At 36.5% G+C, this 144,179-nt stretch overlaps 1 long non-coding RNA gene across 1 annotated transcript; it reads left to right on the forward strand.

Annotated features, from left to right (window-relative positions):
- Nucleotides 1-31,454: 31,454 nt before the first annotated feature.
- LOC140712521 (uncharacterized) lies at nucleotides 31,455-105,952 on the forward strand. Its single transcript, XR_012094124.1, has 3 exons — nucleotides 31,455-31,508; nucleotides 104,185-104,321; nucleotides 105,717-105,952. It is a non-coding gene; the product is annotated as an uncharacterized lncRNA (long non-coding RNA).
- Nucleotides 105,953-144,179: the final 38,227 nt, after the last annotated feature.

A 144,179-nucleotide genomic window follows, 5' to 3' on the forward strand; every position in this document is an offset into this window, starting at 1 on the left:
TTTGGTTCCATTTGAAATTTAAACTAGTTTTTTCCAATTCTTTGAAGAAAGTCATTGGTAACTTGATGCGGATGGCATAGAATCCATAAATTACCTTGGGCAGTATGGCCATTTTCATTAATTCTTCCTATCCATGAGCATGAAATGTTCTTCCATTTGCTTGTGTCCTCTTTTATTTCCTTAAGCAGTGGTCCTTGAAGAGGTCCTTCATATCCCTTGCAAGTTGGATTCCTAGGTATTTTATTCTCTTTGAAGCAATTGTGAATGGGAGTTCACTCATGATTTGGCTCTCTGTTAGTCTGTTATTGGTGTATAAGAATGCTTGTGATTTTTGCACATTGATTTTCTATCCTGAGACTTTACTGAAGTTGCTTATCAGCCTACAGAGATTTTGAGCTGAGATGATGGGGTTTTCTAAATATACAGTCATGTCATCTGCAAACAGGGACAATTTGACTTCCTCATTTCCTAATTGAATACACTTTATTTCATTATTCTGCCTGATTGCCCTGGCCAGAACTTCCAACACTATGTTGAATAGGAGTGGTGAGAGAGGGCATTCCTGTCTTGTGCCGGTTTTCAAAGGGAATGCTTCCAGTTTTTGCCCATTCAGTATGATATTGGCTGTGGGTTTGTCATAAACAGCTCTTAATATTTTGAGATACATCCCATCAATACTGAATTTATTGAGAGTTTTTAGCATGAAGTGCAGTTGAATTTTGTCAAAGGCCTTTTCTGCATCGATTGAGATAATCATGTGGTTTTTGTCTTTAGTTCTGTTTATATGCTGGATTATATTTATTGATTTGCATATATTGAACCAGTGTTACATCCCAGGGATGAAGCTGACTTGATCATAATGGATAAGTTTTTTGATGTGCTGCTGGATTCGGTTTGCCAGTATTTTATTGAGGATTTTTGCATTGATGTTTATCAGGGATATTGGTCTAAAATTCTCTTTCTTTGTTGTGTCTCTGCCAGGCTTTGGTATCAGGATGATGCTGGCCTCATAAAATGAATTAGGGAGGATTCTCTCTTTTTCTATGGATTAGAGTAGTTTCAGAAGGAATGGTACCAGCTCCTCCTTGTACTTTTCGTAGAATTCGACCGTGAATCCGGCTGGTCCTGGACTTTTTTTGGTTGGTAGTCTATTAATTATTGCCTCAATTTCAGAGCCTGTCATTGGTCTATTCTGGGATTCAACTTCTTCCTGGTTTAGTTTTGGGAGGCTGTCTGTGTCCAGGGGTTTATCCATTTCTTCTAGAATTTCTAGTTTATTTGCATAGAGGTGTTTATTCTCTGATAGTAGTTTGTGTTTCTGTGGGATCAGTGGTGATATCCCCTTTATCATTTTTTATTGAGTCTATTTGATTCTTCTCTCTTTTCTTCTTTGTTAGTCTTGCTAGAAGTCTATTTTGTTGATCTTTTTGAAAAACAAGCTCCTGGATTCATTGATTTTTTGAAGGGTTTTTAATGTCTCTATCTTCTTCAGTTCTGCTCTGATCTTAGTTATTTCTTGCCTTCTGCTAGATTTTGAATGTGTTTGCTCTTGCTTCTCTAGTTCTTTTAATTGTGATGTTAAGGTGTCAATTTTAGAATTTCCTGCTTTCACTTGTGGGCATTTAGTGCTATAAATTTCCCTTTACACACTGCTTTAAATGTGTCTCAGAGATTCTGGTATGTTGTATGTTTGTTCTCATTGGTTTCAAAGAACATCTTTATTTCTGCCTTCATTTTGTTATGTACCCAGTAGTCATTTAGGAGCAGGTTGTTCAGTTTCCATGTAGTTGAGCAGTTTTGATTGAGTTTCTTAGTCCTGAGTTCTAGTTTGATTGCACTGTGGTCTGAGAGACAGTTTGTTATAATTTCTGTTCTTTTACATTTGTTGAGGAGTGCCTTACTTCCAACTATGTGGTCAGTTTTGGAATAAGTGTGATGTGGTGTTGAGAAGAATGTATATTCTATTGATTTGGGGTGGAGAGTTCGGTAGATATCTATTCGATCCACTTGGTGCAGAGCTGAGTTCAATTCCTTGATATCCTTGTTAGCTTTCTGTCTCATTCATCTGCCTAATGTTGACAGTGGGGTGTTAAAGTCTCCCATTATTATTGTGTGGGAGCCTAAGTCTCTTTGTAAGTCTCTAAGGACTTGCTTTGTGAATCTGGGTGCTCCTGTATTGTGTGCATATATATTTAGGATAGTTAGCTCTTCTTGTTGAATTGATCCCTTTACCATTATGTCATGGTCTTGTCTCTTTTGATCTTTGTTGGTTTAAATTCTGTTTTATCAGAGACTAGGATTGCAACCCCTTTTTTTGTTTTCCATTTGCTTGGTAGATCTTCCTCCATGCCTTTATTTTGAGCCTATGTGTGTCTTTGCATGTGAGATGGGTCTCCTGAATACAGCACACTGATGGGTCTTGACTCTTTATCCAATTTGCCAATCTGTGTCCTTTAATTGGAGCATTTATCCCATTTACATTGAAACAAATGGGAAGTTTTAGAATTAGGGTCACATGAGGAAGAATTTGGCTATTTCTTTTGTCTTTTTTTTTTTTTTTTTTTTGGATTTTGGTAATACCATCTTTTATTTCAGGGTTTAAGAAATTTTTTTGCCCCACCTACAGCAGCTATCGAAAGTGGTAAACAGGAGAGGGAGGATGAGAATTGGCTTGTACTGTCTTTTGTGGCTACAGAAAGGCTAACGTTAGCTTTGGTTTTCATGGATTGTAATTGTGTGCCGGCACCTGTCAGATGTGTAGAGGACTTGGGACGTTTTCTGGGAGCTTGTCAGGATGTGGGAGCTGAGCTTCATTGCTCTGCAGTATTGACTCAGGCAATGGCTAATTCGGTAGCTGACAGATCTAAAGGAAGCCAAGGGTCAAGCCCTAAAGTGGGAAAGTGTTGTAAGTGTAGAAAAACTGGACGTTTCAAAAAAGAATGTTGTCAGACCTCTGGGCAAAAGGGATCTTGTAACAGTTCCCCTCTTAACAGAAAAAAAGCCAGGACTTTGCCCACGTTGAAATAAAGGAAACCATTGGGCTAATCAATGCCGCTCAAAATTTCATCAGAACAGCACCCCCCTGTCAGGAAGCGAGAAGGGGCCCTGGACCCGGGCATCTCAAACTATGAGGGCATTTCCCATCCAAGCCACAAGCCACAATGCCATCTCAGGGGTGGGTTTCTGGAGGCACATTGATTCCGTCTCCCCAGGAACAACTGGAAATGCAGGATTAGATCTCCTATTTAGAGAACAAATTATGTTAATGGAAAGAAACAGACTCACTAAGATTCCCATTGGTATTTGGGGACCTTTGTCAACAAGATACATGGGATTGATTTTGGTAAAACTGTCTTAACTTACAGGCCCAGGAGTTGTTCATTTTGATTGTGAAGGAGAAATTCAGGCAGTGGTAATATCACAAGATCTTTGGGTTTGTGAACCAGGAGATTATGTTGCTCAACTGTTGCTTATTCCCTGTAAATTGTACCCTTCTGTATGTAAGAAGAAGCAAGGTCAGGGATTTGGAAGTGCAACTAGGAGAGAGATTTATCTGTCACAACCCATAGCATCTAGTGGACCCACCTGTACAGTGCAAACTGAAAGTTTAAGAATTGCTTTTTGCTATACTGTTGTATCAAAAGGATAAGCCTCGATTTGCTTTCTGTGTGTCTTATGTTAATCAGAAAGAGACTATCTCTCATTATCACTGGAAAGTTTTACCCCATGGTAGGTAATTAACCAAAGAGGCGGAAGCTGAGCTAACAAATGCTCAGCAACGGCGTGCCTCCTGGCTTCAGCCACAAAAGCTTTTTGCTTCTGTTTCAGTAGATTTACTAACGTGGGGACGAGGGTATGCTTGTGTCTTTACAGAAGAGGAACAAACCATGGGGGTACCCTCAAGATGTGTGCGACCATGGAATGGGAGACCGGTGGGACCCATGGATTCCAATTACAGGCCTGGTTCCCCTAGTACAAGCCATGAGCCAGGAGACAGATCAAGAAAACCACACAGGAAGCTGAGAAACTGCTGGAGTGCCAGGGTTTCACCTTTTGCTGGAACTCAGAGGTATGACTGATGCTGAATGGACCAATGCTTTCTGACTGAACTCCTCTCTACCCTGAATACAAGAGATCTTAATAGGCAGGAACATCATCACCCCTATTCAGCATGAAGAAGTTACAGAAGACAGACCTTCATCTTTCTGCAACCCTTAGGATTAAGGGTCCTCTTGTAAAAGGGAAGGGGAAAATACATAAGAAGCATTAAAACCAGAGCAACTCCATTTTGAATAAGGGCTAAGAAAAATGAACCTGGATCACCAACTGGCAATTAAGGGCTGCACAGCCTGCAATTGCCTTGCTCAGTTAATTTAAAAACAACAAGATGTTGGAGGCCACACAAATGTTTCTTGTGATTAGGTACAGCTGAAGCCTGTTAGTAATATTAACCTGTGATCAATTAAGCAGTTGACCAATCATTACCTCTTCCTCCTTGCTCTTGTTACCCAATAAATAAGGGCCGTGGATGCTCAGAGTAGCTGCCTTTGCTCACTAGAAGTAGGGAGCCATTTTCTTCTTTTCTTCTCTTTTTTTCTTCCCCATGCTAGCCTTTCCTTAAAACAGTTTCTTTCGTTCTTTTGTGATTTCTACATTCATCCCTTCATTCGGTTGTAATGACCGTCTCAAGTGGTAACAGTATTCACTGCTGTAATGATGGTCTCAAGTAGTAGCAGTGGCACTCTGCCATAGGTATTATGTTCAATACTGGAATGATGGATTCACAAGACATTACATAATTTTTATAATTTTTATTTACATAATACACTCATGTAACCAACCTGCACATGTATCTCCTGAATGCATAATTTTAAAAATGCAGTCAGTAACTGAAATTTAAAAAAACAACAAACAAAAAGCTTTGGATACATTTATGACACAAAAGAACTGGATACATTCAATTGTAAAGTGGTATGACAGAGGATAAAATCAGCTTGAGGACAGACCAATGTATTTTACAAAATCTGAACAGAGAAAATGTAAACTGTAAAAGAATTAGTAGTATGAGGTACCTATGGTACAATAACAAAGATAATATTCATATCAGCTGTAGTAGAGGAGAAAGTGTCACTAAATGTGTTGGAAAAAATGATTATTGAATTTCTCAAACATAATGAAAGATGCAAATCTGTAGATTCAAGCTGCTTAGTGAACACCAAAAAGAATAAACCTAAATATCATAATTAAAATTCTGAAAACTAAAGACACATAAAAACATTTAAAAGCAGTCAGAGAAATGTGATGCAATACATATAGGGAAACACCAATTTGAATGATAGAGGATTTCTTATCAGAAAGCAGAGGCCAGCGAGAAGTGTAGCATTTTCAACTACTGAAAGGATAATATTGTTATTCTACATCTGCTAAAAAAAATTCTTTATAACTATATCAATTAAGGGGACAGCAAGACATTTTTTGGGAAAAGAAAACTAAAAATTTGTTGCTAGCATAAGTATTCCTCAATGAATCGTTGAAAATAGGTTCTCTAAACAGAAAGGGAATAACAGAAGGAATAGAGTTTCACAAAGTAAAGAATATCGAAAAGGGAAAAAGAGGGGTAAATACAATATCTTATTTGGTACTAATTTCTTTAATATTTGTTGAAATAAAAATTATAACAGCATATGACATGTTGCTCAATGCATGCAGAAGAAATAGGCAATTATATTTCAAAAGGAAGGAGAGTAAAAATGACCCAAATAAAAGTATGGTTTATATGCTTTATACAAATGAATAAAAGCACATTCTCATTTAAACCATGCATGATCTTAGGAATGAAGTGAAGCAGGAATTACTATGTTCCCATGTAAATAAAGTGAAACTTAAAGATATTTCTTACTTGCCCAAAGCCATCTTTCATATACAAAATGCCCATTTTTCAATAATTTTAAGTCATGGGCTCTGAAAAACAAAAATTTTTAATTATTTTTTTCCTATTTTAAAAGGGAATTTGAACTTTTTGGGATAAATGAAAACTATCTAAAATAGGATTTTTATAATAGTTGCACAACTGTTTAAAATTATTAAAACCCATATAAACTTACACTTCAAATAATGCATTTTATTGTATGTAGTTCACACCATGATATTACGGTAGAGAACAAGAAATATTAGTATGACTTTCCAACAAAGTAAAAATTCAAGGTCAAAAGCAAAATTCTTTCATTGATTTTCTGTAGTTCCTAGTGACATGTTTCATGTCATAGAGACTCATTGAGGTTCAGGTAGAAAGGAAGTCAATTTTGGTAGTTTTGAGCTGGGTTTGACAGAAGTGAGAAATTTCTCTTTTTTTGAATTTTAATTTTTTTAACTTTGAAGTTTAGGAGTAGATGTAGAGGTCTGTTATACAGGTAAATTGCATGTTGCAGGGGTTTGTTGTACAGACTATTTTGTCACCCAAGTGATAAGCATTATAACTGATAGGTAGTTTTGCATCCTCCCCATTCTCCACTCCACCTTCCAGTAGGCCTTGATTGCTACTGTCGCCTCCTTTGTGTCCATATGTACTCAATGTGTAGGTCCCACTTATAAATGAGAACATGTGTTATTTGGTTTCCTGTTGTTAGTTTGCTTAGGATAATGGATTTCAGTTTTATTCATGTTGCTGCAAAGGACATGATCTCATTCTTTTTTTTTTTTTTTTTTAATGGCTGGATAGTATTTCATTGCATAAATGTACCACATTTTCTTTATTCAGTCTACCACTGATGGACATTTCTTTATCCAGTCTACCACTGATGGGCATTTAGGTTAATTCAATGCCTTTGCTATTGTGAATAGGGTGAATAGGGCGGCAATAAGCATGCATGTGAATGTGTCTTTATAGTAAAACAATTTACATTATTTTGGGTATATGGCCAATAATGGGATTGGTGGGTTGAATGGTGATTGTGCTTTAAATTTTTTGAGAAATTGCCAAACTGCTTTCCACAATGACTCAACTAACTTACATTCCCACTAGCAGTGTATCAGCATTCCCTTTTCTCCACAACCTTGCCAGTATCTATTATTTTTTGACTTTTTAATGATAGCCATTCTGACTGATGTGAGATGGTATCTCATTGTGGTTTTGATATGCATTTCTCTGATGATTAATGATGTTGAATTTTGTTTGTTAATCCCATATATGTCTTCTTTGAAAAGTGTTCATGTCCTTTGCCAACTTTTTAATAGGGTTCCTTTTTGCTTGTAAATTTAAGTTCCTCATAGATTCTGAATATTATACCTTTAATTTGTATAATATGTTAATATGTATAGTTTGCAAATATTTTCTTCCATTCTGTGGGTCATCTGTTTACTCTGTTGATAGTTTCTTTTGCTACGCAGACCTTCTTTAGTTTAGGATTCATTAGCCAAATTTTGTTTTTCTTGCAATTGCTTTTGTTGTTTTCATTATGAAATCTGTGCCAGGTCCTAAGTCCAGAATGGTATTTCCCAAGTTATCATCCAGGCTTTTTACAGTTTTAGATTTTATATTTATGCCTTTAATCAATCTTAGGTTGATTTTTGCATATAAGGAAGTGGTTCAGTTTAAATCTTCTGTATATGGCTAGCCGGATCATTTATTGAATATGAAGTGCTTTCCCCATTGCTTGTTTTATCAATTTTATTGAAGATAAGATGGTTGTAGGTGTGCAGCATTATTTCTGGAATCTCTATTCAGATCCATTGGTCTATGTGCCCTTTTTTGTACTAGTACATGCTGTTTTGGCTACTGTAGCCTTGTATAGTTCAACATTGAGTAATGTGATGTCTCCAGATTTGTTCATTTTGTTTAGAATTGCCTTGGCTACTTGGGCTATTTTTGGATTCCATATGAATTTCAAAATAGTTTCTTCTAATTCTGTGAATAATGGCATTGGTACTTTGATAGAAGTAGCAGTGAGTCTATAAATTGCTTTTGGTAGTACAGCCATTATAATAATACTATTTCTGCTATTCATGAACATGGAATGTTTTCCCATTTGTTTTTGTTCTCTGAGATTTCTTTGAACAGCTTTGTAATTCTTGTTACAGCAGGCTTCCACTATTTTGGTTAGATGTTTTCCCAGGTATTTATTATTTTTGTGGCTGTTCATGCAGGGGATTGTATTCTTGATACGGCTCTCAACTTGAAAGTTGTTGCCATATAGGCATACTACTGATTTTTGTACATTAATTTCATATCCCAAAACATTGCTAAAATTGTGTATCAGATCAAGGGGCTTTTGGGAAGAGACTATGGGGTTTTCTAGGTATAGAATTATATTGTTGGCAAAAAGGGATAGTTTGACTTCCTCTTTTCGTATTTGGATGCCTTTTAGTTCATTATCTTGCCTGATTCCTGTGGCTAGGACTTCAAGTATTATATCAAACAGGATGGTAAAAGAGAGAATTCTTGTCTTGTTCAGGTTTTCAAGTGGAATGCTTCCAGCTTTTATCCATTCAATATGTTGGTTGCGTGTTTTTCATATATTGCTCTTATTATTTGTAGGTATGACTAGTTTGCTGAGAGTTTTTAACATGAGGGGATGTTAAATTCTGTCAAATGCCTTTTCTGGATCTATTGAGATGATCATATGGTTTTTTACTTCTGTGTATGTAGTGAATCACATATATTGATGTGCATATGTAGAACTAACTTTGCATTCTAGGCATAAAACCTACTTGCTCATGGTAGATTGAGTTTTTTATGTGCTTCTGAATTCACTTTACTAGTGATATGGTTTTGCTATATCCCTACCCAAAATGTAATCTTGAATTGTAATCCTCATAATCCCCATACTCAAGGGTGGGACCAGGTGGAGGCAATTGGATCATGGGGCTGGTTTTCTTCATGTTGTTCTCATATTAGTGAGTGGGTCTCACAAGATCTGATGGTTCCATAAGTATTTGGCATTTCCCCTGCTTGCACTCCCCCCATCCTGCTGCCCTGTGAAGAAGGCGTCTGTTTATCCTTTGCCTTCTGCCATGATTTTAAGTTTCCTGAGGCCTCTCCAACAACGTGGAACTGTGGATCAATTAAATCTTTTTCCTTTATAAATTACCGAGTCTCAGGCAATTTTTCATAGCAGTATGAGAACGGACTAATACAATTAGTATTTTGTTGAGAATTTTTTGCATCAGTATTCATCAAGGAAGAATATTGGCCTGAAGTTCTCTCTTTTTTGTTTTGTCTCTGCTAGACTTTGGTTTCAAGATGATGCTGGCTTCATAGAACAAGTTAGGGAGAAATGCCTCCTCATCAATTTTTTTTTTTTTTGGAATAGTTTCAGTAGCAGTGCTACTATCTCCTCCTTATAAATCTGAGAGAATTTGGCTGTGAATCCACCTGGCCCAGGGCTTTTTCTGGTTGTTAGGCTTTTTATTACTGATTCAGTTTCAGAACTCTGTATTGGTCTGTTCAGGAATTCAGTGTCTTCCTAGTTCAATCTTGGGAGGTTATATGTTTCTAGGAATTTACCCAGTGCTTCTAGATTTTCTAGGTTGTGTGCACAGAGGTGTTCTTAATAATCTCTTAGGGTTTTTGTATTTCTGTGGGGTCAGTGTTAAGGCCCCCTTTGTCATTTCTAATTTATTTATTTGAATTTTCTCTCTTTTTTTCTTTATAGTCTAGGTAGTGGCCAATCTATCATATTAATTTTTTCAGAAGATAAGCTCCTGAGTTTATTGATTTTTTGCATGACTTTGCGCATATCAGTTTCCTTCAGTTCAGCTCTTATTTGGGTTATTTCTTTTCTTCTGTTAGCCTTGGGGTTTTTTTTGCTCTTATTTCTCTAGTTTCCCTAATTGTGATATTAGATTGGTAATTTGAAATCTTGCTAACTCTTTGATGAGGGCATTTAGTACTGTATACTTTTCCCTCTTAACACTGCTTTGGCTGTGTTCCAGAAATTCTGGTATGTTCTTTGTTCTTATTAGTTTCAAATAATTTGTTGACTTCTGCCTTAATTTAATTAATTACTCAGAAGTCATTCAGGAGCACGTTGTTAAATTTCTATGTAATTGTACAATTTTGAGTGTTTTTTACATTTATATTTTTATTGCACTGTGGTCTCAGAGCATGGTTGGTATGATTTCAGGTGTTTTTAATAAGTTGCTGAGGATTATGTGCTTGATTTTAGAGTATTTGCCATGTGTAGGTGAGTATAATACATATCCCTTTCTTTTTGGGAGGAGAGTTCTGTAGGTGTCTGTCAGGTCCACTGTCCATATCACTATCAGCATCTTAGTCACAGCTCTTAGTCTTAGAGATCTGGGATGGGAGCTCTAGCAAGCATTGTCCCTCTGGATACTAGTGGTGGGGATGGCTGGAGTGACTTCTTGAGTTCTTGCTGAAGTAGGACTGCTGGGTTAGAAGCTGGTGCTGTGTACCACCTGGCAAGGGGTGGAGGTGGAGCCATCTTACTGCTCACAGGCCCTGCTACTACAGTCTCTACTGGGGCTATGGTGATGGTGCTTATCTGCTCCGGGGACCAAGGTGTGTAGAGGTTCCCTCAGACTCAAGTATTGTCTCTGCAAAATGTCCAAATGGCTCTCTGCCTCATACTAGAAGTATGGTGTGGGGGTAGGGGTTGGGGAATGTTCATGGGGCTAGGAATATTCTCCCATTCCCAGTCTTGCCCATGTCCTTGTGGAGAGCATGATTCCCCTAGGGGCCTCTCACTCAGCCTTTCCCATGTTGAAGAAGTTCTTCTGGCTCCATGCCAAGCCCACACAGGCTACTGCCCAGCTTTGCTCCTCTCTGCTATGCTCCCTTGCTGCCATGATGGATCTTGATGTGTTTTCCCAGATGAATGGCCTGCACGGTCAATCTTCATTAGCGCTTTGTTTCTTCTCCATGAGAACAGCACACATAAGCTGCTTCTAATCTGCCATCTTGGCCCTGCCCCTGAAATTTGTCTTGTTAAAACATTTGTCAACTTATTTCATTTAAAAAAACATATGAATGTAAACACATAATTTCATCAATAATTTAATAGTGGTTTTCCCTGTCTGTGTAGAAAGAATAGATACTTGAAACCAAATCATATTTTGAGGTTTTATCCCAGAATCTCTCCCTCTTTCATCTGTTTTACTATTGCAGAGCATTATATATGAAGGAAATTAAATTCAAAATTTACATATAACACGTTTTTAGCTAGTAGCAGTTCTGGTTCAATTAACTCCTTTAAATAATAGGAGTAAAATGTGGTAATTGTATTATGCTTGTAGCACAGCAGAATTGATATGGTTAAACATTTCATTTTGTAACAATGTTTAATGTCAATAACAATAGTGCTGAAAAATATTTCATGGAGTAGAGGGGGACAACCTGAGGGAAAATGTAAGCAAATAGCTAGATCCTGAAATCAAAGACATGACTTTTATTTATTATTCAGGATAAAGAGAGGGCTTTGTTACAGACATCAGAACACAAACATCAAATAAAAAACTCTTTAAGGCATCTTATCTGATCACTTTAATCACTACTATATAGTAAAAACTAATATTATTAATGGAATACAAAATAACAACAATTAAAGGAATATGGAGTTGAAAACAAGTTGAACAAGGTCTTTGAGGGTTGGTGAGTCACAACCTACATGAACTGACTATTTTTTGTCATCTGGAAGTTGGGATTAATGACACTGTTACCTTAAGGATTCAATGCACTAATAATCGTAATGTGTATTGATAAGGTATAAATTATAACATGAATTTGGGACAATTGTTCCTTCTCAAATTATTTTAGACTATAATACAATGGACTTTAGTTCTATATAATAAAAGTCTCCCCAAGACAGGGTTTAATAATAAGAAGAATATTCACCAATTTACTTTAATGTCCTTAAGATGAATAATTTGCCTTCTTCATTCCTCTTGAGTACCTATTTATTCATGTGAATGAGCTTTTTAAAAAGATAATAGGAAAGTTCATGACCTTGTGCTAGAACTGCAAATGGTTTCAGTAATTGAGGAGATAGCCAGAAATACAGGGGTTCTGTAGAGAAATTGAAGCCAGGTACTAAAGATTACTGGTTTATAATCACCAGTGCATTCTACCTGTGGCTAAAACCCAACTCTACTCCCACAAAGGTAATAGACTGTCAATCTCAAAAATACTTTATTCATTCACAGGTAAACTAAGATTCAAGATGTTTAATTAATTTGCCTAAAACCAGAACACTAGCAATCGAAATACATGTATTTTGTGTGGATCTTGCCTGGGAAGTATGGCACCCATTTCCTTTTCACCCCACTGCACTGACAGAAAAAGCTAAGTATTCCTTCTTTAAAGCTGAGCCTTCAATACTGTCATTTACCTTTACTTAATGGTTAAGACTGAGCCCAGCAATTCCTCTCCTAGCCTCCCACCTTAGGTAAAATATCCATTAGATCTTAATAACACTCTAAGAAAAGGTCATATAGCTCCTGGATGGCTCTTATGAACCAAATGAGGGCAGGAACAAAAGGTAGATGGGCTTTTCCTTTCTCAGCAATGTGAGAATGGAGAATCAGACATTGGATAGTTCAGAAGCTTGGAATGCCAGGCCTCAGAATGGTCAGCTAGCTGCTCTTTTGTAGCAAGCCTGGGAGCAGGGACAAGAACATCAATGGATATTGATCCTTTGACCAACCCATAAGCCCAAAGGAGGCACTGCCTCTTTTTCACACAAAGGAAACTAACCAGGGGATATTTACCTTCAAACACAAGGAGCCCATGTGTCCCATGCTGTTTCTCAGAAAATATTTATAACTAGCATCAGCCATTGGCATGTCTAGGATCAAAAGATTCAAGCTGGTGAAGTCATTGGACCATTCTATGGCAGAGCTTGACATGGCTTGCCTGTGTGTGTATGCATTGTTTCCATTAGTTCATTTACTGGGAAGGCAATGATCATAAGGCCAGAGTTATGAATGTGACACACAAATTTGCTTTTTCCACAATTAGTCCCCCTACTCAATCCCATCCAACTTCCCACAAGCCACAGAGAGGGCCAGGACAGAAATTATGGGTGACACAAATAAAACTATCCAGCCTATTAGAAAAAAAAATTATGACAATCCCCACCCCTCAAAAAACCAAAGAGGTGTTACCTGGCAGTGGCATAATAATCTCTTTTTTAATATAGGTATTATTGTTAGGCCCTTCCTCTAACGCTTGAGACACATTTGTGTTTGTGTGTGTGGTAAGAATTATCTTTGGAATAGATTAGACCCTTATATAATTGTTTGAAATAACTGAATTTATGTTTGCTAGTAGTGATAGGTTATGTTTTGATGAAACTCAGATCCTTAAACACCTAGCTTCAGCCCTATCTGACCTACATATTCATGAGGATATTCAGCAAGAAATTATACAGGCAAATGTATTATTATACTTTGGTGTGTTATGCCCATAACCTCCCCACAACCCCTGGAAGAAGGGCTCCTAGCCTTATTTGATCAGAACTAAAAGAGACACAAGACTGCAATCAGTTGGCGGAGACATCTGACATAAGAGGGCACATATCCAGTGTTCTGTAGAAATGAAATTTTGAAAGAAGAAAGCAGAAAGAGTAAAATAGAAGGTGTGAATTTCTACCTAGGAGAAAGAATCAAAAGCAGAAATGAGAGACCTCAGAGACTCAGAGAAATATAACAAGGTAAAAAGAGACAGAAATTAAGATGTGGGAAAAGATCAGAGACGGGCAAAATCAAAGATAAACAGAAAGAAGGAGACACGGTTTTTATGTCCTCATAGATTTTTAGCTTCTCAATTCCATATTCATGAAATCCTTGATAGCACTGTATCCTTAAAATAACCCCAACCTACTTTCTACCCTGTATAGGCAAATTCATTTAAGTACATTTCTTCCCTTTGTATCCCAAAGACAAGTGCGTGTCCTCAACTGCATAGTGTCTTCCACACAAGTTCCACCCCACTTGGGGGTAGTCCCTTTAATCTTCACAGAAACCCTGTGGAGAAGATACAATCACTCTCTCCACTGTTAGTGTAACCATGAAATAAATCTTGCAAACCAGGACAAGTGAACGTGGCATAAACTAAGAGTGCCCCTAGCAAAGCAGATCATGTGGTCACAAGGCCCATTACAGAGGTGAACTGGGGGGTCCAGAGGGCCAGGGCTCTTTGGTGGTCTCTCCAAGACAAGAGGTCAAGAGAACCAGACCAGAAACATGTCCCCTTTGTTCCTCTAGTTTCCTGATACCTTTTTGCAGCTTTGCCTTCAGTGAGCACTACTGTTTACCAAATAATACACAAAAACACACAGTCAAAAAGAATAACAACAACAAAGAGGTCACATTGCTATATAAAGAATGACCAAATGCTAGACTGAAAAGGTAGGACATGCAATTAGGATCCTTCAAGTAAGAAAATAAACAACTTTTGCAAGTTTAAGAGATACTCCTCTGATTAGGCCATTAATCATGAACAGGTCTGTCTCTGCAGCTATTAATTCTGACACCACAGTCCTTGAACAAAGGAAAATAGCAAAGCTGACCTAGGTGTCTTCCTGTGAGCTCAGGTGCTTGGCAGCTGACGTGGAAAGGAAGTTGTATTTGGCAGCTTTGTCCTGATTTTGATGGAAGTGTGATTGAAACCATTAGAAGGAGAAGTCAACCCTACCCTGGAGAAAGTGGTGAAATATTCCTATACCTTTGGACTACATTTTATGATAGTCAGGGAGTCTGTGGTCATCTCTAACGTGAAAGGGTAGAGGAGTAAGCAGATTGTACATTCAGCATATAACAAAAGAATTGCATGTTGCCAAAACTGCCCTGGAAAATCTCCTGAGTCATCCATAATGTGCAATATGTGCACCTGGAAGTATACGGCCCTATACAGTTATACCTATACATGCTAAAGTGAAAGAAACACTGAACCAGATTAAGAGGAAGGGCCTGAAGTCCCCATGCTATAACTCAAATCATTCTGTTTTCAAGGAAACTGTTAGAACCCTGTCAATGTTTTCCCTTGAGAACTGGATGGGTCGCCCACACCCTAGTTGTTACATCCTGCTGAAAAGTGATCCACATTCTGCCTCCACATGGGCAGCCACAGCAGAGTGCAAACACCTTTATAAATAAAAAAGTGTCAGTTTTTATCAGCCATTTTAGAGTCTGTGCCTACAGAATTAAGTATGCATCATGTTAAATTCGCCCTAATGCTAAGTGTCTGTTTTTATCAGCCATTTTAGAGTCTGTGCCTACAGAATTAAGTATGCATCATGTTAAATTCGCCCTAATGCTCTTGGTGATGCAGATGTCTTTTTCACTCTTGATCAGCACTGGGATTGTAATGAGCTTCCACTGTATTAACTCCAACCAAAAGGAACCATAAAACAAGCCCCTCCCTGAAGGAGACTTGGGCTCATGGTGGGGTGGTCATTGGTTGGCCTGCAGTATAATGTGCCAGTGCAAATGTTCATTAAGCAGAGCGCTGGCCATTCGCAGGGATGGATTTCAGAGAGACTGAAGTGAAGCCGGAAATGTGAACATTCACTCATGTTGACACCTGGACTTCGTCTGCTGCCTGCCCCCAAGCTTCCTCTTTTAGGGATGAATTCCTCCAAGCCAAAGACTCAGAAATATGAAGAGAGCAACGTAGGTCTAGGAAATGTGAGTGCTGGAAAAGGCCTTGTATGAACTACATCACTTTACAAAGAAGAAAACTGATGTCCAATGTAAACTTATGACCTGTTGAAGAGAAAATTACACAAAAGAAAAAATATGTCTCTAATACTAATATTCCTTCCACATCTATTACAGATATGCTTATCACTATGTTCATTTTATTTAAAAACTTTTCTAAATTCAAGAACTGAATCCTCACAAGGAAATTACACCTTTCTCACTTGAACCCACTGATGTGTCCTTTAATGTGCTTTTACTTTTTTAAATGTTTCCTTAACATGGCCACATGACATTACTCTCATATACTTTGTTCAGGTGAAAAATCCAAAAAAGAGCAAAAGTTGTTAAATGTCTGATAAAGACCTTCACACTTTTACACCACTCATGTGTCTCATTTTAATACTGTACGGGGTGGATGGAATAGAGTTAATGATTAGCTAGAATCTACTCTTGGGGTGCAGATATTGTATAGAGGCCTATGATATATCCTGTACTTTGCATCACTTGTGTGATAAAGGCATACTTTTGACCATTTTACAAGAGAGACAACTGAGTCCCAGGAAGTTTAAGAAAATCTTTCCTCATTATTTAGTAAGTAAATGATTGGCAAGAATTTAAACCCAGGTCTACCTATTTTTAAAGTGCACACTCTTTCAGCTCCTACACATCCTCCCTAAGGCACAACTTTAAGAACTGACGCAGTAGTAATCTACTGCAGTGCTGATTTTTGAGTCAGAAGTAGGTATAATCTAGTGTTTTGTAAGTGAGACAAAATTGGATTTATCTTACAATATAAACAATATAAAAAAGGGAGGAACATATTTTTATATAATTTTGTATGCTTTTAAACAATTTTCAGATAAACTTTTTAACAGCTCATAAGGAAAATAGGACAGATTTTTATATCCCATTTTTACAGATGGGAAAACAAGAGGTCAAATTAACTCCTTATGATTCCACAGTGAGTTAGTGAAGGGACCAGATTGACCCCCTCTAAGTCTAGATCCCCTCCTACTACATCATGCTGCTCAGATATATAAACAGAAGGACCTCATTTTATTCTGACATTACTGACATTGGATACTTTTTCCCTCAGAGAAGCTAAATTATCTTTCACTCAAGACAGAAAAGTGCAAGGGCAAATGTTTGCTCCACCACCACACTTAGGAGCTGTTGACCCATCCTGGATTTAGCTCCTTTTGAGCTCTCTCCTGATCTAAATCCCTCTTCCCCAGAGAAATGACAAAAACATTTCACTGGAAAATCTCCCCACAGAGGAAAGGGCAGCCCTGGCAGGAGTTCTGATGGGCCTCATGCTGTCGCTGGCTCAGGATGCTTGGCTGCCTCCAGCTGCACTGTAGGGACAAACTGCAGAGGGAGAGGTTCCCACTGTGCCCCACTTGTGCACTGATCTGTTTACTGCCTGCAAGCTTAACTTCCAAATGGACTCTGGGTCTTGCCAGTCCAAGGGACAAATATATTATCCTTTAAATAAATAAACTAACATTTATAAAGAGGTTTACGAAGTTCTGCCATGTGTATCATCTAATTAAATCCTGAATCCAACCCCATGAGTCTCTGCATTTTTTTCACATGGGGAAGCTGCTTAGTGATGAAATTACTATGTTGACTTAATTTGTGTCATTTGGCCTCCAAAATCCCATGCCATTTTCCCCCACATATTTTGTTTACTTAATGACCTTAGACAATCATCTAAATCCTGGTGGTTGAAATGTCCCCAAGAAATCATTCAAAGACCTTATCTCTCAGTATATCAGATATCCAGGCAGCAAGCAGCTCTTTAATTCTACATGAGATCCTTTCTCAGACACATGTCCCCTTGCCATTATGTGACACGGAGGGGCTACGCTTTGAGCTGATGCTTAATGAACCACATATGTGTTTCTGATTTGAATTTGCAATCTGTCTTCTGTGTTTATTTGGGGTGATAATCCATGACTTCATTGCCAAAGTCCAAAACTGTCCTCATTTATGTTCATCTAGTTCATTCTACAAGCTTTAAGTTCTCAAGAAGTTTTTGAATTCGTTGTTGCAGAGAAAAAACCTAAGTGTAAGAAGTAGGATGGAAGGGAAACAGCAGAGCAATCTATTTGGGCTTTTTGCTATACTCTCTAAACATAGCTGGCTCTTCCATGTCCCTTAACACAGCATATTTGTATGAGTCTGGGACATCACACTATAATATCTCCTCAGAAGAATTGCTCTGTACTGTTTTCTGCTTTGACCCACTTTTTTATTATTTCTATGACTCTACAATGTTGGACTCTATTTCCTGGACCTCTATAGCTGCACCTAGTCCTCCACTTTGTTAAAAAGCCAAACTTTTCTTTCTGGCTTAGTGAATTTATTCCTCATTTCTTAATTCTATCACCATAACCCAACTTAGAGAGTCATTAACCATCAGATTTGTTTTCATCTATAAAAGTAGGAAATTTGACTACATTATCTAAGGAAGGAAAGGAGAAGGGAAGGGAGCAGTACACGCAATATGAATGATCAGAATTTGAGAGGTAGAAGGGAATTTAGTGGAAATAAAATCTATTGTTTTTGGTTTCACCAATGGAGAAACCATTATGTCAGTAGAATTTATTAGATGAAAGTATATGTACATATAATTGTAGATATGCATGTAATTTCACTGAAGCTTATCATAAACTTAGGTTAAGGACTCTACAACTGGTGCTCATGCCAAGACTCAATGCAAGAGGTGTTTGGGTCACATATTAAGTGCTTAATTTAGAACACATGTCTAAGTGTCACACAATCATCTTCCATTATCTTTAGTTGCTTCAAGTGTATTAAGCAAGTGTATTTAACTATAGAATTTGCTGAATATGTTTACATCAAACCTGTAGAAAAAAATAAGAGAAAGGTAAAAACAGCTAAGTCAAATGAAACAATCAAATTTATGATACAGCCATCATTTTACATTAAATTTATTAATATCCATGAGGCTAATAAAGCTTATGTGAATATATTTACCAATCAACAAACAATAATTCTTTATCACATGGAATATTCTAATTTTTGGTGTAGATAATATGATTCCCATATTGAGTGCTTAGACAATTTGAGTTCAACTTCCTATCTGAAGTAAGTTTAGCTTCCAATCCGGAGATATTTGAATTTGAAAGATTATAAGGTTAAGTATTTATACTAAATGGATAAAGTGAAACCCAGAGAACAAAATAGGAGCTTCTCTGCTTGGGTGATGAATGATTGTGCATCTAAAATGTTATTACGGTTCTCCTGAATCATGAAACATAGCTAATATAATTAATCATTAAAAAATACTGAATCTGCTGAAGAGAGATAAAGAAAGAAATGAACTCAGCAGTATTTCAAAGCCTAATAAAGAGGTGTTTAAAATGTTGATTTAATCTTTATTATTTTCGAGTAGCTTTATATTCTTATTTAAAACCAGTTTTATTATACTTCATATTAAAAATATATAACTACATAAATAATCCAGTAGGGTAGTCAGACTTCCACCAAAAACTACCAAAAAAAAAAAAAAAAAAAAAAAAAAAAAAACCCTGGAGGGCAGATAAATGAATATATACCAAATGTCAGAAATACCTCAGACAGGCACATAAATATGATTTTCTTAACATGTTCAATAACAAAGGCAAACAGAAGCTGAATCCTCAGGTATTATTAGTGAAGAAGAAGTTGTCCATGTGATTCATGAAGCAGAGTTTAAAACTTTGTATAACTGTATAATTGGTCCAACAAAATTCAGCTATAAAAATTCACAGGTGCCTTAGGTTTCCTTAGAGTAATGAACTCAATGTAGTCATCACACAAGGAACATTTCCCAAGATCTTTCAGCTACAGACAAGTAAGACTTTAAGTGTTCCAGAGTCCAATTCCAATGCAGATAATTCAAATTCAGAAAGACTCATGTCAATTCCAGACTGGGATGTAAAGGAATATGCATTTCCAGCCATAACACCATTCCACTAAATGGTCTGCAGAAAATATGGGTCCAGAACTGGAAGAAATACATGCTGTATTTAGTAAAACTCATTCTGTTTCCAATCAGAAATATCCAATCCAAAACAACCTAAAAAACAAACAAAACAGCAGGGCGTGGCGGTTCATGCCTGTAATCCCAATACTTTGGGAGGCCGAGGAGGGGGAATCACGAGCTCAGGAGATCGAGACCATCCTTGCTAACATAGTAAAACCCCGGCTCTACTAAAAATACAAAAAATTATCTGGGCGTGGTGGTGGGTGCCTGTAGTCCCCGCTACTTGGGAGGCTGAGGCGGGAGAATGGCGTGAAGCCGGGAGGTGGAGCTTGCAGTGAGCCCAGATTGCGCCGCTGCACTCCAGCCTGGGCAAAAGTGCGAGACTCTGTTTCAAAATAAAACAAAAAACAAACAAACGAAAAAAACCTAAAGGGAATTTATTTAATTCCCTCCAATAAACTAGGAAGTAAAAAGAATTTGGAGGTGGATCTTCAGTTACAAACTCAATACTGAATTCAAATACTGAAATAACATCAAGGGGGATTACATTCTTCATTATTCAGCTAGATACACATCTTCATCAACAGCAGCAACATTATTAACTATATCCTAGAATATAATGAAGGAAAAATACCAATTGATTAATCTTTATAGTATATTCTCACTCTCAGATTCTAAGATAGCCTAGGTGCATGGAGTATTTAATATTCATAATATGTCATCAACTACTTTATATTAATATTATTGTTGATGCTGGAAAATTTTCTCAGTTTTCATACTGTGCCCTTAATACTATGCTAGAGATTAAGGTTGAAGTTTGCACAAAAATACTTGGGAGGTTCCATGAGATTGAGAGTCATATAATCCTCAGTCAAATCCTTTCTCATGAGCCATGTGAACTTAACTAATTAATTTATCTTTTCTGAACCTCAGTTTCTTCATTTGAAAATAAGGATAATAATGTCATCATCTACTCCAAAAGGCTATTGCAGCTAATGAAGGATATATGTACACTGCTTAGCACAGTGCCTGGAACATAGAACTAACTCGAATTCCAAGCATTTCACTAACCACAACCCAAACCCTGTACTTTTTATTGATTCAGAAATATTTATTGATTGCCTACTAAGGATCAGGTACCATGGTAAATATCAGGAATTTAAAATGTGGACGATACACATTCTCTATTTTTCAGCACTTAAACCTACTCAGATGAAAGGAGAAAAAATATCAGGACCCCAATGGGGATATGCTCTAAGCCTTTAATGCTATATTCAGAATTGACCCTCTTTTCCCTGATCAGGGAACTGTAAGAAAAACTCCATCTCTCTGAGGAAGAGCTGTCTCTCAGGATGCAGCCTGGTCTCATATAAGATAACTAATTGGCAAACCGCCTCAACTAGTCAATCAGACATAGCCTAACAGGTATGAATGCTAATGGTAGAACACAGCATAAGAAAGTCATGATGCCAGTCTCATTCTACAATAGGTATTCAAAATCTGATAAAATATTGAGCTGACCCTTTCCTCTATATATAATCTGACTGCATATATTCATTGTCAATTATTTACTCACAAGAAAAAGTCACCAAAATTCTCTGATTGACCCAGAAAAAGAGTATCTGTATCATGTGTGACCAACTTTAATTGCATTGTTTCTCCCTAGCACAGATTTCTGCAGTCTGGCAATCACTTCAGGTCCTGAGGGTATTTAAAATGTTACTGTCACTTAAGCCAAAGTATTCAGTCAGCCTCTTTGAATATGGACCAATGGAAATTGTATTTGAATCCACAACTCATGGGTTGAAAGAAGTGCTGAGGGAATGAGATTCTAAATATAAATCCGATAACCTTGGATACAGCTGAAGCATCACTCAGTCCCTTTACTTGATGTGTTCTGCCAATCACAAGGGACAGTGGAGAGAAGCGTTAAGAAGTAGAGAATTGGAAGGGATTTTCTCAATTTACAATTTATTCATTGACTTTACTTGGATATACATGAGATATATGAATACATATATAAGAGAATATGAATAATGTATACTGTTCCCACCATTGTATGTCTGGGACCTGATGTAGTCTCTAGTATATCATTGATGCCCAATAATGAACTCCAAGTACAGATCACGACACTGCACAGATGAGGTATTTTTCTTGCAGACAGGTCTTCTGAAAGCAGATGTTCACTCTGTCACTTGCTTCTCTCTTCACACTCTTGGCAGCCAAACTTATACAAAGTGCTCTTCAATGCAACCACCCTACCAATCCTCTACTAAACTATTATCTCAATGGTGAAGCTGGACATTCTTCAGCAAGAACACTACTCTGGGGATGAATATATATGGCTCTGTTAAAAAGGAGTGTATATTCATTTGAAGAAGAGTTCAATCAAAAACACCTTTCTTTCTTCATTCATACATTCATTCCTTCATATTTGGGTCTTAAATATGTACATGATCCTTTGTTGATCAACAGTTACCAGTATTTGAAATTTGACTATATTTGCTTTATACTTTCTACGTCTGCTCCTTCTTTCCTTCAGTGTAAAACATCTTAGCAAGTAATAATGTGGTCAGCAGAGGGTCAGCAAAAAGAGAAGGAAGATGAAGGCCAAATATGCTTAATCCTTAGACAAGATACCTAAACTCAGGGAAACAGAGTTAGTTCTGCATATAAGAGATGATAACTAAATTGCGATTTGTCACAAAGCATTTTGGAGTCCTACAGTCCTGACTATAAATCCTAGCTCAACTACCTAGAGTATTAGTCCATCTTCATACTGCTATGAAGAAATACCCAAGACTGGGTGACTTATGAAGAAAGTTTAATGAGCTCACAGTTCCACATGGCTGGGGAGGCCTCACAATCCTGGTGGAAGGCGAAGGTGGAGCAACGGCACATTTTGTATGGTGGCAAGCAAGACAGTGTGTGAGGGGAACTGCCCTTTATGAAACAATCAGATCTCATGAGACTTATTCACTATCATGAGAACAGCCTGGGAAAAACCCACCCCCATGATTCAATTACCTCCCACTGGGTCCCTCCCATGACACATGAGGATTATGGCAGCTACAATTCAAGATGAGATCTGAGTGAGGACATAGCCAAACCATACCACCTAGTAACTGTGCAAACTTACACTAGTAAATTTTTCTCTCTGGGTCCCAGTTTCTTGTAAATCGGGTTTACAGTAATCTCTCTCTTATAGCATTTTAACAGGAAATTTATCCTGTTAATTTCCATGAGTTACGATCTTTCACATTCAGTATGAATCAATAAATCAAAAAAGGAAAACAAATGGTAGTCCCCTTCTATTTATTTCATTCTTCATTTATGAGCACAAGTTGTATTAAACTATCCAGTCTCTGGGACACATACCCAGTGAGGTACATAAGACAGCTGGTCTGGAACAGGAGTCCTTGTGCTCTGTGTTGATAAAAGATAGGTTTTATCCATGAGAAAGAATCTATCTGGGAAGTTCTATAGTACAAATGCCAGACTCATTATCCATAACACTGAGCCAAAGAACCTTGAACACTCAATACTAAGTGCCACCTTGGCTTCAGAAACAGAGGAGGTGTTTTGTTCCATAGTACATACATGGCACACTTGGTCACATGCCAAGTGTTCTCTTTAATGTCCCCAAAACTCTAATGATTCTGAACATGAAAACATGTATCGATCTGTCAAAATCACTAATGACCAAAAGCAAACAGGAGGAAAATGAGAACACTAAAGTAACCCAACCAAATTTTGGATCCTGCCCAGATGTTAAAGAAGTGCCAAGTGATTTCCCCACAGGTCACACCTGCTTAGTTAGCAATAATAAAAGCTTTCAGAAGATCAGAGGGAAATTAAATAGTTACAGATAAATGATCTAACAATTTTGTCTCAGCCAGAGAAGGGACAGGATGCAATTTAATAACATGATCACAAGTAGAATTGTAGGTTAATGACCTTGCGCTTTGTAATTTAGTGGGACACACATAGTACCAGGCTGAAAGTAAATGGATTGTCAAACACAAATGCATATACTGGCGTTTTATAAATACATTATTATAGCACTAATTGCAATTAAATTGCCATGGTTTAATATGGCCTAGTAATTAAGTCATAAGTGGCTTACTGCCTGGTTCTTGCCTGAACCTGGCAACAAAGAAAACTATTTGACTCAGCTAAAGTAGTTCTGAATATACCTTCAAACTTTTGCACGGCAGTGGAGGTTCAAAGGAATCACAGCTCTACACTTAAGGGTTATTTCTGTTCCCCCCTTGCCTTTTTAAATGAATATTTACAAAGAAAAACAATACCAAAGTAAATTGGGTTAACTTGAACTCTTCTTGTGTCTCAAGAAATACTGTCAATTCTGACTCAGGCTTCTCCAAAAATGGTTTTTCCCTTAAAGCTTAAGGTGCCTCTCCGGTTAGCTGGTTTCACCACCCATATATTCCTTGGTACTGAAAGGAGGATGCTTTTGTCAGAAATGTCACTACAGTTGTAAGTGTTGGTTATATATAAAACTTCCATGGGATCCCTTTGGGTCATCTGTCCCTGTCTGTACTCCCATGGCTCCTGTGTTTAACCATATCAACGTACTGTTTTCTCCATATTTCAATCATTTATTTATGGATATATGTATCCATTTTCCTAAGGGTAGAAGTATGACCCTTTGTATATTTCCAGATCCTAAAATATGCTATGTACTCAAATATATTGGTTGTTAACGAAGGAAAAAAAGAAAGTAAAGCTAATTCACACAGCTCATCATAATCACTAAGAGCCCATATGTAATAATTAATTAAACCAATTCATACTCATTTTAGTGTCTGCCAACTGCAAGGGTTTTTGAAGATATAAACACATATACATGATAATTCCTGCCTTCAAATGAAGTACAGTCCACTTACCAAAAAGAATACCCATATAAAGGTAAAATCACTTTTTGCCAGATACTGCTTTGAAAACAATATGAGCTCTTCAGTCCTCACAATGATGCTGTTATTGTACTATTAGTATCCTTACTTCATATATGACAAAATGCACACCAAGTTTAAGAAACTTTCCCAAGGCCTCTCCACTGGTAAATGAAATAGCCAGGCTTCTGTCCCAGGCTAGCTGGCTCCTGAGCCTACATATTTAATTACTGCAAGATTTAACTACAAGAATACTCTATTTAAAGTATTAAATAGAGTATTTAAAGGAAGCGAAGGTCAATATTCTTTAATGCATTGGGGCAACTAAAGACAGTGTCAGAGCAGAAGTAGTGTCTCCAAGGGTGGGCGGAGTCAGATGGAGAAAGGAGTTGATGAGTAAGGAAAGTGAGAATGGAGTCAAAGGTGAACATGGCATGGTCAGAGCAAAGGGCTCAGGTGGACCACAAGGAAAGATAAAGCTGTAGTTAAACTGTGGAGGACTTCACCATCCATGCTGAAGAAACCTTCAGATGTTGTTGACATCTGATCTTTGCAACCAGAAAATTCTGGTCACTTGGCCCATCTATAAACTAAATTTCTTGACTGAATACCCACTGGAGCAATAACATTTTATTCTCCCCAACTTTGTTATGTGGTCACTCAAATAAGGTTAAAGCAGCAAGTAGATAAACTCTGCCCTCCCTTTTCATGCCTTGTCACACACAGTAAGTCTAAAAAGGGTGAGGACAGGTATATTCCATCATAAAAGGCCAGAACATAGAAGCTGCTTCTTTTCTCCTTTGCAGACGTTTCACTGGGAGAGTTTCTGCATTTGCTAGTGCTTGATATGTCAATGCTGACTTCTTTGACTGAGGCCACAGGTTTTGGATAAACCAGGAAGTAAAATGCTTGGGCACTCATTTCATATTGTTAGTGTCCTCCCAAATCTACTTTGGCAGATGATGAATATTAGGAACAAAACCTGTTTCATGCATCACTATTTTAACTGACAAGGTATTTTATTAAATTAGGGTAATGAGTAATGGGGATGTTTTTAAACTTCATCAGTTATAAATGATCTCTTGTGTAAAGCACACACAACAGGCATCTCTTACCCGGTATCAGTCAGGTTGATGTCTCTATAAGGACTGGATTTCTGGGTTACTCTATGACCAAATTCCATCTTGCTGATCCAAGCTCCATTCTACTAAAAACCACAAATTCTTGTGCTTAGTCTTGACTCATTGAGAGGAACACATTCCCACAAGATAGACCCTGACCTTCAGGAAGCCTCTGGGAAAATTTTAAACCCTTGAGACCAATTTCTCTGGAAAAATCACAAGCAGAAAAAGAGACCTGCAGAGCTGTCCAAAAGATGGTGGCTAACTAGGAGTCTTAGATATATGAACAGTCTAAGCATTTCAGATCAACACTATTATCAACTAGGCTAATGATAGGCTAAATGTGTAGGCTAATGATAACAGCAAAGGCATTATAACTCCAATTTGGGTGCTCTACTATAGGCTAGGCAGTGTTAGGTACTGCATCCCACTTAATTCTCATTACAATCTTGGGAGGTGATTATTATTACATTTTCATCTTCTAGATAGGGAAACTGAGCCTCCAAATGATAAAATAATTTGCCCATATGGCAGCAATAGAATTTGCCAGGGTTAATACAATATGTCTCTAAATTATGTGGTTGTAAGCACCACCCAGTAGCTAGTTCACCAATCTACCAACATTCATCAATGTAGAACAGGGGTACATCTTCCAGATGACCCAGTATTTTTATTGAAGGTCCTCTCCATCATGTACAGATTTGGAAATAACTAAATTCATCTGCCAAACTATTTACCATAGGCCCAAGAGTGCATTGATTTAGCCTTGCTGGATTTTCTTTAAATTAAATTATTTTGTTTTTGAAGAGAGTTCACAGAAGAGTAGGGATTGACTCTTGAAATCATCAGCAGAATTAAAAAGAATTTTTGGATTATCCTCAGATATCTGTTGGATCCTAAGTAAAATATATAAGAGAAAACAGCATATGAGCAGGGAACAGTCTATGCTCACTGTATAAATGAGGTCCCAAAACAAAGTAACCTGATTTATTTGTTCTGTTGTTTTTCTGAAAATAACTCTCTTCAGAAAAATGGTCTCATTTGATAAAAGGGGATAATTTTTTTGCTTATTCATTCATTTATGTACGGGTATGTATGTTTATACATACATGTATGTGTGTGTATATATATGTATGTTTATGTGTGTGTGTGTGTGTGTGTATATATATATATATATTTTCCCCCCTATGTTCCAGACATTTTCAGTGACCAAGAATAACAACTATCTTGCTCTTTCTCTTTTTCTTCCTCCTCCCTATTGTCATATACATTTGAAACTTTAAGGGGAATTTGATCTTTATTAGCTTATTTTTTCCTCTCAACAACCATGTAGAAAAGTAGGCTGATTATGACCAAAAGGTCTTAATGTTTCCCTAAGCTTGATGAAACTTTCAACAGGTATCCTCATAACTATAGGCCTCTGACCTACATTTTCTTTGAGCATTCACTTTAGAAAACTTGGTATTGGTAATTCTTTCTCTGCCACTTTGAGTTGGAAATCTTCTCCCACCTCTTGCTGGTTTTACAACCCAGGATTATCTTTCTGGAGGAAGTGAAAGCCATCCTTTTGAAATGTAATCATCAAGGACGATAGTGTCCCTAGATCGCATCTCTATGGAAAGGCAGGGGGCTTTGATCAGTGCCAATTAGAAAACACAGATGGCCTGATCTTATGGAACAATCTACCCACTAACATTCTTCAGTATTCTTCCCCTAGCTCACCCCAACACTTAAAAATTCTTCTGCCCTTGTTTCATCAGAATTGACTTCAATATCTCTCCCCTGTTGCAATAGTCTTGAATGAAGTTTCCTTTGCCTTTTTAATTCTGTTCAGCAAAATTTTTCTTTGGCAGTTATTGTCACTACTGTTCCACAGATGTGGAAACAGATTCTGAGAAAGTCAAGAATTCGCCCAAGGACACAGAACTGGCAATTAATAGAGACAGATACAGAATTTGTTTTGCTCCCAGTGCTCTTTCTGCAGTAGCTAAGGAAAATGGGGCAAATGGAGAAAAAGAGACCTCAGAAGTCAGGTGTTTCAGATACTTAAAAGCTGGGGATGAAACTGCTTTTGCAAAAATTATAACTGGGAAATTATGACAATGAAAGATAACTGACTTTACCTACTCCCTCTTGCTTCTAACCTCCAAACTGTCCTGGTTCATTTTGGGGCGTCAGCCATATTAGCTTTGGAAGGAACTTGATTTATAACTTTGAAACAAAGACAATAACAGCCTTTTCCGAAAACAAACCCCCTTCTTGTCTGGGGACTAGATTGCCTTTTCAGGACTAAAAAATTAGTCATGAGATGAGAAACTCTGGTTTAGGAGTCACTGTTGAAAAACCTGAGATCAGTGCTTAAGATATTTTGCAGACCCTGGATTCCGATGTACCACCCAGATGGATAAACTGGCTCATCTGGTCTTGAGGCCCCCACCCAGGGACTGACAGCACAACAGGATAGCTTTAACTCCCTATGATTTCATTTTTGTCCTGACCAGTCGGCACACCCCCTTTCCCAACCCCTACTCACCAAATTATTCTTTAAAAAGCCATCCTCAAATTTTCAGGGAGACTGATTTGAGTAATGATAAAACTCAGTCTTGCATACAGTTGACTCTATATGAATTAAACTCCTTCTCAATTACAACTTCCCTGTCTTGATAAATCAGCTCTGTCCAGGCAGTGGGCAAGGAGAACCTGCTGGGCAGTAACAGGATTGTTGATCCTTTCTGTCTGGGTCATCTCCTGCTTATACCCACATCTTGTGAATTAGAATCAAAGGAGAGAGAGAGTATGTGTGTGTGTGTGGGTGTGATGTGTGCCTGTTTAGATGCACAAACAACATGTATTTTGTTTTGTTTTGCTTACGTGGGGGTGGAGAAAGTGAGGTAATCCTAAAGTCCTCTTCTAAGACATAGGTAATGGCTAAATGTGGAATACGAGCAGACTAAGTTTGCTTATATGAAACATGGACTAAAGCCCTTCTTACATCCCCTTTTTACCTATTTCAGTGACTAGGGAACACAGTGCTCTGAATATTTTGCAGATCGCCTTGTTGGGAAGATGGGGAAGCAGAGTAGAGGTGATGAAGGGTACTTTATGGTCTTTATTAGCCAATAATGACAATATTGTGTTAAAGCCTGCCTATAACAAAGGCAGTTTCATAGCACAGGCTTTGTGTGTGGGATATGCAACAATTCATTTCTTACCATATAGTGATCCATTAACGAGTGGAGGAAGGGAAGAGTGCAGCAATGTTTTTAGGGACAATTTTAGAATTATATTAAGCAAACTGATCACAGGAACAGACCAATGAACCATATAAGCACATGTCTTGACTCTAATAATTCTAATGACTTCAGAAAGAGCTGTTTAAGATAATGATAGTGATTCATGATTGCCAGGTAGTATCCATCTTTGGGGTACAAAATTCAGAATAACAACTTTCAATATTTTTATTCTCAGAATGCTAATCTGAAATTAAGTAGAAGAAATTGATGTTATTGTAACTTGCCTTGGACAATTCTGATAGCTAAAGCATGCTCTAGACAAACAATTAGAATTTGAGAGTTTAACTGGTGTTTGCATCTAGGTCTGCATTACGAGGACACCCGAGGTATATTTTAAGGTTTCTGCCCATTAAAACTTATGTTTTGAAGGAAGAGACACATCTTAGACATAGCTTCATCATGCACACGCAGAAAACTCAATCAGTGGTAGGTGTTAATCATTCGTTGTTTTGAGTATATGCCCCAAAATTCATCACACCTAGGTTTATATTCATCTTGGTCACTGTGTTTTCTTAGGTAAAATATTCAATCTCTCTGAAATGTTATCTCCTTTTCTATAGAAAAAAGATAATGATATTAACTACCATATAAAGTTTTGTGACAGTTAAATTAGATAGGACAATGAAAAGGCATAAGACAGCATCTATAGTGAATGATCAATAAATATTATCCATCACAGTTATTACTAATAAATAAAGATAAGATAAAAGGCAAGGCGGAGAATGCCTAGGTGAAGCACATGGTGTGTATTGGAAGCAACATCTTAAGAAAGTATTATGCCAGAGCCAAGAGGATGAACTGAAATTTGTCAATCTAGATAGGGCTAAGCAAGAGAATACCTTCTCTTGAAGTCCAAGGTGTGTGCAACCAAGGGAAACAGATGAAAGGAGGAATTTAAAGCAAATGGTGAAAATTAGACCTTGGAATTAATTCTTAGCTGGCATGCATGCAACTCAGGTGAGGTTTTACAGACTAGGTTGATGCAAAAGCAACTGTGGTTTTTGTCATTCCTTTCATGGCAAAAAAAAAAAATGCAATTACCTTTGCAGCAAACTAATAGTTCCTCCAGTCATTTGGCTTCTGTGATGGTAGGAGAAAAGACACAAGAAAATATAAAGAGCCAATTATTATTTATTTATTTTTGTTAGAATTCTAACCATCACTTCCTCCTCTTCCTCTTACTCCTGGGCTCATTTATTTTTATCATAACAACCTCTTCCTTGGAAAAAGAATATGACTGTTAGGCCCCTGACTGTACTTCAGGTCTATTAGTGCTCCTTACCAAGTAGTTGACTATCTGAGGACAAGCACAATTTGGTGCCAGAGTAGTTGTGAGACATTTGAGATTAACTTTGGTACCTACTATTTATGCACCTAACAGAGGGCTCCTCCCACTCACAGCTCCTACAGAATGATGATTTTAACATAACTCAGTCAGTTCACTTTGAATACGTTAATTGGCTTAGAGATGGACATCTAACTATGGGTGGACCATCCATAAATTGTTTTGGAAAGAAAAGCAACGGCAAAGAGACTCATAGTTTGGGAATATGAACTGGAAGACACAGATGGCAATTTCAGATGTTGGGGTTTCAAAGCCATGTAATCTTGAAGCTGAGGCTGCCATTTCCAGCCTAGATGCACATAGAGTTACAAACGAGTAGAATCTAGGAAAAAGGGAACGAGGAGAAACAGAGAAGAGTACATGTGCAGAGAGTTAACCCAGAGAAGACAGGGAAAGGTGAAATGAAGAGAGTACCACGAGGCAGAACTGCCCTTCTAGATATTTGATTCTTGATCTTCCGAAGGCCTAGTGTTGAGCTGTTTTCAGAGTGTCCTGCAAACTCTCTGTGGCTGTACAATGATCCCTCCCACTGTCCCTTTTATTTGAGCTTGTCTTTCTTACCATAAAAATGAACCTAACTAGGAGAGAAACCTTATGTTCATTCTGTAAGCAAAGAGCTGGAGGAACCAACTGAACACAAATTTGCTTTTTTTTCTAAATTTCCACATCCATACTGGCCAATGTTATGAGAATGACCCAGATAAACTATAAGCAAAAGCATTGTAACCACTGGAAGGGTCATGGGACAGCCATTTTGAATGTAGTCCAGCTCAGTGAAGACAGTGCCTTTTCCTAGGTAGGTCTATCACTAATGCAGTAGGAGCCTCACGGCTCAGGGGAAATAAGCAGGGACTGGACAGCCCTGCAGACCACAGTTTAAATCTGACTCCTCCACTTACTGTGTTATCCTGAGAGAACTAGTTTACTTCTTGGAGAATCAGTTTCTGCATCTGTGAAATTGAGATAGTGACATCTAACTTATATAGATTTGGAATAGACCTGATATAATAGTGTCCATGCAGCTTCCAATACAATTTCTGCCATGAGTTTGAAAAAATTTAGCATTTTTTTTCCTGCTGGACAATTTGTCAAGCTGGGTGTAGACTGGATTTCAGTCCCAATTTACTTTTTCAGCTCTGTCCTCTTCAATAATGGTGCATGGTGACTCTCAATAGGAGATACGAGGTAAGTAGTGATTATCATGTTTTTGTGGGTGATTTATATCAGGAAAACAACATAGATTCATTTAAGGAAGTTGAAGCTAATGTTTTCCCTCAGAGAAGGTTACATAACTGGAAGAGTAGCTTGGATAAAAATTTTAAAAAGAGGAATCACAAAGTGTTTCAACTAGTTAGGAAAATCAGTACAGATCAGTGAGCTGTCAAAAGAATAAATTACTTCTCATTGGTTATAATGGAAATTGGTTTGCACTTATCTATTTTGTATTAATTTTTTAACCTGATGTCTGACTAAATGTCACCCTAAGCACCAAATCAGAAGCAAGTTGACAAGGGAAGAAAACATGTCCCAGACTTCCAAAGATAGGCTAGCCACCAAGAAACAGTCGATCTCTGTATAATGCACAGTGCATAATTGAAAATAACATTAAATGAGGAAAAAGTTTTATCTAATTTTATGAACATGCTAGATACATTTTGCTGACAGATTTATGGATTATAACTGGCTGAAGTCCTTCTGTTTAAATGTTCACTTGTTTCCTTCGAAAAAATCAGTAAATTTTAAGGCCCTTTGAATGTTCTTTCCCCAGAACTTAATAGATTTGAAATCTGTCTGAGAGGAATTCATTCAATCTGATGCAATGCTACAGATGGTAACCATCTGAAGCTCTGAGTTGTAGAAATTCTAAAAAGTGACACAGACCTCCCCAAATAGTGTTGTACATGGAGGTCAGAAATAATTAATACATTCCAAGTTAGAAATAGGAGGGAGGCATTATTTGCAATCCCTGATCTTCTTTGAGAGATCTGCCTTACAAAATTGCTGAGTGACTCAAACTCCAGGATACTGTGACAAGTGCTTAGTCCCCCTGTGTTCTTTCTATACCTTCCAGGAAAGTTGGAAATAAAAGAACTCAGAACCGTATAATTCTTATCTTCAAAGCAAGGGGGACAAGACAGATAAAAAGAGTGCCTTAAGTAAACACTGAAAATGTGTTTAAAAGTATCATCTAAAAGACAAGTCAGAAAAAATGCTTTTACTTCCAGGTTTGGCTGATGTTAAAAAGTTTCACAGTTATCAAGTTCAGGAAAAGCTTCAATTTAGTATTGATAATCATGAAAAAGCCAAGAATGTTTAATATTGCACTACTGCATTATCTTGTTTTTATTTATTCAACCCACATATTTTATCCCAACCTCTATAAATGTTTAAGCACAATAAAGGAAAATAGGAATAAGATTCCTGTGAGATAGGTCTGAAAATGGTTAGCAAATGGCCTAAAGTACATTAAGTTCTCAATAAAATGGTCTTCCCTTCTTCCTCACATAGGACATCTTGATTCTATCTTAGGGATTCCTTGTAAGTCTGGTAAAAGGGAGGTGGCTAATCCTTCCCAAAAAAGAACTAGTCCTGAAGAGTGTCTGAGTCTCTGATAAAAAGCTGTTCTCTCAGTAAGAGTGAATGGCACATCCAATACTCAAAAACACTCAACTCATATGGGAGGGTAGTGAGGGGAGATGCCCGCTAATCGTCCATCAGGATCAGTCTTTTGTGCCTACAGCCAAGTACTACACATGTCCTCCACCAGGTAAAAGTGATTATTTGGAATCCTAAGAACTAAACAGACAAGATTTTGAATCCTATGGGACACAGGATAACTTTCTCTGACCCATAGTTTATTATTCAACTGGAGCAAAAATTTCTACTATGTAAGACTGAAGTAAAGAATAAAAGATAATATGAGAAGATATTAATATAGTGCCTGGCACTTGGTACATCTTAAATGGGTAAAACAGTAAGTTAGTAATATCTCCATGTGAATCAGGATACTAGAGATGAGAGGAGATTTCTGGGGAACATGGAAGCCCGGCTGATGATGAAGAAGACTCAGTACATTAAGAAGTGGTAGCACTTCCAAACACAAATTTTGCTAAATATTCAAAATTCCACTAATAGTCAAAAGTATAATATTCTTTAAGAAGAAATAAAGTCAGCCATCTTTACATTACCATTATCTTATTCTCTCAAACGTGGGCTGAAATAAAAACAGTCCACTGGCCTGATGTTAGAATACTGGGCACAAGAAGCTGTATGATAACTCAAATTCCAAACTCAGCAGAAAAAACACAAATGTTCCAGATTTTTTTTCCAGACAGGATCCTGCTCTGTCACCTAGGCTGGAGTACAGTGGTGTGATCACCACTTACTGCAGCCTCAACTTCCTGGTGCAAGTGGTTCTCCTACCTCAGCCTCCCACCTCATCCTTCCAAGTAGCTAGGACCACAGGTGTACACCACCAAGCTCAACTAATTTTTTTTAAATTTATTTTTGTAGAGATGGGTCTCCATATGTTGCCCAGGCTGGTTTCAAATTCCTAGGCTCAAACAATTTTCCTCCTTCAGGCTCCCAAAGTCAGACATCATTCTTGATGGGGGGAAAAAAAATGGAAAAAAAGAAAAAAATGGGAAGAAGAAAATAGTATTCAGTCTTGAGAGCAATTCTCTGGCTTTTAGCTCCTAGCATCAAAGTAATCTGAGTTTACTGAGGCTTTTTAAACAGCCCATGTATGTTTCTGTTTTCAAATACCTGCACATATTCCTCCAGACTTGAGAGATTTTAGGAACACAAAAGAAGAGATCATGGCTCAACTTATGTAATATGTAGTCACATGGCCTAAGTTTGAATACCAGGTTGAACTCTGATTAGCATGTGACTTGTGAAGACACTCAGCCCTCTAAACCATGGATTCCTTCTTTATAAGGAGGACAAATACTATTACCCACCTCATAGGGCTGAGGTGAAGGTTCTAATGGGATGTTGCACATTCAATTCTATGCCAAAGGCTGTTACTGATTAGTACCTGTACTTCGTGTTTTTGATTAGTACCTCTATTTTGGGCTTTGTGAATAATCTTATCACCTAGTTTGGTTATAAATGTGATCCAAAGGTTTTTAGTTCTTCAATCTAGATTTTCTGACTAGTTTTACATGAAGATTCAGTAAGACTGAAAAATGTCCCTGCCACATTTCTAGAATCTTTGCTATTACTTTTGAAATCTCCACTGAAACTCTTTTACATAAGGTTTTAACAAACTCTTTTAGAATAGGTTTTGATTTACAGAAAATGTATTAAGATATTACAGAGAGGTCTCATGTCAGTCTTTTAAAAAACTGGTCCTGAGTCTTCAATTTGATGAGTTTGTACAACTGTAGACAAGATGCTTAATTGTATACCAGCCATGTGACTGGGCTTTTCGTCTTGCTGGCACGCTCTCCCTTGACCTTTTGCTCTCTCTCTGATGAAGCAAGTTACCCTGCTGCAAAGTGCTCTGTGGAGAGATCAACAAGTCCTCTTGCCAATAGCTCCTGAGAAATTGAATCCTACCAACAGCTATGTGAGTGAGGAAGTACTTTCCCCCTAGTCAAGCCTTGAATGTACCGTGACTGTATGAAGATCCAGAGCTGGAGGACCCAGCTAAGCCATGCCTACAGAGCCCAAATACCTGCAGCCATTCCTCCAGACTGAGAGGCTTGAAAGATTTTATTTTAGGAAAGCAATAGTGAGACTGTGGCTAAATGTATACACTTTAGAGTCACATTGCCAGAGCTTGAATACCACGTTGAACTGGGATTAGCACTGTGACTTGTGGAGACACTCAGTTCTCCAAGCCCCAGGTTCCTTCCCTATAAGGAGGACAAATAATAGTGACCACCTCGGACCATAGGACCGACATGAGGGTTTTAATGGGATGGTGCATATTCAATTCTATGCCTAGGGCTGTTCATGAATAGTACCTATATTTTGTGTTTGTGATAAGGTATCTAATGTACAGAAATTGTGAGTTAATAAATGTAATTTTAAGTCTCTAAATGTTGGAGTAACTTGTTATGCAGCAATAAATACCTAATACAGGGAGCCACTGTATTAGGTATTATTGTAGGTATTAGGTATTAGTGTAGACACTGTGCTAACAGCAGGGAATATGATAGTAACAATCCAGATTCCTACCCGGCCCTTTGGGGCTTACAGTATGGGGTTTGCTTTGCGACTCTGAAAGTCCATGGCCCAGTGCTCCCCAGTTCTCTTTCAAAACCAAAGCCCTGAACCACCCTATATCACAAAGGGGCTAAATGGGAAGGTGGAGCATTTTTCTAACCAAAGCTTAATTTTTCAAATTGACTGGAATAAAAGTTTCTACATGCACTCACTGCATGTTTGATGTACCCCTCCTGGTTAATATTCATAGAAACTTGAAGGAATCCCTGTTAATACACAGATTTGAAATCTCAGAGCCAAGTGCTATAGCCTTGGGGCCTGATTTGCATCCATGAATATGCAGCAGCACGAGCCCTTTGCTTGGGATTTCTGCCCTATGATGGGTGTCACTGGTAAGTGTATGGCTGTGCATTTTCTCTTTCTGAACTGAATGTCCAACTCAGGAAATGCAATCTGAGCTGTAGAGCAGAGGATAACTTCCTTTTCTATTTTCTTTCTGCAGCAAATCTCTCTCTGGTTTCGGCATCCCCTAAAATGTTTTCACTTCTGTATAAATTCTGGGAGAGACGATGTAATTTTTTACAGCTTCCTCCAGCAGTATGGTTTGAGGGATGGTGAGTAAATCATTTAACTGCAGTCAAGTGTTCTACTAATATACCACTCAGACTCAAACAAATAAGCAAACAAATAAAAATAAGCAATCACTGCCATGTATGATGATCTTCAAAATGTAGGCAAATAGCTCATTTCCAGAAATTTGAGATGGAGTGGAATATTTGATATTTTCAAATCATAGTATTTTCATGTGATTGGCACTTATCGTGTAGATAAGAAGCCTTTGGAATAGATTCAGAAAAAATTTAGAGACTCTTTTTTGTCTTTTGTTAAGAAAGACACCTCTCATTTTCTACAGAAGAACAGCAGGGAAAATGGGCCTTGAGTCCTATTGGAATCACCACCATTATGCACATGTTCACTATCTATCTTGTCTCCTTCATGTATTCTTTTGACAGGGCCAAAATGATCTTGAGAGGGTAATGGGTGCCTCCTTGGAGGAAGGAGTAAGACTTATGGCCCAGGAGGACTTGATGCTGGCTGAACTCCATCTCCATCAGCAGGAGGTGAAGCAGCACCTCCTCTCAGACCCTCGATCTCAGAGTGTCATCGAGCCACTGAGGTAGCGGCTGAAGTCAGTTGGGTTCATTGGGCATAATGTCTCAATTTTTTGAAATACTTGAACTAGATTCACAGGCAGTAGTGCATTGCCTTAAAAATGTCAGAGTACCTTAAAAAAGATAGTATACCATTTGATAAAAAGCAGGATCACTGCTGTCGAACTAGATAGGTAAAGAGTCAATCCAAAGTTGGTCTACACAAAGGGAAGGGAACCAGCATTCACAGAGTACCCATTGCTGACAAATGTTATCTTAAATTCAGCCAACTGCCTCAGAAGATATTTGTCATTATTCCCTTTTCACAGTCCACAAAACTGAGACTCTGAGGGGTTAGGTGAGTTGCTGAGATTATAGGATCTGTATGCTGAAGATACTGAACTTGAAGACAGCTACGCTTTTCATGTCTGGGTTCCTTCTATCATATTGTGGTGGCACAAGAGATGTACACCTTGGCCTTGGCTCTGTTTCTAAATGGCCACTGGCCTAGCCTTTTAGGCTGTACATTTTCTGCCACTGGGTTCTTCTGTGAGGAAATGAGTTGTTTAGATAAGGTAACTTCTGGGTCTCTTAACTAATAAGGTCCTCATCCTGTGACCTAAAGTGTCAGTGTGCTAAGTGTTCAACAGAGGAGTAGAAACCAGACCTGAAATCTAGGCAGATTGAAAGAATTACATTGAGGGAATAATTCCAGTTTTCTTTAGAAGAGTGATTAACTCCAAAAAGAACAACGAAGAGGCTCACAAAAGCCTGCCCCAAAGCTAAACTGGCTTACATTTGGCTACAGACATCAAAGAATAGGATGTACTGTTTCAAGTCTGTGTGCATGTGTTGGAGCTGGAGGCTCTTTAGACACCCTGTGACTGGCAGACCCATCCCCCAAGGAGACTGAGATGAACTATAGTCCTGGTCTCAGAGCCATGATTAGCAGTACCATCCCCAACTGGCTTAGACAAGCAATTCTAACATTGCTGGTCCTCAATTTCTCCAACTTTAAATCAGCATGGTACCTATGTTCTCATTTGGATCACATGAAATGGTGAAAATCAGATGTAAAAATGCTTCAAGAGGATAAAATGATCTGAAACATTACTATAACTAAGATAAAGTATTTATAATATAAGAAATTAAGTAGAAATTACATACCATTTATTTTGATAATGTATGCCTTTTCACATTACTGGTCTGCATAAATGTTTTTAATGCAAACACAAACACAGTAACACACACCAGAAAACAAATTATATATACATATTTTTTTTTCTTTTTTTCAAATTTTGGCCTAACATACCTGATACAGTTAGGCTTTGTGACCCCACCCAAATCTCATCTTGAATTGTAATTCCCAGGTGTTGAGGGAGAGAACTGTTAGGACGAAGTGATTGGATTATGGGGGTGGTTCCCCCATGCTGTCCTCATGATACTGAGTGAATTCTCATGAGATCTGATGTTTTTATAAATGGTAGTTTTTCCTTTGCCCTCGCTCACTTCTCTCCTGCCACCTTGTAAAGAAGGTGCCTGCTTCCCCTTCTACCATAGTTACGTTTCCTAAGGCCTCCTCAGCCCTGGAGAACTATCAATTAAACCTCTTTCTTTTATAAATTACTGAGTCTCAGGTAGTATCTTTATAGCAGTGTGAAAACAGACTAATACAATACCTGAGTAAAAGCACCTAGTAAACTTATTTTTAAAATCAGATTCCCAGGCTCCACCCAGAGTTACTGAAATTAAATCAGAATTTGATGGTGAAGAGTTTATAGGAAACTGCATTTTCAACTCATTTCCCAAGTATTCTTTGGTCTCCAGACTATATTGTGGGAAAACTCATATCTCTGACTACACATATTGAAATATTCAGGCATCATTTGCTATTGTTGGTGGTTCTACTTAATCTGAGCCCTTAGGAAAACTCAGACCTGTCCTGTGAGGATTCAAAGATGCTGCCTTTGTGCTGGAATATAAGTTTATTGCAAGCAATTGGCATTTATGTAACTTTCAGACAGTTTGGGTAGAAAGAAGGTAAAAAATGTGGGACCAGATTGTGGTTCTTTCAAGTTAGGGTATACAGAAATATGATTTATTCTTGAGCATCATTAGGGCCTTGAAAAAGAGAGTAAGTACTCAACAACCATTGAAATACGTGAAAGATTGAAGAGAAGTGAAGGTAAAGATAAGATGGGTGGTATCATAAAACAAGGCTAATGTTTGCAGAATAGGTCTCTAGAATAATCATTTTATATCAGAAATTTAATGCATAAAATTGATATGATATGGGGGTGGGTCATATTTTGGTCCACAATATCACTAAGTCTCAGAATTTAGCTCTGAAAGGGATTTGAGGAGTTGTGAAATCGAACCCTCATGTCTTACATAGAGCATGCCCTTGTATAGAGGAATGGTGGAAAAGTCTACTTTCTATCAAAATGCTACCATGAAGTTGGCCCATAATATCATTTAATAAGTTCCTTTTATTTTTCTTATTTTTGACCTTGGATACACAGGCTGATGTGCTTTGTGAATTTCAGAAATTTAAACCAAGAAGCATAATCCTCAGGGAACAGAACTTTTGTCACAATAGCATAGTCAATTTAGAAATTTTCCTTCACTGTCCTCCATTGCCTTATGTTCTTCAATGATGGGCTATTTGATTGAATGTCTTTTTCTGACAGATTTCCTCAACCTTACCCATAAAACAAAGCACTAATACCCAATGACATTCCATGATATATTACACCATAAAAAATGAAAAACTAAAATGTTCTCCATATCATAGAGAGTTTTTCATTTAGTTATTATTTTACATATGTAGGTTTGTCAGCTCTCACTAGCTTAATCATTAGTTCCACATCATTACTATACATTTCTAGAACAATGGTTATAAAAAGACAATAGGCATAAGCATGATAAGGGTAAGAAAAGATATGATTATTTGTACCTACTTGTAATACATCATTTTAACATGTCATATTTTTTTCTTCCTCAACCAATGAAAAGTTGATACATATTTAATACAAATTTTATTTTATTTTTAACCTTACTTATTCATACTTCCTTTTAAATTGCTCATCTGGATTCCAGTGACAGGCATGATAGAGCAACAGATGGCACATGTAACCTCTTTCTTTAAATAACTGCAAAACCAGACCAAGTACGAAGCAACCCTTTTTAGATGTTGAGTAAGATAAAGCATAGGACTCTAATCCATGAGCAAAGGAAACAAATGAGGTGAGTCTGTATTTTCCATGACTTAAGACACTTTCTACACCGTGAATGCCAAACATAGAGCTTCCCTTCATTCATTTTGGTCTCAATGAATGAAAGAAACAAATGACGTATGGAGCTGCTGAGGCTATTTGCATTTTCTGGCAAGGTTACACAGACAAGGAACCTTTATTGCCAAGGACCTTGAGAAACTTAAATAGGAGTTCCCTTAAGACTTTGACCTAGTAATTAGCTGCATATGTGCAAGTGAGAACCAAGGAAGCCTGGCAGAAAAAAAGCTACTGTGGACTGAGAGACAGTATAATGTTGATGGATATTGGCATTCAGAGCAGATAAATCTTACTTCCCATCCCAATAAATATGTTGAAAATCCAAAAAGCTAGACCTTACAGAGCAGGGCTACTCTAGCTCTAGGTCAGGACTATTTAGCTCCAACACAATAAAACCTAAGACCAAGCTTAGATAGGGCAAGCTGATCTGCTAAAATTTAAATAACTGCCTGAAAAAAACACTTTTTAATAGAAGCAAGCAAGCAGACTCTCAGCAATGCAACATCTACAATTTCCAATATAAATTAAACATATGAAAAAGCAATAAAGTGTGACACATAAACCAAGAGAAATGACAATAAGGATAAAAAATGCTCAGAGATGATCTAGACATTGGAATTAGCAGATAAGAAGTTTAAAACAGCTATTACTAGTATGTTAAAATAGTTAAAGGATAATAAGATCATTATGTATAATCATATATGAAAATTCAGGAGATAAATGGAAACTATTAAAATAGAGAAACCAATGACTACTGAGATATCTGAGATGACATATTTATTTGTCATCTGACAGTGAGATCAAATTTTCATTTGAGATTTTAAATGTTTATTTTTTCTTCAAATCTGTCAGCTTTTGCCTCATATAATTTTGCTATTAAGCACATGTACCTTTATGATTTTATTCCTAATTCATACTTTGACATTATGAAATAGCTCTGCTAATACCCTTTGTTTTGATGCCTGTTTGACTTGCTATTAATGTAGGCTCTTCAGATTTATTTTGATTGTCATTTACATGGTATAATATTCTATTTTCAGCCTATTTGTGTCTGAATATTTAAAGATATCCCTAATAGACAATACAGAGTTTGTTCTTACTTTTCCATCATTCTAATAATCTCTGTGATTTTTATGGATTGCATATGTTATTCCACTTAATGCAATTTTTATCTTGTGGAATGTATGAATATTGCTTTGATTTATTGTTTTCTTATTGTTTCTTATCTTACTATTCCTTTCTTACCTCTTTTGTATTGTTTGAAGACATGTTAGAATTTCATTTTAATTTGTTGATTTTTATTCATGTCCATTTGTACTCTTTTTAAAAGTAATTTTCTCTGGGACATACAAAAAGGATTTTTAAGTCTTCACAGATTTCTGAGTCAATATTGTACCACTCTATATAAATGTAATATGACAGAATATATTTACTTCTCTTATTACTGTAGAATACATAGGATGCTAAAACCTGCTATAACATTGACTTGGATATTTATCGCATTGTAAGATGGGAAAGACTGGAGAGTTAAAGGATCTCAGGGGTTGCACAGTTTCCACATTTTGCCAGATATACAAATCTGACAATATCTACTCTGTCCCCACAAACACGTGCATGCATGCACACGTGAGCACCAACACATACACACACACACACAATACTTTCAAGTGACTGTTGCATCATTACCTGGACTCTATAGTTTCTAATGAGAGGTTTAAAAACATTCTTCAAATCATTGTTTATATAATGTATCATATTTTTGTCTGGCTGTTTTCAAGATTTTGCTTGTTTTTCAGCAGATCTATCATGATGTTTTGGTGAATCTGTAAATTTATGTTTCTGTGATTTGTGATGTTTTCAGATATTTCTTTGAATACATTTTACTTATTTTTCTCACTCTTCTTCCTCAGGATCCAAATCACATATACGTTAAATAATTTGATATTTTCTTACAGGATTGTAAGTCTTTGACTTTTATGGGTTATTTTTATTTCCTTTCATATTTGTGGCATGGATAATTTCTATTGTTTTGTGTTCTTGATTTTTGACTCCTTTTTAATATCCTTTATGAAATTAAGCAAGTCTTTCAGCCTTAATTTCATATTACTAAATTTTTCAGTTCTAAGTGTTATTGGGCTCTTTTATGCACTTTCTGTTTGCTGATATTTCCTTACTTTTCATCTATTAAATTAATATTGTCTTTCATTTCACTGAATATATTTATGATAACATTTTATAAAATCCCTGTTGGCTAATTCCAACATCTCTATCATCTTAAGGTCACTATATATTGATTATCTTTCCTTTTGAGAATGGGGCACATCTTTTTTTTCTCTTTCTTCACATGCGGAGTAATTCTATATCACATTATACCCATTGTGAATATTATACGTTTATTATTTTAAGTGCCTTTAAATGGAATGTGTGTGTGTATAATACACAGTCAGTCAGTTAGACTGAACCTCAAAATGTCTTTGGGGCAGCTAAAATCTCAGCTAAGTTTTTATCCTTAGCTTGGCTATTTGCAGTTTGCTACACATTTGCATGTTTCAGAAATGGACACTTAGGCAATCGTTTTTGTTCTTTCTCTAATTGTCTTGTCCCTGGGATTCTCCCCTCATTTTCTAGTGGTTATAAGTTAAGGTTGTTCCAAATACTTCCTCTTGTTCTTCAGGTCAGAAAAATTTCAGGAATTGCATTGAAGTTTCAGTTGATCCTCTCACATGAATCATGACCTACCTTTAGGTTAAAAGATACAAAAACTGGAAATGCACCATATATCAACACTTTCATTCAAGTGTTGCTCATCTTACTAACCTGCCTTGTTGGGTTCATTTCTTTTTTTACTGCTTTTTAATTTTAAGTTCCGGGATACATTTGCAGGATGTGCAGATTTGTTACATAGGTAAATATGTGCCCTGGTGGTTTGTTGCACCTATCAATTGATAATCTACATATTAAGCCCCACATGCATTAGCTTTTTATAATGATGCTCTCCCTGCCCCTGCCCTCCCCAACAGGCCCCAGTGTGTGTTGTTCCCTTCCCTGTGTCCAAGTGTTCTCATTGTTCAGTTCCCACTTATAAGTGAGAACATGCGTTGTTTGGTTTTCTGTTTGAATGTTATTTTGCTGAGGATACTGGCTTCTAGATCCATCCATGTCTCTGCAAAGGACATGATCTCATTCCTTTTTATGGCTGCAAAGTATTTCACGGTACATATGTACCACATTTCCTTTATCCAGTCTATCATTTATGGGAATTTAGGTTGATTCCATGTCTTTGCTATTGTGAACAGTGCTGCAATGAACATTTGCATGCATGTGTCCTTACAATAGAATGATTTATATTCCTTTGGGTATATACACAGTAATGGGATTGCTGGGTCGAATGGTATTTCTGGTTCTAGATCTTTGAGGAATTTCCACACTGTCTTCCACAATGGTTGAACTAATTTACATTCCCACCAACAGTGTAAAAGCATTCCCATTTCTCCACAGCCTCCCCAGTATCTGTAGTTTCTTGACTTTTTAATAACTGCCATTCTGATTGACATGAGATGGTATCTCATTGTGATTTTGACTTGCATTTCTCTCATAATCAGTGATGTTGAGCTCTTTTACATACGTTTGTTGGCTGCATCAATGTCTTCTTTTGCAAAGTGTCTGTTCATGTCCTTTGCCAACTTCTTGATGGGGTTGGTTTCTTTTTGTAAATTTGTTTAAGTTCCTGACAGACTCTGGATATTAGACCTTTGTTGAATTGACAGATTGCAAATTTTTTCTCCTATTCTGTAGGTTGTCTGTTCACTCTGATGATCATTTCTTTTGCTGTGCAGAAACTCTTTAATTCGATCCCATTTGTCAATTTTTGCTTTTGTTGCAATTGCTTTTGATGTTTCTGTGACGAAATCTTTGCCTGTGCCTATAACCTGAATGGTACTACCTAGATTTTCTTCCAGGGTTTTTATAATTTTCAGTTTTACATTTAAGTCTTTAATCCATCATGAGTTGATTTCTGTATATGGTGTTAGGAAAGGGCCCAGTTTCAATTTTCTGCATATGGTTAGCCAGTTCTCCTGGCACTATTTATTAAATAGCAATCCTTTCTCCATTGCTTTTGTTATGTTTGTTAAAGATCATAATGTTGTAGATGTGTGGTCTTATTTCTGAGAACTCTATTCTGTTCCATTGGTTTAGGTTTCTGTTTTTGTACCAGTACCATGCTGTTTTGATTACTATAGTCTTGTAGTATAGTTTGAAGTAAGGTAAGGTGATGCCTCCAGCTTTGTTCTTTTTGCTTAGTATTGTCTTGGCTATATGAGCTCTGTTTTGGTTGCATATGAATTTTAAAATACTTTTTCTAATTATCTGGAGAATGTTAATGGTATTTTAATGGGAATACTACTGAATCTATAGATTGCTTTTGGCAGTATGGCCATTCTCACAATACTGATTCTTCCTATTCATGAACATGAAATGTACTTCCATTTGTTTGTGCCCTTGCTTATTTCCTTGAGCAGTGGTTTGTTGTTCTCCCTGAAAAGATCTTTCACTTCCCTTGTTAGCTCTATTCCTAGGTATTTTATTCTGTTTGTAGTAATTGTGAATGAGAGTTCATTTATGATTTGGCTTACTGCTTGTCTACTGTTGGTATATAGGAATGCTTGTGATTTTTGCACAATAATTTCATTTCCTGAGAGTTTGTGTTGCTTATCAGCTTCAGAAGATTTTGGGTTGAAACTATGGGTTTTTTTAGACACAGGATCATGTCTGCAAACAGAGACAATTTGACTTCCTTCTTCCTATTTGAATACCCTTTATTTATTTATCTCGCCTGATTGCCCTGGCCTGAATGTCCAATACTGTGTTGAATAGGAGTGGTGAGACAGAGCGTCCTTGTCTTGTGTTGGTTTTCAAGGGGATGCTTCCAGCTTTTGCCAGTTCAGTATGATACTGGCTGTGGGTTTGTCATCATATGTTTAGAATTTTCTTTTTTGTCTAGAGTTTTCAGTTGTTACTTTCAGGAGTATTGGTCTAGTAGGAGCTTATTCAAGAATAACAGAAAAGAAAGTTCTCTGTTTATTTTTACATCTTCATTTCTGTATTGCAAAATATAAAATTATGAGCTCCAGACAACTTGGCAATATGTGAATTGTTCCTTTCCCTTTCAATGGCTGTAGTAGAATTGAGAGCCCTAGATTCATTTTTCAATGCCAGCCCAGATGTCATCTATAATTCAAAGGGCCCTGGAATACTCTATTCTCCCAGGAAGGGTATTACATCTGTGAAAAATGAAAATAAATAAACATGAATTCCCAGTTGCTAAATTAAAACATCTGAATTTAGAGGTCAAAATATCCAACCACAATCATGATTCATGCATAATTCATGATTAAGGCATGACAATTATACATTTCAGCTTGTGGGAGCAGAGGGTGAAGGTGCACAGGTGCTGGACAGGATATCAAAAGCATTCCAGGCAGCCCTCCACTCTCTCTCCTTCTGGCTACCACAATTAATATGCCAGGGTAAACAAAACTGCTTAGAATTAGATTTAGATCATTTATTCATAGTTTTTAAAATTAAATGTTTGCTATAGATTTTTTTTTTTAATTTATTTATTATTATTAAACTTCAAGTTGTAGGGTACATGTGCACAACGTGCAGGTTTGCTACATATGTATACTTGTGCCATGTTGGTGTGCTGCACCCATCAACTCGTCATTTACATCAGGTATAACTCCCAATGCAATCCCTCCCCCCTCCCCCCTCCCCATGATAGGCCCCGGTGTGTGATGTTCCCCTTCCCGAGTCCAAGTGATCTCATTGTTCAGTTCCCACCTACGAGTGAGAACATGCGGTGTTTGGTTTTCTGTTCTTGTGATAGTTTGCTAAGAATGATGGTTTCCAGCTGCATCCATGTCCCTACAAAGGACACAAACTCATCCTTTTTTATGGCTGCATAGTATTCCATGGTGTATATGTGCCACATTTTCTTAATCCAATCTGTCACTGATGGACATTTGGGTTGATTCCAAGTCTTTGCTATTGTGAATAGTGCTGCAATAAACATACGTGTGCATGTGTCCTTATAGCAGCATAATTTATAATCCTTTGGGTATATACCCAGTAATGGGATGGCTGGGTCATATGGTACATCTAGTTCTAGATCCTTGAGGAATCGCCATACTGTTTTCCATAATGGTTGAACTAGTTTACACTCCCACCAACAGTGTAAAAGTGTTCCTATTTCTCCACATCCTCTCCAGCACCTGTTGTTTCCTGACTTTTTAATGATCGCCATTCTAACTGGTGTGAGATGGTATCTCATTGTGGTTTTGATTTGCATTTCTCTGATGGCCAGTGATGATGAGCATTTTTTCATGTGTCTGTTGGCTGTATGAATGTCTTCTTTTGAGAAATGTCTGTTCATATCCTTTGCCCACTTTTGGATGGGGTTGTTTGTTTTTTTCTTGTAAATTTGTTTGAGTTCTTTGTAGGTTCTGGATATTAGCCCTTTGTCAGATGAGTAGATTGCAAAAATTTTCTCCCATTCTGTAGGTTGCCTGTTCACTCTGATGGTAGTTTCTTTTGCTGTGCAGAAGCTCTTTAGTTTGATGAGATCCCATTTGTCAATTTTGGCTTTTGTTGCCATTGCTTTTGGTGTTTTAGACATGAAGTCTTTGCCCATGCCTATGTCCTGAATGGTACTACCTAGGTTTTCCTCTAGGATTTTTATGGTATTAGGTCTAACATTTAAGTCTCTAATCCATCTTGAATTAATTTTCGTATAAGGAGTAAGGAAAGGATCCAGTTTCAGCTTTCTACTTATGGCTAGCCAGTTTTCCCAGCACCATTTATTAAATAGGGAATCCTTTCCCCATTTCTTGTTTCTCTCAGTTTTGTCAAAGATCAGATGGCTGTAGATATGTGGTATTATTTCTGAGGACTCTGTTCTGTTCCATTGGTCTATATCTCTGTTTTGGTACCAGTACCATGCTGTTTTGGTTACTGTAGCCTTGTAGTATAGTTTGAAGTCAGGTAGCGTGATGCCTCCAGCTTTGTTCTTTTGACTTAGGATTGTCTTGGAGATGCGGGCTCTTTTTTGGTTCCATATGAACTTTAAAGCAGTTTTTTCCAATTCTGTGAAGAAGCTCATTGGTAGCTTGATGGGGATGGCATTGAATCTATAAATTACCTTGGGCAGTATGGCCATTTTCACGATATTGATTCTTCCTATCCATGAGCATGGTATGTTCTTCCATTTGTTTGTGTCCTCTTTGATTTCACTGAGCAGTGGTTTGTAGTTAATAATAAGAGCTATTTATGACAAACCCACAGCCAATATCATACTGAATGGGCAAAAACTGGAAAAATTCCCTTTGAAAACTGGCACAAGACAGGGATGCCCTCTCTCACCACTCCTATTCAACATAGTGTTGGAAGTTCTGGCTAGGGCAATCAGGCAAGAGAAAGAAATCAAGGGGATTCAGTTAGGAAAAGAAGAAGTCAAATTGTCCCTGTTTGCAGACGACATGATTGTATATTTAGAAAACCCCATTGTCTCAGCCCAAAATCTCCTTAAGCTGATCAGCAACTTCAGTAAAGTCTCAGGATACAAAATTAATGTGCAAAAATCACAAGCATTCTTATACACCAGTGACAGTCAAACAGAGAGCCAAATCAGGAATGAACTTCCATTCACAATTGCTTCAAAGAGAATAAAATACCTAGGAATCCAACTTACAAGGGATGCTATAGATTTTTAATGCATTAGTGGCATAATGGTTTTCCTGAGTTTTCCAGAAAGAAAAGGTTAGGGAAGAATCTTTTTTGTACTTCTCTTTCAATCCAATACCCAAGTGCATTCCAGTACTGAGGGAAGGGGATCTTTTTTTTTTTTTTTTTTTTTTTTTTTTTGAGATGGAGTCTCACACTGTTGCCCAAGCTAGAGTTCAGTGGCACCATCACAACTCACTGCAACCTCCACCTCCTGGGTTCACGCAATTCTCTTGCCTCAGCCTCCCGTGTAGCTGGGATTACAGTTGCACACCAACACACTCAGCTAATTTTTTTTTTTATTTTTTTGTATTTTTAGTATAGACAGAGTTTCGCTGTGTTGGACAGACTGGTCTCAAACTCCTGACCTCGTGATCTGCCCACCTCGGCCTCCCAAAGTGCTGGGATTACATGTGAATGTGAACAAATCTCATGGTCTTTGGCATTATGCTGCTTAGTTACATGATATATAAAATCATATGGCTGAAAAACATAACAAAATTACTAGCTGCTTGCTGGGACTTTTAATACCACAAGAGTGGCTGAGTCCTATTTCTATAAGGTACCAAAGAAGGGAATCAGTTTAACTGGTAACACTTTCCCCTAGCAAACACATTCTCTCTCTCTCCTACACACACACACACACACACACACACACACATACACACACACCATGGTCAAGGCCTAGAAGCCCTCTTTAAGGTACAAAAATGTCATCCTTGTCTGGAAATGATGACAGATTGCTCAGCAAACCCTGTTGCAGTTACATTATTTACTTTTTTTTAAAATTTCCAACTTTTAAGTTCAGGGGTATTTGTATGTGCAGCATGTGCACATTTGTTACATAGATAAATATGTGCCATGGTGGTTTACTCCACAGATCATCCCATTAGCTTGGTATTAAGCCCAGCATCTATTAGCTAGTCTTCCTGGTGCTCTCCCTCCCTCTACTGCCCCAACAGGCCCCAATGTGTGTTGTTCCCTGACCCCATGTGTCCATGTGTTCTCATCATTCAGCTCTCATTTATAAGTGAGAACATGTGGTATTTGGTTTTCTGTTCCTACATTAGTTTGCTGAGGATAATGGCTTCAAACTCCCTCTATGTCCCTGCAAAGAACATAATCTCTTTTCTTTTTATGGCTGCATAGTATTCTATGGTCTTTAATCATTGTCTTTAATCACTCTATCATTGATGGGCATTGCACCACATTGTCTTTAATCAGTCTATCATTGATGGGCATTTAGGTTGAATCCATGTCTTTGCTATAGTGCTGCAATGAACATACACAGGCATGTGTCTTTTTTTTTGAAATGGAATATCACTCTGTTGCCGAGACTGGAGTGCAGTGGCACGATCTTGGCTCACTGCTACCTGCGCCTCCTGGGTTCAAGCTATTCTCCCACTTCAGTTTCCATTGTAGCTGGGATTACAAGCATGTACCACCATGCCCTGCTTGCTGGCTTGCTTATTTATTTATTTAAGTGGAGATGGGGTTTCACCGTGTTGGTCAGGCTGGTCTCAAACTCTTGACCTCAAGTGATCTGCCCACCTTGGCCTCCCAAAGTGCTGAAATTACAGGCATGAACCACTGTGCCTGTCCACAGGTATCTTTATAATGTAATAATTTATATTTCTTTGGGTATATACCCAGTAATGGGATTGCTAGGTTGAATGGTATTTCTGCCTCTCAGTCTTTGAGGAATAACAACACTGTCTTCCACAATTGCTGAACTAATTTACACTTTCACCAACAATGTGAAAGCATTCCTTTTCCTCCACAACCTCTCCAGCATCTGTTGTTTACTGACTTTTTAGTCATTCTGACTGGTGTGAGATGGTATCTCACTTGCATTTCTCTAATAATCAGTGATGTTGAGCTTTTCTTCATGTTTCCTGGCTGCATGTATATCTTATTCTGAGAAGTGTCTGTTCTTGTCCTTTGCCCACATCTTAATGGGTTTTTTTTTTTTTTTTTTTTTTTTGTAAATTTGCTTAAGTTCCATGTAGATGTTGGATATTAGACCTTTGTCAGATGGATAAATTGCAAAAAATTTCTCCCATTCTATAGGTTGCGTGTTCACTCTGATGATAGTTTCTCTTGCTATATAGAAGCTCTTTAATTAGATCCCATTTGTCAAATTTTGCTTTTACTGCAATTGCTTTTGGCATCTTCGTCATGAAATCTTTGCCTGTGTCTATGTGCTGAATGGTATTGGCCTAGATTTTCTTCTACGGTTTTTATAGTTTTGAGTTTTACATTTAAGTCTTTAATCCATCTTGAGTTGATTTTTGTATATGGTGTTAAGTAAGGGGTCCAGTTTCAGTTTTCTGCATATGGCCAGCCAGTTCTCCTAGCACCATTTATTAAACGGGCAATCTTTTCCCCATTGCTTGTTTTTGTCAGGTTTGTTGAAGATGAGATGGTTGTAGGTATGTGGTCTAATTTCTTAGTTCTCTATTCTGTTCCATTGATCTATGTGTCTATTCTTGTACTACTACCATGCTGTTTTGATTATTGTGGACTTGTAGTATAGTTTGAAATTTGGTAGCATGATCCTCCAGCTTTGTTTTTCTTGCTTAGGACTCTCTTGGGTATTTGGGCTGTTTTGGTTCCACATGAATTTTAAAGTAGTTTTTTTTTTTTTTTTTTTTTTTTTTAATTCTATGAAGAACATCAATGGTAATTTAATGGGAATAGCATTGAATCTATAAATTGTTTGGGACAGTATGGCCATTTTCACCATATTGAGTTTTCCTATCCATGAGCATGGAATTTTTTTCCATTTGTGTCATCTCTGATTTCTTTGAATGGTGGTTTGGGTTCTCCTTGAAAAGGTCCTTTACTTCCCTTGTTAGCTGTATTGCTAGGTCTTTCATTCTTTTTGTGGCAATTGTGAATGCAAGTTTATTCATTATTTGGCTCTAAGCTTGCCTATTGTTGGTGTTTAGAAATGCTAGCAATTCTTGCACAATGATTTTGTGTCCTTAAGACTTTGTTGAAGTTGCTTATCAGCTGAAGAAGTTTTTGAGCTGAGACGATGGGGTTTTTTAGATATAGGATCATGTCATCTACAAACAAAGACTTTATCTCCTCCTATTTGAATGCCCAGGACCAGATGGCATCAGAGATTAATTGTGGTGGCACAAAGAAGAGCTGGTACCACTTATACTGAAACTATTCCAAAAAATTGAAAAGGAGGGACTCCTCCCTAACTTATTCTGTGGGGTCAGCATCATTCTGATACCCAGTCCTGGCAGAGATACAACAACAACAACAAAAAACCTTCAAGCCAATATCTTTGATGAATATCAGTGCAAAAAGCCTCAAATTAACACTGGCAAACTGAGTCGCAAAGCATATCAAAAAAGTTTATCCACCATGATTAAGTAGGCTTCATTCCTGGGATGCAAGTTTGGTTCAACATACAGAAATTAATAAATGTGACTTATCACATAAAATAACTAAAGACAAAACCACATGATTATCTCAATAGATACAGAAAGGCCTTCAATAAAATTCAACATCCCTTTATGTTAAAAACTTTCAATAAATTAGGTATTGAAGGAATATACCTCAAAACAATAAAAGCCATATATAAGAGACCCACAGCCAATATCATATTGAGTGGGCAAAAGATGGAAGCATTACTCCTGAAAACCGGCACATGACAAGGATGCCCTGTCTCATCACTCCTATTCAACATAGTATTGGATGTTCTGGCCAGGGCAATTAGGTAAGAGAAAGACATTATTATTTATTTTCAGTACCCTCAATTTGTCACTGAATTGATTTTTACAACACATAATTTTAATTCTTGCTTCACTCACATACACAAATATGGTTAACTTTTCCCCCACTAATTCCAAAATGTTTTACCAAATCTCTTTATAATTTGCCCCATGCTTTCTTTTCCACGTTAGTTTTTCCTTCCTATAATTCAAAATAACAACTTGAATTATGAAATATATGCTAATCTGTAGGTAGGGCTAGATAAATTATTAAACATGTACTCCATAATGAAGTACCATGCACTTTAAAAAACATTTAAAATTCCATATATTATTTTGGATTTACCACTGGGACATATTGTTAAATGAAAAAAATACAATCAATATGCATGCTTCTGAAAGTGAGGAAAAAAATGACATCTGCTGAAAAATACAGAATAAACTAATAACATTGATTTCCTCTAGGGAAGAAAGCCTGATAGCTGGAATTTGAGATAAGTAGCAAGAGGCAGAATTTCTACTTTGTAACTTTTATACTTACTGAATTTTGAACAATAAAAATGCATTGTCTATTCAAAAAATAAATATAACTGCATTTAATTAAATATAATTTCAATAATTGAAGTCAATAATGAAGCATTACGTCCTTGGATTACCATTTTAGAACATTTCTCTTACATGCTGGGAGGATGTCTCAGGGAGACTCTGAAATTCAAGTCAGAGGATGCTGTGAGGCTCTCGGCAAGGCTAGACAGGAGGGAAGAGAAGAGAAGAGAGAAGTAAACAGGAAATGTTCTTGTGAGCTCACAGTGGGGAACTTCTTCCCTACAACTGGAAAGTGTCTGAAAGTTACTCTACAGCCACACCCTCTCTTCATAAAGATGGCTCCCTTCAAATAAGAAATAATAAAGATGAAGGCAGTATCAAAAAATTAGTTCAAACTATCCTTTTAAGAGAGGAGAAGGCTCTCTTTAATCTTTCAAGTATTCCTTAACACTACTAGAATAGACAGTGAAAAAGAATAACCATTGAAAAGTACATATCAGTATTTAGGCACATTTATATCAATGCCATCCACTAATGGAGTTTTTAAGACTCTTTTTTTCCTTAGTGCCATGATCTTTGTCAATATAAGTAAGGAGAGATGATGAATGTATGTGAAGATTTATTTTTAAAGGTGAAAAGAAATTATTATCTGACAGGCCTAGGGGAAAAAAAACAAATAATATACTTGTCTGTCTTAATTGTGCCAGCAAATTGACAAAATTCTTATCTCAGGAAACCTAAAGGGTGGTATCCTGATTTCCCTACTGCAGGGAGATTTTCTTAGGCTCTTTAATTTTTATGTCCTAGGAAATAATTTATTTCTCACATGTATTGAAATTCTAATAGTTGTAAAGGGCTATATCAAGATTGAATTAATTATTTCAATGATTAAGGATATGGTTTTCAATTCACTCTGCTTAACTACTTCTAACTGGGATTAAAGCCAGAGAGTCATTTTAAAGGAATAATGTTATCTCAACCTTAACAATTTATAAGAGAAGTGTGATGCTGTTACTTTGTCTCATACAAAATCATAGCCACTTAACCACAGAGATACATCTGAGTTCAAATACTTGCCCCAGAAAATGCCAGTTATTGTGGAGAAGAGACAGGGAATGACTTGAATATTTTAACCAGCTGGTAAAATCTATGTTTACAATAAAAATGAGAAAAATGGTTGAGAACTCACCATGAACTGAACTTTGGGCCTCACATAGTTTATTAGTTTTCACATTCATTTCCTATATATTAAATTATAATTTTATCCACAATAAAATCCTCATTTTTGGTAACCATAACAATCTTTGACCTCTTCAAAATGTCTTTACTTGACACACTAATAAAACCTTCTAAGAGGCCAACCCTGAGCTAATTTCTAGGAAAAAGAAATTCTTCATTTCCTCTCCAGTATGGAAAAGACAAATATCATCAGTGTTCTGCATAGAACCAGTCTACAGATGCCTGATTACTCTCTGAAAGACTCCACACTTCAGATCAGCCACATGAAGCACATATGATGATACCAACTAGTACAGATCTGGGAAGATAAGACAGGGTGAGGGCAATGGGATACTTTTCCTGAATTCCATTGAGTGGAAGGTTACTGTGGCTATTGCCTGCTATTACTCACTTATAGGAGCATTTGGAGAAACTATGCATGACATTGCACTGACTTCTAAGTTACAACACCTCTTGCAGTTAAACTGATCTAAGAGTTAAGAAGAAATCACTTAGGCAGATAGTGAGTGTATGTGGGTCCTCAGTAACGCTTTACTTTTTAATGAAAAGCAGCACCAAATCATTTTCTAACAAAGAATAGCCTGTAAAGTTGAGCTGCAGTCATAGACAAGCAAGCTGGGAACTTGCATGGGTGAATGCTGGCAGGAACTAGGGACCAGACATGTTCAAGATGGCAGCTCCATCTTCAATTCTCTGCCAGCCACGTGTACAGTAAAAAGCAGATAAGATGGCACCAGCCAAGGGAAGAATTCATTTGTGTAATAAGATTAGGGTGGGGCAACCAGACCTGATTGAACCTATCTGTAAGCCCTATGTAAATCAGACATTTCTTCCTCTCAAGCTGGACTATAAAATCCAGTGCATCTGCCACCAGCCAATCTTTCCTCTTGGAAGTTCCCTCTCTCTTACTAGAGAAAGCTGTTTTCCTTTCTCTTTCTTCTGCATATTACACCTCTACTCCTAAACTCCTTGTGTGTCAGTGTCCTAAATTTTCCTAGCATGAGATGATGAACCCCAGGTATATACCCCAGACAACATAGCTACTTCATATTGGAGACCTCATCTGGGATACCATGGTACAACAGTCATCAAAATGGTGAGTAGAGGAGCAAACTCCAACTCTGTCCTTTCATTATGGGGCTCTTGCACTCCATTTTAAAACCAAATCAAACCAAATACTGGGCCTCCTTTAGCCATCTAAAAATGACTAGCATGGCTGCTAGCCTTATAAGACTTAGGGGACAGGCTTGCTGGGGAGAACACAGAGAATCCCCCAGTATCTATGTGTTACTGAGCATGTTGGCCATATTTGTATCAGCTTTCTTTCACGGAAGACTTAGCCGTCATATGAGGCTGGAATAGGTTCTGGAGCAACTGAGGATCTCTGACTGTGGCTAACCCCCAGTGTTATTCAAAGACATCTAGACTGACACCAGCCTCCAACTGCCTGATGGGGTTTCAGCAACACAATCTCCAACTTTTCTATCATAATTTCCTCCTTTCCTTTCCACAACAACCATATTGCTTATCCTCTCTGTGTATGCAGTATGTGGGAAGTTTTACAGTTCAGGGAAATAATCTTGTTAAGGCAAGATGAGGGAATGTCATAGTAACTGGGGAAGGGAGGCATCTTTGTGATTTTCTACAGAAGGCCCCCTCCACCACAGTGAGCATCACTCTTTGCCCTTGGTCTAGAGAGCACAAGGCATTTTAGGTTCTCTCTGCCCTCGATCTGGAGAGTGCATTGCACTTCCAGGTCTCTCTCTGCCGTTGGTCTGAAGAGCACATGGCATGTCAAGGTCATGCTCCCATTGGCCTGGAGAGCACATGGCATTTCAAGGTCACCACCACCACCTAGTGGAATAGTCAAAAATGATTATTATTATTTGAAAGTATTTTTCCTTTCTCTCTTTTAATTTACATTAGCCTCGTGACCCTTGGCTTTTTTGGGAACGTACAGTACGACTCTACTCAGAAGTTACATTGGTTCTGATGTCAGCTTATAAAACTCTCCTTTGCCTCAGGCTTCCTGTAAAATCCATCTGATCTCTCTTAACTGTCACCATGAATTCCTGATTCTAGATGATGCCTCTAAAAGAATAACCAGGAGAATGCCTTTAGTCTCTAATAAAAACAGTGTATTTATGTGGAAGGGAAATGATAGAGACCCGTTTTGCAGCAAGTGAATTCTGAGACATTTCAATTCTCATTGCTAGGGAGATTCTAGAGAAGAGATATAAAGACAGAAAAAGTCAAAGTAACTGGCACATTTTTATCAGTTAGCTTTAGTCCCAAAGCTGAGTTTTATGGATATCAGTTTCCCCAGTCTCTCCCTCTGTTCCACCCCTTGTTGATAAAAAGAAGAGAATTTGGCATTCAGTATTAAATAATCACTACATGTGACATCAACTCCAATGTATTCCAGAGGTTCAACAAAATTAGCCTATTGCAAGAAAGAGGAAGCCCCAACTAGCTAAGAGAAACTGACCAGTCTAAAAGTCTGACCTCTGGCCATAGCTGGCATTTTGACTCACTGTGTATGGTCAACTCTGCCAAGCTTTAATTTGGTTCTGATATTCAAAGAGAATTAATCCAGAAATGACAGAACGAGCTAGTGTACAAAGAGGAAGAAGGGTCATGGATCTGATCATGAGTTTATTTGCAATAAGACATTAGCTTGTGGTTGGTGATTCAGGAAAAGATTCACCTTAGCAGGAGGGGATGATGAAAAAGTCTAGGTAGCACACCTAAGATCGGGCAAGTATACCAGGATTCAGAGACAGATTTGTTTTCTGACTCAATCAAGGTCTAGAATAAGTAAGCTACAAGGGAGAGGACTAGTCATATTGAATCCAACAGGGCAGGAAGCTGAGGTTGATTTGATTAGCAGTCCAGGGTCTAAACCATACAACTGGCACAGCAGATGCTAGGTCCATGGCATCAAGACTCATCCCAGATGCCATGATTTGGTGTACTGGAAAACCACTGGTATGTTTCCTGTCCTGGGCAGGAATGTCTCAGGAAGTAGGCAGGGGTGGGACCTAAAGATAGGAAGTGTCAGTACTTCTAATTGAGAGGGGATAATAGAGTAGAAACTACATATTATCCATAAAGCAAAGACTAATACCAGAAAAACCATACAAGGGTTTTTAGAGGTCAAACAAGTAAAGAAACAGACACGGGAAGGGAGCTAGGAAAGGTAGGGGTGGGGAGACTGCCAAACCACATTGTTACATGGCAGTTGAATAAAGGAGAGAGTAAAGATTAGATGGAAGTCACCTAGGTAGTCCCAGGAAGAGTGAGCAGGGTCATCTGTGAGTTCTTGAGCTGAAGTTTAGCAGTCAGGGGAGTCCTGTGTCTCACAGGAATGAGCCTGCCTTAGTATACCTGTTGTGCTCTATCATTGGCCAGAAGTCCTGAGAAGTATGGTGTTAGCATAAACAGAGGAAGGGATTTCACAAGACAACAACCAGGGCCCTTGCTTGATGATGCTCTATGTTTAGAAGATGGCAAAGACATTCTTATGGTGCTATAGGCTGACTTAGCATTTCTCCTAATTAGGTGACTTAAGCTGGCAGAACAGAATCAGTCAAGCTTGCCTAACACTTACTTCATAAATGTTTTATAATTATTAGGTTATATAATAAAGTATGTGTAATCTTTAAGATGAGAAAAAAAAAGGAGACATAGAAAGTTTACTTACTAGTCCAAGTTGACCTTGCTAGGAAGTGAGTCAGTCAGGATATAAGGTAGAACATCCCTACTCCAGAGCCTACTTACTGAAACACTGTACCTAATAAATGCCCACCTCTGCTTGTTGAAACACCATCTGCTGAGGATAGAACAAAGAACCAGCTCACAGCTCTGAATGCAGATTTGTCCCTATTACTAATCATTATTTCATATCAGAGCAAGTCTTGGCTTTTAAGTATTAACAGAGACCCTGTGCATGATTCACGAATCATAGGAAATGAGCTTTCCTTTGAATACTGGAGCATTTTGAAGAGAGGGAAAAATCAGAGTTGCCTATGGTACTGGAGTTCAGTCAGGAATACAGGTTAAAACCAAAGGCTCTGTGTTCATCATATAAGGTTATTATTTTCTATATATCATCAGCAGAAATACCTAGGGGAGGAGATGTGAGCACGACTAGAGGATACCATTTTGAAAACAAGAGTTATAACAAAATATGTATTAAACTCTGTTATATCTATTTTGAAATACACAGATAATATTTGGCTATTGAACTCAGCATTTATGATGTGATAATGAGTTTTAATCACATTTTCCTCCACTGTGCTATTCCCATAAATTGGGATGTTTATCTCATTTTACTATAGGCTAATTTTTGGTATATTAAAAAAATTGAGTTTGATAAATTATTTAGTAAGCACTGGATAAATAATCTAGTACTCCTGCACATAAAACATCTTTAATTAAATTATATTTTTGATAAATGAGTTCTGCCTGATTTATCAACCTAATGTGGAATTGTCCTACAATTTCATAGCACTAGACCTATTTAACATTTGAAGCTTTTATTGCAGGCTGAAAAATGAAGGCAAAAGTAGAAGTTATTTCCAATTGGAGGTTAATAATTAGTTTTGTATTAGTTGACAATGTATGACTCAAATAACAGAAAATAAAGCAAAAGCAATAAAGACACAAAACTTTACTTCAATCTGGACTTACGAAATGACTCATGTTTGCTGAATAAAAGAAAAAAAAATACCATTAGAATTAACTAAACTTACTTAACACTAAACCAAAATGTGGTTCCTCATATCATAAACTTTTTCCGAGTGGGCTCCTGTCTGCTTTTATTTAGTTAGCTGAGCATTAAGCAGCATTAAAGATCTTTGGTACAGTTTGAATAGGAAGAAAATTCTCTAGCTAAGAGGTTGGCATACCTCCCAAAATCAGCCTCAGGAAGATGAAATCGCAGAAGTTTACAAGCTTAAGGTACTTACTTCATTGGCTCATAGGTTGCTATGACAAGGGAAATGATGCTATCAATTATACAAACTTAAAACCATGTTAAACATTACCAACATAAGTTGTGAAAGAATTTTTAGTCCAGCTGAGGTAGCACACTAGTATCAATTTGGAGTTCTAAATACATGACATGCAAGCTATAAGATACATACTCATTTATTCATTTAATCAAACATGTATTAAAATATTTTTTATGCCTGATACGACGCTAGTCATATGGGCTACTACGGTTAATAATACAGGACTATTTTATGCACATGTTGAATTTTAATCTAATGGGTGAAACTAGCATTAATAATGGTGTATATAATAAATAAAAATTGTGCTTCCAAATACAGAGACGACTGAAAATTATGTATTTCTCAATGGAAGTATACAAGAACAGCTATTACTATAATATGCTTATTGCCCCTCAATTGGCACAAATCTGAGAAAGGCTCTGAAACTAATAATCAGTTTAAAGATAATATAAGAGAAGAGGTAAATATGTTAAATAACCCCATAGTGATACACTTAGCAAAATTTAGACTGCGAGAGAATTTACAGGGCAAATGCACTAGATTTCTTTAAGAAATTAATTTTTTAAATGAAATAGTAAATAATTAAGACTCTTCAAATAAATATTAAACAATTGTAATGCTTGAACTCTTATCATCTTGATCATCAAATGAGAAATAGAAAGAGAAACTGTCTGCATGGTTGACACTACTATTAGAATATTGAATATTATTAATTTTAGATTTGAAAATAACTTTATTTTCTAAAAAGACATACATTAGAAATATATACTGCCATGTTTATTGATGGAATACTATGATGTCTGGGATTTGCTTCAAAATAGTCTCAAGTTTATTACTGCAGGTGAGTATGAGTGAAATAAGATCAACAAGTTGTCAGTCGCTGATGCTGGATGTTGAATATATGTAGGTTTATTTGATAATTTATTTTGTAGCTAAGAGGCTTAATTACACTATAGATGGAAAATAAAATATAAAAGAGAGAAAATTGCAAGAAGAGTGTGGATGAATTGTTGGTATCTTAGAAACCTTGTTAAGTATTTTGGCAACACTCTTATAATTAATGAGAAGTCATCAAAAAGACTTAAGCAAGAAAGCAACAAAATTAAATATAGTTTCGGGAAATAACATTGTCTCTTTGCAATGAATCAGAGGAGGGCAAGAATGAAGAGGCTACTGCAACACTTCAGGTTAGGAAATAATGACACTAATACATATATAGTAAAATGAATAGGTTCAAGAGATGCTTAGATAATAACATCACCAGTAACTGACAGTTCACTAGGTACACAGGATTGTGTAGAAAGAGATGGCAAGGGTAATTCCCATGATTCTAATTCACACAATTGAATGTTGGTATCATGCACCAGAAGATGACCTGTTTGAGGGGCAATTCTCATGAGGTCAGTTCTGGACTACAAAATTTGAAGCACATTTGTACATCCAAGTTGAGAGCCAAAATAGTTTTACATAATAATCTACAGCTTAGAAAGAGGTATCTTGGTTAGAAGTAGAAATTGAAGACTCTCAAGAAGAGAAAATGATGGAAGAAAATTATGAATATAAAGAGATCCTTGATTTAAGCCCTGAGAAATCACACTCTTTAAGATGCAGATGGAGAACTTTACTTCTCATTAAGTGTCTTAGTCCATTTTGTGTCACTGTAAAAGAATACTTGAAAAGTGGTAATTTATAAAGAGAAGAGGTTTATTTGGCTCACAGATCTGCAGGCTGTACAAGAAGCAAGGCGCCAACAACTGCCTGGCTTCTGGTGAAGGCCTCAGGCTGCTTCCACTCCTGATAGAGGTCACATGTGCAGAGATGGCAAGAGCAGAAGGAAGAGAGAGGAAAAGGTGCTAGGCTCTTTTTAACAACCAGCTATCATGGGAACTCATAAAGCAAGAACTCATTCACTCCCAACTTTCAGGAAGAATAATCTATTCATGAGAGATTTGCCCCCATGAGCCAAATACCTCCCATTAGGTCCCATCTCCAACACTGGGGATCAAATTTTAACGTAAGGTTTGGTGGGGACCAATATTGAAACTATAACATAGTATATAACAGGTCATTGAACTCATTGAGCATTCATTAAACATAAAGTGGGTAACATACAAATTATAGTTTTAAAATATTAGAGAATGATGCAGGAAACATAGACTATATGACTCATATTTCCAGAGGGATTATTTTCAAAGACAACTAAGTGTTCTAATTCTTTCCCTGAAGGCATTTGCTGATTGTGTGCATTAACTGAGAATCAGGTCTGGCCCAAACAAATATAGTATACTGGAGAAATGAGAAACCAACAAACATGTAGTTGTCATGTATACCTGAGGTGACAGTCTAGGACCCCGAGTCACCTGAATAAGCCAGTTTTTCCATTGCTCTCTCCTGAGGCTATGTATAGAATGCTGCAGGGTCATGCTAAAAGTGGTGTAAGATTTTCTGTAATCTTGCCAACCTTTAAAGGCAAATTCTACTATGAGAAGGGTGTCTGCTTCAAACTTGCGTCTGACATTGCCATTGGGATTGTTACGAGAGGTGAAGCTACAGGAGCTGTGAAAATAAGACTTAAAGATAAAATATTAGAAAAGCATAATTAAAAGTTTTTTATTCTTGTAGGGATGAGAAGACCAATATTTGCCAGGTTATCAACCAAAAGGACAGGAGAGGTGCATATGGAGTACTGACAAACCAAAGTTGTGCTAAATCTTGCTGTAATTGCAATACGTTCCACATGTATTGGGGAAAGCAGGTTCATGTATCATTTAACAGATAAGAACAGGGCTGTCTCTAGAGGGAGACATCATTTACAGGCTCCACATGTCTATTATATACAACATATGGCTTAAAATTAAAAAAAAAAACTACTTGATGTGCAAAAAGACAGAAAAAATGTAACATTATAAAGATGAATAAAGCATATTACAGAAGTAGACTCGTGACTGAGATATTGGAGTTAGCATACAAGGAATTTATATAATACCTATGACTAAGAAAATAGAAGATGATTACATTAAATGGGAAAAAAAAAGAAAATTTCAACAAAGAATCAGTGTCCACAAGGAAAAATTGAACAAACATTTTAGAACTGATAAAATAATATTGGGAAAATAAAACTCTTTACCTAGATTTGATAGGCAAATAAACAGAAGACAAGATTAGAAAATTTGAAGCTGGGTCAATGGAAATTTCAAATTGAAACATAAGGAAAAATAATGAATAAAAATAATGTAGTATAAGAGGCATATGAAACAAGTGAATGAAAAGGCTGTATGAGTATACATTTTACTGGCATTAAAAGGATACAAAAAAGATGTTATGAATAGCTTTGTGTCAATAAACTCAGCACTCTATATAAATTGATCTATTTCTTGAGGAAAGAAACTTGTCAAAGTTGACAAGTAAATTTTGTTTTATAATGAAACGACTTTGTACCCCTTGAAGAAATTTAATTTGTAATGAAAACCTTAATTGCAATGACAACAAAACCAAACTCTCTGAGCGAAGATGAATTCATAGGAAAAATTTTACCAATATTTAAAGAAAAAATATAACTTATTTATTCTAGAAGAGAGCAGATTATTTTGCAACTGATCTTGTGAAGTCAATATAATATTGCTTTCAAAATCTGACAATGTTATGAGTAGAAATTTATAAATTAGTACCTCATAAATGCAGAAACAGAAATGCTATGCTAAATGAAATAATACTAATCAATAGCAAATTGTACTGCAACATCATCAAGTAAGTAGTTACTTCACGTATTCAAGATGCTTTTCTCTTTTGAAAAGTCAATCAGTTTAAGTAAATATACTAACAAAATTAAGGGTAAAATATTTAATCATCACAACAAATGCAGAAAAATTATTTGGTGAAATTCACTCACTCATATAAAAATGTTGGACATAGAATAGAGAAAGCTTCCTCTGAGATTAAAAGAAATATAGGGAAATAAAGGTTTAGATACTGAAAAGAAGTCAATTTTGTTCACTTCTATGTGAAAAACACCACCATGCCTGGTTCATAGATTCTCAACATTTAATTAATAAATTAATATTAATGCTTAACTTGTCTTGTCCTTGGGATGTCATGTAAGAAGATAAGATGGGAAAGGCATTTTTCTCTATCAAAACATCAAATGAATCATAGAAGCTGTTTAAGTTTCCAGAATTTATTTCATATATAAAATTAAACTCAAAGGATTATATAAAGAATGGTCAAAAACTCATGGGGTGGGGGATGCTACTCTAAAATGTAGATGTTTTCGTATTCCAGAATGAGTATAGCTACAAATACAGCTTTTAAAGACAATAAAAATTTCTACAACAGGAAGAACAAAATTATATCAGAAAATTTTTGTCCAGAACTGTCAGGTACCAATTTTCTAGCAACCAGAAGGGAGGTGCAGAATTATCTCCATAATAACCGCTATTAAATTATTCTAGCATAATATTGCTAACAAAAGATGTATATCAGGCAGGGGATATGGCCTGTCCTACAATTTGTTTCTCTGAGACACTGACCTGACTGACACTTCTCACGTGTAATCTAGGAGACAATAGAGCACAGTTTGCAGGGATGGCTGCCTGGAGAGAGAAAATAATTCTGACTTACAATCACCCCAGCTTCTCCTGGGAAAGGTCCCCTCTGACTCCATTTTTCAGCATGATATACATGACCCAAAACACAGTGATGAATGCCAGCTGGGATTTTCATGCCTTTGAATTTGGGGAATTATTTTTATTGCTAAAAATTGTGTTATTATCTTTCACATTAATTTTGGCCATTAAATATAAGATGCTTTGATTTTTTGTTCCCTGTCTGCATGAAAGCAGAAACATTACAGTCTTCTGTTTCTGTTTTCCACAAAAGAAATAATTACAAAGGAAATTATGAAAATGAATAGTCAATTACTGCAGGCTGGGAGTAATTATCCATCCCAGGTGCCCTGGTTGGTCATCTGTGCTCACCAGATACAGACCAAAGAATCTCTCACTGTGGTGCTTGGGCATTACCATAGCACCAACTGTCACGGCCTCCCTCCTAGTCTCTTTGCTTTCATTCTCGTTCAATGCAAGTTATTCTCCACTCAATAGCCAGAGTGAGTTTTAAAAACAAGTTTTATCCAAAAAACTTGAAAAAAACTATTCCAGGTGTTTAACAGGTGAATGTTTACACAAATGTGGTACATATGCTGGGTATTTCCAAAAAGGAAGCTAATTCTGCTACTCTAGCCAACAACTATTGGACCAGGGACAGGAGCATGAACAAAAAGACTTCATACATGGATAGGACGTGAAGGAACTGGACCCACAGTGGCTTTGTATGAAAATCTGACCAATGTTGGTTAGCACTCAATTTTTAAGTAGTATCAAATATTCAATCAGAGACTCTTTGTCAAAAAATGAACTCATTAAAAAATGATAACAACAATGTGGATAATTATGGTGTATTACTAATGATACCATTATATCTTTCCTGGTTTACTTTAAGGCCTTTACATAATCCATTCTTGAGAGCACTTGAATCCAGATTTCCTGATAAAATGATTTACTTTTATATCCTATAGTTTTAAATATTTTAAAATAGTTCCTTGCCTATTATTAAATATTTTCTATGTGTCTTCCTTGACAAGTTTCTTTGCTATCTTACATAAATATAGATTTCTAGGACTACCAAGATGCTCAATTTCAGCATCCCTTTTTGGCTTCCATATTTTATTAAGAAGCCTTGATTATATCTTCATTCTTTTTCTGGTATTTTCCTGATTCAATGACCCACTCGCCTAGTACATGCACTCTATCTCTCCAGTTCTAACATAGATAAAGACGACTATTATTGTAAAAGTCAATGACCTCTTTAATGAAGTTACCCAGTTCTGTTCCTGGTAATTTGGGTATGTGTGTGAATGATGCATCCTCAGATACCTTGCCATAAATGTGAGCATGTGGTATCAGCAGGCTGATGAAGAGCACATTATACCTACCCCCTTCCTCAACACAGTCTTTTATTAACAATGGCATTAGAATCATTTTGTGGACTAGACATAATGGACATAAACATTTTGCCAAATGATTTGTTTAGGACATAAGCAATTACTCCAGAATCATTAGTCTAAGAAAACCGATTAGAATGAAGAGCTAAGAGATGCAAGAAACGAAGTCGATGAGATCACCTGAGACACCAAACCTGTTCCTGAAGTTAAATCCACACTTTGCCAAATCTAGATGCCCTCTCCTGTGACTCCTCAATCCGATCAATCAGTCACAGCCACAAATGGTGCCAATGTTACTTCTGAAATGTGTCTTGACTCTGTTGTCTGCCCTTTCTCCACACTTTACTTGTTTGTTCTGCTTCCTTTATCCCTCACCTGTTTCTTGAAATAGCCACTAATTTCCAGTCTCTTCTCCCTTTATCAGGCATGTCCTCCATACTATCACCAGTCATTCCTCTGTATTACAAAATATGACTAAGTGTTGGTCTATCTAAAAGAGATCTAGGGCTCCCACTGCCCACTGCAGTGATTTTTAATGGCTGGGATTTTTGTTTGAGCTATGGAGGGAACAGACTTACATTTTATTTTCTTCTTTGATCCATTTTACCAAAAAAGAGTAAATTGGTCTGGAGAGGGGTTCTGAATTCTGATTTTTAAAAGCATACAGGTGATTTTGATATAGGTTTCCTTCAAATGACTCCTTAGAAAACTATGATTATGGGCTGTTGAAAAAAATTCTGCCTCCTGTAACTTAACTACTGACTCATAATTCTCCACTGGCTTGTCAATTCTGTTAACTAAACACAGCACTCCATCTAACTCTAAAAGCCCAGTTCATGTGAATTGTGGACTTTCTGAACTAAAGGCTTTACCACACATATTTTTCCTGTCTTTGTGTTTGAATCTATGCCAGATATTTTGTGTAATGTTTCAAAATGGCACTCATGCACAATTGGGTCTGGAAAGGTGGGTTATATATTACTTTACACAGAAGTGAATATAAACTTGTACTTACTTTCTTTGAAATAATTACATAATATGTGCTAAATTTATTTTAGGTACTAAATTTAAGTTCATATATGATGCTGTTTTAAAATTCATCTTTGAGATTTTTGGTGATTATTTGCATATTTACATATTTAAAAACATTTCATCTTTTAATATTTTAATGTTATTAAATATATTTTTAAATATCCCATCTTTGAAACATATTGTATCTTGTTATATGTGTGTCACAAAATGCTTTAAAAGCAATATAATCTGATGTGAGAGCATTAATCAGAGAAATGAAGGAAAATTGGAAGATTTTACTAAGAAATAAGCATAACTTCACAGCTAAAATGAGTTGACAGATACAAGCAAAAAGATGAAACTCAGTGAATTAGAGAGGTTAAAATAGAGATAGAATAATCTGTCGAACACATGAGTTTTCTTATATGAATAAAATAAGGAAAGTTAGAGGAAGGAAATGGGTAAGAGAAATATCTGCGGGACAGTACCATCTATAGATAACAAAATATGAGCTGTTACTACCATGAAAGATCACTGTTTAAAATCTTGAGTTTCTCTTCCATGAATTATATGCTAACTTCAGCCTCTTAGATGAGGACAGAAGATGAAGTTGGAGCAGGGAATGACACCTGGCCAGGGGATATGCTGCTCCTACTATGCTTCATTTCTTTCTTTCTTAATGGCTTCATTAGTTTTTAGTTTTTTGGCTTCTATGACTCCCCACATTGTTTGCAGAATTGCACTGATCCACATATGACTGTAAGGTTTTTAATTAACCTACTATGAATTCAAACTTCAGCTCCGTATTTGTTACTTGGGTAATCTTGACCAAGTAATGGCACCTTAATAAGAAAGTATCCTTGTATGTAAAATAGTTATGTTAATAGCTCCTACTTACAAATTTATTGTGAGGATTAAATCAGTTCATGTTTGTAAACACACATAAGCCTGGGCCTTCCCTGGGTTAACTATTCTATCAATATTGACTGTTACTATTATCATCATTAGCACTGACTTGGTTAGAATGTTTTTTGAATTAGGTATCTTGATAAGCCTTTAATTCCTAAAGATTCTTACACCTAAATTTCAGAGTGTTAGAGTTTCTTTAGGTCTTATAAGACTCTACTTCTTCACCAGGTTTATCATGTCAGGAAATGTCTTTGTCTTTTCCTCATTTTCCCAGTTCTCCTATTTTATCATGCTTTTTGTTTTTCCTGGCCTTGATGTTGGGGACAGTCATTATTCAGTCAAATATGAATATGGTGGAGTTTAACTCTTTTTTTTTTTTTTTCTTTTTTGAGATGAAGTCTCACTCTTGTCCCCCAGGCTGGAGTGTAATGGCGCGATCTCAGCTCACTGCAACCTCCGCCTGCTGGGTTCAAGCGATTCTCCTGCCTCAGCCTCCTGAGTAGCTGGCATTACAGGCATCTGCCACCACGCCCGGCTAATTTCTGTACTTTTAGTAGAGACAGGGTTTCACCATGTTGTCCAGGCTGGTCTCGAACTCCTGACCTCAGGTGATCCACCTGCCTCGGCCTCCCAAAGTGCTGGGATTACAGGTGTGAGCCACCATGCCCAATCGAGTTTAGCTCTTAAAATAACGGATATTCTCTATTATCTACAGTCTAAGATTGATGAGTATATTATTAGCTTCCAAGAGTGCCTGCCAATAAGCAGCAGTGTCTAGCACTCATGGCTGAAATATTGCTGTGATGGTCAGACGTTTTTGAAAAGCTTCAGCTAACTGGCTAAAGAACACAGCTGCTGAACTCAGACACGACAGGAAAGAACTTCATTTTGCTGAGACTTCAAGATGTGATTTCATGTGTTCTGTGTGGGGTTGAATAGTAACAGCAGGTAAAGGCTTAGGAGTGTTTCAAGTTCTGTCCTTTCCTAAACTCTTCTAATAGCCAGCAAAACCTTGTTTTCTGTAGACAGCTTCACTTTTTAAAGGACTATTTACTCCCACAAAGACTCCTATTTTTACAGGCTCCTCATGACTGCCACCAGCCTAGGGAAGTAGTTGTTCCTTGAATTAGCAAGGCTGACATTTTGACCACTTCCTCTACATTCTTCTCTAGATTCCTGTCCTTGCTGTTCCTTAGATTAGGCCAGGACAAAATAGACCCGCAGCTCCACACAACTTCTCACAGTCTGATACCTGAGGTCAAAATGGTGTCTCTTGTGGGATGCCTCAGTGACCCAACCTAGGAAAGAGAGTCCGTTGGGACTTTGTCCATTTCCTCAAGATACTTAATGATGCAACTCTGTGAAGAAGAAGGAGAAACAAGCTGAACTATTCCAAATATCAAAGAGAGCACATTTTATGTTAGGGAGTAAAAATCAATTTAATTCCACTATTTTCTACTTTAGATTGTGCCATTTATCGCTGTCCTTACTTAAGCTGAGATTTAACATAGATTTAAAATTCCATATTAAAATATGCTTCCAAGAAGCAGCCAGATGGACATAAATTGACTTTGAGGAGACACCTCTTTGCTTTACTTTTGCTTATTGAAGCTGCATACTTGGCAGACAAGATCCCGTGTTAGCAATTGCATTGCCCTAGTGCTTGGGCCTTGAAAAAGAGATGGTAACAGAATTTGAAACCAACCAAGAATATCAAATGTGGCAGGGTAATGCATGAATAAACTATTCGAATATAAAATATTTAACTTGCATGTTGCCAAGGTGGTATGAGAAAACTAGGGTGGGATGTATGAACCATTTCCTAATGTTCAGTCCTGCACCACATCCCAGAAGACAGATTATAGGCTCCAGAGCTGAATTTTAGTGCTAATCATTTCAACTCAGCTTTTTGCTCTTTTACTGTCTAATAGTAAAATTTTAAAAGTGTGAAGATTTATAGACAAAAATTCAGGGTTTTATTGTTGTGCAAAACCCAAAGAATCAGAGTCAGAAAATATCGTCTGAATGACTATTAAGTCATTGTAACAATTATTAAACTTCCTGCACTATGCCGAGGACATTGGAATATCCAGATATCTTTCAAAGAGTGTAAAATATACATGAGAGTATAAGATTAATCGGAAAAAAATCAGGAATCAGAAGAGGGTGCAAAAAGACATTAGAGGCTTAAATATGAAAGGTAGTTGGAGAGGTTGCCTATCAAAATTCTAAAAAGTCAGGTAAATAAAGTCAACTCATCTAAAGTCTATGCATATGAAGATGCCTACATTTTCATGAAAGGTGTATATTAAAATGTCAAGTAGTTATAGTAAATGTTATCCCAGATCCCATCATCAATATACTTTAATGCAAATTTCAAAGGGACCTCTGGAAAAGTAGCAACGGCTGTGTTCATTGCTAGCTAGTAAGGATGAGCATGTGCTGTGCTTGGTATTAGATCTATTTGTGTTAAGTGGGAACATCTCCAGAAATTCTCCACTATCCAACAAGAAAGTGTATATCCTATGCTTTTATTTCTCTGCACATTTGCCTATGTGAGACACTCACCAGGAAGGCTCTCGTCATTTCCCACTATCTGTGAAAATCCTTCTTGTTCTTCAATGTTCACTTCAAATTCTACTTGTTAGGAAACTTTCTCAAATGTTAGAACTCTTCATTGCTCATTCAAATTTCCTGTTTCACTTGCCTCTCCAAACTGAATCACATGTGTTTGAAGAGAAAAGGCTATGGGTGGCAGAGACAATGCTAAGTATTCCCCAAATCTTCTAATTTACCTCCAGGAGACACATGAAAACAACATTCCAGCCTTTTGTCGTTATGTAGGGAAAAATGACTAATCTTGATTAGTGGAATGTGGGTGGAAATGATACACACAGTTTTCAAATTTGCCTTGTAAAAACTCCACATCTTTCTTTTCTTTCTCTAAATGAGAAAGAAATGGGATTGCACTCCCATGTTTAGAGCAGTACTATTCAGTGTAGCCAAAGATGGAATCAACTTGTCTGTGAATGGATAACTAAAGAAAATTTGGTACATATACACAACGAAATACCATTCAGCCAGAAAAAGGATTGAAATCCTGTCATTTGCAGAAATATGTATGGAAACAGAGGTCATTATGTTAAGTGAAATAAGCGAGGCCAAATGGACAAGTAACTCATGGCCTCTCTTATATATGGGAGCAAAAATCATGGATCTCATGGAGACAAATAGTAGATTGTTGCTTACCAGAGGCTGAGAAGGATAGAGGAAAGAGAAAGATAAATAGAAATTGATTAATGAGTACAAAAATACATTTAGATGCAAGAAATGAGATCTAGTATTTGATAGTTCAGTAGGGTGACTATAGTTAATAATTTATTGTATATTTCAAAATAACTAAGAATTTGAATATTCCTAACATAAAGAAGAGTGTTTGAGGTGATGGATATTCTGATTACCCTGATTGGATCATTATACATTGTATGCATATATATCATGAATATATTCATAACATGAATCCCCAACATATGTACAACTATTATGTGCTAATTTAAAACATGAAAAAAATCCTCCCATGTCTTGTTTTCTGTCTATTATCATAGCAATAGAAGCTCTGTGATGAGGAAGGGCAGTGACACAGGCTAGAAGGAGCCTGAATCCCTTAGTCACTTAATGGAGTGGTGATTCCCAGAAGAAATACCCAATAAGTAACTTTTTTTTTTTTTTTTTAAGGTGGCATCTCACTCTGTCACCTAGGTGGAGTGTACTGATGCAATCTCGGCTACCTGCAAACTCCACCTACCAGGTTCAAGTGATTCTTCTGCCTCAGCTTCCCAAGTAGCTGGGGCTACATGTGTGCACCACCATGCCCGGCTAATTTTTGTATTTATTTTTTTAGTAGATGCGGGGTTTCACCATGTTTGCCAGCCTGGTCTCGAACTCCTGACCTCAGGTAATCTGCCTGCCTCGGCCTCCCAAAGTGCTGGGACACGAGCCACCGCGCCCAGCCCCTATCAGTAACTTCTACATAGGATTTTGAATGAGTGAACATTTAACTCCTAGTGTGCAAAGGTACTGACATTTTTTGTTGTTTTGTATTTTATGCGAGTTGGCATTAATTACTCTTAATATCTAGATATCACAAGACTTATGTAGGTTTATACTAGACTTTTTGATGTTCAAAGAAAGAATTTCCATTGCAAATTAGAATAGCCTTAAGAAACTTCGGGGAAGTCAAGAAACAAAATAGCATAAAGTATGAGTTATACAGCCATATTGAAAGAAGAATTGACATCTCAGGGGGTTTAGATTGTGACAACAAACAAAAATGGTAAAGAAATTTAATGACATTCTGTTTAGGAAAAAAATCTATTCAAGCTGTATTTTTCCTCTGCTCTTACACCGACCCAACAACAAGCAACACAGAAGACTTCAGCGACCCCAAAATATGTGGTCTTTTTTTTTCCCACAGCAAGCAATCAATTCTGTAGTGGACACCATCTGGGTATCCCCCAATTCAATTCTGTTGTTGTCTACCTGGGGTCAGTGTCAGATCCCACAGGTTGAGGGCTCAGTCCCTATGACTGCCTCTGCCAGCATCAGATACTATTAACAAGTATGGGCCTCTGGAACTCCTGCCTGACTGATGTCAAACTGGGGTTTCCACGCTACCTGCTTTGGTGTTTGACTAATTTACTGGAGCAGCTCACAGAACTTAGGGAAACACTTATTTGTATTTACCGGTTTATTATAAAGGATACAGATGAAGAGATGTATAGAGCAAAATAAGGGAAAGGGACATGACACCTCCATGCCTTCCCTAGCTGCCCCACCCTCTAGGGATCTCCATGTGTTCAGCTGTTCAAAATCTCTCTGAACCCCATCCTCTTGGGTTTTTATTAAAGCTTCATTATGTAGGCAAGATTGATTAAACCGTTGGCTATCAGAGATCCACTTGATCTCCAGCCCCTCTCCACACTCTGGCAGTTGGGACATGGAGCTGAAAGTCCCAACTCTGTAATCTTGCATTTGCTTTTCTGGTGATCAGCCTCCCCTAAAACTATCAGTCAACATGAGCAGAAAAAAAGACAACATTTTGGATTCCAAGGATTTTAGGAGTCATATGCTAGGAAATGAAACCAGGAAGGAAGACCAAATGTATATTCCATAATACCATACATACCATTAAAGATGTTATTAAAGTAAGTAGATATTTTTAGACTATATATTGAAAGATCAGTGAAAAATTAGGGAGATGTAGCAGGTCTCTATAAATCAATCTGTCAAAATACTTCCATTTATTTTTTTTTTAGACCCCTACTACTAGGTGGAGCTAATAGAGGGAGTCAAAAGGAGCTAAGACTAAGGAGTCATAATGAGTCACAGGAGATTGCTTTGGGTTTGATATAAGCCATTTGTTCAGTAACCAAAATTGTCCAGTTGAAAGATGAGCATCCTACTCCAGGGGGATTGAGTTTTCTATATCAAAATCATTCAAGCACAAGCCAAGCATTGGATTATAATGGATTTTTTTAGAGGGATTTAAGGTCAACTAAATGCCACTACTATTACTACCATTTCCAAAGATGTCTAGTGGGAACGTAACAATATCCAACAGGACTTCAGAGAGAACAGAACAGAAAACTCTACCAGAAGTTCAATCTTCAACTTTTATATGCCACAATTAGCATTGGCCTTTTTCTACAGACCCTCTGAGAAGTTGTATCAGCCATTTGTGGTAATGGCAGAAATCTCTCTTGATGCATGACTACAGGAAGGAAAAAATATTTCTCCAAGGAAGTTATAAATTACTGATCTGAGGAAAGCCCTGGGAGAAAGTACATTTTTTGCATGTATTATAAACTACTCTTTAGAAAAATAATTTTCCCCCCTTAGTGCTTTCACACTTCACAATTGTTACAGTGAGGCCAGTACTACAATACTCTTACATAATGCCTCCTCTATGGGCAACTCAAAGCCATTTGTAAATGATACTGGAAACTCATTCTGTTTTTCTGAATGAAGTTCCTTATTTCTAAGGCACTTTGAATCCACCCACCGAATAACCAGTGCTCAGAATTAAGTACAATCGCCTATCCTATTCTTTGCCACCTGGTTATTTTCCATTTTTCATCACTTACAAATTCTGACAAATTATGCATTGCACAATTGTCTCTACATTTCAAGTTTCAAGACTGACCTTTCTCTGTTAGAGAAAGAAAGTATCATAGTCTGAAAGAGCACAGATCTGCCAGTTCCTTTCTTACAAACAAGGTCTTATTTCTATTCTTGAGTCCTTTTCCTACTTGAATTTTGGATTGTTCCTGCTCACAAAGGATAGATCCTTTTTCAAAAACTATGATGTTGCTCTGTTTCAATGTTTAACCTTTTAGCTAATTTTATTTCTTTTCATTTCTCTTGTTATTTATAACAAAAGAAACTCTGACTCTTACTTGAAGTGGCTTATTCTGAAAGAGCAATTCATTTTGCATTTTTGGAGCTCAACTCTATGAATGTTATATTTAGACAGCACAGGCTCATCTGAGCATATCAGCCTACAATATCTTAAAGACTCCCTGCTTCTTCTTTCAGTTCTGGCTAATCCCATTTAGAATGAACTAAGGAACATAGCAGAGAGGCTTAAATCTTTGTACTTGGACTACAAAATATATATTCCTGAGAAAAGGCACTGCTTGACACCTTTATAAATCTTCTTAAATACACTTAATTGGAAAAAAGCTATAAGAGCAATAAAAAGAACAATGAGTTTACTGATTATTCATGAGCTATGTATACATTTATATTGCTTACTCTCCCTACTCTTGCACTGTTAGTTTGAACCCCTTTTGTCTTTGTTTAAATGAAGGAGGCTATTGAAAGACAACAAATTTAAATTTCAAGGTAGTTTTCATGATCTAAAAAAGAAAAAAAAATGATGTCTTTCTTCACCTACTAATTATACTTCACAGTATAGGAACAGAATTTCCAAATTATATATTTATGCATTTTTTCTACTGTGGGCATCAGCCATTTTATGATACTGGCCTTTGAGTATAGTGATGTCATTATTAGAATGGAGAAGAATATCTGTCACTAACTGCAACGTTGGAAAACTACTTAGCATTTACAAATCTTAATCTCCACATTTGTAAATTTAAAATAGTGATACAATTCCCAAGAAGATTAAATAAGATTATACAGGTGTAGTTTTGTTGGTACTTGAACCTCAGAATTTGTGTTTTCTGTAGGCAAGTAATAGGAGCCATCAAAGGATGTTACTCAAAGGAGTGACATGATGAGAGGGTTGCCTATACAAATTGATCTGGCAGCAAGGACAAACTTAAAATAAGAAGGAAGAAGTTGAGAAGTATGGTGATCATGTATCTAGAGAGAGATAAGTGGGGATAAAACTGCAGATATAAATGTGAAAGAAAATGGGGATAAAACTGCAGATATAAATGTGAAAGAAAATATATCAAAATCTACAATTGATGGGATATGGGGATCTCAAAAATTTAAATTTGAAGTGTAAGTACTACAATTTTTTTCTTTATATATATATGTGTGTGTGTGTGTGTGTGTGTGTGTATATATATATATATATATATATAGAGAGAGAGAGAGAGAGAGAGAGAGAGAGAGAGAGAGACAGTCTTGGTTTGTTGTCCAGGCTGGTCTCAAATTCCTGGCCTCAAGTGATCTTCCTGCCTTTGCCTCCAAAGTACTGGGATTACATGAGCCACTACACCCAGCCAGTGCTATGATTTGAATATGGTTTGCCTTTACCATAACTCATGTGGCAACTTTAATTTTCAGTGCAGCGATGCTGGAAGTTACAACTTTTAAGAAATGAGGCTAGATTATTCAGGGGTCTCCAGAGGGACAAAACTAATAGGATTTATGAATATATGAAAGGGAGTTTATTAGGGAGAATTGACTCACACAATTACAAGATGAAGTCCCATGATAGTGCGTCTGCAAGGTGGGGAAGAGAGAAGCTGGTAGTGGCTCAGTTTGACTCTGAAAGGCTCAAAACCAGGGAAACTGACAGTGTAGCCTTCAGTCTGTGGCCAAAGGCATGAGAACCCTCAGCAAGCCACTGGTACAAGTGGCAGACTCCAAAGGCCAAAGAACCAGGACTCTGATGTGCAAAGGCAGGAAGAGAGGGAGGAAGCATTCAGCATGGAAAAAGGAAAGAAGCCAGAAGACTCAGCAGGCAAGGTTATCCCACCTTCTTCCACCTGCTTTGTTCTAGTTGTGCTGGCAGCTAGATTGGATGGTGCCCATCCACATTGAGGGTGGGTCTTCCTCTCCTAGTCGACCAACTGAAATGTCAGTCTCCTCTGGTAACACCCTCATAATCACACCCAGAACAATGCTTCATCTATCATCTAGGCTTCTCTTAATCCAATAAAGTTGACACCTAATATTAACCATCACAGAGGCCTAACGGGAAATCTTTGGGCCATAAGGGCTCTGACCTCATGGGTGGCTTGGTGCCCTTTTTTGTAATAGTGAGTGAGTTCCTGCTCTGGTGACACTGGATCAGTTCTCATAGGAATGGATTAGTTTCCAGGAGAGTGGCTCATTCAAAAGCCAAGAACGCCCCTTTGGTTTAGCCTCTTCGTACATGTCTGCTTTTCCTTTGACCTTCTGACATGTTATGATGTAGCACAAAAGTCTTTAGTGGAAGCCAAGAAAATGCTGGTGGCATGCTTCCTGAACTTTCCAGCCTGGGAAACTGTGGAGTAAATAAACCTATTTTTTTAAAAAAATTACCCAGCCTCAGGCATTCCTTCATAGCAATACAAAACAGACTAAGACAGAGAAATGGTACCAAGAAGTTGAGCATTTCTTTACAGATACCTGAAAATATGGAAGTGGCTTTGGAACTGAGCAATGGGCAGAAGCTGGAAGAGTTTGGAAGACCAGGGTAGAAAAAAATTGTATTCCATGAAGGGAGCGTTAAATGTGATTCTGGTGAAGGCTCAGAATAAGACAAAAATGTTACTGAAATGCCAGAGTTTCAGTCTAGGTTTTGTTGCTAGATGCACAGAAAGCTGATCACCGAGACAATAAGCATGGCCAGGGAAAAAAGGGGATGAGTAATGTCAGCTGGGGAGATAGGATATAAGTTTCAAATATATCTCCCCAACCAGCTAAAATTGGGAGTTAATGTACCGGGGGAGAAATACAACTGTGTGTGGAAAAACAGGAATTCAAGAGGAGTAAGGAAGCAATCATAACAAATGAGGGATCTAGTGTTTCATTTTCTGGATGTGGTAATCTGGTAAGCTTCAGTTTCTTGATACTGTGAGGCCTGAAGTTCAGTTTCCTGAGAAAGAAAATCAGGTAAGTCCAAAGTAAGTTTCAGGTTGTAAAACTGGGAGGGCCAATTTCTATACTTATTCGAACACAACCATAAACATCAGTTCTACAGGGAAACTGGGTTGGTTTCAAAAAGATGAGAAAAGGATTGGAACTTCTAAGAGATTTGTTGAGTGTTCATGATCAAAATTCTGACTGAAATATCAACAGTAAAGGTCATTCCGATGAGGTCTCAGAGGAGAATGGGAAGCAAGATATTGGCACCTGGAATGAAGGCTGCCCTTTTAGTAAAGTAGTTTAAAGCTTGGTGGGATTGTGTCTATGCTACAGGGCTTTATGGAATTCAAAACATATGAGTGATGAACTAGTATATCTGACAGAAGAAATTTCTAAGCAGCAAAGTGCTCAAGAAACTGTGGTTACTTTTAATAGGTCATTCCCAGTTATAACAGCAAAGGAATGGTTAAAGGCAGAATTTATAAAAGAGAAGAGGAGCATAAAATTTGGAGAATTCATAGCCTGGCCATGAGACACAGAATGAAAAATGACTTTTCAGGAGAGGAATTCAAGAGTATAGCTGAGAGACTCAGCTAAAAAGATTAGCATAGCTAAAAGAGAGGCAGGTGTTAATGGTCAGAACAATGGGGAAAAGGCTCCTAAGGTATTTCAAAGATTTTCAAGGCCACCCTTCCTACCATAAACCCTGAGGCCTAGGACTACAGAATTTTGTTTTGTTTGAGACGGAGTCTGGGAGTCTCGCTCTGTCGCTCAGGCTGGAGTGCAGCGGCAGGATCTCAGCTCACTGCAAGCTTCGCCTCCTGGATTCACACCATTCTCCTGCCTCAGCCTCCTGAATACCTGGGACTACAGGTGCCTGACACCACACCCAGCTAATTTTTTGTATTTTTAGTAGAGATGGGGTTTCACCATGTTAGCCAGGATGGTCTCGATCTCCTCACCTCGTGATCCGCCCTCTCGGCCTCCCAAAGTGCTGGGATTACAGGCATGAGCCACCACCCCAGCTGGATGACAGAATGGTTTTAAGAAACAGGCCTATGATATAGCTGCTCCCTTATCTGGTAATTGCTTCTGGAGCAGCCATGGCTCAAATGACCCCATTTGCAACTCACATTGGTAATCCAGAGAGTGCCAGTGGTAAGCCTTGGTGGCTGCCACGTGGCATTAAGTCTGCAGGACTGAGAATGCAAAAGCTAGGTAGGCATGACCTTCTCCACCAAGATTTTAAAGGACGTATGGAAAAGCCTGCAATCCTGGCAGAGACTTGTTCAGGAGTAGTGCCAACGGGGAGAGTCATCTCAAGGGCAATACCTAGTAAAGCTGCAGCGGCAAGGTCACTACAGGGACCCCAGAACAGCCTGAAACAGCCACAGGCAACCAACTCCAACTGTGAGAATAGTCACATGGGTTGCATCCAACAAAGCCATGGGGCGGGGATTCCTGAGGTCTTGGGACACCACCCCTAGTAACAGTGTGCCCAGATGAAGGACATGAAGTCAAAGGAGATTATTTTGGAGCTTTACGATTTAATATTAGCCCTGCTGGGTTTTTGACTTATGTGGAGTGTGTCTTTCCTTTCTTTTGTCTTATTTCTCCCTTTTGGGAAGAAAGCATTTACCAAATTCTGTTCCACAATTGTGTCTTAGAAATACATCATTTGTTTTGACTTAAGCTGAAAGGAACTTGCCTTGAGTATACGATGAGATTTTGATTTTGTGTTTTGAGTTGCTGATGGAACAAGTTAAGATTTTGGAACTATTGGTATGGAATTATTATATTTTATATGTGAGAAGCACATGTGTTTTGAGGGCACAGGGGCATAATGCTGTGGTTTAAATGTGATTTTTACCCATCAAAACTCATTTTGAAACCTTAATTCCCAGGGCAGCAATGTTGAGAGGTAGAACCTTTAAGAAATGCTACCGGACCGGGCACAGTGGCTCACACCTGTAATCCCAGCACTTTGGGAAGCCGAGGCGGGCGGATCCCGAGGTCAGGAGATCAAGACCATCCTGGCTAACATGGTGAAAACTTGTCTCTACTAAAAATACAACAACAACAACAAAATATTAGCCAGCCATGGTGGTGGGCGCCTATAGTCCCAGCTACTTGGGAGGTTGAGGCAGGAGAGTGGCATGAACTCGGGAGACGGAGCTTGCAGTGAGCCAAGATTATGCTACTGCACTCCAGCCTGGTCAACAGAGTGAGACTCTGTCTCAGAAAAGAAAAAAAAAAAAGAAGAAGAAGAAGAAGTGGGTCCTAATGAGAGGTGTTTGGGTCGTGAGGGCTCTGATCTCCTGGGTGGCTTGATGCTATTCCTACAGTAGTGAGTTTCTGCTCTGGTGACACTGCATTGGTTCTCACAGGAATTTAATAGTTTCTGAGAGAGTGGGTTATCATAAAGCCACACACATCTTGGGTTTAGCCTCTTCACACATATCTCCTTTTCCTTTGATCTTCTGCCATGTTGTGACACAGTATGAAAACCCTCACCCGAATCTGAGAAGATGCCGGTGTCATGCTCTATAATGTTCCAGATTGTAAAACTGTGAGCTAAATAAGTCTTTTTTCTTTATAAAAATTGCCAGTCTCAGATATTCTGTTATAGTAACACAAACCAGACAGAAAGTTGGTCATTTTCAACCTCGAACTCCATGTTAATTTGGAAATTCAGTTATAGGAGAGAACCCCAAGTTGTCAGACAAAAAGAAAACGCAAAGAATGAAAGACATCAATCAGAATGAAAATCAGAGATGTGGAAGTACAAAATAATGTAATTGATCAAGATTTGCAAGAGCCCAGTACAGGAAAGCTAAGCAAAATTCAAACTAAGAAGACTTTGTGTTTGGGAGGTCTATGCACTTTTCAAAAAATAATTATATAATTATATAGAGTTAACATAAATCTAATTATAGCCTCAGTAGGAATTTTTGTAGAAATTGACAAATTGTTTCTAAAATGTCTATGTGAATATACAAGCAATTTCAGGAGCATTTTAAAAAACAAACTGGAAAACAGAGGACTAGATTTTTAGGAATTATACTACCTGACATCAAAATGTTTATCAAGGTAATATGCTGAGTTGTGAAAAAAAGTGTTTTTACGTATGATGCTGAAATAACTGAATATTCATTAAAAAAAATAAAAACCTTGACCTATATCTTACACCACACACAAAAATAAATTTGGGATAACTCATATACCAAAATATGTTAGTTAGCTTGAATTAATCATCCCACAATGTATACACATATCAAAACATCACATTGACCCCATAAATATATACAAAATGGTGTTAAGAAAATGAATAGGAATTTAGAGTGCATACTAGAAAAGTAAATTTGCAATGATAATACATAGACTAAATGGTACAATAGCAGTATTCACAGGCGGTGGAGAGTAGGGATTTCCTGCAAAGGGCACTACATGAGTGCAGGCATACAGGGGTGAATGCCTGAGTAAACCTTATAAGTTATGGAATTTTTATGTAGCTTGGCATAGCTGGGGCATAGTATGTCAACACGTATGTTTTAAGAGATGAGGCTGGATAGGCATGCAGGATTTGACATACAAATAAATAAGACCTTATGAAGGAGATGGGAATTTTTCAAAGGATTTTAATCAAGTGGAAAATATGATTCCAGTAGTATTTTAGAAAGACCACTATGTAGCTACATGGTGACTGGAAAATGGTATGAGACTGATGGCAAAGTAGTCATCTAGAAAGACTGTCAGTAATCCACATGGGCTTCAGTAAGGAGCCACACTAAGGTATATAAAGCATGGGCAAAAGAACGGAAGAAATGGATTGTAAAGCTCTTGGGGCATCAAATTAATAGATTAATAGGAATTCTAGGATCTGTTGAGCCAGGGATTTAGGAGAAAAGCCTACAGTCACTCTTGTAGCCAAGAAGAGTGTTGTTAATTAAGAACAAGATGGAGAGGTAAAGGCAAAGTTTAGAATGTAGCCAGGGTAACTGATTCCAAGGGGAATCTAATCACCTAACTGAAATGGCAACACATGGTGTTCAGGTTGGAGCAAATGAATTTAATGGAGGCTGAGGAAGCTAGTGGGGCTGAAGGTCAAGGTGCCTCAAAGACCAGACCCAGTGAAAATTAGAAAGTGGAGGTGGTAAAATATGAGGACATCCCCTCTTCTCAAAAACACGTGACACATCTGTATCCACAACAATGGCACCAAACACAATCTATTAATCAATGACGATAAAACTTATGAAGTCAGGTAAGTCCTGAGTTACATTTCAACCTCCAGAATATTATCTTCAAGTGTAGTGAAGTTCAAATTTTCCATCTTAAGGTAGGAGTCTAAGTCTGCTGAAATGAATTGACAATAGATAAATTAACAGGAGAAAAGGCATACAAATTTATTAGCATGTATATCGATATGGGAGTTCAGTTAATATGAGACTCAAATAAGGGTCAGATGATAAAATCTTCATACAACACAGAAAGAAATAGAAGCTTAGAGCATGGTGACAGGTTATGACAGGGAGAGAGGAGAAAAGGCTTGGCAAGCAAAGGCTATTTTGTTATGCAGGTGAAATCTCTGAGATAGCAGCTCTCAGGAGGAATGGATAGAAGCCTGTGATAATGGTTCTTCTGCCAGACCTTTAAAAGTGTCAGACTTTTTATCTCCTTTTCCTGTGAGTCAATCTTCTCTGGAAAGAAAGATCTAGAAAGCCTCTGCATCTGCTGTTAACCTCACTAATGCAGATTCTGTTTAAAGATGCACATTTCTTCCACATAGTGACAGTTTTTCAGAGCTGTTGGTGTGTCTGCAGCCCCTTCCAATAACTCTATCAAAATATGCCAAAGAAGTACATTTTGGAGTGGCATGTTTTGGATTCTTCTACAAGTTATTCCTAGACTTCTAGAATTCTATATTCAGTGGACATCTCACATTTTATGCATGTTCAAATCCAATTTACAATATTGGGCTAGGGTTAGCATTGGAAACATTTCATAGCAAGAGCATCATAAGTTTTAACTAATCAGAACAGATGCCAGTTGACTCTGAATGGCAACCAGACATAAAGAATTGGAGCAAGCCAAACCACAACTTGCTGGCTAAATATCAGACATGTCACAAAACAATTTAACTTCCAAAACCTTTTGTTCTCAACTTCAGTTGATGATACCATCACCTAAGTCACTAAGTCAGATACCTTAGAGTTATTCTCTATGCCTTCGTTGCATGTAAGTGACTTCATGTCTGTCTTTTCCTAATTTACCTTGTGGCAGACAATTTATCATTTCTGTATCTTCAGTTTCTAGCACAGAATTACATGCTGTATTTAGGGAGTATTAAAAACTTCTCTGTTTTCAAAAATAAAGGAAGAGGATAAGTAAAAAGGAAGAAAGATAAGCTGTTTCACTCCATTTCAGCATACTCCACTACCCTACTACATAATGAAGTAGCTAAAATACCTTCTTTGCTGTTATTTTACTCCAAGTCTCAAATTTCAAGGTACTCAGTTAAATTAATTCACATGGGACATGCATAGAGCAATTATATGTAGGCCACATGCCTAATTCAGATAGCATAATCTAGAGTACCCCTTTAGTCAAAAGGCAGAGTATTGTTAAAAGGAAAACCCTAGCTGAATTAAATTTAACAGAGTTTAAATGAGCAAAGAATACTTTGTGAATCAGGCAGCTTCCAGAGCCACAGTGGCCTCAGAGACTCCAGTGCAGCAACATGGTGGAAAAGGATTTATGGACAGAAAAAGAAAAGACAGAAGACAGAAGTGAGATACAGAAACAGCTGAATTGGTTACAGCTGGACTCTGACTTACTTGAATATGGTTTAAACAAATGGCCACCTTTGATTGGCCAAAACTCAGTGACTGGTACAAGAGTAGGCTACAGTCTGTTTACAACTCCTTTAGGTTATAGCTCACAATGTACAGAGAAATCTTTGGGTCAAAAGTAAAATATTTTGTTTAACAGTATAAAAGAGACTGTTATGGTTAATTTTAAATGTCAAATCACTATGTTAAGGGATGTCAAATAGCTCATGAAAACATTAGTTCTATGTGTGTCTATGATGGTATTTCCAGAAAATACTAGTATTTGAATTGTTAAACCTGAGTCAAGGCCATCTGCCTTCCTAATGCAGTCTGGCATCATCCAGTCCAATCCATTCAGGGCCCACATAGAACCAAAAGGTGGAGGAAGAATGAATCTCTCTCTCTTTATCTCTCTCCCCTCTTCTAGATGGGACATCCATCTTCTCCCGTCTGTAAACACACAACCTCTCCACCTCTGCTTTGGGTTCTCAGACCTTTGGCCTTAGCAAAAAGTTACAACATCAGCTTTCCTGGTTCTTAGGCCTTTAAACTTATACAAAATTATGCCACCAGCTTTCCTAGTTTTCCAGCTCAGAGATGGCATATCATGGGACATCTTAACCTCCATAAGCACATGAGCCAATTCCCATAATAAATCTTTTATAATCTAGATTGTGTGTGTGTCTGGGAGGAGGGCATATAGATTTGGATCCTGTTTTATTTTCTCTGAAGAACACTAACTAATAGAGGGTGTTTTTTCCCAAACACGTCCAAGGGTGTCATTCTTTAAAAAATGTTAACAGAAGCTGAATTCAGTCATCTAGTAGCATCATTGTCTCTGGCCTGTAGAAATTTTCAGCTCAGTTTGGAAGACAAAGTTTTACCTGTGTATGTACAAGGAGTCACTCTAAGATAGCACAGAAGAAAATGCTTAACTGAGTAGAACTGATTCTTCTGCCATGAGAACTCTCCTGTGTCCTGAATTATGTGTATAATTTGTATAATAAATCCAGATAGTAGGTGTTTCAAGTTAAGAAAAGGACATCTTTATAACTCTATTAATATCATGGTCCAAATTAATTCACTAAATCAAATTCTACAGATCACTGTTCATCAACAGGGATGACTGAGCTGTCCAAATAAGCCATAGGAAACAATAAAGAAAAAGTCTTCACCATGACAAATAATGTTGACACTACTTGTCCCTTAGGAGCCACAGTCTATAAAATCAGAATCAACCTTCAAATACACCAATTACTTTCTCATTTAAGTCCATATAACATTTTCTTCCCGAATGAGGGATCCATTTCTACAAAAAGAATTTATTTACCTGTAAGTCTAAGTGTGAATTAAAAGCTCTTCTCATTTTTGATCAAGCTATTTTTGTATATTAAGAAATTCAAGCTTATGGGCTTTATTTCAAACTTAAGCAACTTGCATTATCATACTAAGAAAACTAAAGAAAAATGCAGTTTTCTTTAATAAATTCTTGATTTAGCAATCTACAAAATTTACTAAAATGTTGCAAAAATTAGGGCCTTGTTAGACTAAAGCAGAAATATAATTAGCAGTCACTTCACAAAACATGACAGTGGTCAGCATTTCAAAAACAGAGTTGTATTTAGGAAATATAATTTTCTTAGTGGACTCCACCTGGGCTTTTGACATCTCTTTGTGAGCAAGGACAAAATGTTTATGAAAAAGCAGAATGTTTTGTTATCCTATGCTTTGTACTACTTTAAGTGAAATATGCCTGCCCTCTACCACATATTTTCACTGTTCCCCTGACCACAATGATGACGGCAGCATAAAGCACAAGTAATTAAATGCCTCCCATTATAAGAGCTTCCATAATTATTTTTTGTTAATATTTATTTGTTAAATTAAATAAGACATTATGAAAATAAACAAAATAGGATTAAAACCAAATAGTATTCACAGAATTCTCTTAAAATTTTAAACATCATGATAAAAGGGAAGGGAACAAAATCATACACTTGAGTGAAATGGCCATAAATCCCAAGACAGGCAGATTCAGGTCATATTTTTGCCCACAGAGCCATCAAATGGGCCTGAAACAAAATAATAATTAATGAGAATAATTTTGATATTTTGTTTGTGTGTTTGAGTCTCCCTCTTGGAATAAATATTTTTAAAGTTCCCTATTGTTTTTAGAATAAATCACCTGGTAAGCCAAGTTATATAAATCACCAATTTTGTTGCTTTTTTTAGCTTAAACACTGAGATAGAAATTTTGCAAATTTCATATCAAAGACTGATAATTATCTCATGCAGGTATCATTATCCTCAATGTAGTGAAAAAACAAGTTTTAAAGATATTAATTGATTAATTGTCCTACTATTACACCACGTATAAATGATAAAGCCAGGAACAGGAAATCCGGTGGGTTTAAATGATTCCTCATGTTAATTCTAAATCACAATTGTAATCTTGAGGTTGAATAATTTCATACTCAAATCTTATCACTCCCTTCTTCCTTACTCATTTCCTAGATTTACTTTGATTTGTATAAGAATCTACTCAGCCGATTGTATTTTAAGCTCCTCAAAAGCATCTTACTTTTTGCTGTGGTCTGAATGTCTACGCCAAACTCTAAGTGTTGTAAATTTAATCCCCCAATGCAGCAATGTGGGAAGTAGGATCTTTTGAGAGGTGTTTCGGAGTTAGGCGGAGCCCTCATGAGTGGATTAAGAAATCCACTATAAAAAAGACCTGTGGGAGTTAGTTCTCTCTTGCCCTCTGCCTTCTGTCATGTGAAGATGCCATAGGAACGCCTTCCCCAGATGCCAGCATCTTGATTTGGTATTCTGTTATAGCAGCAAGACACAAACTAAGACAATCTTTTTGTGTCTTTTATTGCATGTCTTCATCTACTTGGGTTACTATAAAAGAATAACAGAGGCTGGGTAATTCATAAAGAGGTTTACTTGCCTCGTGATTTTGCAGGCTGCACAAGAATGATGCACCAACATCTACTTTTGATGAGGGACCCAAGCTGCTTCCCCTCATGGTAGAAGGCAAAGGGAAGCCTTCATGGAGAGATCACATGGTGAGAGAGGAAGGGAAAGAGAGAAGAGGCAGGTGCCAGCTTTTGTCTAACCAGCTCTTGTCAAAACTAACAGAGTGAAGACTTACCCCTTTTCCAATGTAGTGCATTAATCTATTCATGAAAGATCCACTCCCATGACCCAAACATGTCCCACCAGGTCTTACCTCTAATACTGGGCATCAAATTTCAACATGAGGTTTGGAGGGGCAAACATCCATACTATAGTACTCCCTAAGACTGTGGAGAAGGAAGCATCATTTAGTGGACTTGGAACTCTATCCATTGTCTGGCTAAAAGGGTGCTGAGACAAATGGCTAAATCCCACATTGATGTGGTAGGTAGGGCTTTCCGTGTTGACAACCATAGTGAAGCATTTCAGGTGGTCAGAAAGATTACTCGCCAAAGAGACTTAATACATTACTGGCTTCACCAGTGACAGCCTTTAAAAACTAGAGATTTTCCCATAGTGGGTTAGACAAACCATCTGTGATTGAGTTATCTAGCATTAAAGACAACATTCATCCTAGAAGCACCATTAATACTGGATTTCTTCTTTTGCCCCGATCATGACCCCAATCAAGCTCAAGTTTAACTATGTCCCGCTGACTCCCTTCTAAACTTCGAACTGCTCTCTATATTTTTCTAATGGCTCATTGCTCACTGGCCCCTGGTGTCAGGGAAGAATGCCCAGACACATCAAATTTCTTGTTGTTTTCCAATTATCTGTGCTTCTTTCACACCTCATCTCTCCAAATTTTGTCTTTTCTAAACCAGATAAATTTTTACTGTTTCAAAATATAGCTTGACTATCTTATGAATTCTTTCACAAATATCATAAGAACACAATTATTTTTCCTGTTTCTGTTGTTTTACTGCACTGAATGTATATCTCTCTGAGAGCAACTGTCAAATTGAATCTGTTCTTACTTTGTTTTTATCATGTTTGAAAATTGGCTAGTGGATCAGTAAGTAGAAATTGATCATCAAGCAGGACTTAAGAGACAGTTATTGTTGCCAACTATTCTGGCAGTAGAAACTAAATGATGCTTTTACAAGAAGATTTGTTTGAGCCCTTGTAGGTATTTGAAAGGTTCTGATAAAGTTGGGGAATTCTTTCTTCTACTCTCCAATCACAACAGCCTTTTCTACCTCTCACCTCACCATTTTATGCAGTTAGTTATAAGACTAATGATTGAAACCAGATGTTGAGTCTTGGTGGCCCTCAGAAGTGAAGTCCTATAAAGATCTGTAAAAAGGGGAAAAATTACTAGATGTTTCCTACCAGAGTGGTGTTGCCTGGAATTGGATCTAAGTATTTTATTCACTTCATGGACATTTTATGTTTTTAGATTTCCCTATATTAATTTAATTATCTGCCTCAGGGTAGCTGATTAAAGGCATACTGTCTCCCTTTGAAGGTGAAGATAAATTGCAGCTGAGAAGCTGTTGAAATAGACAGTGAACAGAACATGACTGCTAAATATGTACTAGCTTCTGATGGCAAGGAATCTCTTTTATTTTTATCTCAATAATATTGGGTATAGGGGCCTTAATCAGTGGGACTACAGCATTAAGATTGTAGCAATACATAGTGAGGTGCTATTTATCCTTTCCAAGTTTTCAAAAGGAGCAAATTTGGCTTATAATTGTCCCAACAGTAGCCATTATCACTATTTCTCTAAATAGGTCTTATATAATGAGTTTCAATATTGAAGACCCTGTTTTAATTTATATTGCACTGTATTTATTATTTTAACCAAGGAGGCAAGTTCATGGGGTCCAATATTATCAAGCCAATTTATGAACTAGAAACTTCATTTAATTTTACTTTATTACTCATTGGGTGAGTGTGGATATGCTATCTATGGGCTATTTTAGGGCACGGAATGCTATTACTATGAAGAAATTAGGCAAGATAATAGTTCTGATGGTTCAGATGAGGCTTATCTGTTTTGTGTTTGGTTGTTCCCCTAAAAGTATAAAAAGTATCTTGTTTAAATTGATAGCAATTGCCAGGCATAATGGTAATTTGAAGCCCAATATTGATTAAACCACAAAGTTTTGCCAGATAATACATTTTAGCATATTTTAAAGATGATTCAAATCTAGGCTATAGAAGAGAATAATATTATATAATTGTTCATTACATATATTAATCTCACCTGTGCAATTTATATTTTTATCTAATTTTTTTCTTAAAGTTTTAGTTTGTGGAGAAACTAGTTTTGCACCTGTATAGGGGCTTGAGTATCCCTTATCTGAAATGCTTGTTTTGGAAATCAGATTTTTTAAGATTATGGAATATTTGTATTATACCTACTGGTTGAGCATTCCTAATCCAAAAAATTGCAAATATGGAATGCTCCAACGAGCATTTTCTTTTGAGTGCCACATGGCACACAAAAGATTTTGTATTTTGAAGCATTTTGGATTATTGAATTAGAAATGCTCAACCTGTATGACACTCTGATTCCTCTTGAAGAAATCCAAACAACAGAGAACACAGAGAAGTGTTCTCATACATTTTGCAATTTGCTTGTGGAATTTGGACACATATGTTAAGCAACTAAATGACATTTACAAACCAACTGTTAGCAAGTTCTAAATAACTTACTACAAATTAAATATATAAGAAAGCCACTTACATTTTTAATGCTCTCTTTAATATTGTGTTTTATTGTCTTGTTCTTCCATTTACTAAAGTTGTAAAGATCTTTAAGAAGTGTTATTTAAAAACCTGCATCAGAGACACGTGTGTTTTCTCAATAATAATTTTATTGCTTCTCTTATTTTGTTAGTGCAGCATATGATTATTAAAATCAAGCTCTGGTGATTAAAACAAAGATATAGCATTCTGTAATCCAGGCTGCAAAGAGATTTGTGAAAAATGGGGGACCTTAACATTTAACCACAATAAGTGACACCTTGGGATGTAATGTGTTGTGTTAATATAAGATTCCAACAATTAACTGGAAATCAACCCCTAGTTATCAACAGATATTCATGGACTCATAAATAAGGACAAGGAAGGGACAGTTACCATAACTAATAGTGCATATTAGTGTATAGTTACCAAGGCAGGAGCATGGAGCTTGATGATTTTTTAGTGAAGAGCAGAATGCTTTTATAATTTAGAATTATACATCCCAAAAGCTCATTAGCCATCACATTATTCAGTGTAACAAAATTCACCAAAGGAAGAAATGGGAGGGAAATAGTTAACCTATACTTCCCAGAGAGAAATGTCAGAATTTGCAGTTTTCCCATAAGTTATTATAGGATTCTCATCCAATATTGTCCCCAGTGATACTGTGATCTCTTCTCAGGGGGCTATATGTGGTAATATTTCCCTGAACCCCTCAAAGACAGGAGGATTCAGAATAACTACAATAAGATCTAGGGCTGTTTTACAGGCTTTACTTTTTAACTAAAAAAGAACTAGAGATGGGTCAATTGTCCAAATAATCCCAGACAACTCATTAAGTATACTAACAAATCTCTGACTCTCTTTGTTTTGACATCGTGACCCTGTCAAAATTCCAGTATGACACTGGAATTCTAAAATTAAGAGTTCCACCGTCCAGTTATGATTTCTACAGTAGTGGGATATGAAACCCTGAAAAATCTACTGTCTCATTAAAAACCTGACAACACTGAGGAATACTGTCAAAATTAACTTTTACAGAATTTTGAAATGAATAAATGCTTGCAAGGATAAGTAATAGTTATTCAAGACATAATGCTGAATTAAATTAAAAACTTTACATTTGTTGTGCTCTAACTTGCCTTAAACCCATCCCCTTCTCTCCAGCTCTGCAGGAGCCATAAAAGTAGCATCCTTACAACCAGGAAAGTTGTGAAAAACACTGCCTATCAGTCACTGAGGGGAGTATATCACAATGGGAACTTTCAAAAAAGCCCCATCTCCAAAGTATTTTCACTATGTGACTGTTACTGGCAGTAACCTGTAAAAGGTGCATTCATTTATCATTATTCAGCCCTTTCTAAGAATTTACTCAGTGTAAAAAGTTTAATATCCAGGAATTTGAAAACAGCAAAAAAAAAAAAAAAAAGGAAATTATTTATCATACATGCCTGAGTTGGGAGAAACAATAGGTTTGTCCAAAAACCTAAGTATCTTGGAAGTCAGATGTCTATGGGAAGTTTTTAAAAAGCCCCAACATGGCCGGGCGCGGTGGCTCAAGCCTGTAATCCCAGCACTTTGGGAGGCCGAGACAGGTGGATCACGAGGTCAGGAAATCGAGACCATCCTGGCTAACACGGTGAAACCCCGTCTCTACTAAAAAATACAAAAAACTAGCAGGGCGAGGTGGTGGGCGCCTGTAGTCCCAGCTACTCCGTAGGCTGACGCAGGAGAATGGCGTAAACCCGGGAGGCGGAGCTTGCAGTGAGCTGACATCCGGCCACTGCACCCCAGCCTGGGCGACAGAGCGAGACTCCGTCTCAAAAAAAAAAAAAAAAAAAGCTCCAACATATTCCTTGGAACCTTGTGGGCCACATATATGTGCTAGTATATGCATATGTTTTGAAGAAACTAAAAAAAACACAATATTTTACATATGTCTGACTTGGCGTTCTGCATAGGAAAGAAATGATGGCTAAAAAAAAGTTGTGAACTGCTGGAGAATTGAAGATATGTCTCAGCACAACAAGAACCACTCGACAAAGGCTGGGAAACTCTAAGGTTACATCAATTAAGGAATTTTCTGTCTGTTAGATGAATATTAAGGACATCACGTGGAGGCTTAAGCAGCCACATGTGACACGAAATACATACTTTACATGATTAGACCAGAAAGATCACTAAACAAAGGATTGACAACAGCAAGAAACATCAGCAAACAGCAACAACATGAAACTCTGAAGTGTGTGTGTGGGAGAGAGTTCTGATTTACAATATTCTCATGCTATATTAATTAAATACAATACATTTAATATTAAAATTTAATACTTTAACATTAAATATTATCTGTTTTATATTGTATTATTTTAAATGTCGAGTTTCAACATAAAATTTTAAGACATATACTGAAACAAAGTGTTGCTTACACTTTTTTTCACACAGGAAAAAAATAACATGATAGAAACAGTGAATATGGAAGCCAAGATGAATTTTAAAAAGGCTATAAATCAGCTATTATAAATAAATTTAAAGAAATAAAAGGACTGTTTTCCAAATAATTAGAGGATATATGAGGATAAAATTCCATGAAATAGAAAAGTTCAATAAAGAAAAATTATTTTTAAAAGAAGCAAATATAATTCTGGATTTGGGAGTTCTAGAAAAAAAAGAGGTATAATCAGATAGAAAAAACATTTGAAGAAATAATGGCCACAAATTTTACAATTTGATAGAAAACATTAGTCTCTACCTTCAAGAACTTTAACACACTATAAGTAGGTAAAACACAAAGAGATCCACCTTAGACAAATTACAATAAAACTATCAAAAGTCAAAGACAAAGGAAAAATTTTGAAATCAGCAAAAGAGAAGTAACTCATCAAATAGAAGAGATCTCCAATAAGATGAACAGCTAGCTTCTCATCAGAAATCACTGTGCCCAGGGGCAATGGGTTGATTTATTCAAACTGCTGGGAAAATAAACACTATATTAAAAATTCTGTTTCTAGAAAAACTATCCTTAAAAACATGCAGAAGAAATTAGGACATGTCTAAATAAATATTAAGAGTATTTTAACAAACTGTATCATAAGAACTATTAAAACGAGCATTTCAGGCTGAAATAACAACAAGAAAAAAAGCAGTGGGAGCAACTCACACCCATACAGAAACATAAAGAGCATCTGTAAAGGTGACTACTTTGGCAAATACAAATAACATTATAAATGCATTTTTTAAAATTACACTTTATATTCTAGGGTACATGTGCACAGCGTGCAGATTTGTTACATATGTATACATGTGCCATGTTGGTGTGCTGCACCCATTAACTAGTCATTTACATCAGGTATCTCTCCTAATGCTATCCCTCCCCCATCTCCCTACCCCACAACAGGCTCCAGTGTGTGATGTTCCCCTTCCTGTGTCCAAGTGTTCTCATTGTTCAATTCCCACCTATGACTGAGAACATGAGGTGTTTGGTTTTCTGTTCTTGTGATAGTTTGCTGAGAATGATGGTTTCCAACTGCATCCATGTCCCCACAAAGGACACGAACTCATCCTTTTTTATGGCTGCATAGTATTCCATGGTGTATATGTGCCACATTTTCTTAATCCAGTCTGTCATTGATGGACATTTGGGTTGGTTCCAAGTCTTTGCTATTGTGAATAGTGCCGCAATAAAAATATGTGCGCATGTGTCTTTCTAGTAGCATGATTTGTAATCCTTTGGGTATATACCTAGTAATGGGATGGCTGGGTCAAATGGTATTTCTTGTTCTAGATCCTTGAGGAATTGCCACACTGTATTCCACAATGGTTGAACTAGTTTACAGTCCCACCAACAGTGTAAACGTGCTCCTATTTCTCTACATCCTCTCTAGCACCTGTTGTTTCCTTACTTTTTAATGATTGCCATTCTAACTGGTGTGAGATGGTATCTCATTGTGGTTTTGATTTACATTTCTCTGATGGCTAGTGATGATGAGCATTTTTTCATGTGCCTGTTGCTGTATAAATATCTGACAAGTGGCTGTTCATATCCTTTGCCCACTTTTTGATGAGATTTTTCTTGTAAATTTGAGTTCTTATAGGTTCTGGATATTAGCCCTTTGTCAGATGAGTAGATTGCAAAAATTTTCTCCCATTCTGTAGGTTGCCTGTTCACTCTGATGGTAGTTTCTTTTGCTGTGCAGAAGCTCTTTAGTTTAATTAGATCCCATTTGTCTATTTTGGCTTTCATTGCCATTGCTTTTGGTGTTTTAGTCATGAAGTCCTTGCCCATGCCTATGTCCTGAATGGCATTGCCTAGGTTTTCTTCTAGGGTTTTTATGGTTTTAGGTCTAACATTTAAGTACCTAACCCATCTTGAATTAATTTTCATATAAGGTGTAAGGAAAGGATTCAGTTTCAGCTCTCTACTTATGGCTAGCCAGTTTTCCCAGCACCATTTAGTAAATAGGGAATCCTTTCGCCATTTCTTGTTTTTGTCAGGTTTATCAAAGATCGGATGGTTGCAGATGTGTGGTATTATTTCTGAGGGCTCTGTTCTGTTCCACTGGTCTATGTCTCTGTTTTGATACCAGTACCATGCTGTTTTGGTTACTGTAGCCTCGTAGTATAGTTTGAAGTCAGGTAGTGTGATGCCTCCAGCTTTGTTCTTTTGGCTTAGGATTGTCTTGGCAATGCGGGCTCTTTTTTGGTTCCATATGAACTTTAAAGTAGTTTCTTCCAGTTCTGTGAAGAAAGTCTTTGGTAGCTTAATGGGGATGGCATTGAATCTATAAATTACCTTGGGCAGTATGGCCATTTTCACAATATTGATTCTTCCTATCCATGAGCATGGAATATTCTTCCATTTGTTTGTGTCCTCTTTTACTTCGTTGAGCAGTAGTTTGTAGTTCTCCTTGAAGAGGTCCTTCACATCCCTTTTAAGTTGGATTCCTAGGTATTTTATTCTCTTTGAAGCAATTGTGAATGGGAGTTCACTCGTGATTTGGCTCTCTGTTTGTCTGTTATTGGTATATAAGAATGCTTGTGATATTTGCACATTGATTTTGAATCCTGAGATTTTGTTGAAGTTGCTTATCAGCTTAAGGAGATTTTGGGCTGAGACAATGGGGTTTTCTAAATATACCATCATGTCATCTGCAAACACGGACAATTTGACTTCCTTTTTTCTTAATTGAATCCCCTTGGTTTCTTTCTCTTGCCTGATTGCCCTAGCCAGAACTTCCAACACTATGTTGAATAGGAGTGGTGAGAGAGGGCATCCCTGTCTCATGTCAGTTTTCAAGGGGAAAGGTTCCAGTTTTTGCCCATTCAGTATGATACTGCCTGTGGGTTTGTCATAAATAGCTCTTATTGTTTTGAGATACATTCCATCAATACCGAATTTATTGAGATTTTTTAGCATGAAGGGCTGCTGAATTTAGTCAATGACTTTTTCTGCATCTATTGAGATAATTATGTGGTTTTTGTCTTTGGTTCTGTTTATATGCTGGATTACGTTTATTGATTTGTGTACATGGAACTGGCCTTGCATCCCAGGGATAAAGCCCACTTGATCATGGTGGATCTTTTTGATGTGTTGCTGGATTCAGTTTGCCAGTGTTTTATTGAGGATTTTCGCACCAGTGTTCATCAGGGATATTGGTCTAAAATTCTCTTTTTTTGTTGTGTCTCTGCCAGGCTTTGGTATAAATGCATTTTTATTTGTAGTTCTGTTTTCCTATTTTTAAAGACATCTGCATAAACAATAATTATAAAACCTTTTTGCTGGTGTTATAAAGAAGTAATTTGTATGATAATGGCATGAGAGGGGATAGGGAAATCTTATATTTTGACAAAGTTTCAAACAATATAGAAATAAAGTTGATGTTAATCCACCCTAGATAATTTGAAGATAAGATGTGTATTGTAATTCTCTGGGAAAGCCCAAAGAATATAACTCAAAAATGTAGTACACATAAAAGATATTAATATACTAGAGAATACCTAGATAGCAGTAATGGGGAAATTTATAAATTGCATGAGTCGTATGGAAAATGCAAAGCACGATGACAGGTGTAAAACCCACTTTATTAATGATTACATTAAATAAAAATGGACTAAACACTCCATCAAGAGACTGTCAAAATAAATTGAAAAAAACTTAATTGAACTATATTTTATGTACAACGAACACACTTTTAAAACATAAATAGGGTGAAAATAAAAGATTAAAAAAGATATACCATGCAAAATGTAGTCAAAAGGGAGTGAAGAGGCTATGCTAGTATTAGATAAAATAGTGTTTCAGCAAAAATTTGTTAAAGAAAATTAGAGACATTTTGTAATGAAAATATCAATACATTCAGAAGATATAAACATTGTAAACATACATGCATCCAACAACAGGGCCAATAAAATATATCAATCAACAATAGTCAGGATTGGAGAGAAATAAACAATTCACAAATAACAATTAGAGACTTCCATACCCTACTTTTAACAATTGATAGAAAAAGGAAGCATATTATCAATAAGGAAATAGAACATAAAAATAATAATGTATGTCTGGCAGGTAGAATAATGGATTCTTGAAGATGTACACATGCTAAACCCCAGAATCACTGTTTTTATTATGTTACATGACAAAGGAGAATTATGGTTGAAGATCAAATTAAGATTGCTAATCGGTTTACTTTAAGATGAAGAAGCTATCCTGGATTATACACATAGGCCAAATATAATGTATTAGTTCTCACATTGCTATAAAGAAATATCTCACACTAGGTAATTTATAAGGAAAAGGGTTTTAATTGACTCATGGTTCCACAGGCTGTATAAGAATTATGGCTGGGGAGGATTTGGGAAATTTACAATCCTGACAGACAGTGAAGGGGAAGCAGGCACATCTTACATGGCCAAAGCAGGAGAAAGAGTGTTGGGGGGAGGTACTACATACTTTTTAACCAACCAGATCTCATAATAACACTCTCAGGACGACAGCCCCAAAGGGGAAATCCACTCCCAAAATCCCATCATCTCCTACCAGGCCCCACCTCCAGTACTGGGGATTACAATTTGACATGAGATTTGGGCGAGGACACAGACCCAAACCATATTATTCTACATTGACCCCTACCAAATCCCACGTTCTACTCACATTGCAAAATATCATCATGCCTTCCCAGGAGTTCCCCCAAGTCTTAACTCATTCCTGCATTAACTCAAAAGTCCTAAGTGCCATCTGAGACAAAGCTAATCCCTTTTACCTATGAGTGTATAAAATATATATATATATATATATATATATATATATATATATATATATCATTACTTCTAAGATACAATGAAGCTATAGGCATTGGGTAAATACTCCCTTTCCAACAGAGAGAAATCAGCCAAAAGAAAGAGGCTACTGACCCCACACAAGTCCAAAACCCACCAGGGTAGTCATTAAATTGTAAATCTCCAAAACAATCTATTTTGATTGCATGTCTCACATGCAGTGCACACTGGTGAAAGCAATGGGCTCCCAAGGCCTTAGGCAGCTCCACTTCTGTGGCACAGCAGGGCTCAGTCCCCACAGCTGTTCTCAAGGGCTGGTATTAAGTGCCTGTGACTTTTCCAGGTGCAAGATACAAACTGTTGGTGTATCTACCATTCTGGGGTCTGCAGGATAGTGGCCCTATTCTCACAGATCCACTAAGCAGTGCTCCAGAGAGAACTCTTTGTGGGGGCTCCAAACCCACATTTCCCCGCCACACTGCCCTATAAAAGGTTCTCCATGAGGGCTCCACCCTTGCAGTAGGCTTCCTCCTGGACATCCAGGCTATTCCATACATCTTCTAAAATTAGGTAGAGGCTCCCAAGCCTCAACTCTTACACCGTGTACACCTGCAGACTTAAATCCAAATGGAAGCCAGTGAGGTTTACAGCTTTCACCCTCTAAAGCAGCAACCCAAGTACCTGGGCCCCTTTGAGCCATGGCTGTAGCTGAAGCAGATGGGATGCAGGTAGCAGTGTCCTGAGGCAGTGCAGGGCAATGGGGCCCTGGTCCTGACCTATGAAACCATTTTCCCTCCCTAGGCCTGTTGACCTGTGAGGAGAGGGGCTACTGTGAAGGTCTCTGAAATACCTTCAGTGCCTGGTTTCCATTTTCTTGGCTTTCAGTACTTGCCTTCCTTCTGGCTACGCATATTTTTGCAGCTGGCTTTAATTTCTCCCCAGAAAAAATGAGTTTTGTTTTTTTTTTTCTACCACATAGCCAGGCTGCAAATTTTCTAAACATTTGCACTCTGCTTCCCTTTTAAATATAAATTCCAGTTTCAGGTCACTCAGTTTGCTGACGCATATGAGCATAAGCTCTAGAAGCTGCCAGGTCATTTAGTGAGTGCTTTGCTGCTTAGAAATTTCTTTCTTCAGATACCCTAAATCATTTCTCTCAAGTTCAAAGTTCCACAGATCCCTAGAACAGAGAAACAATGCTGCCAGTCTCTTTGCTAAAACATAGAAAACATGATGTTTACTCCAGTTACCAGTAAGTTCCTCATTTTCATGTGAGTCGTCCTCAGAGTGGACTTCACTGTCCATCTCACTATCAGCATTTGGGTCATAACCATTCAACAAGTCTCTAGAAAGCTCCAAATTTTTGCTTACCTTCCTTCCTTCTTCTGAGCCCTCCAAACTGTTTCAACCTCTTCCCATTACCCAGCTCTAAAGTTACTTTCACATTTTCAGGTATCTTTATAGCACCGCCCTACTCCTGGTACCAATTTTCTGTATTAGTCAGTTCTCACATTGCTATTAAAATATCTGAGACTGAGACTGGGTAATTTATAAAGACAAGAGGTTTAATTGGCTCACAGTTCCACAGGCTATACAGGAAGCATGGCTGGGGAGGTCTTGGGGCACTTACAATTATGGTGGAAGGTGAAGGGAAAGTAGGCATGTCTTAGATGGCAGGAGCGGGGTCGGGGGTGGCAGCAAGTGTTACATATTTTTTAAACAACCAAATCTCAGGACAACTCTCAATCACAAGAACAGTACCGAAGGGGAAACCTGCTCCCATGCTCCAAGCACCTCCCACCAGGCTCAACCTCCAACAATGGGGATTACAATTTGACACGAGATTTGGGTGGGGACACAGAAACAAACCATATCATATAATCATAAAGGTTCTTAAAATTGGGTGAGGGTAGTACAATAACAGGTCAGAAGGATATAATGTGAGGATTCTACTTGCCATTGCTGGATTTGAAGATAGCAAAGAAAAGCATCATGAGCAAGAAGTACAGGTAGCCTGTAGAAGTTAAAAAGATGACAAGGAAGCAGTGTATTCCCTAGAGACTCCAGGTGGGAGTCTCTAATCAATGTCAACACATTGATTTTACTCAAACTCTGACCTTAAAAAATTGTTATATATTTGTGTTTTTTTAAGCCACTGAGTTTGTGGTAATTTGGTACAGCAACTTGGAAAACAAATGTGATAACTAGGCCTAAAACATCTAGACAGCATTCCACCCAACAACAGAATACACACTCTTTTTATGTACCTGTGAAACATTCTCCAGGCTATAAAATATGTTACATTATGGACAAATCAATTATTGGAAAAGATTAAAATTATCGTATAAAATGTGTTATTCAATCACAATATAATAAATGTGTAAATCAGTAACATAAAGAAATTTGGAATATCATATATAGGTGGAAAGTAAACAACGGCATTCTAAGTTACCAACAGGTCAACTAATAAAACATAGGTAAATTAGTAAATAATTTTATATGAATAAAATCATATAGTAAAATTTATGTGATGTAGTAAAAGCAGTGCTTAGAGGATATTGATGACTCTCAAAACCTATATTATAACATCAGAAAGATCTCAACCCATCCACCAAATTTTCCACCCAAAGAAACTAGAAAAATAAAAGCAACTCAGCCAAAGCAAGCAGAAGAAAAGAATAAAGAGTATGATGTAAAAGTGTTGCGTTTTCTTCACAACCTCACCAGTATGTTATTTTTTGACTTTTTAATAATAGTCACTCTGGCTGGTGTGAAAAAATACCTCACAGTGGTTTTGATTTGCATTTCTCTAATCAGTTAGTTCAACCATTGTGGAAGACAGTGCGGTAATTCCTCAAAGACCCCAAAACAGAACTTCCACTCAACCTAGTAATTCCATTACTGGAACTATAACCAAAGGAATATAAATCATTCCATTGTGAAGACACTTGCACACGTATGTTCATTGCAGCACTATTCACAATAGCAAAGACATAGCATCAACCCAAATGCCCATTGGTGATAGACTGGATAAAGAATATGTGGTACATATATGCCATGTAATAGTATGCAACCATAAAAAGAATGAGATCATGTCCTTTCCAGGGACATGGATGGAGCTGCAGGCCATTATCTTTTGCAAACTAACGCAAGAACAGAAAACCGAGTATCACATGTTCTCATATGTGGGAACCAAGTTATAAAGACATGAACACATAGAGGGGAACAACACACACTGGGGCCTTTCAGAGGGTGGAGAGTGGGAGGAGGGAGAGGATCAGGAAAAACGACTAATGGATACTAGACTTAACACTTGGGTGATGAAATAATCTGTAGAATCAACCTTCATGACTTACGTTTACTACGTACAAACCTGCACATCCTGCACATATATCCCTCGACTTAAAATCAAAGTTAACAAAAGAGTACAAAGAAAAATAAATGAAATAAAGATAAAAGCACTAGAGAAATAATAAGAAGCTGTTTTGTAATAGATTTTCTAAGAAATAAAGAGAAAACCTCATATTATTGAAATTATGAAAGGCACAACATGAATGCCGACCTTATAAAAATGCATTAGATTGTAATATAATACTATAAACACTTGCTTGAAAAAAAACTTCAGGCTGTGCATGGTGGCTCACACCTGTAATCCCAGCACTTTGGGAGGCTGAGGTGGGTGGATCATGAGGTCAGGAGTTCAAGACCAGCCTGCCCAACATAGTGAAACCCCGTCTCTACTAAAAATACAAAATATTAGCCAGGTGTGGTGGCGGGCACCTGTAATCCAAGCTACTCAGGAGGTTGAAGCAGGAGAATTGTTTGAACCCAGGAGGCGGAGGTTGCAGTGAGCACAGATCACGCCATTGCACTTCAGCCTGGGCGACAGTACAAGACTACATCTCAAAAAAATAATAATTTTCAACCCAAAATGAAATGGACAATTCCACAATAGATATAAACTATTGAAACTGAATGAAGAAATTCTAAAGCCGAATAAGCTTATAATAAATACAAAATAATTTTGTAATTAAAAAGTGTTTTGCACAAACTATGGCCAGGCCAGATGGCTTTACTGGTGAATTCTATTCAACATTTAAAGAACACACAATAGCATACCTTCTTAACTATTCCAAAAAAGGGAAATTCTAAACCCATTCTAAGAGGTAAGTATTATTCCAATAGCGAAACCAGAAAAAAGCATGGAAGAAAACTCCACACCAACATTCCTTGTGAATATAGACATAAAAATTCTCAACAAAATGCTAGCAATAGAATCATTAACATAAAATAGATTATACACCATGGCCAAGTGAAATTTTTCTCAAGAATGTCTTGCCATCTTAAAATTAACCAATATACTCTATAGAATAAAAGTCTTAAGATACTTACAACTCCAGTATCTTATCAATACACAGAAAAAATCATTCAGAAAAAGCCAACAAATTTTCATGTGAAAACACTCAACACATTAGGAATAAAAGGAAAACTCTTCAACCTGTTTAAGGATATTTTAAGAAAAATGTACAGATAACATCATACTTAACAATGGTGAAATATTACGTATTTGCCCCCTAAAGTGAGGATAAAGACAAGATGCCTACTCTTCCCAGTTATATTCAACATTGTATTGGAGGTTCTAGCTAGATCATTAGGTTAGAATCGCAAAGAACAAGGTAAGTCAGATCAGAAAGGAGCAATTCAATTGTCTCACTTCACAGACGGCATGACATTTGATGTAGAAAAATCTAAGAACACAAAAAATTACTATGAGAAGTATTAAACACATTCAGAAAGGTTGTACAATAACATTTTCATAAATGAAAGTTAATTGTATGTCTATAAATTGTTAGTGAAAATTATAAAAATGCAATGAGAACACAATTGTATTTCAATAGAATTATAAATAAAAAATAAATAGGAATAAATTTAACAAGAGAGGTGCAAGCCTTCGACACTGAAAACTATAGCGTATTGTTGAAAGAAATTAAAATCTACTAAAAAGGCAACACATTCCACATTTATAAATTAAAGTATTTAATATTGTTAAGATGACAATACTCCCACAATCATCTACAGCGTCAATGCAAGAAGCATTAATCAAATCATAACTTCTTTTCTAGCATGAAATAAGCTGACCTTGAAATTTATATAAAATTGCAAGGGATTCAGACAACTCAAAATACCTTTAATAAAAAGAAACAATAAAGTCAGTGGGTTCACACTTTCTTATTTCAGAACTCACTACAAACTAGCAAACTACATTAATCAAGATACTGTAATACTACTGTAAGGATGGACATATTGATCAATTGAAGGTAATTGAAAGGTTCAAGAGACTATACATTTATTATAAACTGTTATTTGACAAGGTACAACATAATTTAGTGGTAGGGAATAATCTTTTCAACAAAAATACTGGTAGGACCAATGGAGAGGTATGTGCAAAAAAAAAAAAAAAAAAAAAAAAATGACCCGGTTCTCACATCGTATATTAATATCAACACAAAGTGAATTATAGACCTATACATAAAAGCTAAAACCATAAAACACATGGAAGAAAATGTAAATTTAGTGACCCTGAGCTAGGTAATGCCTTTTAGAGTATAAGTGATAAAAACAATAGATCAATTGGACTTTAGCAAGCTTAAAACGTATGTATTTAAAGGGCACAATAAAGTGAAAAATCAATTGATGAAATGGGAAAAAATATTTATAATAATATATCTAAGGGAATTACATTTAAAATGTATACTTTTAAGTCTTACAATTCAAAATTAAAAAGACAAATAAATAAATAATGGGTAAAATATTTGAATAGTCATTTTTCCAAAGAAGATATACAGATGGTCAATAAACACATGAAAAATGCTAAGCCTCATTCATCATTAGGGAAATATAAATCACAACCATAATAAAATACTTTTTCATACCCACTAGTATGGCTAAATTTTAAAAAGAACAATAATAATAAGTGTTGGCAAGGATGTAAACAAATTAAAACCTCATATAATGCTAGTGGAATTTTAAAATGATACAATCCTTAAGAAAACAGTTTAACAGTTTCTCAAAATATTACATATAGAGTTTCCACATAACACAGTAATTTTATGCTTAGGTATATAAACCCAAGAGGAAAAAAAATGTATTTTCACACAAACACCTGTGCACAAATATTCATAGCAGCATTACTTGTAATAGCAAAAAAGGGTTAACCATCCAATGTCCACCAAGCAGTGGATGGATAAACAAAATGTGCCTTATCTATATAATAGAACACATTATTTAGCAATAAAAGGAAATCAGGTACTGACATATTCAAAACAGTTTTACCTAGAATACATGTAAAAACAGCAGTTATAAATGACTAGATATTTTATAATTCCATGTATATGAAATGTCCAGAAAAGACAAATGCATATGGAAAACCAGTAGATTAGTCTACTACAGTTAGGGGAAGGGGGAATGAGAAGCTTAACCTTCCAGAGGGCCTTCCAAAGAAAAGTCACCAATGTCTAACTGAAGCAGTACAGTACCTCTACTTCATGGCTCTGTTCTTTTCTATCCCTTCATGAAATTTGCTGATAGAACTAGATTTTAAATTTCATTAGTAGGAATGTCCATTATTTAGGGCAAGTATATCAACTGGCTGCTATTGAAGTTTCATATATGCAGTGGATTCTCTAACCACTGGTAGTTTAAGGGTGCCTACTCCCATTCATTCGAAAATTAGTGCGTAACTTTTGACTCCCCAAAACTTTCTTAATAGCCTACTGTTGAAGCTTTACTGACACATAGTCAATTAACCATATTTTGTATGTCGTATGTATGTATACAAATATACACTGCATTTTTATAATAAAGGAAGCTAGAGAAAGAGAATGTTATTAAAATCTATTCATTAAATGGATGTGGATCACCATAAAGGTGAATAGATTGAAGAAAATGAGGAAGAAGAGGGGTTGGTCTTGCTGTCTCAGAGGTGTCAGAGGTGGAAGAAAATCTTCATATATGTGAAACTGTGTGGTTCAAACCCGTGTGTGTGTATATATATACACACACACATATATATACACCTATATATACACACACGTATATATATACCTATATATACACACACACACACATATACATACACACGTATATATGGAAGTTTGTTGCTCTCTCATTAAACTATTTTAACATTTCCTAAGGAAATTATTTGCACATTTCATCTCAAGCCATAAACAACTTATTTTTTGTTGTTCATGTGACACTTCGTTTATTTCAGCTGTGATGTATTTACAATTCCCCTTTTAAGGGAATATTACTTGCCAGATATTTATCTGTGACATACTTCTACCCATCATTTTGTTAATTATATAAGTTCAATATCCAATTTGGTTACTTCTTAAGGCCAGATCCTACCTGATCCCTTTTTAAAGTCACGAGTTTGGCTCTCTTGACAATAACAGGGGTTATACCTGAGCGAGTATGACTAATACCTAAATAACACTTTCAGATTTCATCTAAGGGAGTTAGATGAAAGGATTGTTGATATTTGAGAGAAGCAGCCAAATGATTCCACTAACTAGGAAATTAATCACAATGATAAACAAGCAAAATCTCCAAATCCTTCAGAGATTCTAAGCTTACTTTTCAGTTACTTGAATCAACCATGTTATTTTCCAAGTAAAGAGAAAGTGTAACTGTAAGAATGTGAGCCTCTGATCTTGTGCATAAATTTGGTTCTGTTTTTCAACTTTTCTTTTAGATTCAGGGTCCATGTTTAAGTTTGTTAACTGTGTATACTGCACGATGCTGAAGTTCAGAATACGAATCATCCTGTCACCCAGGTACTGAGCATAGTACACAAGAGTTAGTTTTTCAACCGTTACCCTCCTCCCTATCTACCCCTTCTAGTAGTCCCCAGTGTCTACTGTCGTTATCTTTATGTCCCTGAGTACCAATGTTTAACTGTCATTTTTAAGTGAGAATATGTGGCATTTGTTTTTCTGTTCCTGTGTTAATTTGCTTAGGATAATGGGTATCAGGTCTATCCACGGGTAAACAACTATTTTTTTGGAAAGAGTTCTTTTATTTCTCAGCAGGAACAGAAAAAAAAGCAATATATTTTTTATTAGGAAAACATGCAAACTACAATTTAGACTTCCAAAATAGGCATAATGTTATGAAATCATGAGATAAAGAAAAATATGCCGAAAAGACTCCCTTTCTTTTTTAAGTAATTATAAGATCTATAATGGAGATTGATGGTGAAATGTATCTGGAGGTTATACTTTTAAATTGCCAGATTAAAAGTGGTTATAGAATACTTTTAAAATCTAGATGTATTTGGAGCTCATTTGCCCAGCCGATTTTCATCATAATAGGATATCAAAAGTGAGTGCAGGGGAAGAAAGGGCCCATTACAGAGAGGTCACCTGATCCAGCCCTAGTGACAATACTGTATTGTTCCCTTTAGCACTGTCTGGAGGGCTTTGTCCAATCTCATTTGAAATTCGCACACATTTCACCTTCCTCATTATTTTTAGCTTGAATACCTATTTTCTAATGGCAGTAATGAGTAGTCTGCCAACACATTCATCTTCCTCTAAAGAGTAAAATAGCAGTCTTTTAGTATGTGGGGCAAAGAGCAGAATTGGTTCACAGTTTCTAGGTGATAAATGAGCAGCTAAAGTTGTACATCTATTTTTGAGTAGAACTCAACTCTCTGAGACAAGCATTATTTTAATGCAATGAAGAAAACAAAGAGGAGATTCTGAAAGCTAGATAGCATGTTGTTTGAGCTATTTCAGATAGCACTGAGGATACCTTGGAACCACAGGCACCTGCATCTCTCCTCTGGTTTTCAAATGTGGAAAACATGGAGAAAACTACCTTTACTTGAGAGATTGCACTAATATTTGTTATGTTCCAATGTTTGAAACCATTGCTTCAAAATATGATATCAGCTAGTGCTAGGATTCACTATTATGAATTAAATCAAAAATGTCCAGCTTTCTTCATTAGTAATTATATCACAGAGATATCAAAACCTAGAAATACTGTAGAAAAATGTAAAAGTCCAACACAATGTCTCTCACTATTTCTTCATAAAGGCCAGCTATAGCTAAGGCATCTTTTGTACTTATTATTATTTTTTATCATTTGATGGTTTCTTCTGCAGCCTCCCAGCAAGAGCCTCTTGGTTCTACCAGCACCTTTTGATTTCACACTACTATCTTCTCATGACTCAAGTGAGCACTACCATCTGCCAAGGGGATGGGTCCCTGCTAACCACAGCACTGCAGTAGGCACAGGAAGAAGCGAGGTACAGAGAGGTGAGAAGAAAGTTCTGGATAAAGGTACAGATGTTGCTGAGTCCTCCTTTAGGAGTATTTTAGACAACATCTTCCACAGACAGGACTTATCTCAAATAGCTATTATAATCTGAGGATAAACAACTTGGATAAATCAAATCCTGCATGAATTAATGTTAAAGATTAAGGAGGAGAGAGATTGGAAATATATTAATAGCATATGTGATGGACCCAATTGAATGTATCTATAAGAAAAAATAAATTTTTAAGGAAAGGAAGGTAAATTGATGTCTAGCATTAGACTAATAAGGTCTGATAGCCATTGTGAATCCAACAGCAAATGTATCAAAACATCATACTGTACAACATAAATATATACGTTTATTATGTGTTAGTGATGAAGAACTTTTTGCTCCTTAGTTCAGTTAAATATGGGTTATTGTTAACAACCAGGAAAGATTAGGCACATGGACACATTGAAAGGTAAGGAAAGCAGAAAAAAAGGAGCACTGCTAATAAGCTCCTTTGTAAAATGGCTTTATGTTTTTTCTCTTCTCCTTTAGACAGCGTCTCTTATCTGGAGACTGACTGCTCTCCAAGAAAAAAGGGGTACTGCTAATAGGCTCTCACCTCGCAGACTGAATACCAGGCCACCACACAAGAACTGAAGAGGCCAGGCTCTTCCCCATTCTCCTAGTGTGCAGGTGAGGCCCTAGTCTGCCAGGTGGGCCCCTCGTCCATTGCAGGCATGTGCAGACAAGACCCTGGGCAGGTTCCCTCGTCTGCACAAAAGCATCTGATGTAAACACTTGTGGGGCGAGTTGGAGATTCTCTGGGGACCCTCCTTCATCTGCCTCCTGCATCTATCACTAGTGTTACCTCAAAAACAATATAAAACTTTAAAAAAGTGAAATTGTCAATTTTTTTTAACCTAAAGGCTAGTGTATTTGGCAACATACAAGATACATACCTCTCATCGAAGATTAAAAGCTTTTTCTTACCAGGGATTGTGTCATTCACATTTGTATCATTCAACCTCACATAATGCTTAGCACCCAAAAAGTACACAGAAAACTTAGCCAAGTGCATTATATTCTAAATATTACATAAATCCCACACATACACGTGTAAGTAAAGCTATCAAAGACTGTTTTCTCTCTTCAGTAAGGTTGTCATACATAACAAAATGTAGTCAAAATGTTCACTCATAACTGTCTTCATTCCCTTCTCCTTACAGTTATTTAGAAAACAATATTTGTATCCTAATGCCTATTGAACTCAAGCTAGAAAAACATTAAGAGTGAAAGACTGAAAAATGAAATGATTTCAGTCAAAGGAGAGGGGGGAAATGAGACTTTAATGAATGTAAATATGTTAGGGTTTCGGTTTGTATTCTAGAAACAAGCCAGACAGTTTTCTATTGTGCCTATATAGTATATAAAGGGCTCCAAAATATGCCTAAGGTACTAAATGGTCTTTTGAAATATAACAAGAAAAAAATATTTTTTTGTGGCTGGAACAACCACTCAGGTAAATAAGATTTTATTTACCTGGAGACACACTCCAATAACAAAAGATGTTCCTTAAACTGTCTCTATGGGAATTAATTTGGAGGAAGGAAGAAATGAGTAGTCTTAAAAGAAGAATAGGAAGGAGATGGGATAATTGGGGGAATATAAATAGCAGGAAAAACAAAATAGGCACTTTGGAGCACTACCCTTGATAGGTATCAACTCTGACTATTTCTGTGTCACCCTACCTACCCAAGATTCAAATTCCTGGGAAAGAATCAGGAGATTTCAGATTTGGTTGGGGGATTACAGGGAGGCTCGACTGACAGTCTCACCAAGACTCAGAGAAGAAGAGAGTTGTACCTCAAAGGAAATTTTAAAAACTTGTTAGCAATAGCTGGAGGAAAGGATGCTGTACAAACTCAGTTTCAGATGTTCATTACACATAGTTACAGCACGAAACTATTACTAGTGACTACTTAATAATATCCACATGTATAATGCCCTTTGTGGCAGGTTCTGTCTTAAGACTTACTGATATTAACTCATTTAACTCTCACAAAAACTTTCTTTATTCCTCCTTTGCAGATAAAGACACACGTATTTAGAGAGGAAGAGTTGATTCCAAGTTACACAGCTACGTAGTGGCAGAAACAAAATTTGAGTCCAGGATACCTGGCCCCAGAATCTACAAGCTAACCCTCTGCTTCACATGGCTTCTCAAATACATGCTGCCTGGAAAATAAAGCAGCCAGTCTCCAGCTAAGAAATGCCATGTAAAGGAGAAGAGAAAAAATGTAAAGCCATTAAACTATTTCATTATACGACTTTATTGCATTTATTGAAAGAGTGTTTGAACTTTCATTTCATGAATCAGAACCCAGTTCTTGGCCTCAATTTCATGAAAGCTTGGAAGATTAAAAATCTCACTTTTATACATGAAAGTTAAGTTCTTAACGATTCAGGGCATATAATTGAGGTTTGGAGTTTTTCAAAAGTCCACTATCTTCTCCTTCAAAAATCAGAGACTTCAGTGCCTAAATGTTATCAAAAGATTCCTTTTGTTATTTATTCAAAGATTAGAATTTCTTGAAGTAGGTGAGATCACTAACACCATGTCATTTCAGGTCCCTCATCACAATATTGAATAGAATCATATAATTGGAAGCTTAGCCAAGCATAACAGGCATTAACAGGTGATGGTACAATCGGATACCACTCTTATCTTCTTGCTTGCAAACCCAGGCCATTTCACACTGGAAAGGATTTATAGTCTCAGAAGGCACAAATAAAAAGCAGCCTGTGAAAAGAGAGTCTTCACAAAAGCAGGGATATCAATACCCTCTAGCAACTGCAGTGATAAGCAGACTTCAATTTACCCAGGGCCTATGCTGGGCGAAAAAGCAGATGATGTCAAATAATAGCTTTTCATTGGACTGGCCTCTAGAACAGGCAAATAGCAAAGCTTATGAAAAAAAAATAATTTGCGACTAACCATTAAACATTACCTACATCAATTATCCATTAATGCTCATTTGCTAGCAATGAAATTTTGTTATAAAATGGGACCTGTATTTTGAAGACTCCACTCCCAAATCTGTGGCTTTAAATGAAATAAATCACTAATACACTGATGCTGAAGCTTAATATTAACTAAAAATAACTTCATTATTTTCTCAAAAACTATTCATCAACTTTTATGATCATCTTATTTTCCTATTACATATCCTATTAGTAGTAGAAAGTGTAGTAGAGTCTTAGAAAATCCATACTTAGATAAGTATTAGAAAGCCTTTTGTGGCAAGATACCTCATCAAAGTTACTGCCATGTAAAGGAAAGCCACCAATCAACATCCATTTGCAGATTCGGCAAATGTCAATGCAGAGAAAAGTCTAAGAGTGTCACTATGGGGAAGAGACAATTGACTGAATTGCAGTCCAATTTTAGGGTAAAGTTGTCTGATTCGATTAAACAGATAGAGAGATGCCAAGGTATTATGGTTTATTTCTATATTATTTACCTTATATGACAAACTTCTTTGAGATGAAGATTAAGAACACTCCTTGTTTATACAGGAGAGAAAAGATTGTTTGCAGGGAAACTACCGATTTGACAAATGCAGAGACACCACCCAACTGCACACATTTTCAATCTCTTGTTCAGAGATTGAACAAGAGTATTTGAATCTCCCTAACAAATTTATTGATTTCATGGTGTTTCCTGCCATGCTGCCAAGGAGAAAAGTAACCATTCTCTCTCCAGAAAGGGTTCACCTTGTTTTAGAATTTATTTCATGTAGTTTTATCTGCATCCTGGTCTGACAGTTTTTTGAATTTTTTATTTTTGGAGTTTATCTAATATGTTTTCATTGTTAAGTCTCTTGTGACTTTGTACCTCTTAAAGGGACCAGAAACAACAATTATAATTCTAAGTGATGTTTTTGTTGTTACACAAGTTCTTATATATAGAAAATCAACTTTTTACAGTGTCTTAGATGGGTATCTGTCTAAATGCAAAGCTGAAATAGATCACCTTCTTAGATCTTTTTTTATTTCTTCTTGTATTCAGGGTAATGACAATTTAATAAGAACTGAATGTCAAAAGCTTCACCAAGAAAAGGTTTGTAGGGCTTTATCTTGTAGTCAGTTTGGTATTTTATAACACATGGACACTGTCCTATTAAAATAGGTAGGTAAGTAATTAGGTAGGTAGGTAGATTGATTACGATCAATCAATCAATCTAACCCTCATAGCATCCTTCTGCATCGCTCTTTATCTTAATATTTCTCACCTAAATTGATGAGATGATGTTATCCATAAAATCAACAGAACTATAGTTTTAAAAGTTATATCAGGGACTTGGTTTATATTTGATACCACGTGGATATGGTGAGAAAACATACACACCAGACTTTACAGTTAGACCAACTGCTTAATTTCTCTAAACCTTCAGTTTCTTCATCTGAAAACTGAGAGTACTTTTTAAATTTAATTCTCAAAACTGGATAATAGGAGTTACTACTACTGCTAGAATTGTGTGCAAGCTAGATCCTCAAACATATTAATTACAGTGCTTCATACATGTCACACAATTACTAAATTCCAATCCACATGCTGAGTGGTTTACATAAACTTTGTCCTCTTTCAGCATAATAACCCTGTGGGATATAAACTATTACTATTCTCAATATTAGGTGAGGAAACCTCTCAGAAGTAACTTGCTTAAGGTCACATAGCAAGAAAATAGCAGCACTAGTGACTCTAGGGATAGATTTATAACTACAGTTCTATACTGTGCTCCATATACTCTTATCATTGTCTCCCTTTCCATTCCATTTTGATGCATGATGAATTTGCATTGGCCTGAATTCTGCTCCAAACAGTACTGTATCATTACAAGAAGATTCCAAGATAACACTACAAAGTTTTCAATTCCCTCCTGCATATTCTCACTGAATAATCATTCACTGCCATTTTGGTTGCATCCCCTTCAGATGATCAGGAAGCTCTTTCACTTCTATTCTCTCATTCTTCCTTTATCATCTTTCCCAAGCTGTCAATACTTGGTCTCTTTAGGCAGATGTCAACCATTTGGCTTTATCATTTTGCCTCTTCTTTCTCCTAACCATTTTCTTCCTCATCAGCTGACAAGTTTTGGCTATAGCAATGCTTGGAGAGAAAGTCTACTTCTAATGAAAGATTCACAGACATCTTCATTTCCATTTAAGGAGAGAGATACTGATTTCTGAATTCATAATAGACAATTTCCCTGAATCTGGGAAAAAAAGTTTCAAAAACCTATAGTGTCACTGTGCTTAGCTTAAAGCACAGATACACGGTTGCATGAACTATAAGCATCGTGGAAGATGGAGCCTAAATCAGATTTCTGGATGCAGAATCACAGAATAGATGACTAGAGTGCATTGAACCACAGGAGGCATTGTGCTACTTGTTTCCAGAAATGTTTTAATAAAACTTTCTTGATGAAGAAAAAAAAACTTCATAAAAAAGTTGAGAATGCTGCCAAAGTTAGCTGTCTCAACTCTCCCAAGTTTTAAAAAGTAAATATCAAATGAATTAGTTTCCATTTGTCAATTTTTGTTCTTGTTGCAATTGTTTTTGAGGACTTGGTCACAAATTCTTTCCCAAGGCCAACGTCAAGAATGGTATTGTCTGGGTTTTCACTGAAGATTCTCATAGTTTGAGGTATTACATTTAAATATTTAATCCACCTTGAGTTAATTTTTCTATATGGTGAAATGTAGGGGTCCGATTTTATTCTTATCCATATGGCTAGCCAACTATCCCAGCACCATTTATTGAATAGGGAGTGCTTTCCCCATTACTTATTTTTGTCAACTTTGTTGAAGGTTAGATGGTTATAGGTATGCAGCTTTTATTTCTGGGTTCTCTAATCTGTTCCATTTATCAATGTGTTTGTTTTAGTACTAGCACCACACTGTTTTGGTTACTATAGCCTTATTGTATAGTTTGAAGCCATGTAATGTAACGACTCTGAATTTGTTCTTTTTGCTTAGGATTGCTTTGGCTATTTGGGATCTTTCTGTTCTATGTAATTGTTTTTCCTAATTCTGTGAAAAATGACATTACTAATCTGATAGGACTGGTGTTGAACCTATAGTTTGCTTTGAGCAGTATGGCCACTTTAACAATATTAATTATTCCAATCCATAAGCATGTATTGTTTTCTCATTTGTTGGTGTTCCATGACACAAAACACTTCTTTCAGCAGTGTTCTGTAGTTCTCCTTGTAGACATCTTTCATCTCCTTGGTTAGATGTATTCCTAGGCATGTTATCTTTTTGTGGCTATTGTAAGTAGAATCGCATTTTTTTGGTTCTCAGCTTGAATGTTATTGGTGTATAGAAATGTCACTAATTTTTATGTTAATTTGATATCCTGGAACATTACTGAAGTCATTTATCAGCTCTAGGAGTCCTTTGATGGAGTCTTTAGGGCTTTTTAGGTGTAGAATCACATCATCAGGAAAGAGAGATAATAGATTTTTTTTTTTTTTTTTTTTCCTATTTGGGTTTCTTTTATTTCTTTTTCTTGCTTAATTGCTCTGGCTAGGATGTCCAGTATTATGTTGAATAGGAGCGGTAAGAGTGGACACACTCATCTTGTCCCTGTTCTTAAAGGGAATATTTTCAGGTTTGCCCATTCAGTATGATGTTAGTTGTAGGTTTGTCATAGGTGGCTCCTATTATCTTGAGTTATGTTCCACTTATGCCTCATTTAATCATGAAGGGATTTTGGATTTTCCTAAAAGCTTTTTACCACATCTATTCAGATCATCTGAAAGAACTATAAACAGAGAAAACAGACAACTTGCTGAATGAGAGAAAATATTTACAAATCATACATCTGACAAAAGTCTCATATATAGAATCTATAAGGAATTTAAACCAATTTACATCAAAAGCAAATAACCTCATTAAAAATGGACACTTCTCTAAAGAAGACACACAAATGACCAAACAAACATATGAAGAATTACTCAACATCACTAATCATCAGAGAAATGCAAATCAAGACCATAATGTGATAGCATATTACACAAGTCAGAATGGATATTACTAATATGTCAAAAATTAACAGTTGCTGGTGAGGCTGCAGAGAAAAGGGAATACTTATACACTGTTGGTGGCAATGCAGATTAGTTCAACCACTTTGAAAAGCAGTTTGGCGATTTCTCAGAGAACTTATACAGAACTAACATTCAACCCAGCAATCCTATTACTGGGTATATATTCAAAGGAAAAGATATAACTCTACTAAAAGACACATGCACTCATGTTCACTGCAATACTATCCACAATAGCAAAGATATGGAATCAACCTAGGCGACCATCAATGGTAGATTAGATAAGGAAAATATGGTACATATACACTATGAAATACTACACAGCCATAAAGAAGAATGAAATGGTTTTTTTGTGTGTGTTTGTTGTCGTTGTTGTTGTTGTTGTTTGCGGCAATAAGAATGCAGCTGCAGGCCACTATCCTAAGTGAATTAACACAAGAACAGAAAACCAAGTACTGCATGCTCTCACTTATAGATGGGAGCTAGGCATTAGGTTCACATGGACATAAAGTTGGCAACAGTGGTCACTGAGGAGTACTAGTGGGGAGATAGGGAGGGAGTAAATGCTGAAAAAGTAACTACTGGGTACTGTGCTGCAAACCTGGGTGTTAGGATCATTCATACTCTAAACTTTAGCATCACGTAATATATTCATGTAACAAACAGGCACATGTACCATCTGAATTTAAAATAAAAGTTGAAATTATTTTAAAAAATAAAATGAACAAGAAAGCAGAGAGGCATCTCTGGCAGTGTGAACCCATGCTTATCTCAAAAGGCATTATATATGATTTGAAGCTACAAATGGCAAATAATAACCAACTCGTTTCTGGAAAGGCTGAGCCTGGAAGATAAACATAAACACAAGAGAAAAGAAGACAAGGAAAAGTGACAGAGTGGCAGCCAAGGATGAAAAGATAGTCTTCAATCAATAATTTAGTAAGCCCTTCCTATGTATCAGGCAGTGTGTGTGTGTGTGTGTGTGTGTGTGTGTATAATCTTAATTTTACAACATTGTGAGACATGACATATTAAAATAATCATACAAGTGAAGGAAATCAGGTTCAGACTACTAAATAGCAGGCCCAAGATCATTATTTATTAGGAAAATGCTGATCACAATGAGATAAAATCTTATACCCACTAGCGTGGCTAAAATTAAAAAGAAAGACAATAAGACAATACTAAATACTGTTGATGATATGGAACAACTGTTTTTAAAGTAAGGCAGTATTTATAAAGTAAATATAAATACATTTGCCCTAAGACGTTTCATTTGCACTCTTAAACATTTACCTAAAAGAAGTAAAACAGTATTTTCACACACAAAAATTGTAAAATAATACTTAGGGAAGCTTTATTTATGGTATCCAAAACTTTTAAAAAATGTAAATCAACAAGAAAATTGTTAAATATATTGTGGTATATTTATGAAATATTATGCAGCAGCTAAAAAACAATCAAACAAGTGACCAATCTACAACAAAGGTGAACTCAAAAAAACATTATTTTGAAAAAAAAGGTGTACACTGTGTAACTGCGTTTACATTAATTAGAAAGAACTAATATAAAATGATTGGAAATCAGAACAGTAGTTTTCTATGGCACGGATTGCCCTTGGCGTGGTAGCTGGACAGGGATTTAAGGGAACTTTCTAGGGTGATGCAAATATTCTATATCTTGACTGAGTAAAGATTACATGTACATATATTTGTCAAAACTCATTGAACTGTACAATTCTTTTCTATACAGTTCACTGTTTATATATTTTTCTCCATTAAAAATGCTAATTTATTGGAATCAAGTAGCATACCACCTGGTGCAATATGCTCAATAATGATCAGCTATTGTTATTCTCATCTAAATCTTGGTATGGGATGGGGAGACAAGATATGTTAAAGATGTGTAAGTAATTCCTCAAGTGGGCCAAGAATACAACCAGAAAAGCAAACCAAATCTCTAGTATTCATTAAGAGCTGGATCATCCCCTTACACAGTAATTCTTATACATCCATTAAAACAAAGATGTTATTATCCTTTTCATTGGAAAATATTTCTCTCAATTTGACAGTTTTAAAATACACAAAAATTATGTTCAAAATTAATACAAATTGTTACTCCCCATCTCACTTGTTAGGCAATTCTTGTTTCCTGAAAAGCATGATCACTCTCTTGCCATTCCTATGTTAAAAATATGATGAATTCCATTAAATCAGAGAACATTATCTGTCAAGGACATTAATATAACATTTAAGAAGCGGTTTTTGAGCTCTTGGGTTTTTTTTGTTTTGTTTTGTTTTTTGGTTTTTGTTTTTTTTGATATGGAGTTTTGCTCTTTCACCCAGGCTGCAGTGCAGTGGCACGATCTTAGCTCACTGTAAGCTCCGCCTTGCGGGTTCACGCCATTCTCCTGCCTCAGCCTCCCGAGTAGCTGGAACTACAGGCACCCGCCACTGCGCCCAGCTAAGTTTTTGTATTTTTAGTAGAGACGGGGTTTCGCCGTGTTAGCCAGGATGGTCTCGATTAGCTGACCTCGTGATCCACCCGCCTCGGGCTCCCAAAGTGCTGTGATTACAGGCGTGAGCCACCGCGCCCGGCCCATACTCTTAATTTAACACGCGTGCTACAACTTTAGAAAATGTCCCATAAGCCCCATGCTTATAAATGCAAGAAATAAAGACAGAGCAGGGAGGGGGAGAGGGAAGGAAGGAGAGGGGGAAGGATAGAAAGTGAAAAGATGGAGGGAGGAATGAAGGTAGAAAGAAAGGAAGGAAATAAAATGGAAACAGTATCACTTACCTATGCAAAATTACAAATTACAGAACTAATAAATGAAATAAAAGATGTCCCAGCCAGAAAAAAAGGCCAGAAGGAATTTATTATAAATAATTCCAACAATATAAAAAGTATTAAAGATAAATGCAATGAAAAAATCTCTGTCTCCAAGGGCGGGGTCCTCATGGAGCATGTCAAAAGAAAGTATGATGATTTCATCAAGGAAACATTCATTTCAAGAAATACAGTATTTCCTAGACTCAAGTTAAGATCTGGGATTAGTAATCCAGTTTGAGTTAGGATTGTGGGGAAAAAAACTGGCTGAGAATTTGTGTAGAAAAAATCTGGCTGAGAATTTTTGTACACTGAAAATTCCTTTTAATCACCTCAAAGCTAGAAATGTGTGTAAACACAGTGTGTGCTATGTGCCCCAATATAGTTCATATTATTAAAGTGTTAGCTAACTGTGTAGCTTCCTCATGGGTCTAGACCCAGGGTCTGACTCAATGGTAACAGAAATGATGGAAAGGAGATAGCTCTTTCACAGCATGGCGCAGCACCAGCATTTTACGGAGAAGCAAGCCAGCCAAGTATCAAAGCAGACAGCTCTGACTCTACAGCACATCATATTTTAGAGATCACACATAGGGAGCTTATGCCTGACAATTTGCCCTTGCAGGATAACCTTATGGATGCCCCAGTGGCATTTATAACTGAATTTGCCAAAACTGATCAAAGCAACATGACCAAAACGCCAGTTCGCCCTTTGTTAGGCAGCACCTCAGGAGATGCGAGAATTCCTCAGAAGAGTTTGGCATCACATCTGCCTTGCTAACACTATACACTTAAAACCAGGGCTGTGGTAGGTGGACTGTCAGGGTAATTACGTACATGATGCTATGTGGAGTCTCTCCTTTTTACTCCAAATGCAATAGCAAGACAATCCCAAAATACATGTGGAGAAAGATCCTGAAAGAGAAGCAGTGACAAGTTTCAAACACAGGCATGAAGCCAGACCTCAGAGGTGAGCAAGATGTGAGAAAACTCCATGAGGTCAACCTAGAGGAGAGGTTTACCATCAAGGGAGTGGGGAGCAGATGAAGCGCAATTTGACTGAAGCTCTGTGCAATGGGCTGCTCTGTGCTCAACTGATGGTGGAGAAGACAGAGGCTGCAGGAATCTAGCAGGCTCATGTACTATAGTCAGACTTAACCCCCTGCGCTCTGCGAATAACCCCATTATAAGAGAGAGAGTGCTACTTTCATCAAGCCAAAGGACAGTGTTTATGGTTGTGACAATGGAGTGAAGGATTCGAATGCTGACGTGGGGAAACTCTGAGATATGATGCTCTGTGTATTCTCTCACAGGCTGGAAAAAAATAAAGATAAGAAGCTTAATGAAGCCACACGTAAGTTTTGGAATATAGCAGGTGGAACTTCCAAAATGATATTCTGCAGCGCTTCAGCTGGAATGTTGTGAATTCAAACATAAAATAGATTGACTAAGACTGGCAGAAATTGTGTAGAAAAGCAAACCACATCTCATGAATCCAATTGATGACAATTTGAAAAAAAAGTTTTTAAACAATTTGAAAAATTATTCCCTAAATGAATTTTATATATCATAATATATATTTTCATTACGTTTTGATACAGTTTAATAATACTATATAGATATAAATACAGAAATCAGTGGTAGTAAAGCATTAAGAAAAACTCAGTTCCTAGAGATATTCTATTATTTTAGAACTGTTTATTCTTATATTCATAAGGCACCCCATGGTATTTCCCAACAAAGTTCTTTTACCAGTAATAAAGTAAATAAACCAACTATGAACAGTAAGCAAGGACCCAAGTATAGTGACATCTCTGCTTAATATGCACCTAAATTTTTAAAAAGTCACCCTGAATCCTGACCACAACCACAGTGAACCTGAAACCTGACCATAACCACTGTGAACATTTTGAACATTCTTTCAGACATTATTCTGAATCTGTACGTATCCATAAAATCTACATCTGCGATTTTATTCACAGAATACTGCGACTGTACCAGCTGTTTGGTGGTCTGGTCTTTTTCAATTAATAATATATTATGGACCTATTCTGAAGTTATCACATGAACTTGTATGTCTTTTTTTTTTTTTTTTTTTGGAGATGGAGTCTCGCTCTGTCGCCCAGGCTGGAGTGCAGTAGGCGGATCTCAGCTCACTGCAAGCTCCGCCTCCCGGGTTTACGCCATTCTCCTGCCTCAGCCTCCCAAGTAGCTGGGACTATAGACGTCGGCCACCTCGCCCGGCTAGTTTTTTGTATTTTTTAGTAGAGACGGGGTTTCACCGTGTTAGCCAGGATGGTCTCGATTTCTTGACCTCGTGATCCGCCCATCTCGGCCTCCCAAAGTGCTGGGATTACAGGCTTGAGCCACCGCGCCCGGCCTATGTCTTTAGTTTTAATGGCTGTATAATCTTGCATTGATTTTCTTAACTCAGCTTTCCTTTACAAAGCTCCTACTCAGGAAATTTTAGGTTCTTCTCAGTTTTCTGGTATTGTGAAGTATAATAAGTGGAATATCCTTTTATATATGCCATCCTACATTTAGTTATTCCCCTGGAACAGAGATTAATCAGCTTTTGCACAAAGTGCAAAATCTGTTGCTTGAAAAGTACTGGACTGTGAATCAAGAAACCTAAAGTCTAGAGCTAGTTTTCATTTCTTTCACTTCTTCTTTTCTGTCTCCGTATGTATAAAAGAAAATAAGAGAATAAGAAATATGCCTAAGACTCTTCTAAGCTTTAAACTTCAACTCAACAAGTGAAAATATTCTTAAAAGTGACACATTAAAAACCGTATTTGATTTTATTATGTATTTGTATGAAATTATAAATTTTAATCCATTGATTTAATCAAATGCTTATATTTTGTTTATTCTCTCATAGCCTCAGTATGTTTGTCTAAATGATGGGTAAAAGTCAGAATATATATTTTGTAGTTATTTGCATGTGAAAACCTTAGCACAGGATGTGGCATGTGAACCGCAAACTACTTCCAGTCTTAGATTTTGTCAGGATTTTAGTAACATGATAGATTTTTAAAATACATAAACATAAAGATCTCCTATTTTTGTCATAAACAACACTACAAGGGTATTAAACCATATATAGACCTTTTGCAGGTAGTTCAAGTATGAAAAGGGTTTGAATGGTGATCTCAACTATTTTCATAGCATCTTGATGATGAGGTACAAATGGTTGGGATTATTCTTACCTCCATTTTACAGATGAGAAAACTAAGGAACAGGAATAAAGAAACTTGTCCAAGATTGTGCAGCAAGCCAATGTCAGAGACACTTGGTTGAACTCAACGTTCAACTTCCTGATCCAGGACATTAGCTGCCAGCATCAAACATCAGAGAAATCTTAATATCAGTGATATCTACTTGCTGTAGTAGAGGCACAGGTTATTATAGCATCAAATGACATACTATCTTATAAAATTTCCAAACTTTATTTTTTAATGTTAATACATATGATTGGTTATGGGGCATAGAAATAGACCGTTTATAATATATTGAAATCCTAAAAAAACTCATGCCACTTATTATAATAAATGTATCTGTATAAATCAGAATTTATGTTGTATAAATATATCTATGAACATAGAATGCTTAGAAGAGCAAAAACCCCAAGACCCACATTGCATTGTGGGTTACAATATTTTTAAATGAAGATATGATACACAATCCTTAAAAATTAAGATCTAGGCTGGGTGTGGAGGCTCAAGTCTGTAATCCCAGCACTTTGGGAGGCCAAGGTGGGTGAATCACCCGAGGTCAGGAGTTCAAGACCAACCTGGCCAACATGGTGAAACCCCATCTCTGCTAAAAATACAAAAATTAGATGGGCATGATGGCACACACCTGTAATCCCAGCTATCTGGGAGGCTGAGGCAGGAGAATCACTCGAACCCAGGAGGCAGAGGTTGCAGTGAGCTGATATCATGCCACTTCACTTCAGCCTGGGCGACAAAGTGAGGCTCTGTCTCAGAAAATTAAAATAAATAAAAATAAAAATTTAGATTAATATGTAATAACAAAAATAATTGTGCAATATTAAGTGAGAAAACAACTTACAAAAGAGTGGACATTGTAGAATACCAATTTTATAAAATATAGCTCTAGATAAAGCACCTAGCGATACTCCTAGAACAAGTATGAAGTCTACAGAGAAAAAATGATTACTGAGGATTTCCTTCATATATGTGTGTGTGTATATATATATATCTGATATACATATCAAATATTTATGATCAATTTTTTCTTTCCTGTATTTTCCATATTTTTACTTTAAACCATTGATTCGATTATAGTCAGTAAAAATGATAACATATTCCAAATTCTATTTTCCTGAATGTGGATAATTATTGGTATCTTAAATCCATTTTGAAATTAATTACCTCTTAGCTAATTACTTCATATCAGTATCCAAATTCAAGACATATTTTTCTAAAACAGAATCACACTAAAATAAGTTGCTTATCTTGGCAATTCTAGTCACAGATCCTAAGATAAAAATGGCTGCTCCCTCACAGATCTCCTTCCATGCGGCAATGGCATCAGGTTGAAATATTGAGCAAGAGCAATTCCTGAAGCATAATTTATGTGCCACCGTCAGTGGGGATTTCCATAGGTCTTCAATACCCCAAAAGATCTGTAGCCTTTGTGCTCAGTACAACCCCAAAATTTCCCTTTGTGATTTCATCTTTACTACTGCATTAAACATGCCCACTCTGTACCCCACACTTAAACTGAACATCAAGCTAACTGAATTTCAGGTCATAGCACTTCCAACTATAGTTTGTGGCAATTCTTCTTATTATTATTATTTTGTCATTATAATATCATCATCAGGAACAAGAGGTCCCTTAGAGAAGAGTGGTGGTACTTATAGTTCAGTATCAGTTTGTTCCTCAAATATACACGGTTGGACTTCTGCTGGGTTTTGTGGCCCTGAGAATGCAATTATTCTCCAGTATTATTTTGTCTTGTTTCTAGACAAGTGTTTAATGAGCTATCTAATTGTTCTTAAATACAGTACCTCAATTTATTTAATTAATTAACCAGAGGATTTGTCCCACCTCAGTATGAATTCTCTTACTGACCAAAATCTTCCATTTAATAATTTTCTTTAAGGAAGAGCAGAGTTCTCAGTTATTCTCTCTACATTCATTCCACATCTCTGTACTGATTTTTACCTTCTCTTTCTGATGTATAAAACAGCAAAGCAATTAAGAACTTGCTGAAATATGACTCTCTTGGCAGCCATCTTTGCATTATTACCCAAATAAGTTCCATCCCTTCTCATCTTAAGTATCACAACTACTTCAACTATTCAGCTATTAGCAGAACTTTTGGGTGGTGTTATGGCTTGAAACATCTTGAAGAATTTTAAGTTTAGTGAAAACTGAAAATGATCAACTGGATGAGAAACTTGGAAACTTTTGATATGGTATTTCACTAGAGAGTTGAGGTATTTTTAGAAAAAAGATCTGGCAAAGACAAAGCAATAGTATCAATAGCTGAAGATTTACAGGAGGATCGTTTGAGTCAAAATGAAATATTAAATCAATTAATTCAACCGTTCTGCCACACAGCAAATAGATCTGCTCCATGCACTTGGCAAGCTTGAGACAATAATCAGAGTAAAACAAATATTGACTTCCTCTAAGAAGAAATTATTTCAAATCCAGAAATTCAAAAAAAAAAAAGTAGATATATATCACCCCGTCTTGAAAACTTTCCATCAAAGGTAGGAAATATATGTCAGCAAGGGTATAGTAAAGCTTTTTAACTGGGATGTGTTGTTGCATTTCTTGACCTCTATGGCCCATCTAAAATTCTAAAATTAAGAACTTTTCAGTGAAAAGCTTCTCATACCTCCTTTTATAAAACCAAAGTACTTGAGAGATAAATAGAAGATAATCCATGAAAGACCAATCTTTTGTATTTCTGTAGATGTGAGTGGCCCTCAGAGAGTGTAGGACATATTTAACTTGCATCTACATTAGAAATCCTATATCCAGGAGAGGCTGTAGTATTAGAATAATGTATAGAGGACTAGATTAGGAATCAGGAGGCTGAATTTACTACTGATTGGAGAGCTGAATGGCATTGTAGTAGATTACTTCTCTGAACTTCAGTTTCCTCAACATGGTTCTGAGGATAATAGTATCTGCCTGGCTTTCTTCCAAAGATGATGGTTAAGTTCTTCCAAAGCCATAAAATAGTACAAAAATGCAAAAGAATGTCATCACATGACTTTTCTGAAAATCGAGTTGAAGGGACATTTAACTTGGGACTACTACTAAATTCATATTCAAAGATAGCTATCTCCCAAAAGCAACATCAATTTCTATCCCAAATAATTGATGCAGCTTCTAAAATCACAACATGCTTGACTCATAGTTCACAGAATCTTCCACTGACATATGACAAGATTGTTTTTACAAAATGAATAATAAAAAAGCCACAATATGTTGTTGGTTTGCACCCTGAAGTTTCCTTTACAACATCTGCAAAAATAGTAAACCAATTATGAAACCATCTGGAACTAAATATTTTTTAAACCTCTCCCTGAATAATTGGCACTATAATAGATGACATGTCAGAACAATATTAACAAAACCATTCTCATTAAAGAAAGAAGGAAAAGAATTTGTATGAAGAAAATCATAATTGCTTGTAATCCAAGTGGGGTCACATGTTGATCCACAGCTGAGATAGGCTGAGCATCCGTCATTATGCATATTTGAGACACAAGCTGAGATTCTCAGCTAGTGAATTATTTGTTGACCTTGGACAAGACATTCACTCCAACAGGACACTATCCTCTTCAATAAAAACATGAATTTTTAACTATCAGCCCATCCTACAGAACCACAAAATAAATGAAGAAATTCAAGAAAATATTAGTTGCAAGGCTTTACCCAAGTTACTCATCCAGATTGAGAAAGTAACAGACCTCTCACAGTCTGTTACTGATACTCCCAGGGTATGTTCTAGCCATTTTCTCTACTTTGTATCAATAGGAAGATAGTAAAATGCGGTGACTAAGAATAAAGTCAATCTGCTTTCAATTATAAATCTCGAAATTACTGTATAATCTAGATCTTACTAGCTGTTGACATTTCTAATACTCCGTTATTCATTTGAAAGTTGAAAATTATTGTAGTAAAATATTCAAAGACTTATATGAGAATTAAAATAATTCACATAACCCTTCTGCCTTTTTTTTCTTTTTCCCTTGTGCATTTTAAGCATGTAAAACATTTAAGCAGAAATACTTGCCATATATTATTATCATCCTAATTTTTAATTATTTTCTTATAAAATTATAATAATCAAAAACAATGTTCTCCTCTTTTGACATCCTTTCTTAAAATTTGTCAAATTTAGAAATCAATTTTCTAATCAAATTTAAAAATCCTATAAAAACTGGAAAGTAATCAATAATTACATTTAAGCAAAATAAAACACACAAAATAAAGTACCTATATACTTTTATCAGGTTAGCATGAAAATTTCATAAGAAAATATTTGTGCTAAACTTGGCTCTGCTACTCAAATGCCCTCATCTCTTTGCAAATTACTTAAATTTTTTCATTTTTATCATTTTAAACATGGAAAAAATATGTACTTTTCTCAAATTATGGTCATTAAAATCAAAGACCTATACTATCTTTAGATTTTTTTTTTTTTCCTTTTCTTTTGAGATAGAGTTTTGCTCTTTCACCGAGGCTAAGCTGGAGTGCAGTGGTACAATCTCAGCTCACCACAACCTCCGTCTTCTGCTTTCAAGCAATTCTCCTGCCTCCACCCCCTGAATAGCTGGGATTACAAGTACTTGCTACCACACCTGGCTCATTTTTGTATTTTTAGTAGAGACGGAGTTTCACCATGTTGGCCAGACTGGTCTCGAACTCCTGACCCTGTGATCCACCTGCCTTAGCCTCCCAAAGTGCTGGGATTACAGACAAGAGCCACTGGATTCTATTTAATCTGTATCAAGATCATAGTCACATTTTTAAATTAGAAATATAAAAAACAATCCTAAAATTCATATAAAATCAAAAAGAATCCCAACAAGCTGAAGCAATCTTTGGAAGGAAGAACATAGCTGGAACCCTTACACTTTCTGATTTCAAACTATATTACAAAGTTACAGTAATTAAAATAGTACAGTATTGACACAAAAACAGACACATAAACCAAAATAATAAAATAGAGAACCCAGAAACAAACCTACACATATATGATCAACTATCTTTGGCAAGGGTGCCAAGAATAACTAATGGGGAAGGAGAGTCCTTTTAACAAATGGTTTTGGCAAAACTGCATACCTTCATGCAAAAGAACAAAACTGGACTCTTACCGTATACTTTACATAGAAATCAACTCAGAATGGATTAAATATTTAAATATGAGACCTGAATCTATAATTCTCCTAGAAGAAAACAGGAGAAAAACTTTGTGATATCCCAGCTACTCGGGAGGCTGAAGCAGGCCAATCGATTTAACCCGCGAGGCAGAGGTTGCAGTGAGCTGAGATCACGCCACTGCACTCCAGCCTGGGCAACAAGAGTGAGACTGTCACAAGCAAAAACAAAAACAAACCCTTTTGATATTGTTCTAGTCAGTGATTTCTGGAATATGACAGTAAAAATACAACCAACAAAAGCAAAATAGACAAGGGTGAGGGATGAATCAAACTAAAAAGATACTGCACAGAAAGCAAAGTGATTCAAACAGAGTGATTTAAACAGAGTGAATTCAGAGTGAAAAAACAACCTATAGAATGGGAGAAAATATTTGCAAACCCCACATTTGATAAAGGGTTATTATGCCAAATAGATGAGGAACTATCACAACTTAATAGCAAAACACAACTCTACTCAAAATTGGGCAAAGAACTTGAATTGGTGCTTCTCCAAAGAAGACATACAAATGTCCAAAAGATATATGAAAATATAGTCAACATCAGCAATCACAAGAAAATGCAAGTCAAAACCATAATGAGATATCAGTTCACATTATGACCATTATTTAGAAAAGAAAAGCAAGATAACAAGTACTAATGAGTACATGGAGAAATTATAACGCTTTTACACTGTTGGAAGGAATATAATATGGTACAGTAGCTTTGGAAAATGGTACGGAGATTTCTCAAAAAATTAAAAATAGAACTACAATATAGCCCAGCAATTCCATTTCTGGGTATAGAGTAGTTCCCCTATATCCACAGGAAATACGTTCCAAGACCCCCAGTGGATGCCTGAAGCTATATATAGTACCAAACCCTGTATATACTATGTTTCTTCCTATACATACATGCCTAAGATAGAGTTTAATTTATAAATTAAGTACAGGAGATTAACAATTATAACTAATAATAAAACAGAGCAATTGTAACAATATGACAGCATCATAGCTCTTACACTTTGGGGCCATTATTACATAAAAATAAGAGTTAATTGTTAACACAAGCCCTGCCAAACCTTGACAGTCAATTTGATAACTGAGTTAGTTACTAAGTCCCTAATGGTGGGGGGGATTGCATATGCATATGCTGGACAATAGGATAATTCACATCCAATGTGGAATTAAGCAGAACAGCACAAGATTTTATCACACTACTCAGAATGTCATGCAATTTAAAACTTATGAATTGTTTATGTTTCCATTTGGTATTTTCTGACCATGGGTGACCACAGATAACTGAAACCAAAATGAAACAGTAGATAAGGTGGAGACTACAGTACACCCAAAAGTTGAAATCAGGATCTTGAAGATATATTAGCACCCTTATATTCACTGAAGCATTCAGGATAGCCAAAATATGGAAACAAACTAAATGTCCTTGGAAGAATGAAGGGATTCTTTCTTCAAGTGGTATACACATATGGTGGAATATTAGCCTTATAAAAGAAAGAAATCTTGCCGTTGTTACAACACGGATGAACCTGGAGGACATTACGCCAAGTAACATTAGCTAAAGAAGGACAAATGTTACATAATTCCACTTACATAAGATTCCACTTGTATTTTAATACTTCATATGAGGTGTCCAAAATAGTCAAACTCATGAAATTGTGGTTGAGAGGGAGGGTGAAATGGAAAATTGCTATTTAGTGTGTATAAAGTTTCACTTATACAAGATTAACAAGTTCTAGAGATGTGTTGTATAATTCTGTGCTTATAGTTAACAATACTGTACTGTGCACCTAACAATCTGTTAAGAGGATGGATTTCGTGTCAACTGTACATGTCACAATAAAAAATAAGTAAAAATAAAACTTATGGGAAGAATCATTGTCAATTTAACCAGAATTATTTAGTGTTCCAAAACGTTGCTCTGGATATATTATTCCTGGAAATTTTTCCTAAGTAACAATTAAATTGAAAAGAAAGCAAATAAGCCTATGAAAAAGTATTCAACATTACACGTCTTATTAAGACAATGAGATAACATGGCACTCTTATTAGAATGAGTTAAAATCCCAGACACCCACTAGACCAAATGGTGGAGAGGATGTAGAGCAATGAAACTCTCACTCATTGTGGTAGAAATGTAAAATCGTACAGTCACTCGGAAAGACATTTGGCAGCCTCTTTCAAAGCTAAACATAGTCTTACTGTATGATCCAACAGTCACATTTCATTATTTTTATCCAAATTTGTGGGAAATTTATGTCTGTACAAAAATCTGCATGCTAATGTTTATAGCAACTTTATTCCTAATTGTCAAAAGTTGGAAAGAACCAAGCTGCCTTCAACAGGTGAATGAATAAACTATTGCACATCTATACAATAAAATAGTATTCAGTGACATAAAGAATTGAGCTAGCAAGCCAAGGAAAAATTTGAAGGGAACTTAAATGCATATTGCTAAGTGAAAGAAGCCAGTATGAGAAGAATGTGTACTGTATGATTTCAACTCTTTGATATTCTGGAAAAAAGCAAAACTGTAGACTACAAAAACATCAGTGGTTTCCAGGGTTCAGGGGACATAAGGGAAGGAAGAATAGGTTGAGCACAGGGAATATTTAGGTTGGTGAACTATTCTGTATGAGGCTATAATGGTGACACATGATATTCATTTATCACAACCCCAAAAACCATACAACACCAAAAGTGAACCCTATTATAAACTATGAACCTTGTTTAATAATAATGTGTCAACATCGGCTCACTATTTGTAACAAATGCACTCAAGTAATGCAAGATGTGAATAATAGGGCAAATTGTGGGAAGTAAGTATATAGGAATTCTTTGAACTTTTTCCTCAACTTTAATAACCCTAACATTCTTCCAAAAAATAGTCTATTCATATAAAAAAAGAAAGACACCATGTATTCATATGTCTTTACATTTGCTTCTTTTTTAAAGTATCAATCAATTCCAAATAGTGAAAATGCCCAATGATTTGCTAAATTTATTTTGTTACTTGTATTACATAAATGTTATTGCATATTAGGTTTCCATTCAAATCAAATTCACAAACACTAAACTGCTCTTTGGAGAAATGTTTACATATCCAATATAGTTAGAAGATAAAAGGCATCAAACAGTTATATAATCAAATATAACAGTGTAAAACATGTATTGTCTGGAAAGGATGTAAAAATTAAATCAGTTGCATCATAGTTGTAGAATTTTATATTATAATATCTTAATAAGCATAAATTAATGTCCTAATGCATTCCTTTTTAACTTCATGTTTTTAAATAATTATAGGCATAAGAATTTGCCAGACTAGTACATACAGTCAGTCCTTCCCATATTTCCTCAAAGGTAACATCTTATGTAACTGTGATACAATATCGAAAATGGAAAATTAACATTGATACAATACCATTAACTAAACTGCAGACTCCTCTATTTTGCCATGATACTATGATGTATGAGTTTCAGTTGCTTTACATCCTTGTCAACATTTGGTTTCCCCATCTTTTTACATTTTAGCAATTCTGACCAGTGGTTTAGAATGGTCTCACAGTGGTTTAATTTGCATTTCCCTAATGACTACTGATGTTCATCATCTTTTCACATGCTTATTTGCCATTTTTTATTTTCATAGGTGAAGTGGCTATTTAAATATTATGTCCCCTTTTTAATTTTTAAAAGTTAATTGTGAAAAATAAGCTTTTATAGAACTGTTTAGATTTGCAAGAATATTGCAATGATATTACAAAGCTCCCAAACATCACAAGGCGAATTACACCTACTGCTAACATCTTACATTAATATAATACACGTCTCACAATGAATTAACTAACTTTGATATATTAATAACTAAAGTCTATATTTTATTGAGATTTTCTTTCTGCTTACCTGATTTCTTTTTTACTGTTCCAGGTTTCCAATAAAGATAATACATTACATTTAGTTCTCATGTCTCCTCAGGTTTCTCTTGGCTATGACAGTTTTTCAGACTTGCCTTGTTTTTGTTGGCCTTGAAAATTCTGAAGAGTACTTATCAGGTGTTTTGTCAAATGTCCTTCTATTGAAATTTCTCTGAACTATTTCTCATTATTAAGCTGAAGTTACAAATTTCAGGCTGCCATGTAAGTGCTATATTCATCACGATATATAGATATAGACATATAGCTATATATATATGTTTTATATACATATATATATATATAATTATACTATTGACATGACTTCTTACTGTTGATGCTGACATTGATCCCCTGACCAAGGTTGTATTGGTCAGGATTTTTCACCATAAATTTACACTTTGTTTTCACATTTCCCTACTGCTCTCTTTAGAAATAAGCCACCATGTGCAGCCCACACAGAGTGGGATGGTATGCTTTATCTCTTGAGAGTATAGTATTCACATAAACTATTTGGAATTATTTACCATAAGTTATTTTTATCATGAAATAGTATTTGTAATAATTATAAAACTGTATTCATTCATTCGTTTACATCACTATAGATTAATGAATATTCATTTTATACTTTGGATTATAATTGACTACTACTTCATTTTTCACATTGGTCCACTTTGGCCCTTGGAAAGACTAATGGATATTCATTTTAGACTTTGGATTATATTTCAACACTAATTTATTTTTCACATTGGTCCACTTTGGCCCTTGGAAGCTCTTTCATTAGGTTCCTGTGCCCCTTTGACACATTCCCATCACAATATTTTTGTTTGTTTGAGAATTTTCTTATTTTCTGGCACCACATAATACTCAAGGCTTATGCTGTACATTTCCTGACCAAGTCCTATAGTTAGTCATTCCTCTAATTAACATTTTAATGGAAAAAATGGTATTTAAAACAAGATGTGGGTGCTGAGTAGGCTGGTTGCTATTTGGATGTTGTTTCCAGGCCCTTTCAGCTGACATAGCAAGGAAGTATATATGTGAATATACTAACGCATCTATATATACATATCTCTAAATATATCTATATGTGATTATATCTATTATGCTAAAACCAGGATTCATACTGATGTCTCCAAATTTGATAGATTTCAATCTGGATTATTCTAGCGTCCTCTGATTGCATATTTGTAAACTACTCCAACACTGAGAAATCTAGCTTCCACCATCTACCATTTATTTACTAAATTTTCACCTTCAATGTACAGAATTGCTAACCGATACACTTGTAGAAAAAGACTTATCAACTCGAGTATAAACTGGAGTTCAAACTGCTCTTGAATAGTTATTTTGCCCCTGGTCAAAAGACTTCAGTGATTTATAGTTATTTAGGTCAGACTTCCTCCACCATCACCTTAAGACTAGTTGTCTTATATATTTGTAATACAGTTAGGTTATTGTGTCACACTTCGAATTCCATCTTGGGATTTTCTTTAACTTGCTGAATGATATTTTTAAATGGCATACATCAAGGTTCACTCTTTAAGCTATAAAGTTCAATGGGTTTTGCATAGTCATGTAGCCACAATTACAGGATTGTGCAACATAGTTTTACCACCCTAAAAATATCCACTGTGCCTCAAAATTTAACCATCTGATTTCTGTGAGCCCCTGAAAACCATTGACACTTGTATGGCCTCTGGTTCTGTCTTTTCCAGAATGTCATATAATCAAAATTATACAGTATGTAGATACTTGAAATTAACTTCTTTATCTTAGCAATACGTATTTATTCATAAGATTCACCCATGTTTTCTCGTGGTTTGATAGCTTATTTGTTTTGATTGGTGCATAGAATTGCATTAAACCACAGCTTTTTATCCACATGCCTATTAAAAGACATCTTGATTACGTCCAGTTTTTGAAAATTATAGATAGTCCTGTTATAACACCTGCATGTGCATTTTTGTGGACATAAGATATTTTTATTTCTTTTTTTTTTTTTTTTTTTTTTTTTGAGACATAGTCTTACATTGTTGCCCAGGCTGCAGTGCAGTGGGGTGACTTTGGCTCTACTACAACCTCTGCCTCCCAGGTTCAAGTAATTCTCCTGCCTCAGACTCCCAAGTAGCTGGGATTACAGGTGCCTGCTACCATGCCTGGCTAATTTTTGTATTTTTAGCAGAGACAGCGTTTCACCACATTGGCCAGGCTGGTCTTGGACTCCTGACCTCGTGATCCACCCACCTCAGCCTCCCAAAGTGCTGGGATGACAGGCATGAGTCACCGGGCCTGGTCATCGACATAAGTTTTGAGATGGGTTGGGTAAATACCTAGGAGCACAATTTCTGGAATGTACGATAAGACCGTTTAGCTTTGTGACAACTACAAAACTATCTTCCAAATTGGCTGTATCACTTTTACATTCTCACCAGCAATTAATGAATTCTATAGCTTTGCATCCTTACCAACAATTAGTATTGGTAGTTTCTGGATTTAGCTATTCTAGTAAATATGCAGTGCTATCTTATTGTTTTAGGTTTCAATTCTGTAATGACCAAATGATGTTGAGCAAATATACATTTTTTTCATTTGCATATCTTCTTTGGTGAGATGTCTGTTCAGATCATTTGCCCATTTTTTAATTAGTGCTTTTAAATTTTTGAGCTTTAAGAATTATTTTGATATTTGGGATACAAGTTATTTATTAAATATGTGTTTTGAAAATATTTTCTCACAGTCTGTGGCTAATTTCTTTTAATCTCAGCAGTTTCCTTCACAGACTAAAGTTGTTTTTGTGTTCTTTAATTTAATAAAGTTCAGCTTGTCAATATCTTTTTTCAGGGATCATGGTTTTGATGTTGTGTCTAAAACACCTTGTAAAACCCAAGATCATATAGTTTTCTATATTTTCTACGTTTTATAGTTTTGTGTTTGCTATTTAGATCTATGATCCATTATTAATTAATTATGGTGAAAGAAGGTGTATGTCTATATATAAGATCTACGTCTAGGTTTACTTTTTTGACATGCAGCCATCCAATTGACCTAGGATAACTTGTTGAAAAGGCTATCTTTGCCCACGGAATTGATTTTACTCCATTGCCAAATATCAGTTAACTGATATTATGTGCATCTATTTCTGGGCTCTCCATTCTGTTTTGGATCAGTCTATCCTATAACAAATACTATGCTTTCCTGATTTCTGTAACTTTATAAGAAGTCTTTAAATTGGGTAATGTGTATCATCTAGATTTCTTTCTACCCTTCAGTATTATGTTGACTATGTTTATATTTTTGTTTTCCTATAAACATTAGAATCAGCTTGCTTATATTTGCAAAATAGACTCCTGGGATGTTTGCTGTAATAATGTTGATTCTATAGATCAAATTTGGAAAAATTGACATATTAACAATTTTGAGTTCTCAAATCTATGAACACGGACTACTTCCCCATTTACTTAGGGTTTCTTTGGTCAGTTTTATAGTTTTCTGCATAAAGATACTATACACATATTTATAGATTTATACTTAAATACTACTTGTTTTCCTAGTTTTTAAATCTTTTTGCAAATGTTACAAAATAATTTAATCATATTAGGTTCAAGTTGTTCATTACTGTTATATAGGAAAGCAGTTGACTTTCATATGGTAACCTGTATCCTATGACCTTTATATATGAAATTGCCTATGATAGGAATGAATTAAAATAGAAAGTAATCAGGAATAATTATATTTGCCAAAACTAAAAAAGGGATTTCATTCAAGTGATTCAAAATTATATTCTAATTCCAACTCATCATTCCACACATTGTCGATAAAGAAAAGGAAGGAATTCATTCAAACCATACTGAGTTACAACCTTCCATATTCAGGATGCTGCCCTAAAATTTTTACAGAAACAAAAACAATTCTTATCAACACTTAATAATCTCATAGGAATCCTCTTAGCTAACATCAATTGCATGCTTGTCATACAGCAGAAATTATAGTTTGTACTTTACACGTGACTTAATTTGATAGTCATCACAACCTTACAGCATTATACACTAGTCCTAATTCTTTCAAATGCAGTTGGAAGAAATCCAACTGCACCTGTATTAAATGAAATAAAGATCATCATCTTGGCAATAATGAGGGTTTAGCATCATGAGAAACCAGGAAGAATAGGTGAAAATGGATCAGGCATTATATCTAGTGCCTACTAACTCTTTTTCTCTCCTCGTTTCTCTTTATGTTTCAGCCTTATATTCTCATTCTAAGAACAATATTCTTAGGATGGATACCTATATGAATACTTAGAGCTACCAAGTACATAGGCAAGAGATCCATAAAAGGGGACACCACTTTATATCTCAGGACGGAGATCTGTAAAAGTGGGCGCCACTTCTTTGCTTTCTCAAGCAAAGAAACCCCCAGAACATATCCTCACTGGCATTGCTTATGTCACATATCTATCTTTTAATCAATGCCATAGCAAGGAAAATGAAGTTTTCCATATTGGCTAGTTCAGGTCACATGCTCAACCCTGAGGTTCAAATCATGGAATCCTATGATTGACAGTCTAACTAGAAATAAATATTGGAAAAGGAAAACAAAAATAACTACGGGCAATTATAAGTAGGTGAATAGGAAGCTTAGAGTTTAAATAACTTATTGAAAGTCATCTATGTAAATTGCCAGAATGGAGTTTGATTCTACATCTAACTGAGTTGTATACCCAAACTCTAAATAACTTAGCCACAGTGCCTTCCCTTTTCCTATTTTGACAGTATTTACTGACTATAGGGGTGCTGCTGATGATGACGATAGAGAAGGTAATAATGATGATGATAGTTATTATTATTATTATTATTATTACAAACTGGATAATGAATACAGGGCAACTGGATGGTCCAGAATATTTTCATAAATTCTGAGAGTTTTCAGAATGAGAGATATCATAACTGAAAAAGAAAACTTATAAAGAACTTCTTGGAAAAATGAAATTAAAAGTAAATTTAAATAAGAATAAAAGATTACCTAATGAGAAGAGGGAAGGTAGACTATGGTTTTCTGTCTCCAGCTAGAGCTTTATTTCTTGCAAGAATATCACAGACATTAGAAATAAAGGGACACAGATTCTAGTCCAGATTCAGTTGCTAGTTCCTTTGTGACTTTGGATAAATCATTCTGTTCATCAGACTCAGGTTTCTTATCCACAAAAATGGGCAATAATATCTGTTCCTCCATTTCATGATGTTCTCAAAAGATTGGGGAGCAAACATCAAAGCATGTTGAACAAAAGTAAAACCACTATTCAAAGAAAAGATAGCATTATTTGTTGTATTTTATGCTACTTCCTGTTCATAAAATTGCAGGGGTTTTTTCCTTCACTATCAGCATTCTTAAAGTCCAAGATAAATTAAGATTTTATCACAAGAGCAGTTTTTAAATGGGTAATTGAAGAGACAAATTTTATACCAACTAATTTCCCCCTTACTTAATATGTTATCCCAAACTTTTTTTAAATATAAAAATTTTTTGCTAATCATTCCCCTGTAGCAGAATTCCTGTGCATTAAATTCTGTTCTCCAAACAAGTTGCTTTGTTTGGTTATATTACATGCAGGTAAACTTTTTTTTATATATATATTGTGTTCTCTTCAGTAAACAGGGATCTTACTTTATCCACACTGGTCAATCATTTTCCCTAAATCTTCTGATTTTGTTTTTCTGTAATCTAAGTAGTCTTTTCATTTTTTTAATGAGAAATGTCTTTTTTTCCCAAATACCTCCAATCCTTTTGGGGAACCCTCTTCCCATACAATTCCAGGTGTGAAGCAAGCATTGCTTTAGTCTAAGTCCTTATCCACAGCCCTAAGGAAATAAGTAAAATGACACATTTTGTGACTAGTTGGTTTTTAAAACAAACCCAGAAGTCAACAGAAATGTGTGACTGTCTGTTTCATGTTATTTATTTTGACAGTTGTGAGAGTTCAGGTTTCATTGTGCATGTTAATATTAGTAAATATAGGTGGGGAAAGAAAAAAACAAAGTCAAAGAGACTCAGATTCACTGAAGGGTAAAGACTAATAAATTGTGACTAAGTGCGGCAGCACAATCACTGTATGAGTTGGGGATATAATTTGTTAGAGCATTCTGAATGGTTCTTCATATTATGCTCCACAATAGGATAAATAATCCGCGATAGGCATTCTCTCAGAGACACAAAAGCTACTGAGAACAGCAGCTGCCCTCTGGTCTCAGAGCAGCACTTTTGCTTCTACACAGGATCCCTAGATCTTAGAAATGTAAGAAGCAAATATCTCTCTTTTCCTCAGACTGTTTTTTTCTATGTTCAGTGTAAGAGAAAAACAAGAGATTTTTTAAAAAAGGAATTGGGTAAAATATAGTGAATAGAAAAAAGGAGTAAAAATAATCAAGACATAGAGGTGAGAAACATTACAAGAACATTGTCATATAAACACAAAAAATATTAAAATTAGTTATATTCGGGAAGTGAAATTATAACTAGGGTTCAGTGGGTTGGGGGCTGTTATTTTTTATCATGGCCCTTTGGTACTATTGGATTTATTTTCAATGTGCACATATTATTGCAGTAGTGACGATGACAATAATAGCAATATCAGCAATATAAATAATGTCTCTAGACTAACAGATTAAAGTGCAAGTGTAATGTCAAACAAGTTAACTATAAGAATGAAATTATCTTTCATAGTTATTTGCCTATTCAAGTATCATAGTAACTCTCTAAGTTAGATAGATCAGGTTTATTGTCCCATTGTTCATATAGAGACCTTGAGGTTGAAAAATTTGGGGATGTATCCCAAAGTTTTCCAGAGTAATGGGGAAGAGAACCTGTCTCATGAGCCTGACTCTGGTGCTCCTTCCTGACACCAGATTGAAAGAGATGTACCCAAGACACCACCCACTAGAGCAAAAGAGATTTAGGGCAAAGGAAGGAACAAGAATACCACAGTAGCCAGATAAATATCTACCTGAGAGGTGACAGGGACCAAAGTATCAACTGATTCAAGAAAGCTTTTAGTGATAAATGTGTGAACAGCGGATCTATTCCGGTTATGAGAAACTGCACAAAATTGGAGTAGAGCCCTGACATTTTAAGAATGCCGAGTGGTTCTCTTATAAATTATCCCTGACCAAACACACAGACTAACAGAAAAGCACACAAATACACAGAAATGAGTGAACTATAGTTCAACATAGTAAGACAATTCATTTAATTCTAGATTTAGAGGTCAGCAAAGACAAAGAATAAATCTCTTCCACTGAAGTAAGGTCAGTGGAGAGATGTAAGCAAGTGCTGCTTGCACATAACTTCTACAGATACATGGCAATGGTCGACCCTGAGCAACTCACATCACTCCCCTGTGACTCTCCTGGGCTTCTATGCAGAAGAGGAGGAGATTTGCTTGTATCTTTTTCTGATCGTTTTGATTATGGTGAATATTTAAAGACATGTCCAGTGATAGGAAAATATCACCGCTAGATCTAACCCATTTGGGTAGAGAGATATTCCAGCAGAAGAAAGTAAGAAGAGCATGAATAAAAGATCTGAAATTTAAAACAAAAAAATCACAGAGCTCACTGAAGAACACGTATAAGCTGGGTTACAGTGTGAGGAGAGAGTGCAGAGGGCATGACAGCAGAGGTGGATAAGGCCTAGCTCCTACAGGTTGTTACATGCCATGGTCACGAATACCACCCTCAGATGCTCCCAGGCTCATTTCCTCACTACATGCAGGCCTTTGTGCAAAAGTCATGTGCATAGGCAGGCCTTTCCTGATCATTACATCGAAGCAGCACATCCACTCTCTCACTCTCTAGTCCTTTACCTTCTTGTTATTCTCTCTGCATCTCTTGTTTGTGCTTGTGTGTCTTTATGGAAACATAATTGGTCTTCCCCACTAGAATGTGCACTCTAAGACAGGGACTGTTTCTGTTCTATTTGCTGCTATATTCCCCAGCATCTAGAATAATGGCATAACTGTTCCATGGATATCTGGAAAATGGATGAAAGAATAAATAAATGAATGGCTTTTGCTTTACTATCCGGGTGAATTGGGCAATTCGTGTGGCCTCTCCATATTCACGTTTACATATATTTTGTGAAATAAAAGGAATGTATATGATGTACTTAATCCAAGCCTGACACATTCATATGTTCAATATTAATGTTGAATTTTAGAATTACACAGAAAAATAGAAGCCAATAGCCAACCTGACTATGCATTGCTTCTATTTTGTAAAGACAACAGCTTTAAACCTCTGTCCAAATGTCATAAAACATCTCATATATCTTTGTCTTCACTTACAGAAGAAAGAAAAGGAGAAGAGAAAAGAGAAGATGGGAGAAAGGGAGGAAAGAAAATAAAGAAAATGAAAGAAAGAGAGGCAGGAAAGGAAGGGAGAAATAAATGAAAGAAGGAAGAGAGAGAGAAAAAAATTAACTTTTTTTCCAGAGTAAATGTGAAAATGACGTTTTTTCCTCTGCTTTTCCTGAAGTCTCTGTGCAATTGTATTAGAAAATGAAGAACGATTATCCACTTTTGATTTCACGAAAGTATTTTACTCTTGGTTCTGAGAAGTTTGGGTTTGAATTTATGGACATACATGTTTTATAATTTTTGTCCAATGCAAAAACAAAAATCAGCAATGCAGCACTGATCAAAGTGGCTCAAGTAGTATAAAAGAAACTCATTCTGCAGGTATTAAAAATACATATAAAAGTGAGAATAGTTATGGTGTTTGCAACTATCTAGAAGTAGTAAAAATATTACATTTTTCATTGGTAGACATTTTATTTTTCACCTACTTTGCAGAACTGATGATATTTGGAAGCTGCTAAGCTTCCTGAGGCTGGTAGATCTAATAGTTGGAGGTCTTAGGCTTCCAGAGCACCCTGGTTTTGTTTCTCTAATGTATATGTTTATAAGCAATGGCCTACTTGCCAAAAATATTTAAAGCAGTTTACAGCACACTTGCTTTTCTGCCAAGGTGGTGTTTTACATGATCCTACATCTTTTAGAAAAGCTAAAGCTGGCCCTATCATCCCATCAAAGTGCACCTGATGGTATAGGGTTAGCGAGGGATGAGATGGAGGCGAAGATCAACACATTACTATTTCAAATGTAAAAGTTTGTAACAAGTAGCAGCTGAATCATTGCATATTTGCATCATCCTCGAAACTTCCAAAATGATAGGCACATTCCAGGCCAGTGGTTCCCAAATGTCTGTGTTCCTCAAGATCACCTGGGAGCTTGTAAAAAATATAGGTGCCCCAAGCCTAGTCCTCAAAGTTTTCCTTCAGGGACCTTGAATAACAACCAGAATTCTCAGTGTTTAACAAGCACCTGATGTGCATCTGATGAACAAGGGTCCCATTTTGAGAAGTACTTACAGTGTTCTCTGACTGGTAGGTTAATATCTTTCACATGACTTGTTGATTTTAATCCATTGATCCCATGACACCACCCCCTCCCCCATTCTCCCTATTCTCCCTAAATTAATTTGTTTAGTCTATTGTATGTGGCTAAACTGGCCCCACCTGTAAAGGTCACTGTACAAGAATAGAGAGATCTTTAACTGCCCCCTATACCCTCAGCCATTCAGCAATAGCAATGGAAAGAGAAGCAGACATGGCAGAGATAAGGGAGATTTCAATTAACCACCACAGAATATTTATAAACTTTCGTATTACAGGTCTTCTCTTTACTAGTTGAAGAATTTGATGTTCAGAGAGTTCAACTAATTAGGTCAAGGACATAGAAATGGGATAGAAAAGACAGAACAAAATGAGGAAGGAAGATTATTGCAAACTGGACATTTGTCAAGTCTCAGTTTGAGAGGCCCACTATAGATATTAAGAAATCATTGTTCCCTGAGGGATCAAAGTTGACCAATAGCCGACAGTGCCAAAGAGTGTGGCTTTGAAAAGAAAATGGTAGCATTTGTTACTAAATCACAAATGACAGCAACTAAAAAGTGAACCTAAGAGGCTAGATTCATGTATTTTAAAAAAAAAAAAAAAACCCTACCAAAGGGATGTGTGTGTGAGTATAAGCACACACATTTGTCTATATCTACATGCATATGCGATATATCTCCAGGCAAAGAGATTACTATCTTTTCCTAACAGAGAACAGCTGAGATGTAGCTGATCAAAGACTGGTACCAGACATGCAGCCTCAATAATTAAAGTTTCCATTTATAACCTTGCATCTAAGAGAATACAGGCTGATTATAAGTTTCTCAAGTCAAATAAATTAGCTTCACATAATTCTAATTTCCAGGCTCCAGTCCCTCTCAAACCTATCTCTCCCAGCCATCTTGAAGCTAGTGTGTAAGATTACCTTGTGTAGTCTGACTGGGGATTGGAATCATGTGTTCTCAGTCAGATGGAGAAACGTAGCCCAGTGTGTTCAGGGATCTCAACCATAAAATATTGCTGGCATTAAGCCATCAGCATGAACATAAAATAGCATTTCATAAATTTCAACTTTCATCTCTATGTAAATTTAGCCAATGTATTTAAAAGAATAATTTATGAATATATTATAATGTTTGTCTATAAAGGCTTTTAAAAATTGTGTTTTAAATTATGGTTTAGAAGCACATTATTTCATTTTATAAAACCCAGTAATTGGCTGCATGTGGAGCTACAGAATAGCGATCCATCTCCCATTTAAAGAAAATTGTAACCACTAAAACCTTTCTAAGCTAAAAACATAAAAAAGGGGTGACGCTGAGCATAAAGTTGGAATGTAATTTAGAATAGAAAATGATTCTGAAAATGCACATTTTAAAAATTATTACATAATTGAGTAATATAAAATATAAAACCAATAATGATTGAAATGCTGATATTTATTCAGAATTGAGTTATATTCTAAGCATCACACCAATGATCTTATTCTTTCCCTCTTCAGGATCTACCACACTCTACAACATATAGTATATAAATTTAAGAGTACATGTATGATGATGGAAACACACATTTCATCATGCTTCTTTTAAAGGATATAGACTTTGTATCAGCCAGGATTGTCCAGAGAAGCACAACCAATACCCAATACAATGTGTGTGTAGTGACTGTGGTAGCTGGCAATTCTGAAATCCATAGGTCTGGCCAGCAGCCTGGAAACTCTGGCAGGATTTCTGTTTTAGAGCCTTGAGGCAGAATTTATCCTCTAGGTAACCTCACTTTTGCCCTTAAGGTATTCTGCTGATTTGATGAGGCTTACCCACATTATCAAAGATAATTTCTTCTTTATTATAGTCAACTAAGATAGATTGAATTACATCAGCAAAACTTTTCAAACTAGTATCTAAGCTAGTATTTGACCAAATAACCGAGCACAATAGTCTAGCGAATTTGACACACACACACATACACACACACACACACACTAAATTAATCATCACAGACTTTGAAGGGGGAAAAATGCCTCATGTCGAAAACTATTGAGGGTAGAAAGATTCTGGAACAAATATGCGCCAATATTTTTATAATTTAACAAAATAGAAGCTTAATTTTTATTCTTATAACAGCCCTATGTGTTATTCTAGGTTGATGATTTATTCTTTCTGCACATGGATATTTAAAGATCTAAGTTCCTTTGATCCTTGGCTCCCACATTCCCACAGGGCCTCTTTGTCCTCTGTGGGTCAGCAAACCACATAGGAAAGATAATATTGAATGTGAACAGTCACTTCTTCAAAGCTTTGCCGCAGAAACTACAAGCATTATTTCCACTCACATTTCCATGGCAAGAAGTAATCGCATAGCCATCCTTAGAAGTAAATGGGCTGGGCAATGTGATTGATACCTGGACAGCCCATTTTTTGCAAAATCTCTCTGCTCTTAGAGGAATATACATTTTGTTAGCCATCTATACACCTAAGACAGAAAGGGGATCTCAATAGGGCATCTAAACATCAGAAAATTGTTTACAAATGAGATTCTTTGTCAACATCACTGTAAGTGTCTAGGGAGTTTATTTTAAAATGCATATTCATGTGACTCTTGACTCACAAATCAACATTTAGGAAGTCTGTGGTAGGGTCTACAAATGAGATCACCCTGACCCAACCCACTTAATTCAAATCCATCGTCTACCTACAAGTGGGCACACAGACTATGTCTTGCATGGATATTTATCTTTGAACTCAAATACACTCAAATGTAGTGATCATATAAATCTTACTCTGTCTCCAGAAATATTCATTTTAACAAATTACCCAGATGATAATATTAATTCATTTTTATTGTGCATAGAAGATGTAAGTACTTTCTATAAGTGCCATAGGAATTACCTTATTTGTTCTGCACAGGAACATTACAAGTTAGCTATTATTAATCAAATTTTATGAATGAGAAAATTGAGGCACCAAAATATTAAATTAAATGATAAAAGTTATACTGGCAGATGACACAGATGGGATTTAAACCCAGGTAGTGTGACTCCAAAGCCTGCCATCTTTCCTACCACCCTATATCTAGGTAATCCTGAAACACTTTGTCTAAAATACATTGAGTTAAGGATAGTAATGAAGAAAGTTGAGATTGTACAAGATTTTTGTTGAGAATCCCTGCAGTATATAACATGTTCGTTACTTTTCCTCTCTCACTTAAATCATCCAAACAAGCCCTCTAAATCCCAACTCTGTAACTCCTCTTCTGATTGTTTTAAAAGCAAATGTTATATCCTAAAACAAACAGATAATCTTTCTCTGAAAATTCTCTTTTTCCAGTGTTACAAATCAAAACAAATGGTTACAACTCTCACAGGTATTACAAGCTTGTCATCTGAGAATCATGTTCAACGCATTCTTCACCAACTTTCTCCACCATGTCAATCTAACAATAAATTAGTCTAACAACTTATCTCCAAAATCCTCCTTAAAACCACACATTCTCCATTTCCACTATCAATTCCCAAGTCTACATCACCATCACATTGCTTTGGCAACTGCGAATTATTCCAACAGGGTTCCAACTCTCCCACCCACCAATCTATTCATTACGTTGTAGCAAAAGTGAACTTTCTAGCATGTAATATCTAAAGCCTCAAATTCTTAAAGTTTATTGGAAAATTCTCCATATGCCAGCCTTGCCTGTTAATCAACCTTGCCTGTCAACCCTCCATTTGCCAGCTTTCCAATTGGACCACTCTTCCCATCTTTCCAACTTTAAGTCATCTCCTTTGATGTTAAGATCTTTGCATGCAGGCCTGTCTGCCTACAGTTCTCCCTTGCTATGGTCTGAATGTTGTTTCCCCCCAAAAGTCAAATGTTGCAACCTAATCACCAATGTGATAGTATTGGGAGGTGATTAGATCATGAAGACCGTCTCATAAATGGGATCAATGCCCTTATAAAAGAGGCTCCAGATAACTACCTTCACTCTTCTACCATATTAGGGACATAGAAAGCACCATCTGTGAGCCAGGAAGTGAGCCCTAACCGGAAAATAAAACTGCTGGTGTCTCAGTCTTAGATTTCTTAGCTCCTAGAATGGTGAGAAGCAAGTATCTGTTGTTTACAAGCCATCATCCATGGCATCCTGTTATAGTAGCCACAAGGGATGAAGACACCCTTTAACTCACTTTGGATGGTTGAATACTCCAAATGTCGTCATCTATAAAATGGGACTTAAATGCCACCAATTGGGAGTGATTTTTTTTTTTAAATGAAATAAAATCAGTCGTTGGTATGTAAAAGGTTTTCAATGATTTTTTTCCTGATACATTCCAGCTTTTTAAATACTATCCAACACACATAAAAAATATATATCAATTTTCTTGTTTCTCTAATCATGATTTTATTAAATCACTAAGGTGGAAATAACATTTAAATAATGTATTTACCTTTATTCAGAAATGTATTAAAATCACAGGGCATCTTTATCTGAAGGAGGCTCATAGCAGTTTAAAATTACTGTCAAATTAATACTATCTTTAAGCATTGTATCTTTTCCAAATAAAGGTCCTGAACTCCTAACATTTTCAACACAATTGCTTTGTTATGGAATCATTAACAAAATGTGCATATCTTTGTAAGTGCTGACATGAAAAAAAACAAGTTTCCAACAAATGAAAAGGTTGAAAAATATATTAACTAGTGTCTAATTTAAAAGAGCAAATGGCAGCATTCAAATATTTTAAAATGAATTGAACTTTTGTATTAGTATAATGATTGGAAGCATAACAAAATTCTTACTGAGATAAGATCAATGCAAAACGGCACATTGTTAAGAAAACTGACTTATTGAAGAAACAAAGATATAATATATAAGAAATATCCATCTCTGAGTACACCCAACTTGGTAAAGCAAGGAGATAGAATATTGGAAGAATAGTGCAGACTTGGGAAAAGAGAAAAAGAAGATTCTGAAGATAATCAAACAACAAAAGTAATGACAAGAATTGTGTTATGCTAAGTTTAAATGGTTAGATGTTAGCTAATTTTAGAAAAATCAAAACAAATGAGTTTATGATACTAATAATTGGAAGATCGATATGAGAGTTTTCTTTTTAAATTATCTTCAAGAAATTATAATTATTAAAACTCAATACTTAATAGTATATTAAATTCCTTGGGGGAGTCTTTGTAATTCTCAATTGTGTCAACTAAGAAGTGTTTAGACGGGTACAATTATAATTTTAGTGGAGAGAACTGTACACAGATGATGGAGACAAAGGACAGAGCATCAGTCATGATTTCTACAGTACCATGACTAAGACACAGGGCTTTAGACTCAGATAGATATGGGTTCAATTTCACAACTTACACTTTAAGGCTGTGCGAATTTCACCAATTATGTACTTTTTCTAAGCATTGATTTCTTCAGCTGGAAAATGAAGATAATGTTACTATTAATTGGTTTATTTTGAATATCAAATAAGGTTATCATGTAATGTGGCAGAACCAGAATTACTACTGAGGCCCAATGCCAGAACCCCCAATCTTAAAAGGATGATGCTACACCCACCTTTCCAGTTTACCTACATGATTTGAATGCATACAAATGTACTTGGCACATAGTAAGTACTCAGTAAAGGTGAGTAGAGGCAGAAATACCACTGGACCCAGCAATCCCATTACTGGGTATATACCTAAAGGAATATAAATCATTTTATCACAATCCAGAATAATTTTACATTTTTGGCATTTGATCAAAATTGATCAAGACAAGAAATATCCAACTTTGGTCTAGCATGTCTCCTTCAGAGATTGAAAACTGCATGTGAGACCCAGGAGGAAGCCAGATGAGGTTAGGAAAAGAAGAAAATAATTGGTGTGAACATCAACAAGTTACCCATTTCCCGGAGGCACTTGCGGAAGTAATGTGGTGTGTTATAAGCTTCAGTTGTATTTTTTGTCTTTTGATTGCTTTACTCATCCCAAGCAAATGTCAGCCTCTCAAACTAGCACTTTCATAGGGAATTAAAGTAGTTTGCCCTATGAGGAAGGCTTCCAATTCATCTGGTCCTGAGAAGAAATCTATGGTTTACAAGTCAATCTCACATTTTATACTAACTGAAAAAGTTTTACCCCTACATTTTTTTGAGAAACTATATTTTATATATGCTAGAGGAGATCATTATTTTAAAAGATTAAAAGAACTTCTGCACAGCAAAAGAAACTATCAATAAACAGACAAACTCCAGAATGGGAGAAAATTTTGCAAATTATGCATTAAAGATCTAATATTCAGCATCTATAAGGAACTTAAATTTATAAGAGAAAAACAAACGACCCCATTAAAATGTGTGCAAAGGACATGAACAGACACTTCTCAAAAGAAGACATACATGGTGGCCAACAACCACATAACAAAAAGTTCAATATCACTAATCATTAAAGAAATGCAAATCAAAACTACAATGAAATACCATCTCACACCAGTCAGAATGGTGATTATTTAAAAAGTCAAAAATAACAGATCCAGGTGACATTGTGGAGAAAAAGAAACACTTTTATACATTGGTGGGAGTGTAAATGAGTTCAACCATTGTGGAAGACAGTGTGGTGATTCCTCAAAGACCTAGAGGTAGAAATACCTTTCAACGCAGCAATCCCATTACTGGGTATATACTGAAAGGAAAAGAAATCATTCTATCATAAAAACATATGCACATGGATGTTCATTGCAGCACTATTCACAGTAGCAAAGACATGAAATCAACCTAAATGCCCATCAATGGTAGAATGGATAAAGAAATTGTGGCACATATACAAGATAAAATATTATGCAGCCATAAAAAAGCATGACATCACGTCCTTTGCAGGAACATAGATATAACTGAGGGCCAATATCCTTAGCAAACTTACACAGGAACAGAAAACCAAATACCACATGCTCTCACTTTGAAGTGGAAGCTAAATGACAACAACAACATGGACACATCCAGGGGAATGACAGATGCCAGGACCTATCAGAGGGTGGAAGGGAGGAAGAGGGAGAGGATCAGAAATAATAACTAATTGGTATTATGCTTAATACCCGGGTGACAAAATAATCTGTACAACAAACCCCCATGACATGAGTTTACCTATATGACAAACCTGCATGTGTCCCCATGAACTTAAAATAAAAGTTAAATAAATCATCCTCAGATAAAACATTTTTAAAGCAACAAAAGTTTTATTAATAAGTACACATATGCTATTGTCCATTTGGTTGACTGCTATATTTCCACTATCTGGTACAGTTTGGCACATGCCACAAATATTTGTACAACGAACGAGTGAATATATTTGTTTAATGATGATCACGATAGTGTCTACCTCACATATTTGTCATAAGATGCACTGAGATAATGCACAACATATGTCATGATGTATGGACAAAAAATAAGAGAAGGTCTAATCACACATGAAGGCAAATGCAATGTGCTATGCAGAACAATGTACAACGGGGTCATGTTGTGTGATTTTGTTTTTGCATCAGTTATGACTTAGGGAAACATTCTCCTTAGCAAATTAGCCCCCTCTCTCATATCTCATTTCTAGGAACCTCTTGAGTCTATAAACAGGGTGAGGCTAGAACTGTGAAGGCTATGGACAATTAACATTTTCCTGAAGAGAAAGAGGAGGAGGATGAAGGAAAGGGGAGAGTCGAACAGAAATGAAAAGAAATCGCCACAGGGAGAGAGACTTTGAAAATATCCTGAGATTCTTGCCTGTTCTGTCTTTTTTTTTTTTTTTTTTTAATTTATTTATTATTATTATACTTTAAGTTGTAGGGTACATGTGCATAACGTGCAGGTTTGTTACATATGTATACTTGTGCCATGTTGGTGTGCTGCACCCATCAACTCGTCATTTACATCAGGTATAACTCCCAATGCAATCCCTCCCCCCTCCTCCCTCCCCATGATAGGCCCCGGTGTGTGATGTTCCCCTTCCCGAGTCCAAGTGATCTCATTTTTCAGTTCCCACATATGAGTGAGAACATGCGGTGTTTGGTTTTCTGTTCTTGTGATAGTTTGCTAAGAATGATGGTTTCCAGCTGCATCCATGTCCCTACAAAGGACACAAACTCATCCTTTTTTATGGCTGCATAGTATTCCATGGTGTATATGTGCCACATTTTCTTAATCCAATCTGTCACTGATGGACATTTGGGTTGATTCCAAGTCTTTGCTATTGTGAATAGTGCTGCAATAAACATACGTGTGCATGTGTCTTTATAGCAGCATAATTTATAATCCTTTGGGTATATACCCAGTAATGGGATGGCTGGGTCATATGGTACATCTAGTTCTAGATCCTTGAGGAATCGCCATACTGTTTTCCATAATGGTTGAACTAGTTTACAATCCCACCAACAGTGTAAAAGTGTTCCTATTTCTCCACATCCTCTCCAGCACCTGTTGTTTCCTGACTTTTGAATGATCGCCATTCTAACTGGTGTGAGATGGTATCTCATTGTGGTTTTGATTTGCATTTCTCTGATGGCCAGTGATGATGAGCATTTTTTCATGTGTCTGTTGGCTGTATGAATGTCTTCTTTTGAGAAATGTCTGTTCATATCCTTTGCCCACTGTTCTGTCTTCCTAATAAGTTTCTTTGAGCCCCTTTGATTTTTCAAAGAAATAAAGGGACCTGCAATGAAAGACTGAGGTGGTCTAAACAATTGAGAAATTTTAATGTTCATTTTTACTCAATTAAATTAATGGGAAAATGCCCCCCTTGCCAACCTATTAGCACCTGACAATAAAGTTGTTAACAGAGGCTTGACGGTTG

Source organism: Chlorocebus sabaeus, chromosome 9 (assembly GCF_047675955.1).
Source record: "Chlorocebus sabaeus isolate Y175 chromosome 9, mChlSab1.0.hap1, whole genome shotgun sequence".
NCBI lineage: Eukaryota > Metazoa > Chordata > Mammalia > Primates > Cercopithecidae > Chlorocebus > Chlorocebus sabaeus.